This window comes from Numenius arquata, chromosome 18 (genome assembly GCF_964106895.1).
Source record: "Numenius arquata chromosome 18, bNumArq3.hap1.1, whole genome shotgun sequence".
Taxonomy (NCBI): Eukaryota; Metazoa; Chordata; class Aves; order Charadriiformes; family Scolopacidae; genus Numenius; species Numenius arquata.
The window spans coordinates 11,066,777-11,174,504 of NC_133593.1; the positions used below are offsets into that span (position 1 = coordinate 11,066,777).

At 46.2% G+C, this 107,728-nt stretch overlaps 4 protein-coding genes across 11 annotated transcripts; 2 read left to right on the forward strand and 2 right to left on the reverse strand.

The window, feature by feature from the left end:
• Positions 1-791: 791 nt before the first annotated feature.
• On the forward strand, positions 792-27,180 carry TADA2A (transcriptional adaptor 2A). 2 transcript variants are annotated; one of them, XM_074160578.1, is made up of 16 exons: positions 792-850; positions 2,552-2,715; positions 3,488-3,594; positions 4,705-4,764; positions 5,398-5,489; positions 6,929-7,086; positions 8,484-8,572; positions 9,352-9,424; positions 15,703-15,766; positions 17,718-17,761; positions 18,294-18,404; positions 19,771-19,842; positions 20,472-20,604; positions 21,291-21,334; positions 23,769-23,842; positions 25,619-27,180. In XM_074160578.1, the coding sequence occupies exons 2-16, from the start codon at positions 2,691-2,693 to the stop codon at positions 25,802-25,804; spliced, it is 1,332 nt and encodes a 443-aa protein (XP_074016679.1). In that variant the 5' UTR covers positions 792-850; positions 2,552-2,690; the 3' UTR covers positions 25,805-27,180. The 2 variants fall into 2 exon arrangements, with proteins under 2 accessions (XP_074016679.1, XP_074016680.1); XM_074160579.1 differs by lacking the exon at positions 792-850 and adding an exon at positions 2,120-2,193 and having other exon boundaries at positions 2,565-2,715.
• Positions 27,181-35,329: 8,149 nt separating this feature from the next.
• On the forward strand, positions 35,330-48,141 carry DUSP14 (dual specificity phosphatase 14). The gene is made up of 3 exons (XM_074160710.1): positions 35,330-35,455; positions 45,195-45,293; positions 46,770-48,141. The coding sequence occupies exon 3, from the start codon at positions 46,891-46,893 to the stop codon at positions 47,485-47,487; it is 597 nt and encodes a 198-aa protein (XP_074016811.1). The 5' UTR covers positions 35,330-35,455; positions 45,195-45,293; positions 46,770-46,890; the 3' UTR covers positions 47,488-48,141.
• Positions 48,142-52,749: 4,608 nt separating this feature from the next.
• SYNRG (synergin gamma) lies at positions 52,750-93,092 on the reverse strand. Of its 7 annotated transcripts, XM_074160515.1 has the most exons (23): positions 93,016-93,092; positions 88,180-88,220; positions 86,884-87,002; positions 84,806-84,936; positions 84,350-84,455; positions 83,635-83,746; positions 82,195-82,494; positions 81,228-81,452; positions 79,893-79,970; positions 78,994-79,190; positions 77,887-78,135; positions 76,939-77,075; positions 74,359-74,477; positions 74,118-74,180; positions 70,733-71,677; positions 61,364-61,966; positions 60,843-61,006; positions 60,069-60,122; positions 59,256-59,352; positions 58,781-58,974; positions 55,886-55,996; positions 55,402-55,437; positions 54,239-54,370 (listed from the first exon to the last, which is right to left on the reverse strand). In XM_074160515.1, exons 1-23 carry the CDS (start codon positions 93,090-93,092, stop codon positions 54,239-54,241), a joined length of 4,290 nt encoding a protein of 1,429 aa, XP_074016616.1. The 7 variants fall into 7 exon arrangements, with proteins under 7 accessions (XP_074016620.1, XP_074016616.1, XP_074016617.1 ...); XM_074160516.1 differs by lacking the exon at positions 82,195-82,494 and having other exon boundaries at positions 58,826-58,974; XM_074160518.1 differs by lacking the exons at positions 81,228-81,452; positions 82,195-82,494 and having other exon boundaries at positions 58,826-58,974.
• Positions 93,093-93,989: 897 nt separating this feature from the next.
• On the reverse strand, positions 93,990-102,047 carry DDX52 (DExD-box helicase 52). The gene is made up of 15 exons (XM_074160670.1): positions 101,940-102,047; positions 101,538-101,763; positions 100,411-100,541; positions 100,114-100,299; positions 99,695-99,838; positions 98,916-99,027; positions 98,549-98,621; positions 98,192-98,395; positions 97,733-97,823; positions 97,093-97,215; positions 96,688-96,838; positions 96,232-96,307; positions 95,973-96,044; positions 95,249-95,341; positions 93,990-95,063 (listed from the first exon to the last, which is right to left on the reverse strand). The coding sequence occupies exons 1-15, from the start codon at positions 102,024-102,026 to the stop codon at positions 94,976-94,978; spliced, it is 1,857 nt and encodes a 618-aa protein (XP_074016771.1). The 5' UTR covers positions 102,027-102,047; the 3' UTR covers positions 93,990-94,975.
• Positions 102,048-107,728: the final 5,681 nt, after the last annotated feature.

Sequence of the window (107,728 nt, forward strand, 5' to 3'; positions counted from 1 at the left end):
AGAAAAACCTCATGGGTTGAGATAAAGACAAGTTTAATAGAACAATAACAGAAAAGGAAAATAACAGCAATAATAATGGTAAAACAACATACAAGACACAAGTCACTCTCACCGCCTGGTGAACTGGCACCATCCTGAGCAGAGTGCCGGGTCTCCCCCCTCGGCCGACCCCCATTTCTGTATCAAGCAGGACATCTATGGTACAGAATATTTTGTCGGCCTTTCTGTTGTTCTGTCTATGCTCCTTCTCAGCGTCTACCAAAGCTGAAAAAAAGTCCTTGACTAGTATAAACATCACTTGGCAACAACTAAAACAGTAGGCATTACTGACATTCCTTTCACACCAAATCTGAAGACACAGCAACAGCTGAAACCGGGACAGAAACTCCGCCAAGATGTGCCTTCGCTACCTCAGAAACTTAAGAGAATGAACCCGAAAAGATGATTTCACTGGCAGGAGCCATCTGAAAGCTGATTTATTAACCGCTACGGGCAGTTTTAGCCGGTGTACCCGCAGCGGGCCACAGCGCGGTACCACAGAGCTGCGGCCCTCACGGCCTCCCCATTACACACTGCGCCCTGTGCCCACGAAAGCGACGGGGGACAGGGGGACACCGGTGGCAGGCGGATACCGGCGGCTGGCACACGCGGCCGGGCACAGAGAGCCCGGGATGGCCGCCGGGCCCGGCGGGACCCCTCACGCCCGCAGCCCCTCGCCGAGGACCGGCGGCCATGGAGGCGGTGGGCGGGGCCGGGGGCGCGCGGGGCGGCGCGCACGCAGCGGCGCAGGCGCAGGGCGGGGCGCGCGGCCGGCCGCGGCGCGCGGGGCCTACCCGCCACCCGGCGTGAGGTGAGAGGCGGCGGGGGCGCGGCCGGCCCGGCCCGGCCCGGCCCGTGAGGGGCGAGGGGGGAGGTCGGGACCGTACCAGAGCGGGGAGGAGCCGGTTCCGGGGCGGGGGAAGCGGGAAGGGCGGTGTCCGGGCAGCCGCGGGGGGGAGTGAGGAGGGGGAGAGCGGGCTGCCGGCAGCGCGCGCTTCCCTCAGCCGCCTCACGGGCCGCGCTGGCGCCGCGCGGGGGCGGGGCCCCGGCGGGGGCGTGGCCTGGAGGGGAGGAGGGCGGGGCCGGGCGGGGTGGAGGGCGCCGCCTGGCGGTGATGGGGAGAAGGGTCCGCCAGGGCCGGACGGGGAGTGGGATATGGGGAGTGGGGATGGGATATGGGGAGTGGGAACTGGGCATGGGATATGGGGAGTGGGAACTGGGCATGGGATATGGGGATATGGGATGGGGGAGTAAGGTTTAGGGAGTAGGGACTGGGGAGTGGAGTTTGGGAATGGGATATGGAGGAGTGGGATATAGGGGAGTGAGATTTGGGGAGTGGGGAATGGGATATGCGGGAGTGAGATCTGGGGAGTGGGATATAGAGGAATGGGGTTTGGGAGAGTGGGGAATGGGATATAGGGGAGTGGGGTTTGGGAATGAGATACGGGGAGCGGGGACTGTGGGTGGGATATAGGGGAGTGGGTTATGGGGAGTGGGGATTGGGAAAGGGATATGGGGGAGTGAGAGTTCAGGAGTGGGATACGGGGGAGTGGGGTTTGGAGATGGGGTTTGGGAAGTGAGATTTAGGGAGTGGGATATGGCAAATGGGGTTTGGAAATGGGATATGGGGGAGTGGGGTTTGGGAATGGGATATAGGAGAGCGCACGGGGCTGTTGCAGGAGTGGGCTGTGCTGCTGCGCTTGGTGCTGGCCCTGCCCCGGTGGGCTAGTGGGGCACAGGTCCAAGCAGCCCTGCAGACAGGGCTAGAGTGGTTGCAGTTCGGAGGAGTGAGTGCCCAGAGGTGGCTGTTGCGGTGTCACTTACGCCACGGGGTAAAAAAGCCAGGCTGGAAGTTGCCCTTGGTTCTCCGAGGATCCAAGGAGAGGTGCAGGGATGTGTAGTCAGGATAGAACCAGCTGCCATCTGCGTGGAACGTCTTCAGTGGTGTCCCTGGAGGCAGGACCGTGCCTTCTCACGTGGTGCATGGAGAAAAGTCTAGAAAGAGAAACATGAATTCTGATAAGTGAAGAGCCTGAGCCATTCCCAGCAAAAATACCTTGTAAAAATGAGACACGTTAGAGATCCCACAGTGGGAAGCAACGCAATTCCCAGCAGTGTAGAACCTCGCTGTACGGGTGCTGGTGAATCAGGCCTGTTGAGAGGAGCTGACTCACATTCAACACTGAAAATATAGATGACATGAGCATTGTAGATTTTTGCACTGCTGTGTCCGTGCCACCTCTAACCCGTCGTTTCTCTTCCCACTGCTTCTTGGAGGTGCAAACCACTTTCTTGCACAGCAGCTCCTCATAACTCTCTGCTCAGCACACACACTCCCACTGAAAGCCTTGGTTCAGGATTGGCTCATATCCCCATCACTTCACATCACTTCTTAGGCTGTATCCTGTCTCTCCGCATTTGATTTCTTCTCATACACAGAAAACAGACTCTCAGCCCTGTCAAATGGTCCTGTTTGGAAGGCTGCTGACAGCCCTTTTGCTTCTGTGTTCAGGTCACTCTCGGAGGATCTCATCTGTGAGGGCTGCAGGAGGGACGTCTGCAGGCAGAGAATACCCTTTTAGGACACACTGGTTGGGACAAGGCTTACAAGGTTTTACTCAGAGGAGCAAGAACACCACCAAGGGAGAGGAATGGAGCGTCTGGCCTCCTTCAGTAGTAAGTCCCCTAAGATGACATTTCTTAAACACATTAGCAGCCACCTGGGTTAGGGAGAGAGAAAGGTAGCAGTATTTGGTCCACAGGGTTGCTTCTTTAATCAAATTCTCAAGAGCATGAGTACATGAATAGTTCATTGGGAATTTACATCTTTTTTTCTATCTACCTTTTATAGTTGGGCTAGTTCAAATCCATTTTCTTGGAAAAAATGTGGCTTATAACTTGACAGCCTATTTATTTTGACTGCTTTGCAATGAGCAAAATAAGAAAAACTTGCAGAGGAGTGTTTCATTCCTTGTTCAGCGACCTGAGCAGAGGCTGAGGCTTGGACAGGTTACACAACGATCTTGTCGGTGCCTTTGCAGCCCCAGCAATACGCTTTATGCGTGGGACTTGAGGTAGACGGATGGGAGACTGCAGCTCTCTGTGCAGTATTCTCCACAAATAAGGCCTTGGGTCTGATCTTCGGTGCAGAACATGAGCAGGTCACTGCTGAGTTGTACCAGGAGGCTGCTGCAGAGATTTTCCTTTCACTCCTTTGTCCAAGTTTAGGTTTAGCCCTCAGTGTATCAGGTGTGGTGGAGATGTGGTGCCAAATCTCTTATAATTCTAGTTGAACACAGAACTTCTAACAGATATTTGGAGAAGATGCAGTAGGAAAAACGTTATATACAGTTGAGCTCACTTAAAATTACTGGGCACAAGTGAATTTAGGTGATTGCTAAACCAGTGCCTTGTTTGTGTTGCGTGAGATTTACTTTTGGCTTCACAGATGACCCTTTTGATAAGCCCCCGTGCCGAGGTTGCTCTTCGTACCTCACAGAGCCCTACGTTAAGTGTGCGGAGTGCGGGCCTCCTCCCTTCCTCCTGTGTTTGCAGGTGAGTGCAAGGATAAAAGCAAAGGCATTAATTTCTTTGAGAAAGTCATCAAAGGCCTGTCCGGTGCCAAGTTGTTCCATAAACACATTAATAACTGGTCTTTGTAAACTTGTATCAACACACTTATTTGCTCAGGGACAGGGAAATGACAAAGAAAATGTTAGAGGCTGAAGAGTTGAGACATGAGCAGCTGAAGGAAATCTTTGTGAAAGCAGCCAAAGCCACCTGAAGACATGCAGTCATTCTGGCTGTGTAACGGAGCATGCCGCTGCTTGTCTGGAGAGGTGTCGTTTCTGTCGTTTCTATGGCATGGAAAAGAAAAGCCATTAAGAAACGCCCTTTTCCTGTCACCACACGTTGGTTTTTTCCTCCCAAATGGAAAAGAAAATCTGGAGGAAGTTTGCAATATTAACAACAATTGTTTGTGACTGGATATAGTTCTTTAAAAATTATGATCTGGTATAATCTGGTAACTGCAGAAAGTACTGCTAGTTTTAATTATTAAATAAATTTGTATTATTTATGATTTAAAAATGGCAATAACCTCTAAAACTGAAGAAGGAGATTAGCCTTATGCTCAGATATGTACAAAATGCACAAAACCATATTTTGTGTATTGGGTATGTTTTTGTTCATTTACCTGTACTCAAAAAAACAGCAATGTAACTGTTGAAAATAGCTGCAAACCATGCTGGTGCTTTTTAAACAGAAAACCAAGATTAAAGAGAAACTGTGTTTTCAATACTTAAGAAATGCTCTGCTCTCTTCCTGGAACCATCAGCTTCAGAACACGGCACCAGGCTTCTTCCACCTGCCTAACTTTGCCTTAAATACTTAACAAAAAAGTATGTCAATTCACAGGAGTTATGTCTTAGTACAAAAGACAAGTAAGATACAAAGACAGATTTAACACAATTTTAACAAAGATTTTTCTATCATTTTATGCTTTTTCTAAAATGAAATCAGAAAAATCGAGTATCTTTTTCAGCTTATCAGGTGGTCAGTTTTGGATACCCAGTGGTCAGAGAAGAAAAAGGAAAAAGGGACCAGTTAAAATGTTTTCAGGGCAGAAGGAAGAGACTAACATAATGCTAATCTTTTGTTCTGCAGTGTTTCACACGAGGATTTGAATACAAGAAACATCAAAGCGATCATACTTACGAGATAATGGTAAATATTCCTTTTAGATAACACCTACTCAGTCTTGAGCTTTCATAACTTCCCAGGAGTTAGACCTTTGCTTCCTAATATTACGCTGAAAAGTTAAGTGATACAACTCTTTGATTTGGAGGTTTAGAATTATTTAAAAAAGAAAAAGTCTTCCTTGAGAGCAAAGAAAAATATCCAGCTGGAACATAATGGAATAGTGGAGACATTTAAAGCTACGTTTTTTTATTGTGCCTAGATAGCACAGCGCATCTCACTAGACTTCTAGTTCTTTAACCATGTGAATCAACTTTTGTTTCTCTATTCTTGTTTTTGCTTCCCCCAAATTAATAATTCTTTAAGTTTTCAGTAATTTTTACCGTGTTTCACAGCGTAACATTGAGTTACAGCTGGTATATACAACATAACAGTACATTCAGAAGATCTGTAGCAACAAACTAGTTTTTACTGTAGCTGATGACCCAGCAGCATAAATAATTCAGCAATTATTTGATCAGGTTTCATGGCCCACAGTAAAAGTTTGAAACTGCCAGTATTATATACTATATTGCTCTGTAATTTAGAACTTCTTTGCTCTTCATGTGATGGATTATAACAGAGGATCACAGCAGCTTGATTTGCTTTTTTCTTCTCTAGACTTCGGATTTCCCTGTCTTGGATCCTAACTGGACGGCTCAAGAGGAAATGGCTCTCCTAGAAGCCGTGATGGACTGTGGATTTGGAAACTGGTGAGAATTTAGTGGTTCAGCCAACTGTAGCGGTGGGCAGTTTTTCCTCTCATTTCACTGAATCTTACTGTTAAATATATCAGTGCACATTTACTGTTCAGTGACTTATTGTGGGTGAGACACTAATTTAGCAGCTAAAGTGGAAGACTGAGGTAGCAGATTCTATTTTCAAATCTGCTGTTAGATATACAAGGAGATTGTTAAAGACTGCTTGTGAGATGCAGGGCTCCTCCAGTGAAGTACAAAGTTCCCTCAGTTTGCATTAAAGTCACTAGGTTTTAAAGGAACTCAACTATTGCATGAGGTTTTCTGTGCCTCAGTTTACTCCTATGTAAAAACCAGCTACAGAATTTCTTATCTTGTGTGGTTTTGGTTTACTTACAGTTGACTAACTAGGTATTATTTTGGGGGGTTTCCTGCTTCTTTGTCATATTTAGGATAGAACACTGGAAATATTAAATTATTTTTACATTAAGTTCTGTTAATTTCTGTAGTTGCTACAGGATTTTTATACATTTGTAAATAAAGGAGATCTGTAGTCACGAGTTCTCTCTCCATGAAAAAATAGCTGTACTAGAAGCATAGAACTCCAGACTTCACTGAAACAGAACTGTGAGTTCTTATGTGTACATTGCTGTCATAATAAAGACTGAAAGCCGGTTGCAGTTTTGTTCTCCAAGCATGCCGTGTAGTACACTTTGCCCTACTTAGCAGTACAAGTAATCTTAAATTTTTCCTTAGACACTTGGCTTTTTTCAGCCTTTCCCAAATAAAGGAAAAACTGACTTTTCTTCCTGGAATCCCTTGCATGCAGTTTTTAGTTTAACAGAAATTAAAATGATTGCTGCTGGTTTTTTTAAGTTCTCAACTTACACAGCCGTTTTATTAAGACAAAATACTTCACATTTCTAGTCAATCACTTTTCCAAGAAAGTTTGGCAAAGATTTCTAAAATGTGTTTTGTACAACCATTTCAGTTTTAAAAAAAACAACTGTTTAATATCACTACATGAAAGGGGAAACCGCTATCCAGTTAAAATCGCAAGAGAAACTTGAGAAGCAGAATGCAATTCCAGACTCAGAATTTACCGTTAGCCGGAGTTAGCAAAATGTATAAAAAGCTTGCAAATAACACAATACTAAATTTCAAGCCTATAAAAGATTTGGTACATGCCATCAGCCAGGGAGTTTCTCATGTAAAGACAGTGAATTGTATTATTCAGGGCCAGCAGAAAAGCGCTCCCTGGCACTGTATCTGATGTGTAAGTATTGGCTCAGTGATGGACGCAAAACACGAATTCAGACATCATCACACATCAGTTCCCTGCACACCACACCATCAATCTCTTGTCCAAAATTATCTTTTCCCACCAGAGAAAGACAAAAAACCTCAACATTTCTGTGTTCTTCACATTAAGCCTCCCCCTCTCTCCCCTCCAGGCAGGATGTAGCCAACCAGATGTGCACAAAATCCAAGGAGGAGTGTGAGAAACATTATATGAAACACTTTATCAACAATCCCCTGTTTGCATCCACGTTACTGAACCTGAAGCAGGCGGAGGAGGCGCAGCAGAACGAAACAGCCATTCCTTTCCACCGTGAGTATCCCCTGCCCACGAGCTTCCCCGCAAGGTCTGGGCTCTTTGGAGAACGGCACACACCACGCCTGCAGTTTGCTTTCATTCCCAAAAGGAGAGCTTGTTCTGATGGCTAACTTGAATAATGTCAGTAGTAGGATTTTCCTCACCCTGTATTAAGTCATTGGGCTATCAAATAGCCAGGACTGGCAGTTCAGTGGGAAAAGCGAGGGAACAGAGAGATCCGATACAAACATCAGGTCCTCAAAACCAGAAGTTCCTGCACAGCCAGTGGAAACGGTCACTCACAGAAATCGCCACAGCAAAAGCCTGGATACGCGTATTCATTCAAAGGACACGCTACCTCAAAGCTGCTTCACACGTGGCACGATGTAACAGCCTGTCCTTCGCGGTAAACACCAGTGAGAGCTCTCACCCTGATGCTGGGCAGTTGCTTTCCTTGTCCATACCCTGTGCAGCAATCTTAATAGAGAAGGGGATTTGACCTTTAAACCATTTCATCTGATTGTCCACTGTGTACCAAGCCTAACTGTGATTTGTCATCATACCCTTTAAACTATGCTGATTGCACACCTCTCTCTTTAAAACTGCCTTTTTAAAAGTGTATGTTAAATTTCAGCAATATAACAAATTTTCAGTTTTCTTTAAGTTTAACATCTTCAGAATTCCCCCAGTCTGTCAGCTGTTCTGTTATAAAGCTCCCCAGAATGGCTGGGGGAAAAGATTGCTTGGTATCTGGAGGTTTAAATTTCGTGATAATGTGGTTAGAGCTAAACCAGTAGGAACTGGACAATTTTGGTTCTGTCCCTGGCTGTCATTGATTTTTTTATGTGACCCGGGCCAAGGCAAATTCTCTGTGCCTCAGCTTGCTTTATCCGTACCGTGGGACTTAGAACGCTTAGCTCCTTCACAAGTGTGCTGTGAGCCTCGGTTCATTATTGTCGGTAAAACACTGAGCTCCTCAGCTGGGAAGTGCTGTAAAAATTCAGAGTTGTATAGCTTTAATTGCAGCGCTCTGTAAACGGCACCCAGAAGATGGCAGATTTAACACCCCTCTTGCTATTAACTAAAAGAACTTGCGCGCTGAGAGCGAGTGATCAGAGGTTTACCGGGGGGTGCCGAGCTCTGAAATGTAGAGTTTACGTTTTATAACCTATTTATTACCTTGAATTTCTGTGTTTGACTTTTGAGAATACTGTGAAAATCTCAGATTGCTGCGTTTTTCTCTGGATGAGCTCAGTCTTTTTCTGACTGTAATGCTGAATAAAAGCCCGATCAGGGTGTTTTTCTTCAACTAATTATTCCCACTCCTCCTGCAAAAGAAACACCTATTTACAGATTGTTAAAAAAAGACCCCAAGCCCTACACAACAACTAAAAACCATTATTTTTTTTCAGCTGCTGATGATCCCCCACGGCCTACTTTCGATTCCTTGCTCTCCAGGGACATGGCTGGGTACATGCCAGCCAGAGCGGACTTTGTTGAGGTACGACTCTCTCTTCCCCCATTATTTTAAATTTGCTACTGAATGCACGATCAGCAAACACACGCTTGTTTGCCCCTGCCTATGAGTCTGTACTCTTCATATGAAAAACATGAGAAGAGAGGACAGGAGAGGGTGATTAAGCCAAGGGTTTAATTACAGAGGTGGCGCTGGAAGCCTGTGAAGCTGCCAGCAGGGACCCGGTGCCTGTGCGCAGGGGCTGAGGCTGCTGCTGCCACCAGATGTCCCGTCATGAATGGCTCTTTACGTAAGCGGGCTGGATGCTGTGAATTAGATGCTTAGCAAAAGGGGTCAGCTTCAGCGTGCTTCTCTTTCATTTGCCTTAGAGAAGCACACAGGAGCCCCATCCAAAGATGGCTTGAAAGCCCTGCATTGTTTGCAGTGGTTTTAGCCGTGGGCCCAGGGCTCCAATTCCTGTTGCAAAACAAGCTCCTGTACATGGAGTAATGAATTCAGCTATATAGGGGCTTGTTGGTTTTGTATGTTTGAGCAGAATTTCCACCACGGTGCGGGAGTCATGGAGATTACCTGATTAATTCTCATTATTCTATCACAGCATCCTGTTCCACTTCCAGCCATGGGGGTGCACGTTACACGTTCCCCACTTAAAGTTCCCCTGTGATGGATGTTGCTCAAGGCTGGAACCTTGTACAACTGTCTATGAGTAAATATCTCTGTTTTCAGTACTTCTGTGGGTACTGAAACTTGATACCAGTTTTTTAGTGGTAGTTAATGACAACTTATTAATCACCTCTGAACAGGAGTTTGACAACTATGCTGAATGGGATTTGAGAGATATCGATTTTGTAGAAGATGATTCAGACATTTTGCATGGTAAGTCCCATATTTCTGTGCATTGTCCAAAAACAATGTTTCAGCGTGGCTAGACAGCGTTTTATTCGGTCTCTCCTTCTCTACACGCTTTTTAAAAACTGAACATACATTCTTAATGATCTCACTTCTGTGCGCTGGGATTTAAACACTGGCATTTCTGTGGTCCTCACTTTTAAATCTCTTTTAAAAGCTCTTAATCAACTGACATACAAATGGTATTTATATATAGAATAATGTACTTCACTCACTGCTGAAATGTAGCCAGCTGTGAAGTAGAACACGACTGAAGTCAAATAGTCTCCACCAGTAATAGGCATCTCTTTAGGAAAGGCACAAATAATGTTTTATCCAGTATAAACTAGTGAAAGTTTAGCTAAGTAGAAGCAAATTATCAGAGATAGCAGTTTTCTGGAAACAGGTAGCAGTACGTCAGTGTGTGAATAAACAGACCTACAGGCCTATTAAAAAACAGAAACATCAATGCCTTGATATTACTTCCTCTCCCTAGCTGAAAGATACTCCTTCCATCTATAAAGGCACAAATTTTGTTCTGATTTAGAAAAATTAACACGTTTTTCTCTGTTGCTAATACCCCTCTCCCCTACTATATTTAGTTTCTTAGAAGATGAGTCACTTATTCTAACCTCTGTTAGTTTAGGAAATCTGATATCAGGATGGGGATTAATACAGCCAGCAAGGAGGTATGTAATTTATGTGCAACACTTTGAAACTGTTCTACTCTTGAAGTTGTGTGGTTTTTCACACGTTAAACATGCACGGTGAGTTATGGTACCATTAGCGGAATATGACAACTTACTTTTTTATCACGAAGAGGATGGTTGTTGTACGAGTCCAATTACTGCTCCTGAGTTTCTGTGAACGTAGCTGCCTTAATAATGCTAAATAACAGGAATTATTAAAATGACATTTTAATCCATAGAGAAGAAAAGATCATATTTTTCCCCACATTAATAAGTACATGCAGCGTTTAAAAGTACTGTGTTTATGCTTCAGAATTCTCCCGTCTATGTCAGGCAGTTCTAAGCTAAAGCCTTAGCATCCCTTGGAGACAGACAAATCCTGTTACGTACAGACAGTCTTTCCAAACTTAAAATATCAGTTTGAAATTTAGCAGTGTACACAGAGCTTTAAGGAATGCAAACTCCCTTGGCTCAAAAAAGGTTACGAGAATCCTATGTCAGTCTCTCTTCCCTTTTAACTTTTATTGAAAGGGGGACTGGCTTATGGACATGTCACAGATTCATCATGCCATCTCTCTATCATTTCTTTTTATTACTATTAAAATATATATTTTCTTGTCTCCATGTCCTATTCTGAGTCCTGGTAAACTGAAAAAGCAAAATACTCTCCTAGTTTTGTTCGTTAACCAAAAGCTTAACATTCACTCAAGCTGGTTTACCAGCACCGTCTTCCAGCCCCTGACCCGTGTCTTCCTCCCACTGCACAGTTCAGCCTTTTAAAGTATCTCCCACCAGCCTCCTGCTTAGCTTGTTGATCTGAATGCACAAAATCAGCTTTCCTCCTCTCTACAGAGTATCGTAAAGCTGTGCAGGGCCAGCCCCTCTGGTCTGTCCAGCTCGGTGTCCTGTTAGTACCCCATAGCAGATGCACAGGGGGAAAATGGAAAAGAAGGTAAATATAGGCAGATTACTTTCCCTGGCATATCTTCCACATCTCCTGCAGTGAGAAGTTTAGAGACTTCTTGAACCATAGGTTGTGTTCAGAGCATTTTGACCAAAGGACCCATCCTCCATGAACTTAGCTAACTACTGTTACAACTCTGTATTTTGTACGTGTGCCCCTATAACATCCTGTAGCAGTGAGTTCCACAATTGAGTTAGGAGTTCTACTAATTTAATTATGTGTTGTGTGGAAAAATACTTCCTTCTGTCTGTCAAATCTTTGGCCTGATAATTTCATTGGATGTTCTCTCGTCCATTCTTCAGTTGTCTTCAGTATTTAGTACAGGCTGTCAGGCGTTTGCCCTGTGAAAGCTGTTTGGCAGAGGTTATGGAACGTGACCAACTCACATTTTCGATCTCTTAGCTCAGGGGCTCTGGCAGCTTCCTTCCCACAGCTGTCCTAGATCTGCTCACGTGAGAGAGTGAACGCCTCAAAAAAATGAAGTCCCAGGGTCTCACCAGCTGTTTTTCTTTTACATGAGACATCCTGGGGAGAGAAGGAATTATTTTCTAAAAGGAACTTTGGAATTAGATCTTTCCCTTCTCCAAGTTCATACAAAAAAGGAAGGAGGCACATCCTCCCTGTCCTGCAGTTTTACAGATCTCAGATGCTGACTTCGCTTGAGAATATTTTGCAACCTCATTGTAGGAAACGGCTCAACAATTGGATCTGAAGGCAGGAATGAGCAATTAGATGATTTAAGAAGCCTTTGTACTTTCTAGTTAACAGGAGAGAAGGTTGGGGCCAGCCCCGGGGCTCAGGCTCTCCCAATCTCTCCCAGGGGTTCCTGTCCTGCTACTGCCAGGCTCTAACCTGCCTCTGCCCCAGCCCTGCCCACGGGCAAACTCCTTACACTCCATCTTACAGAATTGTCCTTGAAACGCAGCCTGTGCCTGGCTTCCACACCTGCTCCTCACACAGTTTGCAAACAACTTCTTTTTTTTTTTTAAAGGTAAAGATGTAAAACGGGGTTTTAACACTTTTTCTAGGCCAGAGAAGCCCACATGGGGTCTTGCAGCACAGATTAAGTATCAGGTTTGTGAAAAAATCCTCAGTTTCTTTTTCTTCCATGCATTAAACCTCACTGAGTTCAAGCTTGATTTTTGAAAACTACTTTTATATTCCATTTTCTGAAAGTAACTCAAGCTAGACCCTGAGAACGCACCAACGAGAATAATTTCTGTGTTCTCTTTCGTTTCACAAGTCACAGATCACTGCTGCAGTGTCTGGGCTGCACGTTAACACGCGAATATTTGATGCTTTCAGTGGAACAGAATTCCCCCTTCTTCCCTTTCCCCCATGTTGCTCTGCTTTTCTTGAAATTTTGTAAAAATCATTTTATAAAAAGTTCTAGATCTAAGCTACTTGACCTCTGTTTCCCGGTATATTTTCCCTGTTATGCTCTCCTGTGTCTCTCTAAGCAAGTTCTCAGTATTTCCACAAGAAAGAAGAATACAATTTAATACAAGGTGGAAAGACTCCCAGGCAGCCTTTTCTGAGGCGCGCAGAAACCAGTATCTGCTGACTCAGCAGCTCCTCCCACCACACAGGAGGTCACAGACATTGTTCAGCCACTTCTTGATATTGGTGAGATGGTAGAAATCGTATGAAATCTCTCATATTTCAATTAACGTATCGAACTGATAACTTCTGTGCAGTACTTGCAATATAATAAGTGTATGCAAATATATATTGCAGTTAAACAAAAACATAATGGACAGATCAAAAGAAATAACTAGTTACAAATCTCATTCAGCCCAGAGTGCCTGAATATTTCATGAATTACAAGTTTTCATCAGACTGAATTATAACATTAGTAATTTATCTTTTTCTAGGCTGCTTCTCCCCTTCTCACATAAATGATTTTTACCTCTAACACCGGGAAGTAATTGCTGAAACCACGAGTTTAGAAGCGAGTGGAAACAGATAGACTGCGACTCTGGCTGTAGCGTAGTGAAATTATAAGATACAAGGCAATCGATGTCCTTCTAAATATTACATGATGTTTATTCTTTGGGGGAAGCTCCTGACATGCTCTGATCCTCTGTTTGCCTGGGGTCCTGCTTTCCTCCAGGGAGGGTGGATTTGGATTGCAGCCATCGAGTTAGTACCAGCCGCGGCACACACTGGACACGCAGCCTGTTTACTTTGATTAGTTTGCATTCTTCCCGTTATTTGGGCCTTACATGCCAAACAGAGGTTAGCCAGCGTGAAACAAAGGTCTCACTCATTAGTGCTCAAAAAAGTTTTTGCCGACCCAAACGAGGCCGAAGAGGAATGAAAAGCAAAGAAACTGTTTTGGACACATGCTCTTGAGGAACCAAAATATTTTGATTTTTTGGAATGGAGAAAGGAGCCTTGAATTTCTGCCTATCACTGGATCCTCCAAAGCTACCCCGACCGTCTCAAAGAACCTTATCATACCCCAAAATGGACACTTTGAACATGGTGTCAGCTTGGATTATCTGAAGTTACCAGTACAAACAACTGCCTCCCTAGTAGAATCCATGGGGAAAAGCACAGGGAAATCATTTTCATTCGTACAGCATCTCTTTTCTCATTTCAACGCGGCATGTAACAGTATAGTAGTTTGAGTTATTCATGCATTCCAGATCTTGTAATCGGCTGTTCCTGTGTGAATACATCTACTAAAAACAAAAGCCCCTCCAAAAGCGCATGTGGCAGCAAATACTAATTTTTCTGTAAGCAGAAGCTCCATTTTTTTCCCTTCATTTGTTCCCATGAACGCTCCTCCCCAGTTGATCATAATTTCTTTCAGAATACGGTGCACTAAGGTGAAAGCATCAAAATGCAATGGTTATAGGTGCATAATTACTTGTGATATTTATAGAGGTTCTCCAGTGCAATTTCTGCATGTACTTATTAAGTTCTGCCCACACAAACCCCAGAAAATAACACATTAAGCTTAGCTTGCAGAGGGTTTAAAAATATAAAAATATTTTCCATAAACTGGCACCGATTCCAACACTAAGTAATGCATTTCATTCATGTCTAACTTGCTGCATTTCCCCCTTTCTTGTCCCCACATTTAAGTAAGAAGGAGAATTTGCTACTTGTGCTTATTCTTAAATTAGGAAAAATAAATACCTTTTTATGAAAATACATAATGATCCTCAAATGCCCTGGTTTTGCCAGAAATTTGCACAAGAAGTAAAAACACGTAACCACCCCTCCGTTCTTCACACGTAATCTTTTGCTCCCAGATTAACATCAAATCTGGTTTGTAGAAATTGAAGGGTTTTTTTGGCTAATACAGGATCAGCAAGTGGAACTCAGAACTCTTGGCTCCTGGGCCAGTAGGCACGGCCTTGGGGCTTTAGCTGGCCCTGCTTATAACAAATTTTATTACCCAAAGGACTGCACAGATGAATTGCCTGGGGGCGGGGGGGCTTCCTGGTGTTTACATATAAACACATATTTTAAAATAGACACATGACCACACTTCTTTCTTAATTGCATTATTAATTATTTACTGGAGAGCGCAATCAATAAACTGCCAGGATTAATTTTACTCTTCTCTTGTAACTACGGACCCAGGAGTGGATTCTGAATCCTGTCGGGCTTGGGCCACCCCTGTGTGTGCAACGCAGGGGGTCGAGTCTCAGAGCCGCACGTTGTCCCCACAGACTGCAAACCCGCTGCCAAGTCTCAAACCTCCTCCTTCTGAGAGCACTTTGAAGTCATTAACGTCAAGGGAAAAAGAGCCAACCAAGAGATCAGCCAACTCTATGCTTATTTAACGACCTAGAATTTTTGCATTATTTAACGAAATGAGGGAAGGGAAGGCGATAGGTGTCTCCTTATCTTTTCTTTCAAGAATTTACCAAAAAAAAGTTTGTTAACCTAATGGTTACAGGAAAAAGAAGCAGAAGGATCTCCGAGTGGATCAGCCAGACTGCAGACAGATTTGATTTCGAAAAGGATATGATTTCTAATGAGCATGGCTTTTTCCTGTGCTTCTTCACATTGTCGTGAACTATTCTCTTTGTTCTTCTGGCAGACAGATAAGTTTAGGAGTTAACAAGCTAAAAATCTTGTAGATGTTTTTAAGAGCTGTAGCAAAAGCTACTCTGGATCCTGACAGTTCAGAGCTGCGTCTTTCTATTTTTTGGAGTTCCTTGCTCTGTGCAAAGAAGCCTTTGTCCAAAGATGATCTCTCACATCATTAAATCCAATAAATTTGCTTTTCAGGAAAAGGAATACTTAACAATTGCAGGTATGAGGGAACAAATAAGTCCTAATTAGTAAAACAGTCCAAGAAGGAAGAGGAAAAGAGTTCTCAGGCTCTGCCCAGGTTGATATTTACAGGTATACATTCCAGAGGTATTTGGAAGGAGTAAGCAAAGGAAAGCTTCTACAGGTGGCATATGCAGTCTCCAGAAGGTTAGCCTCTAGTCAGTTTATGCCCCTGTCAGATTGCCACGGGATTTTTAAAACAGCAAAGCAGAGTGACCGTTTCATCCTACCATGAACATAAAGGCTTGAAAATTATCCTAATGCAGCCGTTACTTATGTATTCTGTAATCTTTTTCTTTTTTTAAAATATTTTGCAGCTCTGAAGATTGCAGTTGTAGATATTTATCATTCCAGGTTAAAGGAAAGACAGAGAAGAAAAAAGTGAGTTTTCAAGCAATAACTGTGTTCCTTTGCTTCGTTATCGTGTTTTGTTCCTCACTATTTTCCTATTACTAAACATAATTGATTTCCTCTAGCACCCCTCCAGACCCTTCCCATGCACAGAGACCTCCTGCTATGAGATTTGCATGACAGGCTTCCTCTTGGATGTGTGGTTCTCCTTCTGGGCACAGATTAAGATCAAGCTTTAGCAACGCTACCAGCCCAGAAAACACAGATCAACGGACCCTGATACTTATTTGTACACATGGTTGGCAAAGGAACTCTCCTTTAAACTCTCAAAACCAAGTCATTAATTGTGAAAAGTCTATTTTCCAGACCTTTTTAGTGCATGATAGTCATGTACACGGTGCTGTTCACATTATTCTCCCAAATCCATTTATACTTAATAGCTAAGCTTCTAGCACACCTGATGAGATCACGGAGCCATTTTGCAGAATGAGAAACTGAAATACTACCTGGGAAACCAGTCACAGATCCAGGACTAGGAACCGGAAAAAAAAAAGGAGGCAAATCTCTGGTTTATGTAATGCTAATGGACTGCACATAATTAATTTTCTACTTTAGGGGAAAAAAAAAAAAAAGAAGCTGCCAGTCTGTGACTCATTGCTAGACCCCCCACTTTCTCCACAGAAATGGTTTGCATCGTTATTTTTAATTCTTAGTGGTCCATAAGTTAGTTTTCCACAGTGTGTAATGAAGATAACTACATTGCTGACGTGAGTTTGAATAATTTATTCAGCTCATTTGACAGCTTTTTAGAATGACTCAATCTATTCATTAAATTCAATTTTATTATAACTTTCAAATACTTTGTTCAATATTTAAAATTATATCTTGCCATATTACTTTCTGCTGGAAGAATTAGTAATTTGGATTAAGACTCCTCCATTCCTTCTCATAATACAGCATAGTTCTGCTAAATGACAGGTAAAAGTTGATATGTATTGACCCGGTTCTTTCTAATTCATAAATAAAATAATATTGATGTGGTATAATTTCCATTATGATAAATCATGTCATACTAAAAGAAAGTGCCATGAGGCTCAGTTACATAAATCAAACCAGTGTCAGTTTTTGAAAAGTTTCTACAGCAGGATGGGCCAAAGATCTGGAAAATGATATAAAAATGTTGATGTCGCTCTCAGAAAGTCTTCTCTACATGGGACAGGAATAGTTTTTATACATAGTAAAGAAAATGTACTGGAGTTTATAGAGCAAATTCCAACTTGACCTTGACAATCCCAACTTTGTAATATCTCTTATCATTTGCAAAAGTCGGGTGTTTATTGAATCACCACGTAGCAATGACCACATGACGTTTGCTGAAACCTGTTACAAACGTGTGTGTCATGCACTTCTGAAATATCTTACCTGCCTTTTCTCTCTGCTCATTTCCCTCACCCTGTCAGGAACATTTCAAACTTATGAGTTACCTAAATCAGTTTCCTATTTTAAACTGTCATGGAAAAATTCCTTCCTCCTGCTCCCTGTGGTGAAATTTACAGTCCCTCCCTCACCCTTGCTCTAGCAGAAGGATGTTTATCTCTTTCAAGCTGGAAATCATTCTTCCTGGGACATTCCTGTACCTCAAATGTTGGAAAGACCAGTTGCAAGACGCTGTAGATGAGAAATCTGTGCCTGAAGAAGCAATTTCAAACCTTTAAAGCGATTGTAGCTCCCTTTGTGCTGAGTGCTGTCAGCGTTGGACTAATGCACAGCACTACCCCAAATTTACCCCTGATTAAAGCCGCGCTGCATCCTCACATCGTGTTTCTCAGCTGGCCAGATCAAGGGTTATGGAAATTCCATACGCATTTAGTTCTAGACCCTTCTGATGGTCTGAATCAAAGTTTCTTCTGAAGCCTTTGTATTTATGAGCTAATACACGAGTTAATGCCTTCTAGTAATACCATTTTGCTCTCAATTACAGAATTATACGAGATCATGGCCTAATCAACCTCAGAAAGTTTCAGAGTGAGTATCAGGTGTAACTGCTTTACTTTAAAGCGGCCTCTACTCGGGAAGGAAAACTTCGCCTGTTCACTGGTTCCAGTGCACCAGTGTGGTTTATTCATACTGGACCACACTCAGATGGTTGGAATTCCAGCAGATTTCCTGCCCCGACTGTTTCCAACCAGCTGGCTCTAACTTCTCCCTGCTCAGTGTTTTAATAATTGCCTCAGAATTGCTCTTCAGAAGCATTTCGGGCTCCACTGAGTACAGAAAGGGGTGAAAGAGAAACCTAGGCCACTAAAGCGCATCTCACTAGTCTAAAAAATGATCAAACGCCACTTAAATATCGTCCTTTTTCCCCTTTATAATTTTAAGGGCTATATAATTTTGTTGCTTTTTACTCATCAATTTGTAGTTGTGACACTAAAACGGCCAAGAAATGAATCAAACGTGGATCTTTGGGCAGTTCAGAGGCTGGCAATCAGTTCAGGCTCCACTGAATTTATTCTCACAGTAATTGTGGTAAGGTGTGTCACTTTTTCCCCCCTTCTAGTTTTGGAAAGGCGATATCCAAAGGAGGTTCAAGACCTTTATGAAACAATGAGACGATTTGCACGAATTCTTGGACCAGTAGAGCATGATAAGTTCATTGAAAGCCACGCATGTAAGTAGTTTGAGGATTTTAGCATATATGTCGCTCAATAAGCATAACGAGTAGTTGCATCATCTACAACCTTTCCTAAATATATACCACTTCAGGAGGTTGTTTTTCTCCTCCTCCCCCATTTCCCTCCCTCAGAAAAACAAATACATTTGTGGTTTGATACATTAAATGAGCAGCAAGTGGTTTTTTTCCACTAAACTGTGTCTGAGCTCGTTCTTTGATTTTTCACTTGACTGAACATTCTGGTCATGTGTTAGCAGCAGTATTTTCTTATCAAAAGACCACTATTCATTTACTGGGACTCTGTATCATTGAAAGAACAAAATCCCTAAAATTTATGTCTGTGTTGAGAAATTGGGTGCTGACAGCAAATTGTGAATTCTTTGAAAGATACATGTTAAATTATTATATGTGTACATAATTATATGGTACAGCTGTCATTATGTCCCTTACCTTAAAGGAAGAGGCATTGTTCCGTCACCAGATCATCTCCAGTCTTTACGCATAATCACAGCATGCATTTAGGCAGATTCCAGTACGAGTCATTACATCCTGCTTAATTCTCTGACTTAAACTGGGAAAAATTGTTGCTCATTAGACAGAACAAAGCATTTAAACAAGTTGGGACTGTACTTTCAGGACACCCTGTGTGAAATACCAAAAGTATGACCCTACAGAATCATGAGTCCCGCGTGTGAGCGTTAGTCCTGGAAATTCGTTTTGTTGTTGTGGTGACAGCGGAGTCCTCAGGTTGACCTGATAGTCAGGTACACGCGTTACACACATCTCCTGAGTACAACGAGTAAACAAATTCCGGACAAGCAAACTTGCCCACTGTAAAACTAAGCACTGCCTGAAGCCAGCTGAAATAAAGCCACAGGCTGTGAATGTTGCTGAGCAAAAAACATACGGGTATTTAATGTGATTGCAAAAAAAAAGAGTCATCTGCAAGGAAAAATTTTGGAAGGTCCAGCTATGAAAATCATGATTCAAAGACAATATTTGATGCTATAAGGAGCCCGGATGGAGTATTTTTTCAATGCCTTCCAGAAATCCTACATTATTATTTGGCTTGTCCAGAGTATGGCAAAGGAACCGTTAAAACACGAAGTAAAAACAACTTTTCTGAGCACACGTATGCTAGAAACAACTTTTAAATCCTGATCAAGGAGTGTTAGGACACTGAGTTTGAGCCCTGACCCAGACTTGTGCAGAGCGGTTAACCCCGTCTGTGGTTCTGTAGACTTCAAAGCCAAACTGTGCAGACAAATAAGAAATAGCGACGTACCCCACAGCTCATTGCCACCCCCGCTGACCCACGTTTGTTTTCTGGATTTCCCTTCTGCTTCCTCGTGGGGTGAAACAGTGGAATTTGAGCTGCGAAGGGAAATAAAGCGACTCCAGGAATACAGAGCAGCAGGAATCACCAATTTCTGTAGTAAGTACCTGATGCATTATTCAGCCCGTTCCCATTCATCAAGGCGCGCAGGGATGATTTTACAACACTGAGGATGCGTTGAGTAAAAAGACACGTATTTCTGAAATGCATTTGCCTAGCTCTTTAACTGAACAAGGCTTTGGCAATAATGCTTCAGTCCAGCTGTGCTTTTTTAAAGCTAGTTTGAGCCATCAGCTTGGAGAACGCGCTGTCTAGCCGAGCTCTGCTTTACTCGTCATTTTGCAAAAGGTTCAGAAAAAATAATAAATGTATGTCATGGCCCGGTGGTCTCCAGAGCTTTGTCTCTGGACACTTGGACTGGTATCAACAAGTGTGATATCTAGAGAGAGGGCTAAGACCTCCACATAAACAAAATAGCCTGTTTTATCCTGGAATTGGATCACAGAAGCCTTTTTTTGTTTGTTTTTGGCCCAAATTTAATGGGGGAGGGGTGTGGGGCGGAATCTAATACATTCCCATGCCAAGTAGTTGTCATGAGGGAGAATAGCAGAGCCCGGTCCAGAGCTAGAGAACAGTTCCTCACTTATTTCCTATCGCGGAAAAAAAACCAACAGTCTGAAAATTTGGACGGAGGCAGCTGGTGAGAAGGTGGTCTGTGTTTGCCGTAGGTGCCAGAACGTACGATAACCTGAAGAAGACGAGAGAGGAGGAACGCCTGAAGCGCACCATGCTCTCCGAAGTCCTGCAGTACATCCAGGACAGCAGCGCCTGCCAGCAGTGGCTCAGTCGACAAGCTGATATGTAAGACCCTGCATTTCTCGTACCTCTGCTTTAGTCAGGTGCATCCAGCGCATTTTTCTGCCCGATAATATCAAATGCATTCCCGATTTATTACAGCAGGAACAGGAAAATTCAGAAGGGCGAGAAACTCTGGATAACAGCAGGATTGCGTGTTGAAGTGCAGACAAGAAAATGACTAATAAGGGTTCAAAATCTGTGTTCTGTAGTTTATATTTCAGGAACTTAACTGCTGTTAATAAAGTCATGGAGGAAAATAAGGTCTTTATGGATATTAATGAGGGCGCAGATGACACTTGAAATGTTTCAGATGATTTTAGATGCAGCAGCATTATTAATGTGTAGTCACCCTGCTCAAGCACTTTGATTTCAGGAGCAAGCTGCAATGCAAAGGAAGTGCATCCTGTAGGCTACGTGGTCTGGGAAGATGATTTGGAATGTCCCCAGTCAGTCTCCACTGAATTTTTTATTTTGACCCCCACCCCCTTTTTCAGACATGGACTTCAATCTGGGAGTGCTAAATATTTAGAAATTCTGTTGACTTCAGATCAGGGCCTGGCTTATGCAAGTTGAATTGTATAATTATTAAAAGTTGGGGGAAAAGTAGTTTCAGGGCCAATATATGCAGTTACTCTTAAAAAAAAAAAAAAAAGACACAAAGGCAATTTGAAAATTTCCTTTCTTTTCAGCGATTCCGGCCTGAGTCCCATGGTACCAGTTCCTTCAAATTCAGGTAACTGTTAGATGATGGTGTGTGATAAAAAGCCAGCCGTACGCCAGCAATACCATTCTGACAGCCAGTTGGAGAGAGGCTCTTTTGCTGGGGTGCAAAAGCGTCAGCCCTCAAGCCTCTCAGTTAGAGCACTGCTCAAGTCAACATTCCCTCAATCTGCAACTCACTCCGCATCCAAATCCTGTAGGATTTTTTGCTGAATTTCTAGATTTTTCTGACTACAGATGGAAAATTCCATCCTAACGCTACATTAACAAGGCAGGAAAGAATTTTCACATGAGAACAAAATTTTATCTTTAAAAGATAAAGGTAATCCAGTTTTTTAATGAAGCCGTATAGCACATACTACAGCAATATGAACCTGACAGAAAGCAGATTTGGGAGGGCAGAACACCTAAAAACAGTCACCTGAGAAGCAGGCAGTGGTTACAGCATCAAGCAAGTGACAGAAGGAGATGACACAGGTTGCCTGTGCAACTTCAGTTTTCCTTTTCTATGAATATGTTTTTATATTCTTGAATTCTGTAATCACAAGTTATGGGGTTTTTTTCCACCAGGAGGACCCCTACTTCTTTCAGCGCCCAGTAAGAACAGATTCAGGGGCCAGTCAAGGCCCTCGTGAACAAGACTCCTATAAAACCCCATCTCATGTGTTGAGGTGACAGGATGGCACGCAATGAATGAGACCAGGATAAAGTTTTACTATAAGGCTGTTAAACATTGCCAGGGAAAAGTGGCTTCTAGCTCTATCTCTGCATCCAGTTTTTATGTGGATGCCAGTAAACCACTTCAACCAAACTTCTCAGAGGTGGCCACAGAGTCTATACGTTCTTCCTCATTTCTGCCAGGAGGCCTGGAAATTTGGGTCAGAATACCAAGCAATTAGTCATTGCAGAAGTCAATAAGCACTATGTTTTTAACATACTTGGTGGTAGCTAAGATGTGATGTTTCGGAGAGAAGACAGCATTGTGTATCTCAGGCTGGGCATGGAATGAAATCCATGAAATGGGGACAGTATCCCCTCAGCTGAAGGGCTAGTATGAAGAATTAAATTACTTTTTTGTTAAGAATTCCGTGGCCAGTGAAGGAGGAGAACCCAAGAGAACATGAATTGTTTTGCCTGTGGAACTCAGATAGCATGCAGTGTTTACAACCACTGCCACATGTTGAACAAAACCCAAACAAAATACCATATAGTCGGTAATTAAACAAACATCCTGCATACTGAATAAGGCAAGGATACTGCGGAAAACCTGCCACGTGTCTATATAATTAAAGGCTGCATCATACTGAATATACAAGAGGGCAAATTAGTGTTGCTTAACTTTACTTCTAGATTTTGAGATCCTGACTTCGCAGCCTGACTGTGTTTTCTTTAATGTAGTTTGTGTGTGTTATTTCCCAGGTTTATAAAACAGTAAAACCAAATTCTGGCATACCTCATCATAGCACGCTCGTTCCAGGCCATAGAAGGAGGGAGCAGCGCTGGGAAATAGCTTTCTCTGCACCTGCCAGAGACACTATTCCAGCTTCTTTCCAGTCTCTCTCAGTTCTTCAGTTCTGAACTCTCTTCAGTTCTCCCTCCGATCAGGCTCCCTGACAAACAGGGGCAATAGACTTTATAAAAATGTAAATAAATAAGCCTGGCTTTGTTTTGAGCTCTGGAAGTTAAAAAAAAAAAAAAAAAAAAAAAAAAAAAAAAACAACACACCAAAAACCACTATGAGGAAAAAAAAAACACCAACCACAAACCTGCAAATAAACAGTTCTCGTGAAAGTTGAAGCTGCACCAGTTAAAGTTCAGCAGTTATAAACAATAGGGAAAGTGAGAACTATCAGACTCCCTTGTGCCAGACATTTCTTTCAGTTCTGTTTATCGTAACAGACAAAAATAAATCCACGAACTGCATTTGCTTTACAATATTTGCATCGTATTTAAAGGCATTTAAAGACAACCCTGCTTCCCAAAGTTGTCAGAGAAACTGGCTGCTCGTCGCCCCAATAACCTCAGCATCCTCGCCAGCAGCTGGTTTCAGGCCAGCTGGGAGGTGGTGATGCCTGTTGGGCACCCCCAGCACCCCCCACTGCCCTTCCTCACGGGAGGTGCAGCCTGGCTTAACCCCAGCCAGTGCCAGTTTGACAGAAAACCATTGTCTTCCAGTTCCTCCCTTCCAGCGAGCCAGGGTTCGCAGCGCAAGAGTCCTCACGCAACTATTCACAGCGCTGTGACGACGACGTCAGTTGCAAAGTCACACCTTTTATCAAATCAGTGCAGTTTTTATGTTAAGCCCTAAATACCCCTGTCTATAAACACTTAGATCATACTGGCTTAACGTGATGGGGGTTTAGTTGCCTCTGTGGGAACACACCTAAGGAACAGCCGCTGCCAAACTGCTCAGGGTTCCTCAGCATTCTCCTTTCTCGTCCCCGCAGGCCGACGCAGCGCCCCACCGCTGAACCTCACCGGTCTCCCAGGCACAGAGAAACTCAACGAGAAGGAGAAGGAGGTGAGGAAAGGAGCGGAAAGAGAATCTCTCTAAAACTTCCCAGTGCAGGGGGGTGCTCACTCAAACCACCTCTCTCGGGCGAATACACCTCCTCGACATGCCCTGACTACTCCTCCCTGCTCACAAGTGTCATTCAGGTTTTCCAGTTGGCTTCTTATTTTCAATTACTGTACTATACATACAACAGAGCTGCAGCAAATTAGCTTATTCAGCAAAGACGAGCACCAAGGTGCTATTACGTGCTGTTATAACATCCCGTGTGTGACATCCTCTCTCCCTCCCTTGTGAGAGTGGGGTGAGCAGAAGGGTTATTTTTTCGTAATGAATGTTGGTTTTAAAACCAGCTGAGAATTTCATCAAGGGCTTCACTGGACAGATCAGGAATAGCAGAGCTCTTTCCATATTACAGATACCTCACAGCCAGACCTCAACCAATTATGGTTGGTTTTTCACTGTTAGACTAACGTGAAACATGGAGGGAATAGCAGTATATTCATCTTTTCTTTTTTTTTTCCCCATATTTCTGCTTTTCAGTGCATACACCCAAGTTTTTTTTATGCACGTGTGGCAGAGGGTGGATTCTGGCTTTAAGCGATGGGCTTGAACTGGTGTTGGAGTTCACAGCCCCATATTAGAGTGCTCTTGCACAGTCACCTAAAGAAACCAGAGGCTCAGTTCCTTCTGCAGCCCAGCGCCGGCCTGCCCTTCACTCACTGAAAGGCAACACTGGAAAACTATTGAAACAAAAGATTCTTGTATTATTTTTTTTTCACTAGAAGTCAGTATCTGTCCTAAGATTGTCTACAAGGCAGATTGCCGTGTTGGTGAGACGCAGATGCATTTCAGACTTTTCCCTCTGCGTGGAAGCTGTTTCCCCTTCACTGGAGATGGCAGCATTGAAAATCAGATCACAGATTCACCATGGAACATGGCATTTCTGGCTCCGTTCAGCATATAAATAATTGTGACTAGGACATTAGCATATACGGGGAATCTGATTTCCTCGTCAGCTGAGACATAAAGTCTGAGTTCCTCTGAATTCTGCAATTTCCTATCAATGAGGAACGATCATTAAGCATTTCTTATTAAAAGGAGGAGACAGCCAGTATCTCCACCGGGAGCGATCCAGTGCACCATCTAGAAGGCGGCTGGCATTTGGAAGGGAAACAGGAGCGTTGCACCCCAACAGCAGAGCACGGGGGTTTCGAAAGCCCTTTCCCCTTTTGAAAGCAATTCCTTTTCCCAAACTTCCAAAACCCGTAATGCCCTCCCTGTGCGGTTTCCACCCTGGGCTTCCGGAGGGGGCAGGCGTTGTGTGTGTAGCTGCTTTTGTAGAAAGGTATTAAAGACTTAGTCTGCAGGGGATTAATAGACAGATGCCCTCCCTGGCGCTCCTCCAGCACGCTGAATTGCTGGTTGCGAGTCTCTTTGGCATGTGTACTTCCCCGGGTTTGTAAAGAACAACGCCCACACAGGACACACTCATCGTTACGCTCCTGTGAGCCGAGAGCTTGCTTTCATCCTCCTCGTTTATTTTTTAAGTCAGGAATGTTTTTGAATGCAGCAGCCGGCAAGCTCCTCCCCTCCCTACCTGTGGATGGAAAGGGCTCGTAATGCAATCCCTGTACGCCTCCCCCATACGAAAAAAAAAAACCAACCAACACATTTAAAGTGTTTTCAGAAAAATACTCACAATGTTACTCCCCCAACAGGGACCGCAGAATGAAAGCGCCTGACGAGCGCTAGTGTTTATTAACTTCACCTTTTGTTTTCCAGCTCTGTCAGATGGTGAGGTTGGTCCCTGGAGCCTATTTAGAATATAAAGCTGCCTTGGTGAACGAGTGTAACAAACAAGGAGGCCTGAGACTGGCGCAGGCCCGAGCGCTCATCAAGATCGATGTGAACAAAACCAGGAAAATCTACGACTTCCTTATCAGAGAAGGGTACATCACGAAAGCCTGAGGACAGGCATCGGCGCTTCGGCTGGAGAGGGCAGATGCGGAGAAGCTTTGAAGTCACTTTGACAGCACCGAAAGATTTCAACAGCATTGAATGAAGGACATTTCCTTTTGTTTAAAAATCTTTTGGGGCTTTTTTTTTTTTTTTTTTTGTAAAAACAAGTAGGGAGCTTTGTTAAATTGTATGAATACTGACATTTCTTTGTCTGGGTTCCTTTTGATTCTGCTGTTTAACACTGCTGTTGTCAGAATTACGCTGGAAAGAGTCATATGCCATATAAGCTAACCTTAAATGTGAATGGGCATTCATTTCTACCACCTCTTGTAACTAAAAAGAGAATCACGGTACTTTTATGCCAACAGTGACCCAGAATAAGGGCAGAAGAGCAGCGTGTAATGAGAGTCACACTTTGACTTTGTGTGAGTACAGGGGGATAGAAACCCATCCCCTCCCTTCTTGTACTCCTTCCTAAAACAGTGATGGCTTTCAAAGGAGGTAGCACATGCCCGAGGGTGTAAAAATAGAGCTCGCAGTGATCCAGTCTTTTTAACTTAATTGTGATAAAGGATGGGAAAGGACGTGGCAGGGAAGCTCCTCAACAGTTGTTACTTTTATGTGATATTAGCACATATCACAGCATGAGCGCACTGTACAAACCAATAAGCTTCATCTGCTCCCGACTGGATTTGGGATTGTCAAGTTATATATAACCCCCTCGGTTGCAGCCTGCGATGCTCGGGCTCGTTGGAAAGGCTGGGTGTTACACCCAGAGCAGCCTTTTGGAACGTAAATAAAGAGACGCTCCATACCCCGGCATTCTCTCGGAAAAGATAAGAAGGGAAGGGAGCGACAAACTGCCCGGAGCCCTCACCAGCCCTTCCTGCCCTCCCTCCCTCAGTTTACCCCATTAACGGTGACGTGCCCAGGTGACCAACAAAGCAACGACGAGGTGCAACAAGTTCCTACACACACACACACACACACGCACACGCACCATCCCATCCCGTCAGATGATCCATCGTACGACTTCAGTACAAAGCATTTGTGTTTCAAAATACGGTTGGATGATGAAGACAGTTCTTTTCAGATGCCGCTTGGGATGATTCACTAGAGAGTAAACTCTTTATCAAACAGCTCCCATTGCTGCATACGGCTGAAATAACAGCCCATAAGTAACCAACAGCCAAAGCAGGTGTGATGCTCTCAAGTTTGGGATCTCATGGAAAAGCCTGAGCTAGAACTACACTGATACCTGTTTAAGGTCTTTAGGTTTGGGGTTGGTTTTTCCCCCCCCCCCACAAGCAGTTATCCTGCATACCTGAACTGAATGTGAAATGTTTTGGTTTGTAATAAAAATCAAAATGTCTTGAAACAATCTTAAATCTGCGTCCGTGGACTCCGGGAGAGACTGTAAAGGTCGTACAACTGCCTGTATCTGTACCCATCAGCTTCTCACCACGAGAGATGAGATAAAGGCACAACAGTGGCTGGATGGATCTGACCGCTAAATTAAATAGGAATATTTTCTAGGTAAAGACAAGCACCAGTAATAAATTACAAGTTGAAGATTAAAGTCCGTAGAAATTGAGACTGTATAGACTGGGAATGCCAACACCGTGACCATCCGTGGCCACGCACACCCCGCTGAGGACGCCGCCGTCTGAGCCAGCCACCCGTCACCGCAGACGCACCAATGGCAGGATTTTGGGTACAAATCTGAACCGATTGTAGCACCAGCGGGGGCCAGACGGGCTGGTGGGGAGCGGGGGGACCGGGACAGGGACCTCTTCACCCAAGAGCTTTCAAACAAAATCAAACCCAGTGAACAGACACCGAGCTCAGCTGGGCTGGTTTTAAAACAGGGCGTCCTTTCTGCGGGAGGCTCCTCCAGGGCACAAGGGCTCAAGCCAACGCCAACAGATCCCTGTCCCTTCGGTGACAATCGCCACCGGCACTTCCTCCCCTCCATGCTCCCCAGCACCATTAAAGAGAGAGAAAAGAAAAGCCAGCGCTCGGGCACAGCGTGGTCCCTCTCCCCATCACTTCTGTCCCCCTCCCAGCTGGGTGGGCGCTGCCGTGGCCCCTCTGATCCATTTTCTGACACACAGGGAAGGTGCTTTTGGGGAGAAAAGCCGTCCCCGAGCTCCTGGCTGCCTCTCTGCCACGCTGGTCCCTCCTCCTTTAAATCCCGGCTCCTCTCCGACTCCTCACAAAATGTCTCCGTCGCCGCCTGCCAGACCCGGCTCCAGCCTCCCAAGAGCTGGCTGTCATTTGGAGAGGCTTTGAAAAGGGGGTGGGGGGGGAGGAAAATCTATCTTTATCCACGCCGGGAAGCGCCATGCGCAGCCCTGGCACTGTGCAAGTAATTAACAATAATGAAAAGTTGGGGTTGCCATGGATATGCTGTTCTATTTACAACGCGCATCTCTCCCCCCATCGCCCAGACCCGCGCAGCCACCCGGGGAAATCAGAACCCCATTCACCGCCTCGGCGTGGGGTTTTATTTTTAACCGGGATGCTGCGGTAGGAAGGCGGCCAGGCGGGAGGCCGGGGGCAGGACAGCGGCCCCACCACACGCCAGATCCTCCGGCTGCTGCTTGGGAAGCAGCACGTGGGGTTTCTCTGCTGCTCTGTCCTCACCCAGACAACTGCTGCCAGCGAAAGGAAACCCAATGAAAGCGCTTTTTTCAGATACCTCGAACTAACTGGCTACGAATTTGCCATAGAAAAAAAAATAAAATAAAAATAGACAGTCCCCACACACCATTTTGGAGAACTTTTCTGCTATCGGGCCCTTGCTCCAGACCCTGCCTTGGGAACACTGATAGTTCAGGGGGAAAAAAAAAAATAATAAAAATTAGAGAAAAAAATAAAAATAGAAAGAGAAAACAAAGGGGAAAAAAGTCAGCCCAGGGGTTGGTTTTGGCGGGCTGCTGTGCAGGTCTCGCACGGCCGGCGCTCCGGGAACGCCAGCCCTCGTTAGTACACCGCGGGCTCTCACCTAAGGATTGCAGTTGGCTTAATTAGAGACTCAGGTGAACATGAAAGATTAAATATGGAACGAGGCTGGGGACAGGCAGGAAGGCGGCCGGTTCGGGTTAATGTGCCGATACAGGTACCTGCAGAATTAATTACGGCGGGACCCGGGCAGCGCAGGGGAGGATGTCGCTGCTCCGTCCCAGCCCCGTCTTAGTCACCACTAATCGCCCCGGCACGAGGAACGCACGGTATGAATCTTCTTCGGGGCTGTGTTATTCGCCTGTCATTAAAAAGCATCAGCAGGGAGGGGTAGGGTATTTTTTGGGTCTCGCAGCTGCCGTCACGCCGGCAGCAGACGCACTCGGCCCCTGGGTGACTCAGCCCCGGGGAGGGAGGTGGGGGCTGCCGGCAGCAGATCCCGGGGGCTCGCGCCGCCCCCGACACATCACCGGGCTCCCCCGCTCCCCAGCTGATAACGCCGATAAGGAAGGCACAAGCAGCCCTAGTTTTAGTGCCTGCTCGAATTCCCGTCAGGTGGGGCCGGTGAAACCTAAACCGGCTCCGTTGGGAGACAAACACCCCGGCGCTGGAACAGCAGCTTTTCGGCTGCGGTTCAGGAAACACCAGAGCTGCCCTCCTGGCCGGCGCGACACGGAAAAGGGAAAAATCCCAACCACTCGGCGATGCCCCATAGCGATCTCCTCCGCTCTGCCAACAAACTGGTTGAGCCGCCTTCCGGGAACTGCCAGCACGGATTTATGAGGGAGTGCGGAGAGAGTGCGCTCCGCGGCACAAGGAAAGCACACGCGTTTCCAGCCTGCGCCTGGAGCTGATGGAGGGTCCCAAGGAGCAAACACAAATGTCTGCAGCCCCCCCCGTCCCGCCTGGCTGCTCCCCACGGAGCTAAACCTGCTTCCGATGGGAACCACAGGCCAGACCACCCATCCCAGCGCCGGGTCAGGACCGTGTGGGAACCCAATGGGTGACAGTGGAGTAGGAAAGAGCATGAGAAACCCAGAGAGGGGGTCAAGCACAAGCCCAGAGCACGCGGGGTGCCCAGTTTTTGGGGCCTCTATGGCACGGGAACTGTTAGGCAACACCAGCTCCACTTTTGCACCAGAGAAAGCAACCTGGCATCCCTTGAGCTTTCTGTACAATCATGGAATGGTTTGGGTTGGAAGGGACCTTAAAGCCCATCCAGTGCCACCCCCTGCCCTGGGCAGGGACACCTCCCACCAGACCAGGTTGCTCCAAGCCCCCTCCAACCTGGCCTTGAACCCCTCCAGGGATGGGGCAGTCACAGCTTCTCTGGGCAACCTGGGCCAGGCTCTCACCACCCTCACAGTGAAAAAAATCACTAGTATGTCATTTCTTTTGCAAAGCCTGTCTGGAAAGTCAATGTTTCATGAACCAGCACCTGCAGGTGCCAGACCCCCCTAACCCTTCCCATGAAACGTGATGGGGACACAAGGTTGGAGCACCCCCGTGCAGTGCTGGTGGGGCAGGCTCTGCAGGAGCGCACCGCAGGCTGGCCTTACAGGAGATGTTTGAGGTCATAGAGTCATAGAATGGTTTGGGTTGGAAGGGACCTTAAAGACCATCCTGTTCCACCCCCCTGCCCTGGGCAGGGACACCTCCCACCAGACCAGGTTGCTCAAAGCTCCGTTCAACCTGGCCTTGGACACCTCCAGGGATGGGGCAGAGACCCCAGCTCGGCTGCCCAGGAAGGAAGGAGGAAGGAAGCTGAGCTGCCGGGCCACGTCAGTCCATCAGCCCTCACTTCCCCGCCTGGCCACGGGGTCAGGGAAGGACACGGAGCATCACCTGCCAGCCCAGCCGGAGGCACACACGCCGTGGCTCGGCCTCGTGTGGCCGCGCAGCCCCGTGACTCAGCGGGAGAGCACCCGGATGATGCTCACCCCACCTCCCCGAGACCAAACGGCACCCCAGCACCCCTCTGCACCCCACGGCGCGCCAAGGGAGCTGCCAAAACGCAGCCCGCACCGTGGGGTCCCTGCCCAATGCTCCATCTCTGCGCCCCCGCTGTCTAACAAGGGGCTGGTCGATGCAACGAGGGGACCCCTCAGTGCAACAAACATACGTAGAGCTGCTTCCCATGACCCTATAGAGCCAAGAGTCAACTACAGCAGAGGCAAGACTGGCCTTGGGGGATGGTGCCATCCTCCACACAGCCCAGGGAGCCCAGCTGGGAGCCAGCAGGGATGCCCAGGTTGCCTGGGCAAGACAGGAGGGTGGCCCCGGTTGTGACTAAGTCCCTGGCACACGTGGGTCCCCACAGCCAGGCGCAACACACCTGGGCTACAGCAATGCTTCCCGCTTCACCCACCGGCCCCGTGAATCAGAGCACCCCGTGGGTTTGGAAGGAGTCACGCACCCTCGCTGCGCCCCGACACCGAAATCTGCCCCTGCACGGGGGGGACTCAGCCCGTGGGCTGGGATGTGCCACCCTCTCTGCTCCCTGCGCCACTGGGAAGCGAACAAAACTCCTGCCGTGTTGTGACATCCCTCTGCCTCCTGGGGGAGGCCACCAGTGACCCACATTTGGCCACTTAAATCGCACACGGTGACCTAAAGCTGGGGTTTTGTTCCCCCCGCCCCACGCCATTAACGAGCCGCAGCCTGGGCGCCTGCTCGGGGATCTCTGCTCCGCGCTGTCACCTCGCATCTGACGAGAGGTGGCCGATGGCTCCGCAGCTGGGTTTATCCCCGGGAGATCACTCGCCACCTCCCCCGGGTCCCTGCTGCCCCCAAACCACCCCACGGCTCCCCCGAACGCTGTGAAGGTGCCGTTCAGTGATGGCGGGACCGATCAGTGCCTGTTGCTCGGGGGTTGAACCCCTCGGGACGCGGTAGTCGCTACCAAAAACCAGGAGGTCCCACGTCCCTGGGCTTTTTGCATCACGCGGGGACCCTTTTTTTTTCCTTTGCATCACGCCCGTGCAGGCGGCCGAAGGCGGGGAAGAGTAAACTCTGGCGTAGCCATGGAAACTGGAGAGGATGGATGGATGGATGGATGGCGGCGGATCCCTGCACACCCGTGAGGAAAGCCGTCATCTCCTCCCCACTCAGCCCGGCCGTGACCCTGCAGCTGCCCATCGCATGCCGATCACAGAGCGTAGCAGGAAAACACCCCAGTGATTAAGCTAATAACCCTAATGACCAGCTAATGGACTGCGGGCAAGACGCACCCTTCGGGAATGTGCCCAGGACGGCACCTTTCCGAGCTCGCCCCAGCACACCGGGCATGGCCAGCGCGTATCTGCCAGGCTGGGCTGCTGTGAGGTGGGTTTGAGCCCCTCCATTGCCCCCAAAGGCACCGTGGGGCGGAACTGAGAGGGTCTGGTCCCACTTCAAGCACCTCTTCCCCAACAGGGTCTTTGTATCTCTTCCAAGAGACACACGGGTTCCTATGGGAAGGGGGGAAACCTGCCCACAACATGATGTCTGCCTGACAGGAGAGATGGGAGCGTGGGCTGCCTTCCTGGGGCAGGGGGTCCCCACGGGGGCACCACTGTCCCCCTCTGCCAGGTCAGAGGGTGACCCAGCATCCAAGAGAGCACTCGCTGCCCGACGCCTCCCCTGCGCTCAAGAGCAAACCCTCTGGGTCCCACTCGCCCCTCTGCGCACCCGTGCTGGCCAAAACGGCTCTTTGCTGGAGGGGTGGAGGACACCAGCCTTTCAGCATTGCCCACCGAGCACCCCCGGCTGCCCCTTCCCCACTCCCAGCGCCCGCAGGAGAACCCTTTGCCAGGGCTGAGCGCGGGGAGGAGCTGACATTTCCTTTTAGCTGCGGTACCCGCTGCATTCGCTGCGTCCTTGGGTCAAAGGCCTCCCAAGTTTCCCTCTTTGCATCCTCTAACCCACGCTAGAAAACACACAAAGCTCCCGGCAGGGTTGAAGGTTAAAAGCCCAAGTTACACCAGCATTAACAACATCCCCGCGCAGTTGTGCGAGTAGTTCAGAACCGCCCGTGATGAGCGGCCAGGGCAGCGCGAGAGCCTATTCCTCATCTAATGACAGTCAAATTGGGGGGGGGGGGGAAATGAGGGGTTTGGGTGCTTGTGGGGAGAAACCCCACAGGTGGCTGAGGGTGCCACCCCAAAAACCACCCTCATCCTTCCCTACGCTGCCTGTGGCCACCACCCCAGGCTTGCACCGCCAGGGCTCCGAGCCCAGGGCATGGTCCCTTGACCCCAGATCCCTAGGAGACACCCCCAGAGGTTCAGCCCCTCCGTCTCTCGGCTTCTCAGTAGACTTGAGATGACCCGGGGGGTTCGTCTCTGCCCCTGCCACGGTGCAGCTCCATGGAAGGCAGCAGCAGAAGAGCAGAGCTGATGCAACACGGAGGCTAAAGCAAACCTTGAGCTTGCAGAGCCGAAAAATCCTTACATTTTCAGTTTTTGGCCTTTTGAGGTTTTCTTAATTTGTCTATTTTTGTTCCTCGCCCACCTCCGCGCTGAGTGTGACGAGAGCCTGCGCTGGAGAGGCAGGGTTTTAAGGAAGAGCACTGGCTGTTATGAAGCAGCGAGGCTTTGGGAGAAAACAGCCTCTGGAGCAATAAACAGCTCTGGTGCTGAGGGCTGTGAGGGACGGCTCCATCTGGGCTGCTGAGTCACCAAACCTGCCCAAGTGCGATACCAGCCAGAGGGCTCGGGGCAGGGGAACCTTCCTATTAGGGATTTTTTTGCTATTTTGGTCCGAACACGCGACAACGAAACCAGAAAGCAAACAAAAGCGGGCTGGGATGGACACGCTCCAGCAGCCCAGGGGGGTTAAAGTGGAGGCTGCCCTTCTCTTCCTCCTTCTCCTCTCCCCTGTGCCAGACAGCCTTATTCTGTCCCCAGCCTTGTCCTGTCCCTGCCACGGTGGCCAGGAGGGTGGGAGCAGACCCTTCCACATCAGCTCCACACTTCCCAACCAAAGCCAAACTCTCCCCTTTGCCATGCAGATCCTCCTGCCCGCGCCGCCCCTCCATGGGGACCCCAGCCCACCCTGCTGCCACCAGCCTTCCCCCCAGCATGGCACCATGAGGAGCCATGGGAGCAAGGGGCCACCAGGGCTACCATCCTTCCTCTCCCCTGGTCACCAGCACGGGGATGTCCCAAGTTCACAAAGGCTCAGCTTCCTCTCCTAGGACTGTCCCCATCCCCACACAGCACTTGCCTTGTCCCCACAGCGACCCCACCACATCCCCACACATTCTGGCAGGGTCCCCATGGGGACATAACATGTCCCATCCCTAAGAGGAACCCCACCATGCCCCTTCATGGACCTGGCGACATCCCCACACGCTGTCATGTCCCCACAGGGGCTCCAGCTTCATTGACTCTGACACATCCACATCCCCACAGGGTTCCCGTCATGTCTCCCCTGGGACCCCCCTTGTCCCCAGCCCCACAGGGACCCCATCATGTCCCCCCAGGGATCCCCACACACCGTCACATCCCCATAGGGACCCCACCACGTCTCCCCAGGGACACCCACTTGTCCCCACACACTGTGATATCCCCCACAGGGACCCCATCATGTCCCCCCAGGCTTCCCACACATCCCCGCACACTGTCACATCCCCACAAGGACCCCACCATGTCTTCACAGGGACCCCCACGTGTCCCCACACACTGTCATATCCCCATAGGGACCCTGCTATGTCCCCCCAAGGGACCCTTACTTGTCCCTAGCCCCACAGGGACCCCACCAATGTCTCCCCAGGGACACCCACATGTCCCCGCACACTGTGATGTCCTCCACAAGGACCCCACCATGTTCCCCCAGGGCTCCCAACATGTCTCCGCACACTGTCATATCCCTCACAGGGACCCCCGTCATGTCCCCACAGTCATATCCCCCCAGGGACCCCCATCATGTCCCCACACACTGTCATATCCCCATAGGGACCCCGCTATGTCCCCCCAGGGACCCTAACTTGTCCCTAGCCCCACAGGAACCCCACTAATGTCTCCCCAGTGACACCTACGTGTCCCCACACACTGTGATGTCCTCCACAAGGACCCCATCATGTTCCCCCAGGGCTCCCAATATGTCTCCGCACACTGTCATATCCCTCACAGGGACCCCCATCATGTCCCCACACACTGTCATATCCCCATAGGGACCCTGCTATGTCCCCCCAAGGGACCCTAACTTGTCCCTAGCCCCACAGGAACCCCACTAATGTCTCCCCAGTGACACCTACGTGTCCCCACACACTGTGATGTCCTCCACAGGGACCCCATCACGTTCCCCCAGGGACCCTCACGTGTCCCCGCACACTGTCACATCCCCCCAGGGACCCCCATCATGTCCCCCCCCAGGGCTCCCCGCACACTGTCATATCCCCCCCCCCCCCCCCCGGGGCCGAGGTCAGCCCTGTCGCACCCCGCGGGACACGGAGCCCCGTCCCCGTCCCCCCCGCCTCGGGCGGCGGCGCCTTTAAGGCTGGGCCGGCCGCCAACTGCCTCCGCCCGCGGGCAGCGCCGGGCGGGCCGGGCCCCGCCGTAGCCTGGTAACCGCCGCTCGGCGGGCGGAGGGCGGCCCCGGCAGCGCCGCGGTCAGGTGGCAACCCCAGAGACGGAACCCGGCGGCCGCCCGATAAAAGTCCTGCCCCGCCGCCCTCCCGCCCGCCACCCAGCGCGGAGCCGCCGAGGAGCCATGGTAAGAGCGGGCCGGGGCTGGGGGGGCGGGCAGCAGGGCCCGGTCCCGGGAGAGGCGCCCGGCCGGGCCTCAGGAAGGGAGGGAGGGAGGCGGCGGGCGAGGAGCGGAGCGGCAGCCGGGGCTGCTCCGGCCGGGCCGCCGCCGTGAGGGCTGGCTCTGCGTTATTTACAGCTCGCTGTGGGGAGCGTGTCCTCCCCCCGCGCTCTGCTGGGGTTGGGGGGGGGACACCACCGGCTTCCCCCCCCAACTCACCGCCGCCGGTGCCCCAGCCCCTCATCGCGGCCTCAGGGCTGGCCGTACAGCGCTGCGGGGAGATCTGCCCCCCCCCCCCCCCCCTCCCCGGAGCGGGGTGGGGGAGACGGGCTCAGCCCCCCCCCCCCCCCCGGGTCCGGCTGCGGGCATTGCCGGGGTCGGGACAGCCCCGGACGGTGCTGGGGCGCTGGGGACCACCGAGGCGGCTGTGCCAGAAGGTGCCCGAAAGAACAGGACAAGGCAAAAAAAAACCCACCCCAAACCTGGCGGGGGGGGGGGGATCCCCCGAGTGAGCCTTTTTGGAGAGGGGCAGGGGTGCGGGGGTGGGGGGGGAGTTGTTTGAGACCCGCACCCCAGTAGCCCAGCGCAGAGGTCGGGTGTTTCCCCCACCTGGACACCAGCCTCAGCCCACACGGTGCTGCCGGAGCCCAGCGCGCACCCCGGGCTGCCATCCCTCGGGGTGACAGCCAGCCCCCGGCTCCTGCCCCTTGGGGTGATGGCCACCCCCCAGAGTGGTAGCCACCCTCCCCCCCCCCCCCGACACCCCTGGCTCCTGCCCCTCAGGGTGATGGCCACCCTTCTGGCATCCCTGGTTGCCACCCCTTGGGGTGATGGCCACCTTACCCCCCGCACCCCTGGTTCCTGCCCCTCAAGGTGATGGCCACCCCTTGGCACTGCCAGTTGCCACCCCCCTCGGGGTGACGGCCACCCCCAGCTCCCCTGGCTCCTGCCCCTCGGGGTGACGGCCACCCCCAGCTCGCAGGGCACCCCGGTGCCAGCAAACCCCAGCGCGTGCCTGTGGCCAGCAAGCCCCAAAACCAAACCGGTTGCGTGCGTGGCCCTTGACTCAGCGCCCGAGTAGCTGCTTTGAGCAACACCAGTCATCAATGAGTGGCATTTGGCTGTAGGGAGGTCGGGAAGGATTATAACCTGTTCGACTGGGCAGCAAATGAGTCTTTTATTCTGAAGCTGGGGGTATTGACAGATGTCCTAATATCATGTTGCAAGTTCAGTTTATCCCTAATGGCACTGCCACAGGGACGGTGGAGGGATTAGCGCTGACAAAACAGTGTTTTCCCTTATGATACACCCGATCGGCTGTCCCCGCTCTGGCAGGGAGCGGATTCCTCCCCCTGGGCCTCTTCATCCGCCTTGGTGTGTGCCACCTTCCCGGTGGCGGGGACAGGCTCTGTGGCGCTCGGGTTCCTAAGCAATATAAGAACAGGAGTCCCCAGTTCGGAGGGTGTGTGCCAGTTCCCACCGGCAGAGATCTGCTGCCACGGCTGGGCTCACGCAACCCTGGTGAACATCGGGAGGGGAGCACTAATGCAGCAGGTTTTAATCGATTAAATGCCTAGGAGGTGTGAATGTGCAGCTCTGCCTGTCCTTCCTACCCCCCCCCACCCCCCAGGGCTCGCCTGGGTCCTGGACAGGGGCACGCACATCCCACCCTTCCTCCAGAAGGAAAGGTGAAACCCCAGGGATTTCATCCAAGCCCTCGCTTCTCTGTGGGGTCTGCTCCGGGCTCCGGCACCGCTTCCTTGTTGGTCAGGGCAATATTGAAATTTGCATGGCTTAATTCAATGCCTGATCCCAGCTGGAATCTCAGAGCTGGAAAGGCAGAGAGCTCACGCTGCTCTAGTGCTAGAAACGGACAGGGGGTGGAGGAAAAATCTTCTCTCTAAACCAGACATTATGGGAGGGAGGAAAGAAATGCAGAAGCCTACACAAGGAGGTCTCGGATCTGTTTGGAGAGTCGGTACCAGCTTTTTCCCAGGGAACCAGCCACGTGGCACGTCTGGGTGCCCAGGCAGAATTCAGGAATGAGGAGAGCGGAAAAGGCATCCGGGCACGGCAGCGGATATCGGGAACAGCTTTGCTCCTGCTCCCCACACCTTGCCCCAGCAGAGCCATCTACTCAAGGGTGTTCACCAGCGCAGCGGAGAAGCCTTTCAGGCTTCCTACCACTGCTGCAGGACCTTCCTTCCAGGGTGGCTTTCCCTAGAAGGTGGGGGATATGCCTCAAACCAGGTATGGGACCTTCTCCCAGCCTCTTACCCTCCAGGTACATGACCCTCGCCACCCACATGCTGATTTATCGCCTCCAAAAAGACACACTGAACAACCATAACGCAAACAGAAATTTTATCTAGCAGATAGGGCTCTGGCGTTTGGAAATAGCCAAGAAATCCCTGAAGAGCAGCCCCAGCTTCCTGGCTGCTTGGAAATAAAGCCTTCAACTGGAAGGCAAACGCGCTTCCCACCCTTCCTTGGACAACTCTCAGGGCTGGGGGTGGCTGCCCCGGCGGTGGTGCCCACAGAGCACTCCCTAGTGCCAGCCCTACAGCGCGTGGGCTGGTCTCACACAGCTACTCCCCCCCACTTTAAAAAAAATAAAATTAGAAATAATACTAATCAGGCAGGTTTTAGTTCCCCAGCAGGAAGGCTCCACAGGTGCTGCTGTGCTCACTCCAGCCCTGTGCCCCACAGCCGGGCAGGTTGGGGTGCCCGGACTGATGAGAATTAATTTTCCCCTCCATCAGCATCCCACCCCACAGCACAGAGGGTGGCTGCGGGTCCCTTCCCCTTGGGGGGAGGCTGAGCAGCGGCTCACGGGGGCAGGAATCCCAGTTCGCAAAGGAAATTTGAATTTGCCAGTGTCCCTTCTGCTGAGGAAAATAACAATCTCACCGAGCCTCGGGCAGAGCTACAGGGAGGCGAGGGGCGCTGGCCCTGCGCTGTTTACAAGGGAAGCATTTGCTGCTGCGTGTAAACTTGATTTCCAACTAATTGATTAAAATTGGCCTCCCTTCCTGTTACCCTAAGCAACCCCATCGATGTACTCAGAAGGTGACCTCATTCCTTACAGCTGCGGCGGCCGAGCTCCGCCGACCAGCCCATTCCCATCCTGCTTTTACTGCCCCCGTGCCGAACCGCTGCCTGGCCTCGGGAAGCCTGGGTGCCCCCAGGGGGTTCCTCTGGTGGGGGTACGTCACGGTCATCTTTACCAGGGGGGTGCCAGGCTTTGAGGACACCCCCCCACCCCCGGAGAAGTGGGGCTGCATTCAGAGCGTGCAGCAGTTGGCAGCACCCCTGGAAAAGGTCCGGGTGAGCGCCAGCGTGGAAGCACCGGACCGTTTCCAGGGCACGTTGCAGGGAATTTGCAGCTGCCTGTAATTTTATGGGTTTTTGAGGTGGGCTGGCAGGGAGGGGGCACAGCCCCACCACATTGGCAAGAGCCACAACCCCTGGTGGCACCGACCTGGTCCCAGCAGGGTCACACACGAGCTAACACGCCAGGTCCCTGTGTTTTGCTCGGCTAATAAGGAAGAGATTGTGTCCCTCCTGTCAGCTGTGACCGCGCAGGGCACGTCCCCAGGAAAAACAAAGCTCCATCTTGCAGCACCCCCAGGGCCAGAGCCAGGCGTGGGTCTGCTCCTGCCCCAGCTCCTCTCCGCTCGGACACAGGGACCAGGGGAGATTTTTCTCAACTCCACCTGCAACCCAGATGCCATCAGCTGGCACCGAAATAAGCCTTGGTGCTTCAGAACAGATGATATCTCCGCTCGGGGCTCAAAACCAGCCCTCGGTTTTCAGCCGACTACAGAACTGCTGCCACACACAACTGTGGGATCCCATTTATGCCTCCTTAAAGCTTAATTCTGGGTGTTTAAAGAGCGTTTCACGCACCCGACCAGGGTTTTTAAGGCATGGATGGCCACGCTATTGGCATGTAGTGGGGTGAGCCCTGTGCCCCCGCTGCTCTCCCCAAGCGACTGCCAGGCAGATCACGGTGTGTTAGAGCCAGCCAGTGGCTCCGAAATAACCGACACTGCTTTAAAAAGAAAGATGGTTTGTTTTTCTCGCATAAAAATCCTCTTGCTGGCTGCCGAGGGAGGCTTGTCCCCGCAGCGGGGTGCCTGTATCATGGTTTATAAATATCAGCGTGCTCTGGGTTGTGCCCGTTCCCCGTCTCGCTCCGTCCCTCCCGGCCGAGAGGTTTTGCTCCTCGCAGCTGGCAAGATCCAGCTGTCAAGCGGAGAAGCAGCAGCCCTGACTGTTCCCACTCCACACAGCGGCGAGAAGGGGGCGGCTGCGTGGCAAGGGAGCGTGTAACGTGCCCGTGGGCAGGCTCTGCCGCCTCGCCGAGGAGATAGTGGCAGCCTGCGTAGAGCCTGAAGCTGCCTCCCCCTGCCTGGGAGAGACACGCAGGCAGCCAGGGGTCCTGGCCGATGGGCCAAGCGGCATCCTCGGATGGATCCTTCCAAAAACCTCGCCGCCCATTTTTTTTTCTGCTCCTGTGGTGCTGGGAGAACGGCAATCTTTGGCTGGCAGAGCGAGGAGGGACTGGCAGAGCACCGCTAGACATTCAGGAGCTCATCAGCTGGGCACGTTGGGCTGATTTACAGCCAGCTCTAAGGCATGCCCTGATGGTCTGTAAACGCTTACAGTGGATGCTACCCACATGACATGCATTTTGCAATCGCTCATTAACCCCTCGTAAGTCTGCTCTGTGCATTAACCTCAGCATCCTGGGGACAGACCAAGGCTCGGTGGCACGACAAAGACCGGCTGTGAGGGCGAGGACGCTGCTCCCGGGCTGCGGGAGGCAGCTGGGTGAGGTTTGCGAAGTCCTGGCCTTGCCCAGAGCACCAGGCACGCCATGGGTGCCCACGGGCTGTGACGCAGGAGTGTTTGCTGTCACCCCTCCACAGGCAGCATCACAGCAGGCTGGGACAGGCTAATTAGGGTTCGTCAGCCCTGCAGCCTAGAGAGCTGGCTCGGGTCATGGGAGCAGCCCGAATGGCAGGTGTGTGGAGGAGGCAGTGCCACACCAGGGGAAACAAGACTCCGTGCTCATGGACTAAGCGTGTTTGCTCCGGGGTTGTTAAGGGAGGATAAGCCTAGGACTTTTTTCACCCGTACCCTGCGAGTTCCGTGTGTTGGGGGGTGTCGTGCCCAAAACGCACCACAAAACCTTTGGGAAGTTACCAGTGTGTTCTTGCAAGCGCAGGGGGAGACCCGGTTGTGCCGGGTGCTGTACGAGCAGCCGGGCCTGCTCAGAGCTTTGGGGAGACAGATTATTATCTTGATTTAACATCTGACAGCTTCCACCCTGCGCTCGCCCGAGAGGGTAACGCGGGCTGCAAGGAATCAATCGGGGTTCAGTCGCAGCATCCTCTGTCACAGCCCCAAATCACCCCACCGTCCCCTCCTGCTTCCCCTTCCTTCCTTTCCACCTCAACACCAAACTGCTCATCCCTTCTGTCACGAGGATGTGCTGATGGCTCTGAACCACGTACCCGAGAGGAGTCTGTAACAGCTGCAGGAGCACATCCGTGATGGCCAAAAGCAGGAAAGCAAAGACCCCAGCAGAAAAACCAGTGAACTGCAGTCACTGCTGTGACACCCGGGAGAGCCAGGCCGGCCGATGGCCTCCAGCCCACCTCAAACTCCCGTGGACTCGGCACGAGCACGACCCAACCCTGAGAACGGCTGCAGTTTGTGCTCTCTGCTGAAATTTATTTTAAAGGCTGTTCTCCAAGACCATTTCTGAAGCAATTTGCTGTTCAGCCTGGCTAGGAAGAGCCCTGAGCAGGCTCGTTCATTCAGCGCCTGCAATATTGACTCTTCTCTTTACTGCAGCATTAGAGAGCGTTTGTCATCTCCAAAATGAATAACTTTCCCTCTCCTGGGAAGGGGGAGAAGGCTTGCTTCAGTACTGACATTTCACACACCCAGCCCACAAACCTGCTTCGAATCCCAGATGATGCTCTGGGGATAAAACCAGGGGCTTCGGTGTCTTTGCTCTATCAGCAGAGCAGGGCCCACGACTCACCTGGTCCTTCCCACACACTAAATTTGCTGGAATTTCACAGGGTCAGGGGGCAGAAGGGCCTGGGAGAAGCTCTCACCTCTGCCAGGTACCCGCTACATCGCCACAGTACTGACGTACCGTCCAACACCATCTGCAAGGCTTACTCAAGTCCCTCAGGAGCAAGTCACAGCCTCTGTTCTCAAGCCAGAGGAGCACTTAAAAAACAGAAGAAAATCCAAAAAAACTCCCCCAAAACCAGAGAAAAATCACCAGCAGCACCAGAATAAGAAACCAGAAGCTCAGACTTCCCAGCTCGTTGTCTAGAGACCGACAAGCAAAGCTCTCCCTCCTGCCCTAGAGATCACAGTGTATTTAACAGCTGCCTGTTTGCCTCTGCCTTTTGAGCTTTCAGAGGTGTTTTCAAGCCTTTCTCAGGAGGTCTAGGAATGCTTTCCCATGGGAATTTCAGCCTTTGTTAGCAGGACTACGTTCCCGGGAACAAAAGCAAGAGAAACAAACTCTGGCTATTGGAAGACTTGGAAGAACAGAGCCACAAGCATCACCAGCAGCAATCTTTCCAAGGGACTGGAGCACTATTCATCATATTGCTTTTGAAACCCCCTTGCCTGGAGAGGAGCCACTCCGATGCCAAGAAATCCAGCCCAGGTGGGATACTGGTGTCAAACTGGTCAGCCCTGCCAAGGTACACATCCCCAGGAACAGCTACCGCGGGCAAAGTGCCTGCTCCTTCTCCCGGTGGACCCAACCACAGATGAACCACATGGTTTAGCCTCGAGGAACAGCAGAAACACACGCAGCACCCGATACGAGCCGGCCAGACTCACCTGAGGAGCACGACTGGGAGCGGTGGGTCTGGGGGACGAGGTCTTGGCCATGGTGGGTGCTGGAAAAGTGCCCCCGTCCCCATAAACCCGCACCTGAGGAGGGTGCTGGCCGGGAGCTGCATGGAAAGGAGCTGGAGGCTTTGAAGACCAGAGTCATCTCCAGGCTGTAATTACCCACTTGCTTCCCCCACCCCTGATTATGTAGATGAGAGAAATGGCAGAACCCACCAATCTGCCAGGGAGGGAGGAGGCTGAATGGTCCCGCCCCTGTGTCACCAGGGCCAGGGACCCCTGGGACCCCCTGCCACCCCAGGACCCCCAGCTCTCCCCAGCAGCGTGAGCATGTGGCCTCAGCTGGTCTCTGTGCATGGAGAAGACCAAGGCAGAGTGGAGAGGGGCTTGCTGTGGGTCAGGGCTGTTACAGGAGTAATTAATCCATTAATTGGAGTCAGCTCAGCAAACGAGGATGTGGTAGCAGGAACACCTGGTTGCTCTTGGCCCACCACCAGCCAGTCTTTGCCTGGAGGACAGTCTGCACCCTCTGGCAGTGTCAGCCCTTTGCAGGAACCCACAGCCACATCCATCTCCTTTGGAGGGAGCCGTGGGTCTGGCCCCTCGGTCTAAGAGCCCCCGTCGCCTCCCATTGCCTGGGTGCAAGGTGACAGCCGTCATGAGCCAGCTGGGACACCCCGGGGACACTTCTCCAGGCTTACGTGACCAACCCAGACTGTGCAACCACTCACACACTCAAACCATGAAGAAACAGGAGGAGATACGGGGTTTTTTCACATGAGATGATGCAAATTGGCTGTTTCTGCTGAATGGGGCAGAGCTGGACCCACAGCCAGCACCTCTGCCCGTGCCAGCAGCCTGCTGGCCACTGCGCTGGCCTCTTCTGCCACTGTCCTTCGCAGGTGGCACAGGGCTGTGTCCCTGCCTTGTTTGATCTTCTGCTATTTTCCCCTTTTTTTGCACGCAGCAGTGGCTGGGAGGAGGCTTTTCACTCTTTGCCTCTCTCTCTGCCCCAGCACAAGGATGGGAAATCCTGTGTGAAGAGCAACAGCGTTGGGTGACAGCGGGGACACGGCAGGATAACCCGGCTGTGTTGGGAAAGGCAACTGGAGTTTCACGGGAGCCAAAGAGCAGGCTTTGGGCGAGCCTTTGTCTGGAGCTGGGGCCGGGCAGGAGGGTTAGGAGAAGGTGCAGCCATCGGGACAGAGAACGACTCCCACCTGCAAGCCTGGTGGTGGCTCCTCATCATCAGATGAAGGCACCGCACCCAGCGTCTGCCACCCGAGGCCCCTTTCGTTCTCAGGCTCCCTGCGAGCCAGCAGCTGCTCAGCCTGGTGTGTGTGTGTGTGGGCAGGAGGGACCGAGGCTTTGTCACATGCCTGAGACAGTGTGTCGCAGCCGGTGGCATCCCAGCCAGCTCCTGCGAGAGCCGAGAGACACAGGAAGGGATGCTGGCACCTGCCCCTCTCAGTGCCGTTCCCTGGCATCTGCTCCTGCTGGGGCCAGCTGGCAGCATCCTTGGCTACCAGGGATGTGGTCTGACGAGCACAGCAGCCTTATCTCTCACTTGTATAATGAACTCCTCTCCAGAACATTAACTCTTTCCGGGTGAGAGCTGTTCTGCTTCGAGCAGAGGCCGTGCTGCCTGGCCTTGGCCATGTGGAGCCCCGTGGAAGTGGCCCAGTGTAGCCAGAACATGGAGCTGGGGGTGAGAAGCTGCTGGTCCCACTGCCCATCGGTCTGGGCCACCGTGCGATGGCTTCTCCGGCGCGGGCTGCGTGCGGTGCGCGGGTGGTTTGCTGCCAGCCCGTCGGCGGCGGAGTTTGCAGAGCGAGCCCAGCCTGTCACATGCAAATGTCCGGATAAGTTGCTGCCTGCAAACAGGAACCACTTTATGGAAAGCAGCAAAACCCTTCCCATCCCGCCCCGAGGAGCAGCCGGAGCCCAGGCGCGGCAGCCTGGACGTGGGGCAGGGGGTGCAGGCGTGTTTTGGGGCTGCACTGGAGCAGATTCGGGTGCCCCAGTCTGTGGGAATGAGGTGGGGACGCTGCTGTCACACTCCCGCAGCTGCCAGGGCACCAGCAGACCCCCGGCAGGCGAGCGGGACAAGGTGCCTTGCTCAGAGCCATTTTGGGGACGGGCGTTCCTCTGCTCTCCCATGCTCCAGCAGCATGTCACAGCTGACGGCTGCTTCACCTGCACTCTGGGGACTTGTGTTATTTCTGGACTATCTGGAGAAATAACAGAAGGGGATGCTGCCCCTGTCCTCTGCTGTCCCAGAGTGGGAAGTTGTGGCTCAGGGCACCAGCTCTGCCCCTTCCCCTTCGCCCCTGTGATTCCAGCGGTGCCGAAGGAGCAGGAGCAGGTAGCACAGCCCTCGCAGAGGGGCTTCCAGGAGGGTGGTTTGGGCACCATCAGAAGAAACGCAGACCTGCACCAGCTGTCTGGGACTAGGGGAGCGTCCTGGTGGATGCCAAAGGAGACTTTAAAGCAACTTAATTACTTAAAACTATTTTTTCTTTTTTTTGAGTCATGACTTTTGTGCCAGCCTCAGATTCCTCTGGGCCTACCGTGATGCTGAATGCTCTGTTGGCAGCAGTTGGTGACATTACGCTGTCGGCAGCGAGTGCCTTCCTGAGGCCTCTGTCTCTCCCCAGGAGGCAGGCGGGGAGGCCGTGGTCCTCCCTCCCAGGTCTTGGGCAACCACCTAAATCAGGTGGCTTAAACGTACCTCAGCGGAAGGGACTGCCTGGTGTTGTGTTTTGGGTCCAGTACAGATCCCAGTAAACCCTGTGCTCTCTTCTCTCCCCAGCACACTGTCGGACACGCTCTATGAGCCATCCCAGCGTCAGCAGCTCACAGGGTCCGGGTGCCGGTCGGTGATTCGGAGCAGGACAGTTTGTTACCAAGTGTAAGTGCCCCAGTCCTTCGCGTTGTCAGGAGCAGCTCTTTGAGAGCAGGGATTTCCCCTGCTCAAAGGACTTTATTCCTTTGAAAATCCCTGCTTTTCATGGCGGCTCCAGCTGGGTGGCTGCGGTGGGGGTGTCCGCAGGGGGAAGCCGAGCGCTCGCAGCTGCGGCAAAAATCTTCTTGTTGGGGCATGAACTCTTGCAGCGCCGGCACTTTGGGCCCACGGTTGCAGGAGCTGCTCAAGTAGCTGCCAGCAGGGAACAAGCCACAGAGGAGCCGGTGTTATGCTCATTAAGTTACCGTACCGCAAAGCTATGCCAAAAATCCGCTGGCAGCATTACCAGCCGCTGCTGAGACCTGCCGGTGTTTCCCAGAGCGCAGGATGCAGACAGATGGGGCTGGGGAAGTCACCTTTGGGGTCTCTCAGCCCTTTGAGGACTCTGGCTCAGAGATTTAACTGCTGGAGGGACAGACACCCTCACCCGAGGTGCTCAGCATCCCCCAGATCCCCTCCGTGCAAAGCCCGGTGACACTTTGGTGGGCTCAGACGCACTGGGACTCCCCAGCCCGCGCTGGCAGGAGCCTCCCCCACGGCCCATCTCTGGCTGGAGAAGGCTCAGCTAAAAGGCACGTGCAAGTTATTAATGCTCTGGGGCTCGTCCCCTTGTCTGCAGCTTCTCCCCTGGCTTTGGAGAAGTCCTAAAGGAGTAAGGGAAGTAAAAGTGGGGGGGTTCTTCTTGGGGGCCACAGCAGAGGGACGCGTGGCTCACGCAGGAGAACCCAAGCCCTTGTGGGGCGCGTCTTTCTCCAGAGCATTAGTCAGTCACTAAAGCAGCAGGAAAAGAGCCTCCCCTGCCCCAGCCTCTGCTTCGGTTTTGCTCTCAGCTTCTGACATAACCAGGTCACTCTTTCCACACTTCCCCAGCCTCGGTGAGAGCCGATTACCGATCTGGATGGACATGACTCACTGCCTTTTCTAATGAGCAGCTTTCCTCCCTCGATGTACTTTGGCGGGGCCTTTCATACACCTAAAAAAAGGAGGAGGGTGGCACTGGGGAAAGGGCAGGGTAACCCCAATCGCCGGCCCCCGTGAGCTGGTTCTCACCATCCCTTTGGATTCCGGCCAGTTCTGAAGTCGCTGCTTTTGAGCACGGAAAAGACATAGCTAATCTTCCACGTGCTAATCCGGGTGCAATTCTGTCCAGCCCCACAGGTAGACTGCCTAAACCCTCGACGAGTAATTGGAGCTAATTAGGCTGGACGATTTTTTTGTGTCTTAATATCTGTCCAGGTGATACCTGGGGGCCCCAGCGTAATAAGCGCTGTGCAAACCCAGAACCACCTTCCCCCGCGGAGGTTTGCCAGCAGGAGGTTGTCCAGGCCACGGCAGGATGAGTTGGGTTTTCCTGTTCTCTTGCGTAGACGTGGTCTCACCGGGCGGCTGCCCCACTCATGTGGCATTGCTTGTCTTTTGCAGTGACTAAGCGGAGGAAGCTCTTGCTGTCCTATTGCCACCACCGGCCCAGACAATCCTTCCCTTGGCTGAAGATCCCGTTGGATCCCTTCCCATAATGGAAGCGTGAGTGCCAAGATCCTCCATGACCTCCAGAAGCCACAACTCCTTACCGAGAACTTTGATGGCTCCACGAATGCTTTCCGAAAGTGCCCTCGGGGGCATCGCCCAAATCACCCCCTCGCTGTACCTGAGCCGGGGCAGCGTCGCCTCCAACCGGCACCTGCTCCTCTCCCGGGGAATCACCTGCATCATCAACGCCACCATCGAGATCCCCAATTTTAACTGGCCCCAGTTTGAATACGTGAAAGTGCCTTTGGCTGACATGCCCAACGCCCCCATCTCCCTGTACTTCGACAGCGTCGCCGACAAGATCAACAGCGTGGCGCGGAAGCACGGGGCCACCTTAGTCCATTGCGCCGCCGGCGTCAGCAGGTCGGCCACCCTCTGCATCGCCTACCTGATGAAGTACCACAAGGTGTCCCTCTTTGAGGCATACAACTGGGTCAAATCCAGACGCCCCGTTATACGCCCCAACGTGGGCTTCTGGAGGCAACTGATAGACTACGAGAGGAAGCTCTTTGGGAAGACGTCGGTTAAAATGATACAGACACCATATGGCGTCATCCCAGACGTTTATGAGAGAGAGAGGAGACCCCTGATGCCTTACTGGGGAATTTAATGTGACTGCAGACGGGAAGCACAACAGAAGGGACGCGCTGTGCTGAGTCGGACCAGACCGGAGACATTCCCTTCTCCTACAGCCAACTTTGGTTCTTTACCATACAGCAGAACCTCGACTAATTCCCACCTCACTAACCTGCAAGGCCAACGATTCCCTTCAAAGCATTTCTCTCTACAGGGATTCCCCCATCCGCATTTCTCCGATTTAGCAGAATGAGGTCTCCTTATAAGTTTATTCCTTTCATAAAAGCCTCCCTCCCTTTTTTAGTCAGTTTATTAGTATCCTGTGAGGAAAGGCCTAAAAGGCATTTGGCAGAGTTAATGAACAAAGTGCGCTTTGTGATGCGGTAGCCTGGATATTTCGTTAATAGCTTGTTTGCTTCCTTGCAAAATCCTGTAGTGGCTTGGGAGCGGCACTAGCACGGAGCGAGCGAGGTCCTACGCCACGGCAGCGGGTTTTTTTCCAAGAGCCAGGAAGGCAGGGGTGCAGGGTTGTGGTGCTAGTGCTGGTGTTTTATTTAACATCCGTAGTGACTCTCAGTATATAGTGTTTGAGATCTTTAGTCAGCTCTTAATCTGTATTAAAAGTCAAAAAAAAAAAAAAAAAAAGAAAAAAAAAAAAGAGTGAAGTCAGTCCTTGTCGGCCACAAGCAAAATAAAATTTGAATTATTCAAATCAAATAAATACAAGATTCTTTTCCATTCATTCCATGCCAGGGCAATAGTCCTGGAATACACTTGCACTACTAAAAAACGCTGGTGTTTTTTTGTGGGTGGAAAGTAAAGAGAGATCTTGTCCAAAGGCAGCTCGAGACAGCAGCGAGAGATCGGCCCGTGTCTAAATCACTCCATTACGTCCTCAAGGTTATGTTTTATTCTGGAATTAATTCTGCGCAGAACGGCGATCTGTTCAACCTCCCGGACAAGGATGGCTTTCCTGAGAAGGCTTCGCCTTGTTCTCTGTGTGTGACGAGAACGATTCCAAGCCGAGACGTGGGAGAAGCCTTCCCCAGGCGAAGCCGCTGCCTCCTGGACGTCGCTCCCTCCCGGCGGAGGGGAAGGGACTGGTTTCCTTTGAGCGTGACTGGGCCACCGGGAGAGCAAGGCATGTCCCTCTGAGACGTCTGTGTCCTCTGTTGCATCTCTGAAGGAGGAAGACGCAGGTTGCTGGATGCCGAGATAGCTATCTGATTTAAATGAGATTCTATACTTGTAAAAAAAAAAACCACAAATCAATAAAGATTAAAGAAGAACGGGTGTTGGTTTCCTATTCAGAACCGCACTAACGTAGCTCAAGTAACAGCGAGAAGACAGGGTAAAACCCAGCAGTGGCTTCAAACACATCTGGGCCTCAGGCTTGAGAAAATCCCGTGCTCTGTTCCCGGCGCTCGGCTGATGGGTTTGCGGTCGTTCCATCCAGGTGTCCGGCAGTTCCTGGTCCTCATCACAAAAGCCAGGCAATTAATTTGGCTGTTTCAGAATTTTTCTCTTCTGAAGGCGTGGCTGAAGAGCCGTGGGTTTAGGGAACACTAGACAGGGTGAAGGGTTTTCTCCAAGGAAACCACGCTGCCTGGGGGCTGCAGCAGGGGCTGGGCTCTGCTTCCCCCACACTAACAGCCACGAGGGCTGAAATACTCTTATTTATTGCTGATACAAAACCGCACAAACGGCCTCAACCTCAGCGAGGTAAAACCAGACCCGGTTGGGGTAAAAGCCTAGATCAGAGCGGATTTGATCAGAGGCTTTGATCAGCTCCGACCCAGACGTCGGTTTGAGATTTACCGCGGAGACGGGGGTTTTACGGGACTGGGCAAACGCCACTCGCTGGAAGCTTCTCACCAGGGGAAGGAAAGGGGGCTCACTAGTTTCCAGGCTCTGGTGCGAGGTCCAGCAAGGCCAGCGAGGGCTGCTGGAGGTCACAGGCTTTAAACTGGGCCCAGGGCCACTGACTGGGGGACACGACACAGGGAGGAGAGCGCCCCGAACCCCTGCAGACATGGAAGTCGGGAGGGCAGCCATGGGTTCAAACTGCGTTAATGCCAGAGCTGCGCAGGGAGACCCCCGGTGAGAAGAGTTTCTGCAAAGCCCTCAGCATCCACAGCCCAAAAGATGTTTCCTGCACACACACACACAGAGCCCGTTCTCCTGCAAACCCTTCTCTTAGCCCTTACCCAGGATGTGCTTAGGCAAAACTGCACATAAAACACCCCAAATACTTCAGCATCATTTTTTTCCCCAACAATATCAACACCAGGATCTGGGTGGCCTCCAGGTTTGGCCCACGGAAATAAAACCACTGTGCCCAGTTCAGGTTTCCTGGTTGTGTCCCGGTTTCGGGGACGAACAAACAGACCCAGGAGACGTGACTGTCCAGTTAAAAAAAAAAATGGGTTCTGCTCATCTCTCTTATTTTTATCAGGAGTTAAACTGCAGCCGGGGAAACAGTAAGTAAGAAAAGGAACCAGAGATTAAAAATCAAGAGTAATCATTAGTCTGGAGACATTCTGAAAGCGTGACATTTCAAAGGAGAAAAAATACCTGAAATCTGCTTGCAAAATTAAACTTTACCTAGAAAAACAGGCTATATATAATTTAACGGCAGTTTCTATATAAAAACTGGAAGGTAAAAATTCTCCACTTTGAATTATTATATAGACTTTCTACACACAGTGCCCTGGTACTCAGGGGAGGGGAAGATGTTAATTTTCAGCCAAGAAAGCATCGAGACTGACTCTTAAACAAAAGGGGAAGTCAGACCAATAAAAAAACCATAATTGCCTAATAAAGCCCATTACGAAATAAAGAATTCACCTGAAATACCCATTAGAGATTACATTATAGAGAAGTGCGACGGTATTAATACTTGTAGGTATTTCTTTGCAAAAGCTCCTCTTGTGTGTATTAGAAGACACTTTCCACGAGTGTCTGTTTTCCTGCCCCTCAAAGTCCAGTTTTTGGTGCATCCTCCAATCTCTGGAAACCAAAGAAGAAATAGAGCCACAGGTTTTTTCTGGCTTTCCACAAGCTTTCACGGGTGGGTCAGATAGGAAATGAGCTCTTTATTGAAAACAAGGGTTAAATCTCAACAAAGGATTTATAAATTATTGCAAGAATTAAGGGAGTAAACAATGTACTAAAGTCAATTAATAACACTTATTCCCATTGGATTTCAAATACCAGCAGTGACTCCAGCATGGCACAAACCGACACAGCTCCAACCACTCATCGCAAAACCGCTTCTAGAAGACAAATAACACTCACCCAGAGGAAAGAATAAAGAATCACAATGAAAAGAGAAGTTTTCTGACCACTTTTCTTCATAAAATGATGACATTTATATTTTGAGAACTGGAATAAAACACAGGTCCAGAGAGAGAGAAAAAAACAATCAGAGGAAGTAGTTTGTACAATAGCAGCTTTTATTGAAAAGGCAGGTTTTTTGTTTCAAGTTTAATTAATCTGACACAGAGCTAACTAGAAATCAGAGCATTCCTTGGTTTTCAGGAGTTTCTCAACCTTAGGTTGAACTTCACCATCACTTCATAAACTGCACAAATTTCAAGGAAAAAACTGCTCAAAACAAGCCCAGGTGAAGAGAAGCTGCTGCCGGAGAGGAAAAAAAAAAATCAGCAGAACGGTCAAGTGCAGAACGGAACAATTCCTACCCCCCAGGTAACCTCCAAGCGCCCACTGCCAATTCGGGGCACATTGAACCCAAACCCGGGGCTGGACGGGCAGGGGACAGGCTGGAGCCACCGAGGAAAGACCACGACACACCAAGACAGCACAGAAGCATCAGGAATACAGCTGGGTAAAGCAATATATACATTAAATAACCAAGCAAATAATCTCTTAAAATTCCAAATATACACAAATATATAGGAAAAAAATCACTTTCCACAGGTAACCCCGAGGCAGCTCCAGAGAACGCGGACATTAAATAACAAAACCCCAACGTTTCTCACTTTTTTTTTCTAGCAGATACATGCAGGAAAAGGAGTTACGTTTGTGAAATTCAGCACAACACCAGTGAAAGGCAGCGCCTCCATCAGCCGGGGTGGGAAGGAAGCAGGAAAGGGGGGGCTGTTAGAAAATAGCGTCACCTTGGATACAGCCCGCCTGGACCCTGGGCTCTGGCTGACAGTGTCATCTCCGAGGAGATGCCAAATCCGACAGCGAGTCGTCGGAACGGCCGGGTTATGCGAGTGAGATGGTCCTCATTGCGCAAGGCCTTTATCGAGGGTGTCTCCACGCAAAAGATTCGGTGCGTTCCCGTGACGGGAAGGTGCTCGGTTCAGGAGAACGCTCCTTGCTCGTCCCAGAGGCGGCAATATCGCCCGACACACAGGGAGTGTCACACTTCAGCGAGCTCTGCTGCAATTAGAATTGTAAATGCTGATTCCTTGTTTCTATGGGCCAAAAGACACACTGGACATGTCTTAGAGAGGGAACTTACCTGCTCATCCAGTACAAGAAAAACATCACTGAAAAATGCTTTTATGACAATAAAGCCGGTGCTGTATTTGAAATACCGGTTGCTTTAAGTTTCACGCCGTGGCCTCTTTTTATTTGTGGCATTCTCTTTTAATTGGAAAGGGAAAAAAAAAAAAAATCCTATCTATCTATCTAAGTGTTGAGGAGCTGCAGTGGAAACCCAGGCTAACAATAAACTCCCTTTTCCTAATATAGCGTTTCATAAGCAACAGCCTCTGCGTCAGCCAGATACTCCAAACCACTTGAGAAGTCCCCTCGCTGGCAGCAAGACGGAGCGTTCGCTTGAAGTCAGAGAACCCTTAAGTGGTTCTGTAATTCCCTACACAAAAGCCAGCGCTGAGCAGCCCCCAGACATCAATGGGAATGCTCACCCCGGTGATGTATCCACCAGCCCCTAATTACGCTGGAAAACATGTATGTGGTTACAAGCGAGGGCGCTGAGTGCCGTCCCTGTTTCACACCTCATAAAGGAAATGGAGAGCACGCAAGGAGGGACTGCCCATTTTGGATAATTACTGGGCAGCAGAAGGCAGGCAGTCACTGTCACACCACTGAAAACCTGCCGCTTGATTAGCTTGAGCTTGAGACTGGAGGCACAAGTTGCTTATTTTATGAATGAGCTAATTTCAGGCAGCAGGAAGATTTATTTTAATTTGTGTAAATAAGGGGCCAGACACCTAGCAGTCTTATTAGCCAAGATTGTTTCATTTGGTATAATTAATAGTTTAGTATAACTAAGCTTTCTTGCTTTTTTTTTTTTTTTTTTAAATACAAAGCTTCATTTTTCCTCATTGTAATTTCTATTTCGGCAAATAACCACCGGTCAGTGGCTGCTACTTATAGTGGGGGCAAGATTAACTTGGAAAAAGCTGTTGGTACCTTTGGAGAGAAGGGAGATTTCCTCAAGATCTGAGAAACTTAAATCAAAGAATTAAGCAGCCGGTTGTACCTGATGGATACACACCCCACTTCACTCCCTGCAGAGTAAGACTGTACAGTGGTCAGGCTCTTAAAATAATGCTGTGAGGCTCCCACTAGGTTTAAAATTCTGTAACCAGCACTAAAGCTGGTTGCGCTGTCGTCTGGAAGAGAGAATGGGGTACTTTAGGTGTATGGGTCACATTTTGTGATAGTCTATTATACCACCCTCCTTCTGCCCAGAGAACTGCACCTACCACGAGCAAGGAAAGGGCTGGTGCATGATAACCTGCTTCAGAAAGTAGCCCGCTGGAGAAGAGCAAGTTTCGGTGTTAAATCACACCCACCTGGAGCAGGAGCTCAGCGCTGCCTCGTGCTGCCAGGTCTGAGTCAGAGAAACACGTTAGTACAGATAGCACGAGATTGCACAAGTCACACGCAGGCAGCCCATCGAGAAAAGCACATTAACATACAAAAAAGGTAATAGAGAGAGAGAGGAGCAGACACGCTGTATCAGTAGAGCCCAATTTTCAACAGCGAGGCAGCCAAAGGGTCGGGCAGAACACAACAAATCACACCTGCGGCTCAGGACAGGTCCGGGGAAAGGGTTTGTCTCCTATTTACAACAGAGTAGCAAAGACTGCGAGTTTTAAAATCCAGCTGCCTGGACTCCAGATATGAGAGGGAAAATTTCAGTAATTTTTTCCAGTCCTTGTCCCCCGGTACTAACCAGCTACGCAGATGAACACAGTATAATTTACAACACAGAAGAGTGGAAGTATAAATATACAACAGCTCTAGGCAGTCTCATTCCTTCTAAGTCAATAATTCATTTTGCCTGGAAAGTTCCTGTGCATTGTATGCATTCTAATAGAATAGCAGCAAACATTTACGGAAAAACATCATGGTCCATATACCGAAAAATTAAAGAAAAGATTTGTTTGCAAATATGTACTTCAAGTATTTAAGTGGTCACTTCTATGCAGATCAGCCAAGAGTTGCAGTTTTTCTCAGAAGCTCGGAACTGGCCTCTCTCAGAGGTTTATGCAGGTGGTTTGCAGGCTGGTTTGTTACAGAATAACCCGTCTTCATCTTGAGTAAGACTGATATGCCCTGTTTTTTGCCACACTACAGTTTTTTTTCTGGTTATTTCTGAAATTTCTCTTCATGAGCCATTTGTACGTGGCAGTGGCTTTGACCCGTTATCGTACAAAAATCAAACCGAAACATTTCAAACACTCGCCAGCCCTCAAGCCTGTCCGCTTCCCCCATCACACAGTTCACCCCAAGCGTCCTGCGGTATCAGACCTGACACTCCATCCTCAGCGCAACTCCTCTCACAGCAGGTCCGGCAAAATGAGACCCGGAGGTTTGGGCTCCACACAGTTGATCCAGAAATTTGCACAGCTTGCATGGTACTGGTGCCCGCCGTACGCCAGCTTAAAGTTATCCGTTTCCGAATTAAAGGCCTAAAATAAGAAGAATTGAAACGAGCGTGAGAGTCTCATCTACTCCGGGATCCAGACACTAGAGTGGGAAATGGAGAGAGCACAGGTGTTACCCCAGAATGGCTCAGCACGGAAGGACCCTCACACTCTGAACGGAACACCCAAGAAAGAATATTTTATTTTAGTGTTTGCAGGTGGACCAAAACTTCAGCCATCACACCTCACGTTGCCTGTTCCACCCTGGATTAGGGCAGCCTACTCATTAACATGCCCTCTGATCTGACACCGGGCAACTATCCCATCCTCTTTCATGCATCTTCTAGTTCTGCTACGTCTCCCACGCAAGATGAATGCTTCTTCTTCTGCCAGTAAATAGCTAAAAGTGCATTTATTTCCACTGGGTCAATTTTTGCTGTGATTTAGGCAGGTGTGATTCTTGGTATTAGTGTTATTTCAGCTTGAATTTGGTCTACTTTTCTTCTGTTAATTGAACCTGCTTCACAACAGGAGCTGCTGAACGGAGCGCGTGAAGCCATGAACAAGCTTAAAACATCCCGATGTTTGTTGCTAGGAGATACTTTCCAATGCTTCACAGCTACCTATTTAAAAAATATATATTCTAACCCTGTTCTCCACCCCCTGGATTTCCTGCAGAGTTTTCTAAAAATGCCATTGCCTACTACATATAACCAAAAGTCAATATTTGTAGCAAAAAACCCCAAACCCCTACAGTTCCCCCCAATCTGCAACAGACATACAAGCAGCTACAAACTGGGAAACTCGCTGCAGTGGATTCTCTACCACACAACAGAAGGAGCACGAAACCAGAAAGCTATTCACGAGATACAAGCATGCAGACGAGACAAAGGGGAGGCTCTAGAGCGTGTTAGTTGATCAGATCAAGTGTTAACAGTCACAAAAAAAATGACTAGAAGAAAAGGGTTCATGATTGGTACAATTGAGAATGACAGCTGAGCGCCAGGGAGCAGTTCAGCCTTCCACACTCAACTGAGAATGATTCTATAAGGAATGTGTTTTTTACAGATTCATACTTTTCTAGGAAGCTCTTCCACAGGTTTCTCTTCTTTCTGAAATAATGTTGAAACCAAAAAGTCAGCAAAATTGCCGATATATGTTAAAGGGTTGGCATTACTCTGTACACATCCTGGGATTCCCTCCCAGCTCTGCTAATTGCAACAGTCCCCTCCTGAAGATGCATTTCTTAAAGAAAAGTCATTAACAGATTTTTATTTTTTTAAAAAAAATATACTTTTTAAGTCTTAGTATCCCAGTTTCTTCCCTGTTATGAACAATTTACCTCCTCAACCCTTTTTCCACGTTTGTGTCATACCCAAAGCCCAATGAATGTAGGACATGAACTATTTGAGTCCCATCTGTAGGTCAGATTTTGCCTTTGCCACTTCCAGTTACAAGTTATAGCCAGGAAAACTAATTTTTTTTAATACACCCAAGGCCTAAATGAAAGTCCAAACTGTAAAATAAAATTAGTTTAACAGTAGAGGCCATTATACTGACTTTACTTCTGGAATCCACGTTTAGGAGGCACACTCCACAGGCAAGATCTTGGGCATTTTTAATCCCTGGGCGCAGCATACAAGAAGAGAAATCCAGTGAGTTTTCGTCTGGCTAAAGAAACAAGACAATAAAATTTAGGCATTTTCAGTGACTGAGAAACTTTCAGGCATCATGATAAAAATTATCGATCCAGTTGCTACCTAGAGCCACGGTATCACACCAGCGACGTGGCAGGGATGATATATTGCATTTTCTCATAGACTGATGCATGATTTAATCAAAGCCATTAGTGTGTATTTGCAATCCTGCCATGCAATCTCCATCAGCATTAATTTGTAACACTCAAGCCCTGAAAAAAGGGTTAGACTACAAAGGAAGGAATTCTAAAGTTCTACATTCCCACATCAAAAGGGGAAGAAACTTCTGAGGGAAGAGCCCAGGCGGTGGCTGCTCCGTCTCAGCGGCGGCGATGAAGAGCGGGAGGAAGATAAACAGTGGTGTGTGAGAGCTATTTGTGCAGCTGCTGGAGAGGAGCCACTGGCCAGCACCCCCTTCACCAGTTACCGTCTGAAGCGGGGTCTGTATCGGTGTTTATTGTCCCAAATTCCCTATTATCACCCAATCAAAAAAGGGCGGTTGTTATTCTTCCTGAAGGTTTTTTCCGAAGCGAGAATAGAGCGCAGCAGCACAGAATGGGATATTAAGGTTAACCAAACCATAGAAGAATTAAAGTCACCAGCCATACACAAGCTCAGGTTAAAGAGAGGCAAAGGTTGGGAGAATAAACCTGGAAATAAGTCACTTTTCCCATACACAATCTCACATTTCAGCCACAAGATAAATGATAATTTAAAACTTTGCATAAGGGCGGTATAAAGCTGTTGAAGTTTTGCTTGGAGGCAGCAGTGCAAATAAAAACAATGACTTAGAAATGCAAGTAGCTTAAAAAAAATGATGTGATCCTAGAACATGTGTACTCTTCATCCACACTCTAGGGATGCTCATCACGCGCCCCTGCTGAACGGCTGGAGAATAATTGGAATCCTGAAAAAAACCACCCTTTAATCTTTAAGTAGATCAATCAAATTAATAAAGGCACTCTAATATTTGTTTACCAAATGCATGAGTGAAGCAAATGAGAAGGTCATCCTGTAATTTGCAGTGAGAAACCACAGGGCTGTGCATAAAATTGCCTTGTAACAAAATCCTTTAAAAGATAAAATTAACCTTTCCAGGCACATGCCTCTGAGCTAGAATCCTTCTCTCTACATAATCGGCACTTCTGCATCATCTGGGATCCGCGGCTGCGAGACCAGGGGAGGAAGGAACGGGTTCCACACCTTCCAGTGACCCAGGCAGAGAAGCGAAACAGAAAGGATTTTGAGAGCTACGGGAGCCCCTGTCTCTCAGACAACTTCAGAGGTACCATGCGTGTGTAGGAAAAGTCATTATTTGCAGCTCCCGGAATGTTTTAAGTGTATCTGGACCACTGCAGCTCAGAGAACACGTGGCCAAGCTTTGGAGTTCAAGGTAATCCCTGTAATCTTCCAAGGAAAAGCGTTTTAAGAACTAAATTTTAATCCACTTGCTTAAATCAGGAGAGGGTCCCGATGGCTTTTTAGATTGTTACTACCAACAACGCCGGAGTTCAAACAGATGAATCCCCGTCTATCAACCTCCTCTGCCAAGCAGTAAAATACTGAATGTATAAATTTCATCTTATGACAGGCTTTGTGCAACACAGGACATCACCAAAAATACCTGCTCGCCACCGCTGTTGGTACTGGAGAGGTTTAAAATGTGCAAAAGGTGTGTAAAAAGGACAAGTAATCTATAATACCTGTTTCGCAGGGAATGACAGGGAGCTGAAGGTGGCTATTTCAAGCAGAGACCGTGTACTCTGGGCCTGACTTATAAATAAGCGTTAACTGGGGAGCCAAAAAATCATTAGTGGCCATAGTTGCATTGGAAGAAAGGAGCCACAAATTAAAATGCTCAGTGAAAACATAACCCTGGTAATGAGCTCCTTATTGATGCTTGATGCGATGGACTGATACTGAGTTAAAGAAGTGTATAATGAGTTCAAGGGATCCATTACACAAGACAACATCAAGCACCTACAGATGAATGATTCCCTAAAAATATGAGTTTCACACTTAAAGAAAGCTATTTTGCACATTGCATTTCCTGCAACATGCACAAAAAAAATTGCAAGGTATATAACAGCAAGGTGATTTTTTTTTGCCTTCTCATTGTGTGTATTCTGTACCTGCCCCCAGTTTGCCCCTCTTTTTCCCCAGTTCCTTTGCAGACCCTTCCCATGGGATGCTCCTTCTCTTAAAGGCCACCCCTCAGACAGCCCCTCACCGTCTCTCCCTGGAACCCTCACCCAAACCTGCAGAAAGCTCTCAGGCTCCTACCAGTCCATCTCAGAGCAACAGAGCTTTTTCTGGCAGTTCTGTTCAGAGGAGGAAAAGCTATTTAGTCTGTAGCAGGAACCAAAACAAGCTCAGGCATTTCCAAATGCAGAGAGAAAGGAAAAGAGTTGAGTTATTCCTGCATTGCACCGTTGTGTGCTCCTGTATTGTGAGCATTGAAATTAATTGCAGGGATATTACAAAGACAAGATACGTCCACACTGTTCTGGCTTCATAAAATGGCTTATTTAAATTTTACTATATTTCCCTTATTGGAGAGGCCCACAGACACACAGGATATCATCTCAATCATTAAGACACTAAGTAAGATAACATCACATCTGCACATAAATAGAAGTTTTCATACAAGGAGCTTTAAACTGGATATCACAAATAAGCACATTTCCATTTTGCAAGAGAAAAACACAAACTGTAAAGTTACAACACCCCATGAAGTCATTTTACATGTAATTATGACTTTTTTTTTTTGTTTAGTAAAGACATAGCTTATTTTCGGTCTTACCGTTAAAGCAGCAAGTGACATGAAGCTTATTAGGTTGTTCCACACTTTATCAATATCCTTCAGCAGCTGCTGGAGCTTCTCACTACAAACAGCGGTTGCTTTGATACCCAGCTCCACTCTCTTTGTTACCCTGTAGACTTCAACAACCCCTGTTGATATGAAACACAGCGGAGGATGGCAGAGAATTCACTGCAAGCACAGGGTCCTGAAACTTTAGCTCAGAAATAGCCCAAAACAGGCACGGACACGGAAGGTGGTCAGGGATGGTTATTTCAAAGTGGTAGTTACATTTATTTAGCACAAGAATTGTTCATTATTTCAGTGCAGGCAGAGATTAAACTAAAAATATCATTTTGAAAAGAGTGATTATATATTACTGCTTTTCAGAGGAGAACTTTCAATGTAAGGGACGTGGTAAATTAACACATACCCAGTAAATATTCCATGCCTTGAGCAGACTGGATAACTTCAGTGCAAACGGATGAACTACTTATTCCATTTAAGGTGTCATTTGCTTTCTTTATGACCTGGTAGAAATGAATTTCATAAAATTACAGTGTTATCTACCTTAAAATAATCATTACGAACAAGATTGTCCCCAGAAGAAACTATTATACAAAAAAGAAGGCAAATTAAATAAGAAATAATTGCCATACTCCATTACATGTTTTTATACATTCATGCTGTAACTAGATCGGGGGAAAATATGAACGTTTAAAACCTTAACGTATTCCCCCAAATATTTTCATGACCAAAATAATGGTTTTAAGAGAGATAGCATGCATTGCTAACTAGTTTAACAATAGCATTCACAGTTTTGGCTGTCTAATACTCAAATGCAAAGAAGAAATTTTAAGGAAAACTCATCTGTCTGTGCAACATCTGACACCCATCACCAGAAAATTACCGGCCTCTCCGCACAACACGTTAAAAAAGCCTACTTCTCAAAAAGTGCAGAAAAGCCAACTGGTATCAATGCCCTGAACAACACCCAAAACACGGGAACGCCACATTAACTAGTTAACTTGAAAATTTAGGCAAAAGCCAAACTAAGTCAGAAGTGAGAGGGAGATTAGCACAGGATCTTAAAGCGAGGAGGTGACGCTTCTGCTGCGTGATGGCTTTTGGTTTAAAAACTGTAATCCACGGGCTGAGTCACACCCTTTCTGTGCCTGTATGGTCTTAAACACTGAATGAGGTGGTTCCTACAGGAAGGAGGAGGTTTCAGAGACCAGATACTTACTTGTAGGGCGCTTTCCAAGCATCTCTGCCATTCATACGCATACCTCTCGCTTTCCTGTTTGAAAGAAAAGGACAGTCTGAAGCTTGGTCCGACCCTCATTTCCCTATTACAACAGGCACACAGTAAACTTTTAAAAGACTATCTGCAGATTAGTTTTAAACTTTTTACATACCTATTCCTAATTTGCCCCCCCCCCTCTTTAACTATTCTCTTTGTGCCTGAACTCTAAGATTTGATTTCTGGGAGTTAGAACCAGTTTCTAAAGGAAGAACATCCACGAACAGGTAAAAAGTTTGCCTTGCGCATACCTACTCCTGACACGTTTGTTACAGCTCTGCTGTTCTACAAACGGGGATTAGCAGAATTTAATCCAAGTCCTTTCACCACGTATTCTGAAGATGAGCGAGAGAAATAACTACCACACAGCCAAAAAAACGTTAAGCCATTTCCAAAAGCCAACGGTCTCAGTGCCAAAGCTGGGATTAGATTTAAGTTGTAACTAATTTCCAGTTACAAGCTTAGACTGCAAGGGCAAGTGATTCTGCCCAACATTCAGACAACAGCATTTTTTTCCCCACTTCACGAGACTCTAAAGACAGGAGAGAAGAAACCTTCTTTATAAGCAGTTTCCCATCAAAACATCTAGATGCCACCTTAGAATCACACCATAAATTCAAATAGCTAAAGTCCCAAAGAGTTGGGATACAGAACGCCCCTCATATCACACCGATGGAAGTCATTGCCAATTTACTTGTATTCCAGACACTTCCTTACCTCAACTTCCCCAGTCAAGTCTTTGTATTTATCTCTGATGACGGGCAAAGCGGGCTTCTCGCTGAGGGTATTCGAACGATCTCTAAATGGCTGTTCCAAAACCGGTAAAGGTGAAGAGCGACTTATTTCTCTGTCTCCCAGGCTTAAGCTCCTTTTATGAGACCCTAAAAAGTTAGGATATAGACAAGTTACTCTTTTACTCATGAAGGCATGGACTATTTAAAATTAATAAAGTAGTAGCAGCGGATGCACTGCTACTCCAGAAGACCAAAGCCTTCTATTTACACAGTGACTGGTGCAAATTTCTCCAGTTTCTCAATTCTTACAAGTTTTTGGCACAAAAAATTTTCCTCTTCTAGAAAGAGACCTGCTCCAAACACAATAGATATCAATGAGAAGATTCAGCTTGTTTCCAGCAGCCTTTGGAACAATCCTCATTGGCTAATTTGTAAGTTAATTAGAAAAATTAGTCTTTGATAAGCACATGGATTATGGGCTCCCTCCACCCTGAGGGGGCTTACCTTGAACAGACAAGTCAAAAGTAGCCAGTTCACTCTTGATCATTTCTTCGCTAGATTTCACCTTGCCTTGGGAAGTCGCCACCAAGAAGTCAAACTTGCTGATTTTTGGCTTTTCACTTTGGAATTCTCCAAAGTCATCCGTGGACTCTCTTCGCAGCTCAGAAGAGATACCACTAGCAAGGAAATCTGCCTCTTGGTTCGTGTCAGCTGCTGCTGCCGCATCCTGTGCTTCTGCTGAAGGTCTTGCAAAATCACCAAAGTCTCCAATGTCATCGTCACTTGGGCCGCTGGATATTGGTCCAGAGTCTTTAAAGTTTGCAAAGGCTGCAAAGGAAACATCCTGTAAAGCATCGTCACTGGAAAAGGTTGTCACTTTGGAAACTGTTGTCATGGTAATGTTTTCTGAACTGCCAAACAAGGTCTCCTTCTTCTGAAGAACAGAAGTTGCCGCAGAGGATCCGCTTCCTGAAGACTGGACAAAGGAGGAGAGCTTCTTGCCCGGATGAATGTCTTCTTTGTCGGACCAGTCATAGCTTGCCAGGCTGCTGACTGCAGACCCACTGTTGTAGCTTCCAAATGGGGCGCATTTTAAGTCATCTATATCTGAGAAAAACAAACCCTTACAATTAGAAGCTGAAGCTCAAACATTAATCTCTGTACAGTGTATAAAAACAGTAGCAACTTGCTGAGAGCCTTAAAGAACTGCAAGAACACACACAGTGAATTGTTGCTTCAATGAGGCTTCAACTAGAGGTTGCAAAAAAAAAAAAAAAAAATCTGAAAAATACCCAAGCATTTAATACAGAAATTTCTCCATTTAATAAATGTAAGCCTTGACCTTTGAATATTGTCTTGTATTTTAAGCTGAAAGTCACCATCTCACTAGGGGTAGTGAAGAAACACTAAAAAAAATAAAATAAATGTTTCTCGACAGTAGAGACTGCAGAGATCATCGGTTCAGTTTCCTGACGGTGGCTGCAGAACCTGCAATCAAAATGTAAACATGAGCAATTCAAACATCACGTTATTTCATCTTATCGAAACCAACCACAAAGAAGACTGGGAGAACTTTTCCATTCCCTCCGATAAAAGTATTAATACATTTTAATTTTATATTCAGGCTCTGATACAAGTAACGTATAAAAAATGTGCTGCAAGGATTTTTAAAATACTAGAACTCCTGTTGAAGCTTATGACGGTTTCCGCGGTGCCGCTTGGCCAATTCTTCAAACTTACAGCTCCCAGGAAGGACACGAATGTTGTGAAGATCGTGGGTTTAGCTTTTAACAAACTATTTATTCGATTAGATATAGAGAAAATCCAATCATTTCGCAGAAAGCTCCAAACATTTCTACTCACCTGGCAATTCTACGGGCCAACAGGTTCTCCTCACTGCCATGAGCAGGTACGAGATTGAGCCCGGTTGCCTACGTTAGAGCCAGCGACGGAGCCCACACAGCGACCGGGGGCTGCTGGGCTTCGTCCGCTACTCCTTCAACTCATCTCTCACGTCAGTCTAGACTGAGATTGATCCATAGCGAAGGCACAGAGAGCCAGGGGCTGGGCAGTTTTCATTAAAGCATTAAAAACAAAAACAACAACAAAAAAAGGCAAGCCCTACTATACTACATTTGGCATTTGTTTTCCAGCATTAACGACTGTCAGTTTGGATCAGACATTCAGCCGCGGCTCAGTGCCCAGGGTCAAACGGTCTCAAGGTAAAGCGAACCCAAACCAGGAAATATATTCTCTTTGCATGGTTTTAGCTGAGATTCTTCTCATAAACATTATGGTCTTAACTGGCTGGCACCCAGTAGCAGCAGCTCGGGTTTAATAGAGCCGGGGTGGGAACAAGCTGACTTTCCAGCTGCCCTCTTTATTCATTCCGGCCACACCAGCCCCAGGATTAAGCCATTTTAACAAAACATTTCTGCCTTCATTTATTCATTTTACTGGAAGGGGAGAGCAGGCTCCCCTTTAGGCTGCTTTCCAGGCATGACCCACATACATAGCTAATTAAAAAGTCCAACAAATATACAATATAATGTTAGAGCGTAACGGCTACGACAATAAAAGGCCCCTTGCCATGGGTCAGCGAGGCTCAGTGTGTCATCTATCGGGTCTTCCCAAGGGATGGGGCCATGACAGCGTCTCACTGACAAACCCCAGCACCTCACACACAGACAGCGAGATTTCCAAGTGCCATCCGAATATTAAATTTGTGGAGCAAGCAGTTTACGGAAGGGTAAACAGAGGAGAGATGAAATCACCCGCTGATGGCAAAACCAAAGAGAAAGAATGCTCCGGGGTGAAAAGGAACTGACTTGCAAGGGGTCGGTAATTTATCATGAGAAACCACACCTTGTGCTCTCAAATATAGGGTTTTGTTTAAAGAAGTTCAATGAAAGCTTCACTAGCATTAAAGAGTGCCAGAATAACCTCCAAAACGTTAGCCAACTGTAATTAATCCTAGGATCTTGAAAACGCCACCGTGTACTAGGCAACCTCTTTTTTTTCCCGATTTGTGTTGACTCCAAACCCCAGCCAAGATTTAAGCATCGCTATTGTTTCGGTCTTCACCAGGAAATGAAAAGGAAGAGTGATGATGCGACTGCGAAGCTCTGCACAACCTATTGTGAATGATTTCTTTGATAACTGGCAAGAGCTGGAGCTGAAAACGCATCCTAAAGGCTCGGGTCAGCGTGGTCCCCCCCAGTCGGGTCCTGGCTCGGGGACAGGCAGACCCAGCAGCTGCGGTGGGAATCCTCAACTGCCATCAATGGGTCACGGCGGGGGGGGGCAGAACAGCATTTTAATTATTCACAAACTAAGATTCAAGATTCCCTACGTGAATTCAGGCAGACCTGAAACCCATCCACACGGGTGTAAGAGCTGAGATGAAATGTCATCCTTCAATTCTATACATTTTATTTATCTGGATAGTTATGAAAGGATTACTCCAGTGAATAAACTTTCCTAAGAGTATTATACTACAGGAAAAATACTGTGTTCAGAGACAGTGTTTGCAGCTAAAGCAGGCCTAACGCGATTTATTGAATCACAGGATGGTCTAGGTTGGAAGGGACCTTTCAGATCATTGCGTCCAAGATTGAGAAGTCTGAGAAATATTGAGAAGTATGAAAAATATTGAGAATATTAGAAATAAGAATGTATGTGCAACTGCCCATAATCCCAGTTAAACTAGCTTCTGTAAGAATTTTTACTCTATTGCGAAACCCCCAACGTTTTGCTGTGCCACGCACTGCACTTCAGAGAATCTTTTGCCACGAGTGAGATGTTTTTGCATAAAGGAAGTAAAATCATAACCTTTGTCACAGCCACGGCACAACCAAAGGCTGATCTTGGCTCTTACCACATTTGCTGCTTAACAAAAAGAGGATTTCTCCCCCCAACACGTAGCAGAGCAACTCACCACAGACTAATAAGCAAAAAAGCAGCTTAGATGTGAGAAGCCCTTCTTGGTTGACCCTGGAGAACCCGTCGTGATGCGGGTATCTTTATTACTGGCAAAAAGATTGTTTTATTAAGCAGTGTTAAGAACTGCTCCTCCAACAGCCTTTTTTCTTAAAGACCACAGATACGTTTAGTGAATAAAAAAACCTCTAGTTAAAATGCTGCAGTTCCAGCCTGTGGTGTAATAAAAGCTTCATTTTCCTGGTATGGCCATTCAAAATTTAAAAAGATTCATGTGCTTTGAAAAGATTCATATTCAGTAATATTTTTTTCAAAGCAAGAGATGATTAAGTGGAAAAAACATGAATTACTTCTAACTCAGCACCACACTTGGGGAAGACAGATGCTACGGAGCTATCGCCATTCCTTCTGGAGGAAACTTTCAGTAAGAACTGAATCTGAATGGATGAGAAGCATCAAGTTTTATCAAAAAAAATGAGCAAAGACTAAATCTAGTCAAAATTCTGTGCAAATGCTTTTTTTTTTTTTTTTTTTTTTTGAGGACACACAACCTTTTTTTGTAAGGTTAAAAGTGATTTCTCAGTTACCATTTTTTGGAGAGGTTACAGGAAATTCCCTGCCAAAGCAGGGCCAAATCTTAAACTGATCCTGCGTTAGGAATCCTACATCCTACCACAAGAGATTCATCAACAGATTTCAGTGAAATATATTGTCATAAACCAGCATTCCTTAGTAATCTCAGTAGCAACTCTGTGGTGTCTTTCAGAAACAACACAGCAGATCCGAGTTTAGTTTTGTTATAAAAATCCAAAAGCTCCTATTCCCAATGGAGTTAAAGCCACGCGTCACTGGCACCATCAGCTTTGCCCTGGTGAGACCAGAAAACACCCCCAGGTTAAACCCACTTGGATAGAGACTCTCGGATCGCTTAAAGATGGGGGCAGGGTGCATCTGTAAAAATCAGATCTACTCAAATATCACGTAACCACATTTTTTTCCCCTTAAAAATATTTTCTAGTGAACCAAGAATGGAAAGAGTGATGTTCACAGTGTCATGCTGGAGGGCAGTAACTTTCCGAAAGCTTTAGAAACCAAACCCAATTTGTATTTCTTCCAAAGCAAAAGGTTTAAAATAGTTACCCATTTATTTCCCATCCAATTTGAACTACCAAAGCCACAGTCCAACCTGCTCCTCACCTGGGGACAGCTACAGCCGCGCTGCTGCTGGGGAGGCAGAGCAAGAGCTGCCAGGGAACCTACAGAACACTGACAGGGGGGAAATACAGTTAAAACACTGTTTCCCAACATTATCTCATCTATGGGGAAACTTGACAACCTTCGTTTGAGCCAACTATAACAATTTATTTCAGCTACCAAGGATTAAGTTATGGCTGGAGGCAATTTACAAGCTGGAGCTTTCAATGTCAACAGTTTAATCATTTAAGGAAAACCCTTGACAGCGTTAGTGATATTCTAAAGAAAACTGAAAAAGACAATTCAGAAGATAAGATAGATAGTGATTTTAACCAACGTAGGAGACTTTCAAGTTTTTATATTTCAGTTTATATTAAATTCTGATGAATAAATATAACTTCTGTGTCATTTTGTTGTTGTTGGGGTGGTGCAGGTGGTACCTGGTTCTGTTCCTGGTGGAACAGCATCAACCCCAGAGCTCTTACACTGGGAGCATCACCACCAGCAGAGACTGGACGGGGAGAGGCACCCCCTCCTACCACTTCCAGTGGGGCTTCACCCAATAAAAGGTGGAAACTGGAAGAATACAGAGGCTCGTACGTACTGCTGCTACCTGTGTCATGCCTATCAGCAACCAGAAAGATTCAAAGCCCATTTCTCAGCCGGCGAAGCCTGGGACAGGGTTAGTGACAAGGGAGTTACTCCAATTTACTTTGGCCAAAGAACGGCAGCACCCAGCGCGGCCACGGTGGAAACCATCAGGAACACTGACTGTAAGATAAATTAAAATGAAGGAAAAAGGAGAGAAGAGCCTTCAAACCTTCTGCAATTAAAGAATTTGGTAATTGTTTTTTAATTATAATGATAAATGACATTTCACAGCAGAATAAAGCCCCCCTGAGCGTGCACTGGCAGCAGAGCTGGCCGAGCGCAGCCCCGCAGGAGCCCAGGGCAGCGGCTCTGTCTCTGCGCTCGGAAAACACACACCCTCCGCCCGGTAAATAAGCGTTGTTAAACTCTTCTGTTTGCAGAATTATACTCAATGAGAGCAAGTGAGTGACTCTGACTGTCAAGTCCGGACAAAAATGTAATAACGTAGAGAGTCACGAGCATTACTCTCCCTCCTGCAGGTATGGTTAGCTGAGCAAATACTAATAGCACAAGCCCTGCAGAATTAAGTCTCTCAGGTTTAGGTTCAAGCCTTCAGTTTGAAAAGCTTTAGGGCTAAGCATAACCTACTGCTTCTCCAGAATGAAAGAGGGGTGGTGTTCTGGTTTTTTTTCTCTTTTTTTTTTTTTTCCCCTTCCCTTTTAAAGTCTCTCAAGATTGGTGTAAAGAAGAGAAAACACATTCTGGTTTCTGGTCTGGTTTTTGCTCTTGCGGCAAAGAACAACAGAAACTCAGTCTGGGCCAGCGGACTGCTGTAACTTACTTATTTTTAGCTTTTTATCTTGTCTGCCAATTTGACATTAATCCCAAACTGTTAGTGGCTCAGGATTTGGTGGAATTCGAAGCGACATAATTATGTGACACGTGTTTGAAAGCTTCAATATTTAGTGAGCCAGGAGTTCCCAAACAGAAAGAGGAAGCAGGGCCCTCTACTGCCTAACTCACTTTAGATTAGCTAAATAAATATCAGAATATTGTTTAATGGGCTCCTACTCATAAAGGCTTAGATAGCGACACATTTTCCAGCGGGTCCCCTTCACAATGGCATACCGTAACCGTGGCTGGCAGCAGGGAAATCCAGACCAGGAGACAACGGGACAGAGAAAATCTTATTTCTGTCTTCAGTCTGAACTACCACCATCCCCTCAAACCCAACTCACTGCAACAACCCTGCCCTCCTCACATCTCCTTGAATATGATCCCTCTCAAAAATTGCTCTTTTTTAAAAAATTATTGTTTAGCCTGATACGTAAAGTTGCAGAAAGTGCACAGGGAGCGAGGTCAAAGCGTTGGAAAGGAGAAAGAAGCTCACCCACACCAGAGGCACCCGCCAGCTTAAGGGGATACTATAACTTTAAACTTTGTATTTTTCAGGAAAAACAAAAAAAGAGATGCATTGCTGGTTTGCAACAAATCACACACATCCCCATGTTTTCAAAATATGCCAAGATAATATTTATTAACACAGCAGGACTTACAGATCACAAAAGATAGTGATACATAGGAGCTCGTAAGGGCGTTATCAGAATAAAGCATGCAGGTCAATACTCGCAGAAGAGAGATATCAAAGCAGATCTGAGAAGGCACATTCACACAGGAAATGTTTAGTTGAAATTAGACATTAGAAAAGCAGCAAAAAACCTGAAGTTGATTAAAATATACAGAGATCTCCATATAACGCCAACGAAAAAAAGGTACTTTACAGATTTGCAAGTGCAGCAAATGGATAACCCTTTGAGAATACCCGGGCGAGGGTACGCTCTCGCTGCAACGTTTGGCAGGACGTGGAACAAATTAGGTTTATATAACATGACTAGGTGCTAATTAAAATGTTTTAATTTTGGAGTAAAACGTAAATTTGGGTTAAAAGAAGCAGCCTGGTTGAAACTAACAGCATGCAGCCAGTGCTCAAAGGGTTATACGAAGTAAATGCAAGAGAAATCAGGCAACATTAGTATAATCTACCTTCCACACAAAGAATTATAGCAAAGTTTAAAGAGACAGTATCCCCTTTGGAGAGAGCAAAACTCAAAACCTTTTTTCCCCTCAGAAACCAAGGTCTGTCGGACGGGAAGCAACTCAACAATTTCTTTCTGATTCCCAGCATTAAGCAACCTACCTGCCCATACCTGGAAGCTACGCAACGTGAAATCTCCATAGGCAAGGGATAAAAACCTCCATATGGGTATGTCAGAAAAAGTCAAATCATTGATCGGCACCTCTGTCCTGCTGCTGTTTCACTGGAGATGTTACACGGTGCGTGCAAACATATGGCTCCCCGTGACTGGCCTCCCATTTCTCAGCAGTGAGGACGGCAAAGGGATACTGTCCCTTTTGGACATTAGATTTACAGAGCGAAGAAGATTAAGAGGGGAAAAAAAAAAAAATATATATATATATCTGCTTTTTAACTTATGTAAACTGGACAAAAAAAGAAAAAAAAAGACTCGAACATCAACAGTTCATAGCTTGAAATGCATCAAACGTACAGAAGGGAACACATGAGCACAGAAGTACTCGTAACAGATCGTCCAGAGCACGCTCCGCTACGAGATCCAAACAGAGTTAAACGGAGTGAAACTCTCCCTGTGGAAAAACACCTAGCTTGGCACCGTAGGAGAATACAGACTTGTTTAAGATTAATAAAAATAGCTTCTAATTAATACTTCAGAGTTCAAAAGTTTAGCAACAAGCATATGATCGGCTAACCCCTTTAAACAAACCAAAAAAGTCTCTCCTGCCACAAATGGCAATTATTAATCACTGATTTCTGTGGCAAAAGCTCACATCCTGTAGAAGAGCTACATAAGTCAAACTACCACCAAAAGAGGCTAGAAAAATATTAGGAAAAAGTGCTTTCAAAACCAAAGTAAACATTCAAGAATACACTGTAGGTGCTACGTTTTTGAAAGCCCACTCAACTTGGAATTTTACCAAGCAGTAATATGAAAATTAAATGTCTTTGCTAATAAATTATTCCTGATATTTTGTACCCTGTTATAGAGTATCTTCCACATCAAAGTTGCCAACTCAATCCTCTCCCCTACTTAAAAATATCATATAATGCAAAATTACAGTACTGTGTATTTTCTCTACCCATATCTGCAAAACTGGAAGAAATATTTCATATGGAAATAACCAATTCTTGCAGTAACAGCTTTTACATTTACAGTTTGTACGCTCCCCCCCTGTTCAGAAAAGCCTTTGACTGCGTTAATACTTGTCGCTCGAACACAGTAATGGTTCCCATAGTATTGAAGGCCACAGAGCATTGAACTACGTCTTACCTTCCTATGTACATACGAAAAGAAAAAGCAGGACACTTGGGAAGTCTGGTTTATGATATGCAATCAGATCGAAGATGGTCAATTCACTCTCTCAGGACTACTTTCATAAAGGGAAATTAAAGGAGGTGAAAGGATAAAGTATAAGTCCCAGGGTTTTAAATTTAGGTCCAAGAGCTACCAATTACTAGACTAGCATTTATAGGCCCTCTACAATTATTCCAATGAGGGTTTTAACTCTAAAAAGTGAATGCAATACTTCCTGCTTGCAGTCCTGCACAATACTGGTTACACAGATTAAGCCCCACCGTAACGGGAATATGCTAGTGTTGTTGATTAGACAGCTTTTCATTAACAGCACAAATTAGTGTTCTGCCTACCCTTTCAGAAGCGCAGAGCGGGTTAAGTCCTCAAGCCAAATGCTTTGTTGAAACCAAGAGATTAAAGTGAGACTCTGCCATTCATCTGGCTAATATAAATGGAATGATATTGTTTGCATTAGAAAAATTTTCCACTGGAATCCCGTAAGTGACAATAGCTGACAGGTACCAGTAAGATGATGATGTCAAATCTCAAAAACAAACTGGCGTGGAGTTCAAACTGTTCAATCTATTTATCTAAGACAAAAAACAAACACCGCCCCACTAAGGGGCTGTTGGCTAGCGGCTGCACAGATTTAAGAGTCTTCCACTAGTGAAAGACTAGTGCATAATACTGTAATTTAGCACACAGAAGGACATGGAAACCCATCACCTACGTTACCAGAGCAATCTAACCAGTTCCTCACCTGCTGCTGGTGGATGCTGGCCACTAACTGTTGGCAAATCCAAAGAGCTATCAGACATGACATGCTTAAGATCTCCTCCCACATCAGCCAGTTTCATGTCAAACTGAACAGACAACGCATCTTCAGAATCCTCCTTGCCGACACTGCTGCCACCGATGGAAGGGAGATCCAGAGACTTCACCGAAGCAGAGTCTTCTTTGGCCTGCTTGAAAGCTGCGACTTTGTCCACCAGGGACTTGTCCACACTGTTGCACGTGGAAGAGAACTTGTTAGAGTGAAAGTCGGCAAAATCATCGTCGCTCTTTACTGAAGAAAGCGTGTTGTCCTTCGCCTCCTCAAAGCCTGTTCCAGAGCCTTCCAGAGAAAGCTGTTTGAAGATGTCGTACTTGGTGGGCGTAGCAGCGGTGGCAGAGCTCTGCCCGCTCTTCACCGTGCCGGCAGCTGAGCCAGACTGAGGAACGGCCTCTAGCTTCAGCGCATTGTATTTGTCATCTGGTTTTTGTTCGGAAAATCCACTGCTATTGTTGAAAGCCATAAAATCTGCAAAGTCATCTTGTCCAGCCGCTGATGCGCAATTAGAAAATTCCCCAAAAAGGTTGAACTCTCCAAACTCATCAGCTAAGCTGGAGCTTTTGCCAGGGGCTGGTTGGGCGGTGGTAGACGGAAGGGGTGGTGGGGGAAAGGAGCCCGATTTTGCTGTATTAAATGCAGGTGGAAAGGATGGCTGCTTGTTTTCTCCAGCAGAGGAAAAGAGATCCAAGTCTGCTAGATTCAAAGAGGTCTTTGCTTGTGTTTGCTGTTTTGACTGAACGGGCAGAGAAGGGAAGGACGTAGGGAAGGTTTTGTCTTTTGTAGGTGGCTCTAATGGTGAGATACTGTCGGCGGTTTTAAAATCTGTGAAACCATCATCGGTTCCTGCAGGCTTGAATTCGGCAAGGTTATCTCCTGAGAATACAAACAAGGAAAAAACAATAATGAGACACTGCAGTGACAACAAATACATCATACTCACACCATGCAAGCAAGCAAATTATTTCATGCAATGTCAGAAGGTTTTATGCAAACTATTTAAATTAAGACCTCAGGATGCACGGAGAACTGCAAACTCAACTTCTACGAACCACAAGAGTTTCAAGGTCAGCGATTCTAATATTCATTCCAGCAAACACTTAAGTCTTTCAAATAACCTCAAAGTCATATTAAATTCCCTTTTCACTGAGTTAATATCAAAACACACCGTGACCAATAGATTCAAAAGATGATCAGTACTGTCTCACGCACGTTCTTTTTCCCACCTCATACTTCCCATATTTGCTAAGCAATGAATGTAATCTTGAATTTCACTTATACCAATAAAATATTTTCCTTCTTACTGAAGCAATTCTCCTTCCCTTCAAAATATTGCCCAAATGCAGTTTCTTCGTAGGGCATCAGCAGGGACAGAAGTGGAACTCAGGAGGGACCACCCGGACTCGCCCAGTGGCTGAAGGTATTTTGAACAAAGTTCGGTTAAAAGACTGCAGCCAGCCAACAAGCCTTTCCAACTGGGCATAATGGGGAACCCAACGAGTGGAAGAGACAAAGCCCCAAACAAAAGAGAATGCAAGGTGGTGATCCTAAGGTGTTGGTTTAGAACATTTTTAAGCTCTCATTTTAATCTATTGTGTTTTCCTTCTGCCAGGTTCACCTAAACATACTCCAGTGTTAAGTGATCAGAACTTCAGGAAATGCAATGTAACTCTGGCATCTTCTGGCTTCTAAGACTGATCACATTTTTACTCGCCAGCTTGGAGACAGACTTCCACGTGAAACTCAGCACGATTAATCAGAAGATGTGCAGATCTCTAGTCCAACTGCATACTGAATGTAAGGTAGTACTAGGTAAGGTTATAATTTGAATCTGATTAACCATTAGGTAACAATGTTTTCATTGAATTTACATTAAATATTTTGGTGTACTAATTTTACAAGTTTCTTCCTGTTCATACACAATGACTTTTTTTTTATAGAGCAATTTCTTTTGAATATGAAAAATGTTGTTTAACCCATTCACCAGCATGTACATACTTAGACTACTTGTAAATTTAAAGTATTGATGCATTTTTCAAGACAAGTGTCAAACAAACAGGTTTTGTTCTATTTTAGAAGTACACCATTAACATTTAATTTATAAGCTACCATACAGTGTCATACTTTAAATTAGCTAAACCAAGATTTTAAAAGAATGCTCCTTATAATGGTAGTAAAGGACCATGACTATACCTAATGTGTTCTTCCCTTCTCCCTCCCCTCCAAATCAATTCACTTCGCCCAGCAACGATACGTGAAATTGCTATTCAATGATGATCAAACCTAAAACATCACAGCAAACTAAACTTACTGATGAATTGCAAACTTTTCCGTTAGAAATGTAAGCTGGTGAAAGGGTTAAGAGTGGTCAGACCTGGATAGCAGGCAAATACAGTAATTTTCAATATTTTAGAACACGTATGGAAAGAGATAAAATGTTATTTCATTTCATTGCATGCATTTAATCCTGAAGAGGTACCGAGCTTAAGAACCTCACAAAACATTACAGGTGTTTCAGAAACTCAGTGTTTGAAAAAAAGAACTCAGTCTTTGAAAAATAAGGAGTAGGAGTGACCTCAGGTAAGCAGTTTTATCCTAGAATCTAAAGTTGTTTTCTAATAATGAAACAAAACGCTGTGTATAACATAAGTCTGTGGAAGCCAGGTTAAGTTAGTAATATGTTCATCTTCTCATCTATCTACTGGTAATATATAAAAAATAGGAGAGTTTGAGAATTTTTTTTCCCCATCTGATTAAAAAGCTGAGATTGCCACTTATAAAAATATATAGGGAGACTCTGCTTTTGTAACTACACAGATGTAGCACCTCAGATGCCATCCAGGTTTTACTTTTTCAAATCAAAACCAATTAAACACAAATTTCAAAATAAGTGATCAGATTTATTCTTAGAGTCCTCGAGATGATGAAAAGTTTAAATTCTGCCCCAACAACAGAAAAAATTGCAATTTGTCCAGAACCATCTTATTCCATGTTCTAAGAATATGTGACTCCTTATTTCCTATCATGTCATTATTTTAAAATAAAACTCAGAAGCATCCAGAAGAGATGCTGATCTTCTAGAAGTACAATTTGTAGATTGTTCCAATTGTATATTGCACTATTTTTTCAGAATACTTCCTGCTAAGCTGTTTAAAGGAGAAGAAGCACTGTTATTCTAGAATTCTAGCAATGGAATTTCTGCAGCTTAATGAGAATCGCTAAAAAAAAAAACAAAACAAAAAAAACCAAACCAAACCCAAAAAAAACCCAAATCATGAAAGCATATTAAAACAGTTTCAAAACCCACATTGCTTACCTAAGTATTTGCTCTCTGCTGGTTGTTCTAACTCACGGAAAGCACTATACTTGTCTCCACAATCTAGAGAATGTGAGAAAAGAAATCAATTTACATAAAGATATTAGGAACTTCTTTCATAAATTTTATAGTGGCATAACTTATCTGATTTTTTTATATTAACATTTTATCAATGCTAAAAACAAGATATATGAAATACTGCAATACATTGCTCAAAGTGGATGCATGTTTTTCCTTTTACCTCCAAAAGTAGCTGTACTTTCAGAAGGCTTCTCAGCTGCAATTCCTTTGAACACCGCGTATTTATCTGTAGAGGTGAGCGTCTTATTACCTGGGAGTGGCATTAGTAAAGAAGGAACACTAAAAACAAAAAGAGATAAAAGCAAAGTTCCTCAATTTATCCATAAGAAATCTACGTTTCCAGGTTTTATTTAGATGAATCTCTTATTACGACTACACTATTTGGATCGCTAAACCTTAGTTTGTATCCTAAAGAGTCCTTAATCAAGAACCTGATTAAACTACTTCAATATCTATAAAGAATGAGAGTGTGTAAACAGGCAGCTGGTAACTGAGGGTGTGAATTCACACTTTATCTCACCTAATCGTATTTCCTTAGGCCAGAAGTCAATTTTCACCCTTCTTGATTTTAACTTGTACCAAAACATGAACTAAATACTCCAGAACTTTACACCGCAGGAGTTCTTAGCCCAGGAGAGAATAAGCACACAGGAATCACTGCTGTTTCATTTATCACTTTGCCCAGGGCAGCACAAGGACAATTCTTGCTGATAGAACTAGATACGGTAAGGAGTTAAAACTGCACGAGATTTTGCCAGCTTCATACTTTCAGCTTATCTACTTTTGATTATATTTCATTACGTATTGCAAAATTAAGAGAATAAAGTGGAACCACTGTTCAAAAGGAAGGGAAGGATAACTCTGAATTTCTGTCAGTGCAAATCTGCGAGTGCAGGTAGGCATCTAATCAGCGAAACAAGGATGAGCCCACAGTTACACAAGCAAATCTTTTTACACATAAACACACTCTACTTTATACAGTAAAACTGCCATAAAAACCTAACACCATGTTAGCAACTGCTGTAAGATTTAAAAGACGTTCCGCGAGAGCTTTGCTTGCCCTCCACGCAAGCCCCCTTATCAGACCTTGGCAGCTCTAGAGAACAACATCCTTTACATATGAATAATGCATTTTACCTCTAGTTTATGTCATTCAATCCTATGCACATAGAAAACGTGAATGAATTTCTATGGCGTTCTTTGGCCTGAAGCAAGAATCTTTCCCGAGCCATTTAAATCTCCTTATCAGCAGCCTACAAGCAACACACAAACCCAGCGCTTGCACACACGTGCTAATGATGGTCTGGGATGCCTGCAGACAGGCAGGGCCATGGCAAGAAAATGTAGCTTATGGTAACATAATTAAATTTCACATCACTGCAAAACAGGCTATTAGATATGCAATCTCAGCAAACGGAATGGTTAATCATCTGTACTCTACAGATGGGGTTTTTTTTTAAATAAAGCTCCATAAGCAATTAGATTAGAGCTCATTGTAACATTCTGTTCAAAACTGAATGCTTTTACAACTGAATAAAGAGAACTGCTGCAGTGAAAAAGAAACACCATTTCTTAATTTTTTTTTTTTTTAATGATCCCCTACTTCCCATTGTGGAATTTACAATTTTTCTGTTAAAACTTTCAGTACCAGAAAAGCTTTAATTGCAAAATGACGTCTAATACAAATAAAGATATGCTTAAAATAGAGCATCTTCAGATACACCTGGCATTGATTGACATCAGCAAAATTACATTTCTTACATAAAATGCCGTTAGGCACAGTGTAACAGAACAATTTGTTTTAGTATCTCCATTTGATGTCACTGCTGAGGCAGGCACTGATAATCACTGCTTACCTGGAAAGCGCCAGTTCTATTTGCAACTAAGAACAGTCAGTTCAACACACAGAAAATGTGCACGTCTACAGTTAGACACCTGGGAGGTACGTAAAAGTTTTGCCATGTGCAGTAAAAAGAAACAACACTGAAATTTCGAAATCACAGGACTTTGAAGGATTAATTGTAAACTCTCAAAGGGAGTAAACACGCTTACTTATTTACTACACAAAATTTGCCTGATCTGGAATTACATTTTGGCAGTCTCCCAAATGAAAAGCCAAGATTGCTGAAGTCTGAATGAGACTGTGATTGAGATTTAGTCAGTTATCCAAAGTTTAAGCACTGGCCAGAAAAACGATAGAAATAACAAAAACCCTGGAGTTCTGTCAATTAAGATTATGATGTTGTGCTCTTTGCATGAATTTTGGGGTCCATATTCAGTTCCCAAAGACAGACCTTGATGTCAGCAAATGGTTTCTATCAACTCCAACAAACATCGGGTCACACCTCTAATGGAAGCCCAACTCCTCTGTCCCAGGGTATTTTTTCTGAATAGCTTTATGTAAGATTTTTGCCAGAATGCACAGTATGAAGTAACTTCTGATTGCCTGTGCAGTAGCATAAACACTTAAAAACCTCTCCCCATACCTTGTAAACGCAATTTACCTCAGCATGATGACTAGATGCTAAAGAATGGCCAACCACCTATGGCACATCAAATGTCATTTTTGATTCAGAAAGCCTAATTGTAGTTGTAACAACCTTCAAAAGAAACTGTCAGAGTAGAAGTCAGGTGACAGAAGAAAATTACAGGCTAGAAAGCTACCCACAAAAGAGGAAAATATTTCATTTCTTAAAAGAGTTCTAAAATACTGAAGGGGTGGAAATCAAAGATCTACTACCTGCTCCTGTGCTGTGAACTGGCTGCTTTGGAGGAGGCAGCTACATCCCCTTGGAAATCAGTGAAAGAGTCATCGAGTGAGCCAGACTTTGAAGCATCTTGAAACTCCTGGAAGTCATCGTCTTCTGGTTTTACTACCTGAATCACAAACAGCATGTAAATTGCTATATTGTTTTCTTTTCAAATTGTCATATAGCATGAAAGCAGGTCAGAGTAGTGCTATCAACTTAGGAAGGAAAAAAAGGCAAAAAAAAGGAAAAAACCTTTCCACATTAGCACGCAAAAGATCAGCATGGGCAGTGTTTCTACTTCACCTGCACCTTGTCCAACTCAAAACACAAGGTGTGCAGGATGACGAGCAGTACGCATGAAGAACAGGTGAATAAGGAACTCAACTCCTTTCACAGTAAACATATAATTGATCATAATCTTTTAATACAGGACAAATTAATAATTTAAAATCAATATACTTAGCAAAAGCATCAGAAAAAATATTTTCTGAAGGATGAACTATACTTGCAAACAGCAAAATTTTATCCCCTACATGATTTAGTGTTGTAAATCAAAGGTTTTCATAGTTCTCAGCTTCTCCTGAAAACTCTTATTTTACCAGCTAAGAGAGCCTGTTGTGTAGTTTAATCTAAAATTCCATTTTATGTGCATTACAAAATCCTAACTACAAGTAAAATCCTCTTGCAATGCAATTAGTCTGTAATGGAGAATGCTTTTGTACCTCTTCTAATGCCACCAGAAAGAAATGGAAAAAATAAAAGAACATCCTTAGCAGCGTGACTTCATGTTTTCTGATATCACATGCTAGATTTCAGCTTCACTTTTTGCTGTTTACTTAAAGTTTGTTGTCGCTATGTGGCTTTAAAAGAGCCAAGCTAATTCTCTTTCCAGGACAAGGGAGCTTTGCCAGGCAGGAAGAGCAGAAGAGGGAGCTAACCTGTCCGGGCGGGTAGGATGGCACGAATCCTGCCGACGGCTGTGCTGCAGCTCCGCCTGCTGGTGCCGTGATGCTCATTCCCATCACGGCCGGCCCGATGCTGAGAGCCACGGAGACCGGCGGCGCGGAGGGCAGCAGGGGCTGCTGGCTCACTGCAGCGGGCAGCGGCATCGGGAATCCAGTTAAAGTAGGAACGGGGGCCGCTGGAAACTGGTTTAACACATCAGGACTCACTGCAGGTATTCCCCTCTGCAGAGGCAGAAAAGCAAAGAGAACCATATAAACGTCAACAAAAAGGCACACTACGTTCTCAATTCCAGTTTCTACCTTGTATTATCAACATCATGACAGAGCAGGGTACTGGTCAAGGTTCAAGTACACCTTCCAAAGCAAAACCCACTATCAGAGCCTGTGTAAGTGAATGGTATTCGACACCCTGACTGCTGGAGTTACAGAGGGGAACGGTACCTGCCTGGATGGGCAGAGGCATTTGACAGCATTCTTGTTTGGCTTTTAGTAAACCAGTTAGTAAGCATTGGCAAAGCTATGCTGAACCTCGTGGATACTTTATCATCTTTTCTACACACCACTCCCACAAGGTCAATCAGCTTTGATCCTCACTGCTCAATATACCTTAGTTTTCATACAGACCTGGTATTTAGAAAGAAACTGCTAAGAGATGACACTACGCTGACAAATAATGGAAGCCTAAAATTAACATTCCACTGGTTCAGGAGAGAGGCAGCAAGTCTAGCTATTTGCAGACTAAAGGATACAGAGACCATATAGTTTGGAGGAAAACAGATGTGTACACAATAGAAGAAAATCAGCCAATGTATTCTACTAGAAATACATATGCATGTCTTTGGCAGGTATAGCTAAGAACTATCTTCAACTGACATTAAAGAAAGGAGAAACTGAAATGTAACTGCAGAGGATGAAATTATAATCCCACTGAAGTTACAAGGGGAATTTCCTCCCTGGATTTCAACAGAAGCAGTGTTTCACTAGAGGTGTGGTGTACCAGCCCTTGTGCCAACACGCTATCATGGCAGGTTAGTGAAGCGAACTGCCTTTTTGCAGTTATCTCCGAAGCATCCGTCATACCTGAGTTACCGCTATCATTGCCAGGACGGCGTAGAGCTCTTCTTTGGTGAGCTTCCCAGGGGTGGTGCGGTTGGCTAAAGCCCATATTTGCCCAAGAGTCTCTCTGGGCAATCCAGATGACATGAGTATGGGGTAGAGTTTAGCTGTATCTATTCCAGCAGGAGTCAAAGTTGTTTCTAAAATTTTCTTGTACAGCTCTGTTAAGAGGGAGTCAGTATTAGACAGTGGCAACTGCTGTTTTCAAGAGAATTTAAGATCAGTTTTCTATTGTCTCAAACTCAACATTACATTCAATTAGTACCACTCAAAGTGGTAAGTAAGGCAAGAGCATTCTGGCATTGTATTTATCATCACATTTCATCTAAATGTGCTATTGGAGGGTCTTTACAGACAAGTTTAAAACAAGCAAAGAAATATTCTATTAAAACTTAGAGCACAGTTAGTGCTCTATTTGAAAACATGTTTCATCAATGAAACTGCAGGATAACCCATATAAAAATATCATTAAAACAGCTTTATTTAAACCTCGGTGTAATCAATATCTATTACAGCATTTAATTTTCTATTTACTATGTTATTTGCATACATAAGATAAATAGCCTTAAGAAATGAGCCTGCTTAATTACAAGACATGCCAAAAACCAGACTACCCATAAATACAGCATTATCAGCAATGCAACCTCTACTGGCATAATCTTCCGTCATAACAAATTCCAGATTAAACATTTAACATGCTTGAATAAAATCCATACTTCTTCAAATATAGATAAAGCCACCATAAACATGTAATGTATCAGACATAGGATTCATTTGATGACCGAAGAATAATAATTGGATCAATAAATGGCAATGTAAGCACACGTACATTCACGCCTTACATTGCCCACTTTCTTTTTTACCTGGGACCAAGCTATCGTTGTAAATCCAAGGGGGCATCATTTGCTGAATTGGGTCCTGCGAAGGGAATACTCCAACTCCTGAAGGTATTCCGTTCAGTAAGAAAAAGACAGACAGTTGTATTAGGGTATAAGGTTCAGAGTATAAAGATCTTAGACACTAGATCAGTTGGTCAGCACCAATTAGCATTTCAGGCAAAGATTTCAGATCAGAATCACTGTGCTCAGAGGGAAAACAGCTACTGCAGGAATATGTATTTCAACTTAACTAGAAGGATTTGGCAGTAACAGGAAGAATGTAGTTATACACATAATGAAATAAGGAGCTCCTCACTTGCCTCCCTCTTAATTTCTAATTGTACAGAAGCTCAAGTCTCTTTGTCTGTTAAAACTTCCTAGCAGCAGTTCCGTGCCATAGCAAATTTAGTCTCCTCATCAACTATACGCTATTTGGGCTACTTGCAGAACAAATAAATTCATACCTACCATAAGAACCACTACCATGAGTTTAATAATGAAAAGTTATGGTACTTCTTGGAAAGAAAGAACTGCTTGAGAAAGTGCCCAACTCGATTATCTACAGACCAGGAGCCCTCTCCCCCTTCTCCACCTCCTCTCACCCCCCAGTAAAGTGAGATTACACACAGGACTGTGTATTTTTATCATACTTGACTACAAGTGTAGCCCACGTTTGATGTAACCCTTGAGTACAACATCAGAGCACTAACCAAGGTGCACCAGAGACCTTACATCTATTTTGATTGGAATAAAACAAAACCAAACAGTCAATATTCAGTGTTAATAAAATCCCAATTGGAACTAAAGCTTGCTTTAAGTTTTCATCTAGTCCAGCTTTTGAAATTTTGATCCCTAACACATCAATAGTTTTAGACATAACGCATGAGTGGCAAATTGTCTGGGAAATAAGTATTAGCTAGACAAGAGTTCTAACCAAAGAAGATTTTATCCCCTCCAAGATGAAAACCCACCATGACATTGATAATCTTTAGTAAGAGTTTCCTTAAATAATTAAAAAAAAAATCTTTAGAGAGCATGTCTTCTTTTTTCCCTCAAGCAAGAGGACAGAATATTTCAAAACAGCAGACCTGATTAAACAAACATGTTAAAAGTGATTACAGCAGTAAATTCACGTGGGAAAAGTTCAGAGCAAAATCACAGTTGTTACACTTTTAGCAAGGAGCAGGAGGCACTGACACATTCAAGCAGGCGTTCAGAGCAAAATGATGCAGGATTGGCCTTAGAATTAGTGTACAGAGTGTTAGCATTCAAGCAGCATCTTATTAGATTTAAATTCTGTCAAATGTTGCATTTGCTCACCACACTCTTCAACTGCTATGTTTTGTTCTGAAGCCTTGTGCACCTCTGCGGAAGTGACACCACTTTCATGTCCACCTACAACATCCCAGTCACTGATGGTAAGACTGGGATGAGCTTGACTTGCAGCTGAGGCTTTGTGCCCAACTTCGGATGTTTTAAGTTTGGTTTGCTCTTGTTCAGATTCATTTGAGCCATTATCTAAGATTTTGTCCTCCAAGGAAGAGCCTGAATGAACAGCAGGAGGAATTATTTGTATTTTGTTATTAACCACCCAGATTGCAATTCCCCACTTTCAAAGGAAAGGTATTATTGGCACTACCGATGAGTTATCGAGATGAGTATCCATCCCAGCTCAGACCAATAGCACCACCCTGTTCAAAGACTTCTATAGCCTGATTCTGCCCTTTACCTACCATGCATTAACACCCCAAACTCAACAAACAAAAAGCAACTGTATTAGGATTTTCTGTATTAGGATTACCATTGCATAATCATCTAGGCATCAGTAGCAGAAATGTCCAATATCTACTTACACCTGCAAAATTCTTTGCGTTAATCTCACCAACATCCATTTAGCCTCCAAGAAAGGAAGCACACAAGTGCTCCACATTAGCATAGTAGTTGTTTTTTTATACCACCATCTCAACTCTATCATTTTCTACTACACAGACTTAAAAAGCTGCAAGGATACAAGCCTTAATTCACTTAAGATCAGTCATACGCATATTTAGCAATCTTTGGATCCACACATGACTTGCTTTTACAGTGCAGTTCTAAGGGAAGGAACAAGGGGACTTCAGTCATCTTTTCCCATGGATCGGCAAATTTCTACTTAATTGCCTATCTATTACTATATATTACTTCTTTCAGCCAGACTAAAAAAAAAAAAACCCCAACAAATTAACTAAAGACTCTGTGCAGCTCTATGACAGAAGGCGATATGTGAAAAACGATACTTTAGAGTTACCTGTTTTATGGATATTGGGTGAAGATGCAGAGGTAGGAAAACAAGGAACCTGCCCAGTTGTACCATGCAGGATGGGTAACACTGGAGTCTGGGCTGGAGGGAGAGGCTGGACCACAGCCTTTTCGGAAAGCAGTTGCCCAGCCTCGGTAGCAGAATGGAAAGGCTGAAAAGGCTGAGAGGTGGGTTGAGGCACCAGTTTGGGGATTTCAACGGGCCCTTGTATAAAGTCACTAAATTCTTCATCATCGAGAAAAGCAGAATGGGAAACAGATACAGCAGAATGGGATGATGTGGGATGATCTGTAAAATGGAATGAACACACAACGCAAAGTGATGAGGAAAAAGGTTCATGGGTGGAAAGGCAGGAAAAGTGGTAAATACTAGGTACCCATAGCAAAGGGGTGAGGGGAAACAGCGACGGAGGCATTATGTGACAGGGATGGGAAGAGTTATTATTGTCAGCAAACAAACACATAAGGTAAAACTGAGCAGCCAGTTCCAACCACGCATCTTCTCTCCCAGGTTTTTATAATGTAAATACTTTGAAACTTGATTCCTACCACTGGCTGTGGAAGTATTCTGTTTGTTTTAAACACACTGGGTCAAAACAAATCAAGAAGTAATATTTCAAACTAGACACAATGAGGGCGTGCACAGGGAGGACATTCTTCCTCAAAGGAGTGTTTTACCCTCAAAAGCTCAATAATATATCATAAGATACCCAAGAAAAGCATACTTATTTAGACAATCTGCTGTTTGACCCCTTGCATAAGCACCCATTTTAACAGAACTGACATAGAATGGGCAAATCTACAGACAACAGAAAATTGTCAGAAACCACCTGTAACTTCAAAAGCATCAAAGAGCAAATCCACAGCAGAGATAAACATTTTACACAGGAAAAAACTTGTCTAGATAAGCTCTCTTTCAGGCTAGACACAAGAGCAAACTATACTATAACCCACAGGAAATCTTTAGTAGTAATTGTTACAAATATAGTAATTACTGAGAATACAGAAGACTTTGGTTTGACCATGCCCAGGCAACAGTACCCAAGTCAGCTCTAACAGTACACATTACAATGTTTTGATCATTCTTAGCACTTCTTGGCTTCAAAAGCGCCCTGCAAAACATTAATTAATGCTTTGACTAAAAGAGAACAAACGTATTATCAATTTCCATGATATTTCACATATAAGCACAGCACGTTAAGCTTTCTTGTAAAGATTCAAGTCTTCTAATGAAAGTTGATATCTAATATCTCACCCTCATAACCTGATCAAGCAAACAGTTGCTAAAATGACACTTTATTTTACAAAACATTTAATCCACTCACTTTGTTCCACCAAATAAAAATACTTCTTGGAATTAGTTCCACCTGCTGAGGATTTCAAACATTAGAGTTTTATTTTCAGTTGGAAGAGGAGAAAAATGACAAACCTGGCTTTTTTGGATGTGAGGCTGGTGTTGGGTGCATTTTAGCATCTCTAGAAAAACCATCTAAATTTCCTTTAATGGCTTCCAAAGCATCATCCCTGCTTTTTTCACCTGTCTGAAACACCACAGAACACATTTTGAAAAATTCACAGAACAGCTCAATTTTCTTTCACTATCCACACTTCTTCAGCACAGAGATTAGCAATGCCTGCTGTTAGATCAAACCCTTCTTTCTCCAGCAGCGCCTTCCCGAACTGTATCAACAATAACTCCCCCATTTAGTAAAGCATTTATTTTGCAGACTACACCGTAACCGTGTTTCTCAGTCTTTAGACACAGCTTTATGCTCAGGAACCTTACTCAGCTATTTCTATTCTTGCAGATAAGAGCCGTCGAGCTCATTGCAAGTGTCCAAAACTTTATCCAAAGTTAAAAACAAGGCACCAAACATTTTCTGTTCCAGAAACTCGGTCTGTTCCCAAATGTTACACACCAGGTTGGTTTATTTTTCAGAAGCTGATTTCATTTTTAACACCAGACTTTGTTTACAGTACACCAAGAGTGTGTAAGGGACTGACTACTCCAGATGCTTTTCAAGATGTAATCTGATGTCTCATGTAAGTTCCCCAGTTATTTGCTTGTTGAAAGAGACCATCCCATTATTTAAAAAAAAAAAACCCTGAAGAAAGAAACACCCCAGTCATTATTTAGGACATACCTTAGGTTTCACACTGCTTAGGAGCCTCAGCTTTTGTTTCTGCTCTTCAAACTGGCGTCGTTTTCTTTCTTCTTCTAAGAATTTCTGCTGGTGCTCAAATCTCTTCCTGAAGAAAAATAATTTAAAAAAAATATATCTAAAAATTATTTTTCATTACAATTTTCATGGCAAGCTTCTGCTTGATTTTTCCATTTCTTCTGTCTCAAATTCAGATGGTTTGGTGTACACATTTCTACTCCTCCTCAGAGCTGTACAACAGCCACTACTAACTTCATAGGTGGCCTTCAAATGCAATGGAATGATCTCAACAATATTCTACAACCTTACACGGACTACTTTTCTAGAAGAAACTATCAATATTTTTACTGTACGGACCACCCCTCCAGACTATATCTCCCCCTTAAAAAAGAAGGATTTAAAGAAGAATTTCTCAAGAGCTGGTGAAGTGTCACTTACTGTTGTTCCTCTGCAAACTGCTTCTGCATGTCAGGGGTGTACTGTGGGGCCGCTGGACGCATTCCCAAGAAAGAGGCCTGGCCCATGTAAGGCATTCCAGTCGCTGGCATTGGCCCCAAAGGCATGCCACCCTACAACAAAATAAAGAATACAATTTTATTTTATTATTTTAATTTTTATTTTTTATGGTATTTTCCACAGAAAAAAGCCAAACCTCTGGCAATTACACTCTGCCAAGTTGTGAAGCAGATACGTCTCGTAAAATTAGGAGCGTTAAGTATAGCTGGATGAGCAGTGCCTAAGCACGGAGTAGCTGTTACAGAGCAAAGCACTGGTCATTCAGTAGATGGCACTCTTCCCTCTCAATAACGAGTTGCAATTCTTAAAGGATTTTAAAAGGCAGGAAGGTTTCCTGGTCAAACGCAAAAAATCAAGATTTCAAATCCATACAGCCTAGCTCAAGAGCAGGAAGGCTACAGGCATCCTGCAGTGCTACACTGGTTCAGTACCATGCTTTGGAGTTTTCTTGGGGTTTTTATTTCCTGTTCTAAGTGGTTGCATAATACTTTTAAATTCCCTGCTGGAGGTACACGCTCCCGACTAACAATGGACACTGGCAAAATGTGCTCTAGTCATTTTACAAACAAAGCTTATCCAGGGGGCAAGGGAGGGAGACAGCACACGACAGCAGCCAGGAGGAAACTTGTCTGAATTAAACTGCATCTGTATCAGAAACATTTGCTGAGAAATAAATTCTGGTACAGTTACAGCAGTGAAGCTTGCCTAATATGGAACGGACCAGAAAATAATTTACTTTTCTTACTATTCATTTTGTGTTTGATATCAGAACACGTAGGACGAGAACAAAAGCTGTTTAATATTTTTAGACCAGTTTGTCATAAAAACATGTTCCACTATAAATTTTACAAAATTAATCTAATAAATTCCAGGTGGGGGTGGGAAGGAAAGATAGAATAAATTCAATTTTTCACATAGCAATTTGGCAACTAAGCCATGCCAAAACATTAAATTTCAGCAAAGTGCAAATTTGTTCATAAGCACATATGGTGCTAAATAGAAAACAAAAGATGAAAAGAGAAAAAACATAATTAGCTCCCCATGTTTCATTCTTATTCCTCAATTAGCAACAGCAGAGTTAAAGACAAAGTTACTTTAAGCAAGAAAAAGAAGGAGAATGAAATGCAGGTAGTAGGACAAATGGGAAAACTGGTCACGTGAGACAATACAGCACATTTAAGAGATTCCTTGCTCCCCAGAACAAAGTACTTACAAAGAAAGTTTATGAATTGCTACCTACACTCAGGAAATTTAATTCTATTAACTCCAGCATTTGAGTTACAAAGAGATAAAACAATTCAGTGAGTTGGTCATGATCAATCAGATTGTGTACACAGTCACTTCTTATCAGCTTATAAAGGACTCATTTAAAATACTACACAATACATCACCTTAACGTTAAGTACATACAACCAAAGCAAAAGAAAAAGTACGAAGGAAAATTAAAAAGACAAAACAGGTATGTTGTGGGAGTTTTGAATTATAGTTACTTAACAATTCAATACTATTATTAACCACACTTTGGAGTAGGTGGCATCTGGTATTTTCAACATCTTGCAGTTGCTTTTGTTTCCTTTCCTGCTCAGAGACCACGCTCCTCTTATCACACTTTGGTGTCATAACATGTATAATGAAAGTTCAGATTCTGATATATTTGAGTGGGTTATAGTGTCCATGTTATGTTAAATATTACGAATAGTGTCCTTGCACTATGCTCTCATTTCTCTACTCTACATCAGTGAGTAATGTATGCCAAACTCCCCCACTGTCTCTATCCAGATCCCAAGGAAACGTGGAGAGTTCTTTAAATTATCAGAAATATCTTCAAAGAGAACACTACAAAACATGATGTCCCACTACAGACTAATACCCACATCTTAATTTCTAGCCAAGTTCCACCCTCTCACCCCACTGCAGATGAAAGGACTATGACATCAGCTGTCACCTTTCAGACAAGCACCAAAGTATCTCCTTTAAATCCACGTTTCATTGCCACGCACCTGCATTGTCATGGGTCCAGGCGGCATCTGAGAACCGTAATTCATTCCCATCATGCCAGGCATATTGGACTGCATGACAGGAACCATTGGAAATCCTTGCTGTTGCATAGGAATCATCCCTACAACGAAACATTCAACAAGGTAAGCTCCCAATTAGTGTTAAAACTTTTTTTTTTTTTTAACCTTTTTTGTTTTGTTACTAAATGAGCAAAGGAAAGGGAAAAACCTCAGTCTTGCTCGACTATTTAAAAAATAAAAAAATATTCTACACTGCAGACAGCCACAGAATTTCCTTAGTTTAGGTACTGGTCAGTCTAAGGGAAGAAACATTAGAGGGTTTTCCCACTAACTAAGCTGATGAATTCTCCCACCATCCTAAGGACTCTCTGTGGGTTTCTTCCCGTATGATTTTTGAAAGGGTCATTTCCAATTAACAAGATTTAATTAACCATGTTGACTGGTGCTGATAATTGCCCATTTCTCTTGAAAGGGAAAACTCACTAACTGGCAGCTTTGGACGGTAAGTCTTGGGAAATAAACTCATCATTTCACAACGCAACGCTGGTCTGGCTGGATAACCTGTCTGTAGGTTAATTACCTACATATGGGAGACATACACTAACACACATTTGTTAGCAGAACACTGTGAGATAATTATAACTGTGCATAACTGAACATCACAGGCAAAACCACTCCAGGAGGGAAGCGACGCAACACACCCATGAATAATCCATAAATCAAACCCTGAGATTTTTATAAGAAAACTCTCTGTTTTCACTGCAAGTTCTCTCTGTATTTTCCATGAATTAAACCAGCACTGCAACAGGAATGAGAACAAAGGTAATTTAAGGCTGAGGTTCTCCTATTGTATTAATACTTTCCACACAGGTTGTGACTCTTGTCCCAGAGGGTCTTGCTGTGCTTTGTAAATATTTACCAGGTCTTGCAACACCCACACAATATGGGTATACACAGCTGGTAGATGAAGCATAAAGAGGTTAAATACCACACAAAATAACACAAAAATCTTAAAGGCAAATTCGGGCTAAAAATGGAGATGTAGTTTTCCTAGATCTTTAATCCAGCATTCTGGTAATGCTGCTTCTTCAACAATGCAGAGAAGGTTTTATTGATAGAGTTGTGAGAGTCAGTTTACCAGTACCAAATTCAAGGGGAAAAACAGCCATGGAGTTCAATTAATAATCACGCTTCTGAGCATCAGTGCAGAATGATTTTAAGTTGTTTAATGTATCTAAATAAAGAACTTCATGCTGAAAATGTTAAGTTGATACATACCTTGAGGGGGGCCTAGACCACCTGCGACAGGAAACATGAAGCTGCAGGAGGAAAACAAGAATACATGAAAGTCTATCATTTTAATGCAAATATAAATGACTGAAAAAGCCACCTTGATTTGCACGTCAGCACCACCACCCAAAGCCTCCCACCTTCTGGTCAGCGCATTCATCTGCTCCTGCAGGTCTCACAGAATCCAACCCCACCACAGGAGAAAGGCCACCCCTCCCAGGGATCCCCCCAAAGCACCAGAGGGTCCCACCAGCACTGTCACAGGCTGTAAAGCTAGAAAGAAATAGATCTTATCCTCCACAGCAGCACTAAAATGGCTTTGACTCATCGACATCACCCACAGGAGTTTCGGCACCTACGCAGGTTGGTAACAGGTCAGTTTGTTAGTGTAGGCTGGGCCTTCAAGCACCGCAGAATGAATAAGCATCTCCTGGTGGAACTATCTGATTCAGTGAGACCATTAACTGCACCAGACAATAGTTCTCAGCTGATTACCAACAGTTTTCTGCAGAGAAACAAACTATCCATGAAACCCCACCACTTCTGCATTTTTGTCCCCTCTGAAACACTAAGTATCCCAAAATAATGGACTTTCTCAGTTACATCTAATTACAAGAGAAATAGTGCCCTGGAAAAAAATAATCATTCAAGTATCAAGGGCCAAGTGCACCTGGAGGAAGGGCTGTTAAAATTTCAACTGAAATCAGAATGGAAATTGCTAGCTCTCACTTTCAAAAAGAACCATGTGCTGTGCTGCCAAACGGCAAAAAAGGACCTAGTTTAAAAGTCTCATTTGCAAGCAACTCTCAGAAACCCAGATCAGCAGTAATTTACCAAACAAGAACCTCATTCAGTGTCCCAGGCAGCTATTACATCAAAGCACCATGAAAGAGAAACACACTTATAGATATTCAATATTCCTCAGCACAAAAGTAGCTATAAAAGAAACTGCGTAAGAGCAAAGGAGAAGACGCTACCATAAATGACTGCAGACAGTTTTGCAAAACCTGCAGGAAGTTCCAAAAGCCACCCTGGCTTATAAATATAAAAGAGCTGTGTAATATGAGTACTAAGATAAAATAAGGAATTTAAATTATGCATTTATCCAGGAGCAAATTGCACCTACCCACTATACAGACAGCAGGTTACACGGTCACCAAGACAACCCATATTACTCTTCATTTCACCCTCTAACTCAGAATCTTCTTAATACTGAAGCTGCTTCTTCTACCCTGACCACTATGTGCTAATTTCTCCTTCCACAACTAACACGCACCCACACTTTCCAACAGGTCCAGGTCTTATCATCCTCAATCACCACAATTTTTGGTTTCCCTCTTTGAAGCGCTGTGCAGACGCTCACTGCCTCATGGCAAAAAAAGTGCTGGGCTTCTCTGGATTGGGTTCAGTTCAAGGGCTGCCCAACTCGGTCATTTTTAACCCACTTGTTAGCATACAAATATTAACATCATGAAAACAAACAGCTGATTGAAAATCACAGAGGGACTCACAACAGAACTCTGGTCAGAAAACTATTTTTCCTACTCAATGGCTGAAGCCCAGTGAATTAACTGGATTTTGGCTGCGTTTGGTTTCACGGATGGAAATAGCTGTTTTGCCCATGAGGCTGTTAGTACAGAGTGCTCCTCAGCAACATACCCCATTAAAACGTGTAATTTCAGATGTGTGGAACTTCTGCCATCAAAAGACACCATTCTTAGTTTCATCAGAATGATGAAATATTAAGAGTTATTTTTTAAAAGTTCACAAGTATGGAAAAGTGTTTGTAGCTTCATGTTTTCCCTTCTTATTGGGTAATGCGGTCAACAAGAATTCTTCCAAATCAGCAAATGTAATGTAAACTGAAGAAGCATAGCAAGGTACCACTGCTTGTTGGAAGCAAATAAAGACCAGACTATTAAATATTTATCCTTTTCCACAGAGCTCCTGATTTATTTATAAGTCTCTGTTGAAAAAAAAAAAAATCAACAAAAAAACCCTGCAGCTAATTAGAGGGCACTGGAAGAAGAGCTCGTTAAAAGTAGCAAAGCAAGCTCCTGCGGGACAGCACTCCGTAGGTGCGGCGCGGATTCATCGCTCCCAGATTCAGCTGTGCAATTGCCAGCATCAGCCACACATGCACGTACATAAACCCCATCAACTTACTTAGTCAAGCAACAGGGACTTCATTTCTAAACTACTTTTCGGAGATGCAAAAGAAATGCCCACACAGACCTCGTTAAATTCCCATCGCTGAGAAAGCAAGCTGAGCACAGTCATTCTTAGATTAACTGAAGTGCTACTGAAAACCATCAAACTTGATAAACTATGGAGTGATAGGAGCAACATCAGAAGTAGCTTTCTCTTAAAGAAAACATTTTATTTCCAATTATCTCAAAGTAACAACACATAGGAGAATTTAAACAGACTAAATTAAAACAGTAAAACATTTTAAAAATAAATAAATAAAAAGGATGGGCGTAATAAATTAAGCCATCTGTAAGGAGTCGTATACTACCTGGGGTCTAAAAGAACATTTGTAGCAGCTGACTGTGCGCTCTAAAATGACCAAACACACTTTCTAGACAATGGACACCTTTATGACCCCAGATGTTTCAAGTAGATAGATTTGTTTATTACTATTAAGCATCCTATTTTAATGTAGTTTCTTACTCCTTTTTTATTTCCACAATGGATTCAACTGCACCTGCAGACACTTCTGTTGTTCTCAACAGCAGAAGCACTTTACCTCCCAGGTTCACACAACCCACTGTAATACTTTGGGTAACACAGTGAGTGTGATATGTGTGATACACTGCACAAAATAAAATAAGGAAAATGATGCAACTACCCTACAATAGGAATCTACAGATTTACTTTAAGAGTTCTATCAGATAAATATTTTAAATATGGAGCTTCAAAAAAAAAAACCCAAACCCTAAGCAGACCAACCAACAGATTCAGTCAAAAGGCAGAAGCGTGGGGAGAAGCAACTCCTTCTCTGCGTTAATCTTTCACTATCAAAGTTCCAAACTACACATAACATTTTCCTATCTACAAGTGGATTTTTAAATCCCTTAATTCCCAATCGGTATAGCTCTATCAACACAACATAGATTGTCATAGTATTTTTGAATGGCAGAAATCCACAAAAAAATAAAAGTGAAGTGAGGCAAAGAACCCCCACAGACCCAGAGGACAGGACTTTTCCTCTACCTTCAGACTTCATTCTCAAAGAAACCAAAATGCTAATGATGGGAAACAATGATTTTCAATGCTTTTAGTTTTCAAAACCTATAGTTTGCTGATGACATTTTCGTTACTTTCCCATTAAACTGCTGAGCAGGCAGCGGTGCTCTAAGAGGTTAGACTGTTTATCTGGCCCCTCACAAGAACTGTTTCAGATTTATATCCGTGGGGAAACACAAAGGTAACCTCCCATCCTTCCACAGCATGCACAGGCAGACATGGATGCTTCAGCTTTTCTCTTCCCAAGTATTCCAGCCCCCTGGAATGCCCTTCCCCAACGCAGAGCAGCGACCTGGCTCTGAGAGCTGACAGGGACACCCAGGCTCCATAGGTGAATGTCACCTCGGTGCCAACTCCCCCACATCCTCATGCTCCCAATAACACCAACAAAACTGGAGGCTTCAAATACTCAAGACAACTCAATGAACTTAAATTCCCTTTGTCAAATGCAGAATTTACCCAGCCTCCCCAGAAGTAGGGCAACAGATAAACAGCACGCACAAGCCTACATTAAAAAAAGAATTACTAAGTCTTCAAAGGTTGCGAAATACAACTTCCTAGCCTTTCCAAAAACACAATGACGTGTTCGCACATCCCATTTACTCTTTCTTTCTCCTGACACCATTCCTCAGTCCTCTCTCTTCGCTGAAGTGCCCTTTGTGGGATGGAGAGGAAAGAAAACTTCCCACAGCAGCGGCCACAAACCTGGCCAGTGGCGATAAGCAACATTTATTGCTGCCAACACCAGCGGCACCCAAGCAGGGCTGGCGAAACTCCAAAATCCCTTTCTGCCCCAGTATTTATTTGAGATTGCAGCTGCTGAGCCTGATGGCAAGTGGGCTACAACTGCCCAAGCCCAGACGAGCTGGGGGATAAGGTGGGCTCCCAAAAGCTAAGTACATCCCAGCAAACTACACAGCCGCCACGGCTGTCTCCCATACCCTGCCTGGGACCCCCGCATCCTACCCGGGATCCCCACACCCTTCTTAGGAACCCACATACCCGACCTGGGACCCCCACACACAGCCCAGGATCCCACATACCCCAGCTGGGACCCCCCCACACAGCCCAGGATCCCACATACCCCAGCTGGGACCCCCACAGCCCACCCAGGACCCCCTCACAGCACCTGGGACCCCCACAATCACCCAGGATCCCGCATACCCCATCTGAAATCCCCCCAACCCATTAAGGACCCCACATACCCTACCTGAGACCCCCACATCCCACTCAGGACCCCACATACCTCACCTCGGATCCCCACATCCCACCTAGGCCCTGACCCTTCTGCCCCCACATCCCACCCGTGCCCCAAACCCCCACCCCACGAGTCTCCTCCTCACCTCTGCCCACCTCATCACCCCCCACCTCTGCTTCCCCTCCGTGTCCCCCTCAGGCCCCCCATCGCCCCCCGATCCCTGCCCACACGCCTCCCCATCTCCACCCCTCCTCTCCACAGCCACCCCCCCACCTCACCTCCGCCCCCTCATCTGCAGCCCCACGCCCCACACCCCTGCTGGCCCAAGCCCCCCAGCCCCGCTCCCCCCGGCCCCGCCGTGCTCCGCCATCACCGACCTGGCGGCCCCCGCTGCTCCGCCGGCGGCCGGCGCCCCACCGGCGCCCCCCGCGCCGGGTCCCGGCCGCAGCGCCATCTTCCCGCTCCGGCCCCGGCTGTCAGCTGAGCGGCGGCGGCTTCCGGGGCCGGGCCCAGCCGCGGACCGCCCACGGACCGGCCCCGCCGGCCCCGGCCCTGCCCCAGGGCCCGGGCTCAGCCTCACAGGGAGCGGCCGGGGCGGGAGGACGCAGCCGGGCGGCCGGGGACGTGCGCGAGGGCGTCGGCGGCCTGAAGGGAGAGAGGGGCCCTCCCTTCTCCTCAACAACGCTTATAAAATCGAGCCTATGCGTTCATAAAAGTCAACTTCAGGCACCGAAACAAGTCTCTTCTCCCTGAAAAAGCGCCGCCCTTCCGCCCAAACGTGAAAGGGCGGCGGGGCTTCAGAGCCCAGGCCTGGCCTGAAGCCCAGCGGCAGCTCCAACCCCCGAGATGCTGCTCAACAGAGCCCTGCTGAGGGCACTGGAAGCAGTCATTTGTTACACGGTAATCAAAAATACCTCAAAAAAAGCCCAAAACCTCAGCAGTATTGTAAAATACGCACTGCCGATGAGGTGTGGTACGTTGTACTAGGTGGTCGTGGAGTTGTGCAGAAGCAGCTCCTCTCAGAAGTCCAGCTTGCTAAAAACCACCACAAAGCACGGAAGTCCAGAAGATGTTCCTTATCCTCGGGCAAAGAGTGTTCAACGTGATGGCTTTCCAGCTTCGCGAGGGAGTGAATCCTTTTCAGGATTCACTGCTAAGCACTGCTTAGGCTTCTCAATAAGCTACTGCTTGGCATCAGAAACCACATTAAAATCAAACCCAGCCTGAGAGAAAGAGCAAAATGAAATTTAAGTTCTCGTTTTAAAACTAAAGTCCCTCAGAAAGAAAACTGTGGCACCTTTCACCCCAGGCAGTATCTGTCATCATCCTGCAACAGGCAATATGGTTATTTACCAGAATGTATGACCGCATTTTTATTAAAAGATACAGCCAAATTTGTTCACAGATGTCAAAATGAAGACATTATTTCCTATATAACCCAAATATAGGATGCAATTCTGCAAACAAAGCAAAAGCATCTCAGTTTGAGTCTAGCTCAGGAATAAACAAAACAGGATGCGGAGTCTTCATGGGTTTCTCACAAAATTTCACAGAGCAATTAACAGTGCTCTCCTGTAAATTCGTTATACAGGCCCAGGATCCATTTCGAAATTGGATTAAATACGACAAAGCAAGAAGACAATCCGGTAGAGGAATGCTTGCTTAAAGAAGGATTAGAGTTGCAAAGGAGAAGCCATTCCTGTGTTACCAGACTGAGAACACAATTAGCAGATGAGGAGGTGGAAAATGCGTGGAGTCTGGCCTTTATGGGCAACGAGCTAAGGAATAATGGCCTTGTTTATTCTGCTTTCAGGCTTAAATATGAAACAAAAAAATTCTAACCATGTAAAAGTACCAGTTATCTCAAAATGATTTAATAGAAGCAAAAAAGTAGGACATAAAATACAAGCGGGTTTGTGGTTTTCTTTTAACGTGTCCAGGGAAGTCAAACCTAACAGTAAGATTTGTGTGTTTTCTGCCACTGAATCTTCTGGAAGTCTGACAAACACAGTAGGGATGATCTGAACACAGAACTGACAGGATTTCCATGGAGTAATATAAAATCGCGTGATAGTAACACAAACAGATGCTATTTTTGAACTATTGTTCAGAAACACAAGGCATTTACTGCAAGAGCAGACTCTTCAGCTTCTATAAGAAGCATTCAGGGATCCCCACTACTGGTATTTCGGTAGAGACTTTCTTGCATGTAAACATCCATCCTCACCCAGAAGGAAACATAAGAAATATTTTGCCCCCTTCGCCGCTATTTTCATTCTTCTGTTCTTCAGCATGGAGGTAGGTGTCAGCCCCAGCTCACCAGCAGCCTGTTGCTGTTCAGCTTTTTGGAACAGTCTGTAAGTTACTGCCATTTTTATCTTCTTTAACTTTCTTTTTTTCCTTAGTATTTTCTTTTGTCGTTTTCCTACAAGAAACACATTGGAGACCAAGACACCTGAACATTATATATATAAAAAAAAGATGAAGTATAGAACAGATATTGACACTTAAACTTCACCATCACTAAAATCGTTATGACTGGAGGAAGGTTGCTGGGCCTTTTCTGGATAAAAGGCATCTCTTACCTCCTCTTGAGAAAAACATACTTACGGTTTTCTTTTGGCTTTTTTTAAGAAGCACTCAGGGGTGGTACGAATGGATTCTCTTTTCAATGGTTTCTTAATGAATTTCTTCTTTTGTTTGCTGAGAATGACATGTAGTGAAGAAGGATTAAATTACTTAAAGGGCAAAAATTAATATCCAAAGTAAATAAAACAGATAATTAAATCCTTTAATAGTTGTTAGGGATTTATGGATCTGAATATATTTTCAGTGTTGTTTATTCTGAGATTTGTTCCGCCATGTTATCTCCCAGACATTCAAACTTTATTTTAATATATGTCTAATATAGATATAGAAGGATTTCTAGTTTTAGAAACTATTGGAAGTTATGAAAAAGCATGAAAAGCAGCACTAATTAAAAAATTATTTATCTATATGCATATACCCCTACACTAATTTTTCTACAGGTAACTCAAGAGGGTAAAGGACTTTCATGTATCAGAAGCCCAATTCATGAGCATGGGTCTAGCGAGTCTAAAGCAGATTTCAGGGAACTCATAGAAAAATAGTTAACTCCAGGAAAACTTTGAGAATTCTTTTTGTTTCCATTTTTGTCTGAGTAAAAATTTGCCACAACCACCCTGTGTAAAATTCCTTTTGCAGCTGAACTGCAATTCTATTGCAAACAACTAGATCTTTTGTAACCCACCCAGCCCTGCTCATGCAGGCTTTTAAAATAGGAAAAACTGGTAAACTATTCAAATGAACAAACCTCTGCAGTTTGGGAAGGTGTTTTATGTAGTCGGGCACGGGACAACCAGCTCGCTGGATAACATTGGCAATACTGGCAAGGAGAGGAGGGAAGAGATTAATTCCGTCAGCGAGTGCTTGGACAAGAGATAAGCATCTTCTGTGGAAAACAGCAATCCCTAGCAAATGGCTATTTCATTGTTGTGGTTTTTTTTTTAAAGCAAGAAATATAGCACACTATACAGAATACAAAACACATTTTTGCTATGTTTCCCATTTACCTCCGTAATAAAGGTTTATCATCTTCTGTAAAGAAAGTGACTGCTTTTCCTGTGTGTCCTGCTCTTCCAGTGCGACCTGTCAAACACAAATTTTGCAGAGTAGAGATTTTACTTTAAATATCTCCCTTTATTCCTTTTCACAGCCCCAGCCTCATGATGTGTGTTCATATACTAAGCGTACCACCAAGCAGCTGATCCCCAAAGATTGCTCCTATTGAATGAAAGCACAGGTATGCCTGAAGCATTTAAGTATTTAAAGTTCATAGAAGACTGACAAAAAGTAACGCAGTTTTACTGGAAGTTGAGCCCAGATATAAACTGGCTCATGCGCTGTAGAAACCAATGAAGCAGCAACGGAGGAGGCTTGGTGTCAGGATTTTTGCTCGCGCACAAGAGCATCTACATTAAAGATCTAGGAAATGAGAAAAAGGATGCAATTTGTGAACAACCACTCACCTATCCTGTGGATGTATTCCACCGCGCTCGTTGGCAAATCATAATTGATAACCATATTAACTCCTTTGAAGTCAATCCCTCGAGCTAGTAAGGCCGAGCATATGAGCACCCAGATCTTCCCAGCTCTGAAACTGTGTACTACGTTATCTCTCTAGGAAAAGAAAAAGAAAAGTACTTGGAAACAGCATAAATAGCAATTTGAGAAAGAAGGTGAACTTATGTCCTGAAACTCGCCATGATATTAATGAATAAAACTAAGCCTCTAAACAAAAACCTGCAGTTGTCTACTTCAGAGGTACCTGAAGTTACATTAGAAAGAAATGTAAAAGCAAGCAATTAGAAAGCAAATGTAAAAGCAAATGCTTTTTATAAAGCATTTATTGAAAAGAAGTTCTATCCTCCTACCTGTTGCTGAGTTTTGTCTGCGTGGATGACATCCACATTGATGCCTTCGTAAATAAGTTCATGGAAGAGCTCTTTGGCCCTCTCAATAGACTGTACAAAAACAAGGACCGGAGGAGCAAAACCCTGCAAAAGCATAAGATTTTCTAAGGTTCAAGTCCTTTTCCTACCTTTATGGGTTACAGTCACTGAGCGAATAAAGATACTTAACCAGCCCCAGCATTTATCACCTCAGAGGATGATTTTTTTTTTGACTTAGCCAAATCTTTGGGAGAACTAAACAAATTCAGTTCCACTGTCTTTGACGGAACGGTTCCTAACTTCAGCATCAGGCTGCATTTTAACCCACAGAAACAAGCAGATTTTTTCTTCCACCCAAGGTGAAGAACCCACTCCCACTGCCAAGTGAAATTAAACAGACTGTTAATACAAACTGCTTCTAAGCAAGCCTCAAATATATATCCAAGAACGGAGAACACACTCAGTTTTCACAGGCAGGGTATTTACTCTTCCTCTTGTACAACAGATTTGGACAATGGTTTAACGTGTGTCACAGAGAAGTCTTTGCCCTAGGAAATGATGAATCTCTGACACACAGCTCAGTTCAGTAGAAAGCACAATGTACTCAATTTCTCCAAAATACCTTTTTAATAAGCTCTCTCATTGCCGTTAGTTTTCCTGTCTCAGATCCAACGAACAGCAGCTCTTGTTCTACTGTCTCCGCTGCAGAGTTTCTGAAACCACAAATCCAGCAGGTGTGCCACCGTTAGACTATATTTATATATTTATAAACACTAAAAACCATAAAATATTACCTGGTGAATTAGAAATATTGCACAACAGACTTATTCACCAGTACACAATTTTAAGATTAATATTTATTTGGTGATAAAGTAATGGGTAAAGGAAAACAACACTTTCTCCATACGTGAGAAAGATCTCTTATGCCTACACAATTATTCCTGGAGACAAACAACCTGCAGCACTAAGACTAACAACAGAGGCATACAACCAAGCAGGCTGATGATGCAAAAGCAGCAAGTAATTTGCCCAGGAAAGAAAAAAAAGCCATGAGAGAGTCAGAGTACAACTGCACACCAACCTTGCTCCAATGGACACTAGAACGACGCTGTCCAGGTTGAGTTTACACCACTCCTCTACATCATGTGCAAAGGTTGCGCTGAACAAGGCTCTTCTCACCATGTGGGAGGTGCACGCCAGGAAGATGGAAGCCAGCTGATCCCGGAACCCTGACTTCCCATCTTCAAACAGCTTGTCTGATTCATCCACCACCAGCCACTCCACGCTAGGAACAAAGAGGGCTGCTCTTCAGTAAGAGGCATTTGCTGAGAAGGCAGAAGTTCTAACAGACAATCACAGACACAAGGACTTACACACACATCCACTTTTCAGCCACAATAGTAGTAGTGAAACCGAATTTGATAAAGACTCCCAGTACCTGGTCAAGTCTATTGCTGGAGGATCTTGTTTCAGCAAATAAATCAGTCTGTTTGGAGTAGTAACTAGTATATCTATTAAAAAAAAAAAAAAGGGCAAAACATTAAAAAAGGCACAAAATAAATGAGACTAACAGAGCCCTGAGAAACACAAGTTCCAATCCAATCTCCTGGAGGCACAATCTAACAGGATCCACCTTTGGGCTCACTTGCTATTTCTCCCATGCCAGCTACTTGTTTATTGTTGAGCAACAGATTGCCAGTCTTGAGTGGTATTAACCCATCTCTTCAAAGCCACACTGGCCACAAGAGAAAGGTCAGTGACATTTTTTAAGTTTTCAGAAGCACTTCAGTAGTTAAAACAATTACCAAATTTCTTAGAAGACTTGGGGCCAAACTTCTTTGCTGCTTCAGCTGCCTTGTGGATCATATGTATTCTGAAGCCTGTCCCCTCAGCCAACTTCACCAGCTCCCGATGCGTCTGAAAAGGCAGCAAAAGAGATTAAATTTTCCAACTGAGCTGATTAACTTTTTTAACCAGAAAAACTGCAGACAGTCCTGAAGATGCAGCTTCAAACATCACTCTGATTTCAGTGTTAAGAGAAAGATGTGTAGGTTTTCTTAGCATAATAAAATGCAGCTTTCTAACATGCATTATTCACTTGAAAGTTCTCTCAGGTGTGACTACCATACCTTGATTCTAACGATGTACCTCCCAAAAGCCCCCTCTCCTATTTGAATAAAAATGGAACTCCACCCAAAGCTGCAATTTTTATTTCAGTTTAATAACAAAGATTTAATATAAAGTTATTCGTTGAACTTCTGTGTTTGGGACAAACACAGAAGTCCCTTGTAGCCATCTCAAATACAAAGGTAGGTATTAAGAGCACCTGAGCATTGAGCAGTTTTAGAATTTGATCAAAGAATCCCAAGCCTCTAATCTAATTATCTAAATTAGATTGAGATGCTAAATATGTAGCTATTTCACAGAGACGAGAGACTTACAAGAAACATTTAAATTAATTTTTTCTGATATCTGAGGATAATAAAGGAAAAAAAATATGTATTTATTACCTGCTATTTTACTGATTCAGAGCGAAAACTTTGAAGTACATCAATATAACAACCCGTCTCCCCCCGACACACACCTGGCTAGCAAGTTCTCGGGTTGGCGATATGATCACAGCTCTGAAGCCTTTGTTCCTGGGTTGTTTCAGATGTATTAAGAGAGGAATACAAAACGCCAGGGTTTTTCCAGACCCAGTAGGAGCTGAAGCTAGAAGTTCCCGACCCTGTAAGAAAATACAAGAAGAGTGTTATATTTTACTAGAAGTAAGAAAACCAAACAAAAAAAATCACACTCATGTAAATATTAATGCTACAAACTAACCCAAAATACATTAGAAAAAGCACAGACCAAGATTATTATAATGGCTAAGTTCTGAATTCTGATGCAGTTGATCTCCCTCTAAAGCTGCTCAATAACCTCTGCTGTGACCCTAACAAGAGGCCATTCTACAAATTTTGCCACATTCCCCATAATAAAATGAAATGCCAGGAAACTTACGTGAAGCATGACGGGAATAGCCTGCATCTGGATCGGTGTCGGGACCCGGAAACCAGCAGCTTGAATGTTCTCCATGATTTTAGGGTGGATTTTGTATTCCTTTTGAAGTTGCTCAAACGTGGCAATCGGGTCGGGAAGATCTGTTCCTTGGACACTGATCCTGTGTTGGTTTCTGAAGCGGTTTATCTAAAAGGCAAACAACAAACTCTTTATTACCGTAAATGAACCACATTTTTCCGATGAAACACCCGCAGAAACCGGGCAATCTGTTGCCACATCAGAATTCCATGGTCCCACCTTTTGTCTTCGCAAGCGTTCCAGTTTTTCTGCAGTAGGTTTTTTGTCTTTTGCATCTTCCAATTTTGCTTCCAGAGAGGACATCCACCTTATTCCATTGCTTCCTGACAATTCCAGCATTGACGTTGCTTCTGGAAGTTTCCAAAATTTGAAATTTCCATTAGTGAAATCCAGACAGAATTTATTTGATAAAAAAAAGAACATCTCAAAACCCTTTTCCTCCCATTCTCACTGAAGTTAATGAAGACTCCAGAAAGATGGCAACCACTTCCCCACGCCTTCACACCCAATCCCAGCCCCACGCCCACCCTGTCCCGGTCAGTGATCGCGGATCCCTGCCCTGCAGCCAGCCCCCATTTATACACTGAGCAGGACACCCATGGCACAGAATATTCCTTTGTCCTGGCTATGCTCCCTCTCAGCTTCTGTGGGAAGCTGAAAAAGCTCTTGACTAATATAAACATCACCCAGCAACAGCTAAACCAGTATGTGTTATCAGCATTATGCTCATACTGAACCCAAAACACAGCAGCTACTGGAAAGAAAATTAAATCAGTCCCAGCTGAAACCAGGACATCAGGGTATTCTGCCACAAATGCATGTCTATGTGTCCAGCTTTGGAGTCCTCAACACAGGAAGGACATGGACCTGTTGGAACAGGTCCAGAGGAGCGCCACGAAGATGATCAGAGGGATGGAGCACCTCTCCTATGAAGACAGGCTGAGAGAGCTGGGGTTGTTCAGCCTGGAGAAGAGAAGGCTCCAGGGAGATCTTATAACGGCCTTCCAATATCTGAAGGGAGCCTACAGGAGAGCCGGAGAGGGGCTCTCTGTCAGGAAATGTAGTGACAGGACAAGGGGTAATGGTTTTAAATTGGAAGAGAGGAGATTTAGATTAGATATTAGGAGGAAATTCTTTCCTGTGAGGGTGGTGAGACACTGGAACAGGTTGCCCAGGGAAGTTGTGGATGCCCCATCCCTGGAAGTGTTCAAGGCCAGGCTGGATGGGGCTTTGAGCAACGTGCTCTAGTGGAGGTGTCCCTGCCCAGGGCAGGGGGGTTGGAACTCGATGATCTTTAAGGTCCCTTCCAACTCTAACCATTCTATGATTCTATGATATACAAATACCTCGTGTCTTTTTCTTTTTCCTTTTCCCATCGCTGCTTTCTGCCATTCTTTTTCTCTTCCCTGCCACGTCTCCATCCTCATCCCCTGCTCCATCCTCCTTCTGCTCCTCCTCGCCAGCCCCTGCCAGCCCCCGGCCCTCCTTGGCAGACCCCAGGGGGGCTCCCTCCTTGCGCCCGAAGAAGTCGAGGCTCTCCAGCGAGACGCTGCCGCCGCTCCCCTTCATCACCTGCGGGAGAGAGCAGGGAGAACGCTGAGACGGCCCTGTCCAGATCCAGACCGCTAACACCGGGCCGCAGGTAGGCCCGGGGTCCCGCCGTACGGACGGGACGGGGCCCAGCAGCCCGTATAGCGGAAGGAACAGGGCCCAGCCCCCTCTTAGACTCCCCCCGGGTAGCACCGCACCCCAAATCGCCGCGCATCTCCCCCAAAACGCCGCACGTCAAAGCGGGCACCGGCACCCAAGCGCCGAAACAGCTCCTGAGCCTCCATGCTGCCGCCCGGCTCCCAACGCTCCCCGCGGCGACCCCCACTCCCGGAAGTAGCGAGTACTTCCGGGGACGCGCCATGGCGGGGAGGGTGTGTGTATCTGTCATGGCGCCGTGCTGCCATGGCAACCGCGCCCTTAGGCTCCGCCGGGTCGCCCTCCTCTGTAGGCCGCACCAAGCGCCCGGGGGCACCGGGAGAAGCCTCCCCGATGGGAGAAGTTCTGGGGGGGCTCCGGGTCAGCGGGTGGCTGTGGGGCCCTCCCGGCCGGCGGCTTCCAGACCCCCGTTACTGCAGCCAGCTGCCACAGCAGAGTGGTGTTTGTTGATGCCCTGTTTCCTTTTTGTTTTAAAAAAAATAATTTTAAATCATCGGCGTGAGGTCTCAATGAATCAGAAATACCGAATCTGGCATATAAGCCATAAAACTGTTCTACATCTTTATAGGCCGGTGGCGGTGTTTTATCCTTTTGTATATTCCTGATGGCAAGTTAATTGCGCTGACTGCGTCGGCTATTTTTGAGGAAGGGCTTGGCCGAATCTGAGGACAAAAGCTTTTGTGGGAAGTTTTTGTTCGCGCTTGTCTGGGGTTTGGTGATTTACAGTATCGTTAGCTGGTCTCAAAGGACTGACCTCTCTTCTATCCATCACAGCGCCAGCAAGTAGAGATTATCAGCCCCGCTCTGCCTCTTAGAGATGTAAACTTAGGCCCTAGATATTTCTGAGGAGGTAAAACAGTGGCTTATTAGCAATTTTCATTGCCTGGATCATCCCTTGGTTTATATTCTCTTTGTGGATTGATGGGGAATTCCCTTTGTGATCTGCAACAAGTGGCTCTGCCTTTCCCCGTGGAAGCAGAAGAACGTTCTCTCTTGGTTTGATTCAAACCCAGTTTGTTAAAAAACATTTAGGGCTCGATCCTGCGCTACCCTCCTGATTGTAAGACCCACGTTGCCAGGGCTTTTCAGTGTGTGTTTGACGTGAAGCCGGTTGGCAGTCCCAGCGACACCTAAATTAAAGTCAGGAATGTGCTCAGTTAATTTCTTTAATCCTTGATTTCCACTGATACAATCCGGCCTCACAACTGTGCTTGAAGAGAGAGACGCTGGAGGCAATGGCAGGAGCAGCCCAGCAACTGGCTCAGCTGCTCAGGGCAATCGAGAAACTTTTCCTAGATTAAGATCAGAATTTATTTAATTCATGTATTTATTCATTATGATAAAGAGTGAGACCCAATAGCACAGGTAAGTCTCCTCGTACTCTGTATCAGATCAAAACGATACAGATATATTTCCTGGTGTTCCTGAAGTAAAACAAACAGAAACCCAATTAAGCAACAACAGCATTACACAAACTGGTTTATGCCATAAAAGTCTCAAGGGCTAAACGTTTAAATTGCCGAAGTCCGAGAGCCCTAAGAGGTACTGGCAATGGCTGTTCCTCCTGTATCGTTCCCGACTTTAATTACAAACTTTGAGATGAAAAATGGCATAAACGCCATCCTCCCCGCAGCCCCTATCTGCCTGATTTATAGTGCTTTTTCTTTGCCAACCTTTTGCCTTCCCAGCAGAGGGGTGGAAGCAGCCGCGTGGAGACCTGGGTGGGTGCAGAGCACTGCGATGCTGACACTTCCCTCGGTGGTGTCCCCGCACTGCTGCCAATGGTGTATTTACTGTGAATAAAGCCAGTGCGGGAGTGAGACTTGATGCCACATCCTTTGAGCCATTCCTGGGCTGAGGCTCTTGCTTTTCCTCTGGGAGAAGTGACTAATGGTTGCTGTGAGAGGACAGGGAAGAATGTGGAGGCATTTGTGTAACAAAGAACTATAAATCATCTCCGATATCCATCACTCACCAAGAGATGCTGTCAGCAGATTCAAGAGTGAGGAAACGGGAAATATTCTCTTCACCAGTGGAATGGGAAATCCCTTTATGTAAGGAATAAGGAGCTCTCCTCCGGAGGAGGCAGCACCGGGAGCCAAGCAGGCGGAAAAGCGTGTGCTGGGAGCGAGGGACGCTGTGGCAGGAGCACCCTCAGCCACACACTCCCGTCTTCCAGCACGTGTAGCCCCGGGGACCGAGCTGCCATACGTGGAGGTCTTTCTGCCCTGGAGCAGCCGGAGGGGCCAGCGCCAGGATTTGGGCTGAGAGGGGTCATGTCGTGTGTCGGGGTGAAAGGGGGGAGTTGGTGAAATATAAAAATGGAGCAACTTAACGCAAAGCAAAACTGCTCTTGTCACGGCGTAGGGTTTAGCTTTGCCTCCCCGGTGTTGCTCTATCAATTACTCGGTGCTAATTGCCAAGTCAGCGCTGACACCAGATGACCGGCGAGGCCTTTGTGGGATGCGCGGGGTGCAGGAGCACGGGCCGTTTGGCTCAGCCCAGCTGCGGACAGGGTGACCGATGCTCCAGCAGCCTGGTGTAACATGGGCAATCCTTTTTTGTTAGCATGGCTCTCGATTCCACAAAAATCACCTCAAAACTGCACCTGACTTTAGAAGTGATCCCGTATCTGCATCAAATGGAGCTGATTTCAGTCTTTTTCTGTCTTGCTGCTGCTTTGCTGAGCGAGGTGACCTAAAGCCTCCCAGCGAAGGACCCCTCTCTGCAGAAACACGACATGGCTTACTTTGTTCTCTGTAATTGATCCAAACCAGTAAAGAGAAAGCACAGTGTCTCCCGCCGGGCAGCTCTCACTCCTTCTGCACCCCAGCAAACATGGGACAGCAGCCTGAGACAGCTAAGGGGGGGACATCAGCAACCCCCCCCCAGCCACAGCCACACTCAGGTGGGGTGAACGATGCATTTATTGGACCATCTCGTAGTCTTTATCTTACCCCCCTCCCCTGCACCTGCATGTACGTGCTGGGCAACACGGTGCTTCCGACACCCCGGGGCTGGCATAAAATTATAGCAGAGGAGGGTCTGCCTGGAGCTGCTGGCAGGACACCCACGGATGGACTGGGACATGGGGGAGAGCCCAGGCTGGATGGTTTTCATTTATTCTCCCTGCAGACAGTCCCCGGGACCGCAGCAGGCGGTGGTTAGTAGCAGGGAACACCCCTGACCCCGAAGCAGCCCCCATCCCGCAGGGTGCTCAGGGGGGAACCCTGAGATGATGTCAGAACAGCGCGGGTGAGACCATTGGGCCGTGCCCAACGTGTAAGACTAAAATAAAACCCTGTAAGATTGCAAAGCAAATTTGATAAGTTCTTTTCATCACACGCACACTGAGGTCAGAGATACCTGCCGCCGAGGGCTCCCCTCCCCAAGGACGCCAGCTTAGGGCCGCTATCTCGTGTGTGTGTGTGTGCATTTGTTGAGCAGGTGTGGGACAGGAATTACAGGACGGCGCTTGTCAGTGGAACTTTTGCATATCTGCTCCCCGCGTCCCGCTATCCTGCGGCATTATCATCGCTAATATGCACATAACAGTCAATTAGCCTAGCGGAGCGCACTCGTGACCTCTGATCCCTGCTGTGTCCCCCAATCCATTAACAGGCCCTCAGCCTTTAGCTCTCAGTATGAATTGATGTAGCAGCCATTCTCTTTCGGCAAAGGAACACGCTTCCTCATTCAGCTGTCCATTTCCACTTTCTGTTCCTTTGTCCTCCCCTTCTGTTCCCTGTGTTGCTAACCTGGTCACAACTTCTTGACCCCACGTCCTCGTCCCTCCCAAGGGTGTCGTAATCCCAACCGCTACCAAAAAACTTTTACTTTTTTTTTTTTTTTCCCCCCTTTACCCACATCTTATTTAGCAAAAATGGTTTCCAGCAGTGTGGGAGCTTTGATCCCCTATTCAAGAAATCCCTGCAATGTTTTTTTAAAGACTTTCTTTCTAAGGCAAATGAATTCTTCATAAAGGGGGAAATGGTGTGCTCGTTGGTCTCTGTTCATCTGAGGAAGACAAATGATCTCTTTTATTACTTGAAAAGCATAACAGTTGAGTGTGTAGATTTGTGATTTATCTGTAATTAAGAATCCATTTGAGCAGCATATTAATTACAGAGAGGAGAATTAATTTTGCTCAATATAAAAGTAAAACCAAAGCTCCTCAAATTAGAAGATAAAGTAAAATGTCTGAGGTTCAGGCTTTGTGTGGCTCTGTATTACACACACACTGGGATGGAACAACTCTTTAGTGCGTGTTTGAGTCTTTCAACTTTTAAGTTTTATCACTGAGTCAGAAAAATAAAGTCTGGGGGAGGGTGGGGGAGTGGGGGTGTCAGAGACCTCTCTCCCCCCCAGCACTCCCATTGCTGGCTCCACTGAGCGTTTCATGGCAGCACATACTGCTCCCTTGCCCCAGTGCTGCTGCAGGACCTCTCGGCCTTCCCCCACCCGCAGCAGGGGTTAATTACCCTTCAGGATTAAACGAGGGTGCACCCTGCAAGCGCCAAGGGATGCTGTCACGGTAGGAGGGCAGTGGGATATCAAGGATCCCCGAGATCTTTGCAGACCAGTGAGCCCCTAGATTTGCAGGTCCCTTGGCTGTTGGGAGGAGGCTGGTGTGGGGCAGCGCATGGGGAGGTCCCAGCACCCAGAGCTGCCAGAGCCATCAGAGATGCACTGGAGCAGGCAGAGAATGAGGTTTTTCTCTGGCTGCTGAGAATATTTTAAGGTGCTTGGCAGCAGTGCATTGGTTTAGGACAGTAAACTGTTAGAGTGCTGTTCTCTGCTGCTGCTGGTCTTTGTGACTCACATCTCTCCCCCCATCAAACCTTTCCAGGGACTTGTGACGACCTCCTGGAATGAAAACTCCACATCATCAGGAGAAGGGATCAACACCCTGCCCGAAGCTGCCACCCACTTGGCGCAGGGACTCCCCCGGCTCCGTAGACCTGCTCCTGTGGCCAGACCGCAGCGGGGAAGCTGGCAACGCCTGCCGACAGCCCGGCCTCCCAACGCAAGCGCTTTCTGCATTCCTCTCTGTGTACTCCTCAAACTCCGCCACCAGCCCAACCAAATCCGCTCAAAGGCTTCAAAGGGCAGAGCGTGTTTGCTGTCCCCAGGGGACTGACGGTGCTTTCCCTTTTGACCCATGGTGCAGGAACCACCGGACAATGGTGTGTGTGGCTCAGGAGAGCACAACCCCAACAGAGCCAGGGATCTCCACAGCCCCACGCCACTGCTGCAGGTTTTCTTGCCGAAATTTCCAGCAGATCCAGCCATCTGGCTGGACTTGCAGAACGAGTCTGGAAAGACTGAGAGTTTGGAGCTGGGTGCTCTTGTGCAACTGCGCGTTACGTTTACCTGCGCGCCAAATGACATTTTTAAAGTTGCTGAAATAGCTCATCTGCATTTTGGTTTCCCTGGAGAGGCCGTTGCCTTCAGGGCCGGCAGAACACCTGCTCCTCCATGGGGAGGACTTGGAACGTCCTTAGCAATCTGCGTGATCGGTGCCAGCCGATGGAGCTGGACTGGCCACGGCGACTGAGCCCCGGCGATACTCCAGCCCCAGCACTGCTCTGGCAGCAAGACCTGCACCACCACAAGGCTGCTGTCACACACCTGGGGACTGGGGAGCCCAGCACCAGGTTGCCCCAGCCCTCCGGCCAGCAGCCAGCCCTCCAGGTTTGGCCCTGGACAGGGTTTCCCTGGCTCGGTTCCTCCCCACAATTACGGAGGTGATAAGCACCAAGGAGCACTGCTCCCTGGGCACGGCCACAGCCCCACACCATGGGCTCGTGCTCACCGCGGGCTCGTGCTC

Bases quoted from the DNA above. Each gene is read 5' to 3' on its own strand.
- DDX52 (XM_074160670.1), bottom strand. From the start codon at position 102,026: ATGGAGGCTCAGGAGCTGTTTCGGCGCTTGGGTGCCGGTGCCCGCTTT. The intron at 100,300-100,410 runs GTGGGACCATGG...TTTGCCTTTTAG, and splicing joins AACGCTTGCGAAGACAAAAG to ATAAACCGCTTCAGAAACCA. The intron at 99,839-100,113 runs GTAAGTTTCCTG...ATTTTCTTACAG, and splicing joins CTATTCCCGTCATGCTTCAC to GGTCGGGAACTTCTAGCTTC.
- TADA2A (XM_074160578.1), top strand. From the start codon at position 2,691: ATGGAGCGTCTGGCCTCCTTCAGTA. The intron at 5,490-6,928 runs GTGAGAATTTAG...TCTCCCCTCCAG, and splicing joins GACTGTGGATTTGGAAACTG to GCAGGATGTAGCCAACCAGA. The intron at 8,573-9,351 runs GTACGACTCTCT...ACCTCTGAACAG, and splicing joins CCAGAGCGGACTTTGTTGAG to GAGTTTGACAACTATGCTGA.
- DUSP14 (XM_074160710.1), top strand. From the start codon at position 46,891: ATGACCTCCAGAAGCCACAACTCCTTACCGAGAACTTTGATGGCTCCA.
- SYNRG (XM_074160515.1), bottom strand. From the start codon at position 93,092: ATGGCGCTGCGGCCGGGACCCGGCGCGGGGGGCGCCGGTGGGGCGCCG. The intron at 79,191-79,892 runs GTAAAAAAGAAA...CCCTCTTAACAG, and splicing joins CAACGATAGCTTGGTCCCAG to AGCTGTACAAGAAAATTTTA. The intron at 58,975-59,255 runs GTATGTGTTAAT...TCATATCAACAG, and splicing joins AGGCATGGAATATTTACTGG to GGGTTGTTGAAGTCTACAGG.